At 43.0% G+C, this 123,429-nt stretch overlaps 1 protein-coding gene across 5 annotated transcripts; it reads left to right on the top strand.

Annotated features, from left to right (window-relative positions):
• The first annotated feature begins 6,802 nt into the window (after positions 1 to 6,802).
• On the top strand, positions 6,803 to 81,063 carry SNX10 (sorting nexin 10). 5 transcript variants are annotated; one of them, XM_053218295.1, is made up of 8 exons: positions 6,804 to 6,939; positions 21,906 to 21,973; positions 49,419 to 49,465; positions 67,211 to 67,297; positions 70,878 to 70,978; positions 71,380 to 71,478; positions 78,585 to 78,797; positions 79,268 to 81,063. In XM_053218295.1, exons 3-8 carry the CDS (start codon positions 49,442 to 49,444, stop codon positions 79,347 to 79,349), a joined length of 606 nt encoding a protein of 201 aa, XP_053074270.1. In that variant the 5' UTR covers positions 6,804 to 6,939; positions 21,906 to 21,973; positions 49,419 to 49,441; the 3' UTR covers positions 79,350 to 81,063. The 5 variants fall into 5 exon arrangements, with proteins under 5 accessions (XP_026930948.1, XP_053074270.1, XP_026930950.1 ...); XM_027075149.2 differs by lacking the exon at positions 21,906 to 21,973 and adding an exon at positions 9,594 to 9,741 and having other exon boundaries at positions 6,805 to 6,939; XM_027075147.2 differs by lacking the exon at positions 21,906 to 21,973 and having other exon boundaries at positions 6,803 to 6,939.
• Positions 81,064 to 123,429: the final 42,366 nt, after the last annotated feature.

Below are 123,429 nucleotides of genomic sequence, written 5' to 3'. Positions count from 1 at the left end.
TTGTACCCCTGAACAACCCTAGGGGGCAATCTTCACAGGGTAGTAAGTTTTCACGTAGTTTTAGTGATAGTTCTGCACAGACGGCAGTAAAGTGTCCTGATGAAAGAGAGTGTTTAACAAATTCTCACAAAGGTCTAGCAGCAATGTTGGGTCATTCTTTTCTCCAGAGGAAACTTCTGTAAAAGTTTAAAGCTCTCCTAGACCATACATACATATATATACATATACCAACAGAACAAGTTTTATAAGCTTAAAACTTCTACATAAAATAGTAGCACACTACATTATTTCTCACTTTTCTTTTTTCACTTAATTTGTCTTGAATATCTTTTGATGTCAATGCATACAGACATGGCTACGCATGTGCTATAGATTATTTAAACGTTCCCTTATTGGTGGACATTGAACTTGCTTCCAGTTTTTTGCTGTTACAAACAACGCTGCAGTACCCATCCCTGCACGTACATATTCTCAATCACGCAAGTAAGGGTGTCTAGGAGAGATGCTGAGAAGTGATGTTGCTGGCCTACAGGGTATGCATGATTTGGTAGGACACTGGCAAATTACGCTTCAAAATTGTTCTTCCAATTTAGACTCTCAAGAACAGAGCCTGAAAATATCTGTTGTCACCATGTGATGCTCTCAATTACAGTTTTTAAACTAAGCCAACGGTTGAAAAATGGATTCTCCTTTTATGGTCTATTAGCTATTGGTACCTCTTTTGTGGAGTTGTCTGTTCATGTGTCCCGTGCTTGTCTCTTACTTCGTTTGTATATTTGTGAATGTGCTCTCTAATATTTGAAAGGTTCAGAAGGATATAGAGTGAAGAGTAATCTTTCTCCCACCTTGGCCCCAACGCCCTATTTCTCCTCATCCAAGTGTATCAGAGATATTTCATGCATATGCACAGACTGGTTATTTTAAAAAATGTAGGCATGTCTATGCCTGTTCCCAGAAAGTTGCATACATGAGTATAAGCATATCCTCTTCTGCAAGAGTTATCACAATGAGATTTCGATATTAGGCAACCATTTATTCAGGAAAGATGAGGTGTGCATTAGAAGCAATACTGTCTAAGTAATGCTTACAAAGCTCTTTTTTTACTCCGTTGCAGCACTGCGCTAAGTTATGTTTTTATATTATCTTTTAATTCCAACCCTTGGGTAGATACTATCATGGATAAGAAAAGTGAGATTTGGAGAGATGAAGTGATTTATCAGGTCACGTGGCTACCAAGTGAGAGCTTTGGAAGAGAACAGAGCTTTTGGCTCAGGAACCATAACCACTGCCCTCTATCACCTCCACATGGCTGTGGGCTGCGATGCACCCAAAATCTAGAACTAGTACCATGTGTATAAACTAAAAGGCTAGAGCATTTGCAGAGCAGGAACCTCTACTGGCTCCTCTATGCGAGAGGGTGGCTTCTCCATTGTTCTCTTGCTCTTTGGTTGACCGTTGGTGCTAATTATACCGTATTACAATTTATATCAAAGGCCTAGAAATCCTATGTCATGGGACTGGATTTAAGTACAACATATGCTCAGTAATGCTAAGGTCTGTTATTTGGTTTTGGTCAGTTTTAATGAACCCATTTATTATTTTTGGTTTGTAATAATAAAATCTGCCACTAAAACCAATGCTTTTAAAATGGAGTTTTGAATAATGCAAAGCTTTTTTTTTTTTTTTTTTGGTTCTTTCTTTCCTTTTAGGGAATGAAGCTATTGGCTATTTGGAAAGAGCAGAATGACAGAACGTCACTGCAGCACGCATCCATGGGTGGGTCTTGTGGAAAACTAGGCGAGGTACCCACCCCTCTGCTTGGTGTGTGCTTCTGTTGGTTGTTGTGAAATAATACAAAAAAATTACACACACACACACACACACACACACACACACACACACACACACACACGTATGCTTCGGTTTCCTGGGATAGGGCTCCTAAGATCCTTGTAATTTCCTAAGTGATGAGAACATTGGGAGATCTTGTGTTCTAATACTTGGTTTTGACCCTGGTTCATGACACAGAGCTCCTAAATCCCTTGGAATTTCCAAGATCCTTTGGAATGTCTTTTGTTCTAATTAGGCAACGCTGGGTGGGTTCCTGGATAGCTTCAAGATAGAAGCTGGTCCCCAGAAAGACCAAACCATGGCTGGAAGCTTGAAACTTTCCACTCCACCTCCTAACCTTTAGCAAGGGGAGAGGGACCAGCATCCCAAAAGATCATACCATATATGCCTAGCCCAGGAAAAGATCAAAATTCAAACTTCGAAGTACAGTTTCCACTGAAGATATATCGCTTTCACACTGTTGTTAAGTTGAAAAATCCTAAGTTGAACTGTCATAAATCAGGAACCATCCGTAGGGGTGACAACTGGGACCTTGCAAGTGGCATCTGAAGTGCAGGCAGGCTTGTGGGCCTGAAGACTTAACCTGTGGGATCTGACACTAACTTCAGGTAGATAGCGTCAGAACTGAATCGAACTGTAGGACACCCATCTGGTGTCGCAGAATGGCTTGGAAACCGCACACATCTTGTATCAGAAGTGCTGCGGATGTGGTAGTCATGGGAGAGTAAAGGAGAAACACAGGAGGGATTTTTCTTATACGGTTATGTAAAGACATGTGGACACATAGCCTGTCATCTGGCGATAATTCCCATTATATGCATCTTAGCATCTACTCTAAATATTGGTCTTCTGCATTTTCTTTTTTTCAAGTTTATTTAATTAATTTTTTAGTAATCTACACCCAGTGTGGGACTCAAACTCACAACCCAGAGATCAAAAGTCACATGCTCTTCTGACTGAACCAGACAGGCACCCCCCCCCCCCCCGCCTCTGACCGGCATTTTCTATTTACAATAAAGCACGAGGATGTGTTATATATTCTTAGTGCTTCATCTTTGAAACGAAAATTTCCATTATTCCTCTTTCAAACTTCTGAATAGTTTATATTGAAGAAAATCTTAAATTGTTTACAAACTGTGACTATTTACAAACACCTCTCTAAATAGATTAGGTTTTTTTTCCAATATTGAGCCATCAAATACTGAAATAAATTATATGTTGATGCTGATAGTAGATTCCAACAATCATTCACAAACCCCTGATTTCAAATGTTGGTGTTCAACAAAGCAGCTTCCAGTGGTCTGGGAGTTCTTTATAATATGCCAATGTTACAAAGTCGAATTCTTCAAATAAATGTATAGCAACGCAATGGTATCTATTGCTGTTTATAAAGGGGGTTCATTTTTAAGAAAGGGTCCCTTGCTAAACACAATTGAAAACCACTATCTTGGACCACCGTAAAGAGGATGCTGTAGGATTCTGAGAGAGTGGGGAGCTGGATAAGAGAATGGAAAGCAGAGAAGGTGAGTGACATCAAGATCTGACCACAGTGAAAAGCATGGAACTTGGATCTCTGTGGATCAGGGAAGGGAGCAAGTCAAAGCCAGTGCCAAAGTTGGTAGGATTGTGGCATTACCTGAGAGAAAGGTAGTCCAGGAAGATGAAGTGGTGGGTAAATGGAGGAGAAGTCTAAATAAGCCCTTTTGTCTTACAAATAGGTAATCCGGCCCAAAAGTTTTCTTTAGTCATTGTTTGGCAGGGATGCATAAGAGAGGTATTTCGAAAAAACAGGTTAGATTGATGGTCAGGAGTGATTATTTTTTACTCATGTTAATCTGTCTTCATACTATTGAAAAAAGATTATGATTGTAAGGTCGGAAATCAAAATCCAAATTCTTTGCAATTTGCTTAATTTTTTTTTTGCTGATGGCCCTTATTGTTTGATGCATGACAAAAACCACCTTCTGTACATCGTATCTACCATCACAGTGCTTCTCAAGGAGACAGGACAATTAACGTAAATTTAAAGGTAAAGAGTTTTTAATGTAATGTTCTGTATAGTAACAGCTAATTATAATTTCTGAACATGAGTTCAGGCAATTTCCATTTGTACTGTCTGTGGGTTTGCAATTTTCCCAGGGAATAGAGGAAGGACTCAGTGTCTTCTTAGTGACTTTTTTTGAGCTATAGGCAGTATATTGGAGGTGGCTTCCTTATGGGCAGCTTGGAGATGGAAGAGATTAGAGGATCAAATTATAGTAACGGTTACAATAAAGCTATAATAATGTTATAATAATAAACATAATTTCTTGAGCCCTTGCTGTGTATCCAGCACAGTTCCAAGAGATTTACCTGGATTAAATATTTCATTTTTTCTTAAAATAATCTCAACAACCAATGTGGGGGATGAAACCCATGACTCCGAGATCAAGAGTCATGTGCTCTACCAACTGGGTCGACCAGACACCCATACCTGGGTTATTTCACTTAACCCCCACAACAACCATATGTGGCTGGTGCTAATCTTACCATCCTCCTTTTTCAAATGGGAAAATGAGGCCCAGAAAGTTTAAATTATTTTCCCAAGATCGCATAATGAGAGGTAATAAAGCTAGGGTTTAAACTCAGTTAACCGGGCCCTCGTAACTATTGAGGCCAGACTGGACAGTTAAAAGAATTTCTTAACAGCAATTTTATGGGGGCACCTGGATGGTTCAGTTGGTTAAGCGTCAGAATCTTGACTTCAGCTCAGGTCATGACCTCACAGTCTGTGGGTTCGAGCCCCGTGTCATGCTCCCCGTTGACAATGCAGTGCCTGCTTGGGATTCTCTCTCTCTCCTTCTCTGTGTGTCACTCCCCCACTCACTCTCATTCTCTCTCTAAAATATATAAAAAAATTTTTTTCTTTTAAAGCAGTTTTATGGTGACTTTCTCAGCTGGCTAGGATTTTTTAAGCACCAGAAAGTCCTAGTTTTTTACCTGCCTACTGATGCTGTAACAAAAAGTCAGAACCTAAAAAGGTGGCAATAACCTAGCTTAGTCCCCTAGATTCAGGCTACACATTATAATTCTTAAGCTGGTAACACCACCCAGATGCTACATCCACGGAGTGCATTGAAATACCTCATTACTGCATCATTCTATTCTGAATTCTTTCCATAGTCTTCCTCTTTGTTAGGGCCATAATCCTAACAGATATTTAAATGACCTCCTATAGACTCTCCAAAATTTTTTTTTTTTTTTTTTTTTTGCTGCTCTGTCTACAGTTATAAGGTTGTGCTTTGACAATAATAAATTTAGAAAGACTTTAATTTTCCAGAATCTCTTGGGATCTTAGACATATGCAGCATTTTGTTTTCCATTCAATTCTTTCTTTGTGGAGCAAAGGAACAAGATTTGAAAAATAAACTTTAATTTGATTTTCAAAAGTGATCGTGTTTACATCACTTGTGTATTATGACTTGGGTGCAGTTTTAAGAGATTAAATAGCAATATTAAAAACAAGACAACAGGCCCAAAATGGGCCCCACCTCACCAAAGTAAGACTTCATTACAGTTTCAGGATCTTCCAGAAATGGACTCTTAAACCAGTCAATCAGGAATAACCTGGTCAGCACAGACCGGGTAATCTGCCTGATACACTCCTGCTAAACCCTCCAGGAAAATAACCTGGCCACAACCAACTTGCTTTTTCCTAGTATTACTTGTTCTGCTCCCTTCTGCCTATAAAATCTTTCACATTGTCAAGCTCCTCAGAGCTCCTTTCTGCCTGCTACATGGGATGCTGCCAGATTCATGAATAGTTGAATAAAGCCAATAAGATCTTTAAAATTTGATTCTGTTAAATTTTAACACCAGTAGCTTTAAGATTCAGAGCTTTAAGTTCAGGATCCAAGATGTTAAGACACTACCTTGTAGACTTGGAAGTTTTGTTATGCAAAGTTAGTTTAGGTGTGGAGGATAGACAGGCACAGTTTTTCCTTTTTTTTTTTTTTTTTTTTTTTAACGTTTATTTATTGTTGAGAGACAGAGAGACACAGAGGGTGAGCAGCGGAGGGGCAGAGAGAGGGAGACACAGAATCCGAAGCAGGCTCCAGGCTCTGAGCTGTAAGCACAGAGCCCAACGCAGGGCTCAAACTCACAAACTGCTAGATCATGACCTGAGCCGAAGTGGGTCGCCTAGCCAACTGAGCCACCCAAAAGCCCCAAAGACAGGCACATTTTCAGGTGGGCCTGGAAAGGCCCTGAATGATAATCTGCAGCTGGCTGCGTCTAACGGGAAATTTCGTGCTGGGAAAATGCAGTATAAGGTTACGTTTATTATTCTGGCCTGTAGTCATCTAGGAGCTGCTTCAGCGAACCCTGGGGTTTTCCGTGCAAACAGGTGGGTCAGGCGTAGCCCAAGGTGTCATTAAGAAAGGATTCAGGTCCCTTGGCAGAAAAATTTCAAACATACAGCAAAGTTGAAAGAATTTTACAGCAAACACTCCATGTGCCCACCGCCTAGATTCTACCATGAACAATTTACCTTTCTTGTCGGTCACGCTATCTATCTCCTCTCTCCCCATTCATCAATCCTTCCATCACTAAGGGGGCAGGATTGGCAAACTCCAGGTGGCTTTCAGGTGGTGATTCCAAAGGATGCCGCTTGCACACCTTCAGCTTTAGAGCCCCGGCAAGCGCGGGTATTGCCTCCCCAGCCGGGTTTGGCGGACTCGGGAAAGAGAACGCGGGCTCCGGGGCGCCGCGGCGCACCCGGGCGGCGGCACGGTTCGCTGCAGCCCAGCGGGCCGAGGGTGCGTCTCATCTTCCGCGGGCGCGAGGGCGGGGCTCCCGGACGGCGCCGGGCTGCACCTGGGCTGGGCGGTGCGGTGGCGCCCCGGGGCGGCGGAAGCGGGAGGCCCGGCGGCCCCACGAGGTCTGCGGGAGCTGAGCGCGGGCGCGGGCCGCTACGTGCGCGGGGCGCGCGGGGCTGCGCTCGGGTGCGCTCCTGGGCGCTCGCCACCGGCGCCGCCGTGCCTTTGAGTCAGCAAACTCCGTCGCCTGCCAGCCAGCCCGCCGGCTTGGCCCTGCCCGGAGGAACCATCCGTAAGTGACAGGAGCCCTGCGGGGGAGGCCTCCTCGCGCCGCCGAGGTGGGGACCGCGGCCGTGGGCGAGCCGGCCACCCTTTTCTTTTCCTGAGGGGCCCATGCGCCCAGGTGCCGTTCCCTGCGGGCCGGGAAGAGCTTGGGTCTCCCGGGATTGGAGCGGGGAGCTGCCACCTTTCCAGCCGGGATGTGCAGGGGAGGAAGAAATGGTCGGCTTCTTTGCCAGGGGAGGGCATGGAGCGTATTACGTATCGATACAGGGGTTTATGGCTGAAGAGATACCCCGGCGAGAGGGTGGGGCGGAGATGGAATCCTGGATGCCCAAAAAAGTGCTGTAGCACCTTACTCCAGGCCGGGTTTGGGTGTTTTTTTGTTTTTTTGTTTAACCCATGAAACGGTAGCTTTGAGTTTAGAAATTGGGAAGGGTAGGTAGGGGTTTTCGTGGGATTGCGGGATTGAGGGAAGAGGCCCGAGAGAAAATCCACGTTGACTGGTGACCGGGTTTGGTACCACGGGAAAGCAACAGCCTGTTTTTCAGTTCTGATGCATCATACTTCTGTGAGATTATCGAGGAGAATGGTCACGGGGACGCAGGGCAGCGTGCCCTGCTTGAAAGGAAAGGCGTCTATTTCTGCAGGAAACGTTTTCTTGTAAGAATGATGGAATTAGAAATTTGAGCAGGAACGAGGCTTTCACGTGATCTCCTTCAAACCTTTCATTTTAAGGACGGGGAAACTAAGGCCCGGGGAGGGGAGTCCTTCAGCCGGATGGAAGCAGAAACAGGCCTAGATTCCAGTGGGCTTCTGACTCTGACCCTCGGGGGACGTGGAGGGGGGCAGGGGCGGGCTTGGAATGCAGAACTCCCTGTCCTTCCCCCCCCCCCCCCCGCCTCACCCCCGCCCCGGGGGTGGGGGGGCGGGTGAGCTGGGCCGCGGTGTAAGGTGGACGGCCAGGAGAGAGCCAGTGAGAACCCACCGGCTCCTCCATCCGTGTCCGGGAGGTACCAGGCACGTGAGGTGAGCACTCCTGCCATTTCTGCCATCACTTCCAGGGATGGCTGTTCCTAAGGCCATTTCTATTCTAAGGAATGGTAGATTTCAGGTTGATTACTGGGGGTGTGTTGGATAAAGGTACAAAAATAAAATACATTTAGAAGTAAATAGGGGAAGATGTGAAAAACGTGATTACAAGCACTGGCTTGTATTTAACTCATCGTCCTGTTTTCTTCTGCCCGAGTATTTCATTCTCAGTTCCCACCTTACCAGTTACCCGGTTCAGTGGTGAGCAAATTGGTGTTGAAAGAGTGGGGGCGTGCTCAGGTGACAGTGCTCCACACCAGGGGTCTCTTGACTGGCACTCCACTTCTCTCCCCACCACTCTGGGCTGTGGTGAGAACTTCCTCTTATTTTACTTTAGGGGAAGGCCTCCTGGAGCTTGGTATCCAAAAAATAGATCTAAATTGTCATTCTTTTCTAAATAAAAATGTATTCATTAACGGCTGACGATTGTGTCCTAGACGCAGTTTTCCGTGGCTTTGGAGCACTCTTAAGTATCTTCTTTCAGCCTTAGGGTCTCTGCTTTCATTTTAAAGGGTTCACTTTGTTAGTTAAACTAGTTTGTGAAATGGCCTCTTTTTTTTTTTTCCTCTTTTGGTGTCACTGCTGTGGTTTAACAACCAAGTTTGCAAAAGGCTTAGAGCTGGTTGAGATGAGAGTCCAGCCTCTGTAGTCTTTCATTTCTAAGAGTGGCAAAGAAGGGCTTTTTGCCAAGTCAGGGCTGACTTCCATGGAGAATATCCCAAATTTTAGACTGTTAGCACCTACCTCTTTCTTTCTCTTGGTTAATGCAGTAACTATGAATCAGCATTTATGCTCTCTTAGCTCTGTTCAAATAAAAGATAGTACGGGGTAGTGGTTACAGATTATGGTCTCAGGCTCACCCACGTTGAAGTCTTGGCACAGTCATTTGCTAGCTGAGGTACTGTCAGTGGGGCACTTAACCTGTCTGACTTATCCTTTATTCAGAAATTAAAACAAAAAAAGCAATGGTAATCCTTGCGTCCCAGAATTGTAAATAACAACAGCTGACATTTCTTGAGCACTTACTATGTACTAGGCATTGTGAGAGAGTTTTTATGTGACAGTCTCCTTAATCCTCACAACAAATTTACGAATCTGATCCTATTTACCTCTGGGGAAACTGTGCTCGCTTCGGCAGCACATATACCTCTGGGGAAACTAAGGCATCAAGGTATTTAAGACTTCCTTAAACTTCACAGCTCACCATTTTAACCACTCAGCAAATGTATCCCACCTTTCTATAATAGCTAATAATAATTTTGGGCTTCCTGTAGGCCAGGCCCTTTTTCAAATACTCTATGTATATATTAACAGTCTTTCTACCCCCTCACACTTTTTTTTTTTTTAAAGTTTTATTTAAGAGAGAGAGAGAGAACACAAGCAGGGGAGGGGCAGAGAGAAGGAGAGACAGAACCCCAAGCAGGCTTCACACCATCAGCCCTATGTGGGCCCCAATGTGGGGCTCCAACTTGGAAACCACGAGATCATGGCCTGAGCTAAAACCAAGAGTCAGTCGGTCGCTTAACCAACTGCACCACCCAGGCACCCCACATCCTTCTTTTTTTTTGGTTATAGATGGAGAAACTGTGGTTCAGAGCCCAGGGCAGACAACTAGTAAATGATGGAGACAACATTTGACCTGGGCAGCCTGGCTCTGGAATGGGTGCTCTCACCCAGTCCCCCGTGAATGTATGTAAAGGGCTGAGCCAGGCCTCAATCAAAGGCAAGTCTTATTGGCACTTTCATTTATTCTTCCCTAAGTAACTACTTCCTCCTCCCAGTTATCTTCAGAGGAGATGCTTTTAGTTCTGCAAAGATTCAACTTTGCGTAAGGTTTTGTGATTCTATATACGTTTATGGTATTCTCTGGTATTTTTAACAGCGTGTGGTAGGTCTCAGAGATCTTGATCCTAGGAATACAGAGATAGGCTTTTGGGGATCTGTGAACCCCCTGAAAATGTCTGATTTTATACTCATGTGCAAAAGTGCATTATTCTGGAGAAGAGAATCTACAGCTTACTTCCGATTCTTAAAGGGTCACCCGTGGCGGAAAGAAAGGTTAGAAATGACTGTTCTATTCCCGACATCTCATTTTACAAATGGAGCAATGGAGACCCAGTGGAAAGGCAGAATAACTTAATCTGAACGACACCGCTAATTAGGAGTAGAAAGGGGTCCAAAACTCGGGTTTCCTGGTCTCGTCTTCTTTCCATCGCACTCCCATGTTTCCCTTTGGAATAAGTGGTGCCAGGTGAATAAATTATGAGATGTCAAAAGACTCACTCCTCACCCGATAGGCTGCCACAGTGTGTGGGGCCCGCAAAGCTTCCTGGAAGTACCTATCAAAATACAGCATCTTTTGGCATATCATGTTGTAAACTGAACCCCTTTACTGTGATTCAGGATGGGCATCAACAACTCTGAAAGGTATGAGCAGGAGCATAAAAATGGGGGAGAAGGTGAGGAAAGAGTCATAACATGCACCGATTGAGTCGCAAGGAGGCCATTGAGGCCTCTTGGTAGAATTGTAGTGTTAGAAAATGTTTTGCTGAGACGTTTGTAAATTCAATCTAAATTCCGTGAAGTCTGAGAATTCTGTGTAGTGTGTGAGTCACTAGGAAGTCAGGCCACCTCCTGGCCAAAGGCTGATGCTCCAGTGACTAAGCAAGACTGAAAGGTCATGAGATCTTTATTAGTTTAGGCCAGTCCTTTAACTTTGCTTCATTTTTACAAATTGATAAAGTTTACCTGGAAAAATAGATTTGTCCTAATAGGTAATACATTTTGAAATGTACCGTCCAGCCAGATTTCAAAATATATCATGTAGGACCAGGGATGGGGAGTCCAGAAATGGTTCCATTGTGAAGACAGGAATTGAAAGTAACATAAAATCAACTACAGTTAAGTCTGTTGAGATGGTTGCCTCATACCATTCATAAAAGCACATTCCATTTAGAGTAAAGATTATATGTCAGAAATAAATTATAGACATTAAAATATACATACATGTGATGGTTTTCAAAAATAACTTTGGAGTAGGAAAGATCTTGCCAACTTTAATACTCAGAAGGCATAAAGGAAAATATTGATTTAACTTTATGAAACATTATACTAATATAAGAAAAAAGATGTCGTAAACAAAGTTGAAAGGCAGATGACAGATTAGCAAAGCAAATAGTTGCAATATCTATAAAAGGCATGGAGTTTTCAAAGTCAATAGAGAAAAGAAAATAATCCAATAAAAATACAGGTAAAGGCTATTAACAGGTAATACACACACACACACACACACACACACACACACACACATGTTTAACTTTGTTAATAATCAGATAAGTGATTTGTTGCCTTCCCTGTTCTTCCACTCTCCCACTGACCCCTCCATTTGGTGGCTCCTTGGCCTGTCCTGATCTTCTTTTATTTTTTATTTATTTATTTATTTTATAAATTTTTTTTTAATGTTTTTATTTTTGAGACAGAGAGAGACAGAGCATGAGCAGGGGAGGAGCAGAGAGAGGGACACACAGAATCAGAAGCAGGCTCCAGGCTCTGAGCTGGCAGCACAGAGCCTGACTCAGGGCTCAAACTCACGGACTGTGAGATCATGACCTGAGCCAAAGTCGGATGCCTAGCCAACTGAGCCACCCAGGTGCCCCCTGATCCTCTTTTATTTCTCCACACTCTCTCTGTATATCTGTGGTTTTCAAATGTTTTTGTGCATTAGAATTCTCTGGGAAATTTGTTAAAGCAGATTTCTGGGCCTTACTTTGAAATATTCTCATGCAGTAGGTCTGGGATGAGACCTGGGATTCTGTGTTTTGATTCCCACGTGATCCAGATGCAATGACAAACACTGGACAAGCTGGTTTAATTTGTTTCTGAGACTTTGAACCATTAATTCCTTGATGCAGATGGCTGGCTCTCTCGTGAGCCCCAGGATTATGTAGTTAACATCAAATCTGACTCCTTGGATGTGTCAGGGACATTTTAAGTGAACTTGCCCAACATTATTGACCCTCCCCTCCCCAGTTTTGCGGGGCTTGACACTCAAGCGGTGTGGGGTCCTCTTTACGAAAAAGAACACAGCATCGTGAATGCAAAATGCAGTACAGGTCCGCAGAGGTGTCTGTGCAGATGCCGGCCCAGAAACTGGAGATTCTTTAACTTCTTGGTGATTCTTCCTCTGCTCCCCACTCTCACCCAACCCGTCCTCCTCCCTTGCCCATCTGAAGAAATCATTACTGCCATCCGTCCATTTGTGTGTCCAGGCTAGCACCAGGAGCCATTTCTCCACCCCACCTCCCAGCCGGCTCAAGGTCTCGGTTCATTTTCCCATCTGTCTATGCTCCACCCCCTGCCCCAGCTCCCTGCCTTAGCTCAGGCTGCTGCCACACACATTCATATCAGCATCTGATTACACCTCTCGTTCCACTCGGTTCCCCTCAGATCCAGTTTCCTAAATCAGCCAGAGTAATCTTTTTAAGAACATACATTGAAACGTGTGGTCTCCTGGATTTGCCAGCCCCATGGTGTGGACTGGATTGTCCCTGCAGATGGCTGAGACTCGTGGCAGGGCCATGAATGTGGGTTGGGTGGGGGAGGGTCGGGCTGGGGTCACACTACACAAGCTTGACCTTTTTGGGGACTGGTTTCAAAGAAGTGGGGTGCATCTGGGGAGGCACGCCCGCATTGTTCACTAAGGCTTGTTGCTTTCCCTCCCAGTTTACCGCCTTTTCCTGTTAGAACTTGGGGGCCATGTAAGACCTGTGGAGTGCGTGCAAAGTCGGGGTGGATGTCCATTCTTTGCCTTTTGGTGCATTCCTGTGGTGATTAGATGTTATGTAGTAAAATCAGACTGTTTAATTAGTTTGGGGAAGAAAGGCACATTCTCTTCTAACCCAGGTGGCACCTGGGGGCCTCCTGTTCCTTAGAGAAATAATAAGGGGCGCCTGGGTGGCACAGTCGGTTAAGCGTCCGACTTCAGCCAGGTCACGATCTCGTGGTCCGTGAGTTCGAGCCCCGCGTCAGGCTCTGGGCTGATGGCTCAGAGCCTGGAGCCTGCTTCCGATTCTGTGTCTCCCTCTCTCTCTGCCCCTCCCCTGTTCATGCTCTGTCTCTCTCTGTCCCAAAAATAAATAAACGTTGAAAAAAAAATTAAAAAAAAAAAAGGAGAAATAATAAACCTCGGGGAGAACCCACCAGCCATAGTCCAGGGAATTCCACAGTTTTCCCAGGTTTTCTGCCAATTCCCTGGGGTGCAAGTGGGAGAAAGGCTCACCTGCTCTCTCTGTTTTACGTTGGTGTCAGCCCTGACATGCTGATAGAGCAGTCTGCCACCATGTGCTCTGCTGGGTCAGTGGACTTAACTAGGTTAGTGGGAGGTCAGCCGGTGGGGCCCCTGACCCGCCATCTTGTGTGTCCTTCCTTCTGCCTCTTAGTCCTTCCCTCCCTCCCTCCTCATTTTCCTCTGAGCTCCAGTCTTTTCCCTCCATGACTCTGGATTCTTCCCAGGTCTTTCCTCAGACTTATAAACCCAAACAGTTCAAAGTGCAGAGCACAACAAGGGGCTTTGTATATTGGAGACTTGTGCTTCTTAGAAATTAGAAATATAAACACGTAAAGAAGAGAGTTTTCTATTAGGTGATAATTTTCTCCCCCCCCCCCTTTTTTTTTAATTAAAAGGTTTTGTTTTTGTTTTTGTTTTATGTTTGAGAGACAGAGACAGAGCATGAGCTGGAGACGGGCAGAGAGAGAGGGAGACACAGACTCTGAAGCAGGCTCCAGGCTCTGAACTGTCAGCACAGAGCCCTATGTGCGGCTTGAACCCATCAACCGCAAGATCATAACCTGAGCCGAAGTCAGATGCTTAACCGACTGAGCCACCCAGGCACCCCTCTTCCCCTTTCTTATTGACATAGCAGCTCTCCTTATTATAGAGTGGCATTTGGAAGAGCTGGGGAGAAGGGGGGGAAAGAGGAGAAGGCAGTCGTCCTCACAGCATTCCGGGGTCACCAGATGGGTTGGGGGATGGTGTTACCATAGCTCTGGGTTCTGGTATCTCAGCAGGAGACACAGAGACTTTTTGTCAGCTATCTATGGATGATCAGACCCTGAGAATCTGGGCTCCTGCTCAAACACGCATGAAAGCTCCTATGCCAGGAAATCAATGCAGTGATTTACAAGGAGGTGCCGACTAGATGCTGGTTTTTTCCTAGTCAGCTCATTTCCCTGACAGTTGAGAAGCCTTGAAAAACTGACCTCTGTTTTGAGAACTTTGCTAAACCGAGTCGGTAAACAAACACACGTCAAAATGCCCTTGGATTACAGTCAGTGCTTTGGCAAGTAATTTAGGGAATAATAACTTTGGTATTTTACCCACTTGAAAAGGACTTTCTGTGTGGCTTATCTTCGCCTTCTTGGATCAAAGTTGGGCATTGGACATCCCCGGGTAAATGATTTACTGCAGGCAATGGCCCAGGTATGCATTTCACACACGTGGGCTGAGTTTCAGAGCCGTATAAAGATCTAAGATTTTCTGCTTCTGTAAATATTACTGTTTCATCTGACAAAACAGATACTTGAAAAGAACATTTTTTTTTTTCTAAAGAACATTTTTTAAAGGCACAGGTGCTCTGTGATATTGAGGGAGACTTCAGCATTTTTCCTCAGGGGTCTTGGAGAAGTCTAGGACCGTAATGAACAGGGACACTGGCTGACACGGCAAATCCTTGGCATCTGCCTCCATGTTTGTTCCTTCAGTCTTTGCAGCAGATCGACGAAGTAGGCAGGTGTCCTGTTTTTACAGATGAGGAAACTGAGGCACAGAAAGATTATTTTCTCCTGGCAAAGGGCAGAATGAGAATTCACAGTCAGGCTGCTTGGCATTGAACAGCTCCACTGTTTTCCCATTCACTGTGTCCTTCCTACTCCTCTTAGGGGAAGTCAGAAGTGAAATCTTGGTCAAACATGAAATCTCCCTTCTTGCTTGTCCCTCATTTTAACTTGCGAGTTCTTCCTATCTGGACTGATGTCACTTTGGACAGATTTGAACTTGACCAGTAGGTCACAGTTCCTTGTGTTGCTCTTCTCACAAGTAACTGAAATTGCCTCCCTAGTTGCAGTTCTTTGCAACGGAAGCTGTGAGCTCGTGGAAAGATTGTCATTTCCAGTGTGTTGTAATGCTTTTCCTTTTGAAAGAGAATTTATCACTGGTACTAAAGAGGAACATTTAGTGCTCACTTCTGTCTCTAATTTGCATCCCTGTACCCTTTTCTTATCTCACTCCCAACCTGTTCTCCAAAACAAGATTGTTTTGTGTAGATGTCCTACATCATCCCAGCTTGTTCCCACCCGACCTCATCTTTCTCTCTTAGCTCTCAAAACAGCGCCCTCCCCCCACCCCCTCACCTTTCCAACTTCTTCATTCTGCCAGTGACCACAGTCTTTTTTCCGGTCACCTGATTGGTGAGTCATCACTGACTCCCTTTTCTCCATCATGCTCTTGTCCAAGTTTTTTTCATGATATATATATATTTTAAATAGATTTTGTGTGTTTTTTTAGAGCAGTTTTAGGTTCACAGCAGAATTCAGGGAAAGCACAGAGAGATTCTATATACTGTCTGCATCCCCTCCCCCATCATCACCCAGAGTCCACACTTTACATTAAGGTTCACTCACGGTGTTGTACTCTGTGGGTTTTGACACAAGTCAGACACATGTCCACCATTAGAGTATCCTACAGAATAGTTTCACTGCACCCAACACCCTCTGTGTTCTGCTTCTTGTTATTTTCTAGTGCTTTTCCATCCCCCCAGCCCACCTTGGGTCCGTGATGTTTTCTGCTGGCTGGAGCATCCAAGCAGCCCCCTGATGAAGCTCATGGCCTTTAATTTCTCTCCCGGTCAATCCATCCTCCACCCCATCCTCGCATGAGTTGTTGCTATCATATCATGGCAACTTCCTCAGTCATCCCTGCCTTCCAGCAGGATCGAAGTTCAAATTCCTCCTCTTTTTTTAATATATAATCTAAAAAAATTATTTTAATTTATTTTAGAGAGAGAGAGCAAGAGGCAGAGGGAGAGAGAGAGAGAATCCTAAACAGGCTGTACACTCAGCATAGAGCCCAACACAGGGCTTGATCTCATGACCTGAGGTGAAAGCAAAAGCTCAACCGACTTAGCCACCCCAGAGCCCCATCAAATCCTCCTCTTATCATGCAGGGACTTCCCCATCCTAGATGCCCTTTGGAGCCCTTCTAGACTTACCTCCTTGCAGTATTCTGCCAACACAGCTCTTCCACTCCTAGGGGGCCGGATTCCTGGCTCTCCGAACGTGGTATTGCTGCTTAATCACCTAGTCCCGTTTTCTGTGCTTGTCCTGATGCGAGCATCGAGGCCTCCTCACTCCCTGTCTTCTCCGTGAAGCCTCTGCCTCTCCATTCTTCCTGTGGCCTTGTTGTCAGTGCTATTTTGAGGGGGAGAGTGACACACAGTGAGTTCTGCATTACAAGCGGACTGTCTCATATCTGTGCCTGGGCATCTTTAGGCCGTGGAAGTGAGAAAGTGTTACTTAACCATTTAAAAAAATACCCGTCACCAGGACCAGACCTGTAACAATCAGACAGCAGAGGCTCAGTGATTACGTATTGAATTGACTTGTCCTTGTCCCCCATAATGCTTAGAGGGTCCTTTATTGCCAGTGACACTAAAGAGGTCTGTCATGTGAATGCAGCACACCTCTCTCAGTATTCTTTCTTTCTGAGGAGAAAGTCACATCTAGATGTTTGGCTGCAGGCTTTCCCAGGTTCATATACAGACAGGACTCTGCCCCCAGCTCACCTCCTAAAGCATTTGAGACATTAATGAGCCAGTGTATCGGTTGCTGTCTTTTAAGCATTTATTTCTAAGGAGATAGTGCAGGTGCCATGCTGGACATAGTGGGTCCCGTGTGGTGAGTAAGGGGGAGGCTGGCTACCTGGCTTTGGATCCTGGCTCCTTCACTTACTAGCTACATGACCTTGGGCGTGGTTTCCTTATTTGTAAAATGCAAGTAATGATACTTGGCCGTCTTGGGGATTAGATGAGATAATTCATCTTACAAGCTCTTCAGTATCTGACACATGGTTAGCAGTCTGCTATTTTTTATTTTGATTACAGTTTCTGATTATCAGTGGCATAACTGTAACATTATTCCCCATTCTCCTCTTTTACAGTCCAGTGGAGTTAGGTCAGGAGGAAAGATAGAAAACGACAGAGGAAGACCTGGGTGGCTCGGATAGTCCCCTCTAGGCTGTTGCTGGCTGAAAGCTTTCTTTTCTTCCAAGGTGAATGATTAACGACCATGAGTGAGAAGGGAGAGGGCTGGGAGATGAGGCAGGTGAAGTGTTTGTATGCCCCTCCTCTCAGCCCACGTGGTTAGGCCGCTTAGAAACTTGATGGTGGTGCAGACATGGAGAAAATTAGTTGGGAGTAATGCAGTCAAATTTAATTGACCCGATATTTATTGGGCACTTACTATATGCCAGGCACTCTGCTAAGTGCTGTTATAAAGCCTGAATGATTTGGACAAGGTCCCTGTCCTTGTGGGACCTTTGAGAGGACATAATAAACAACACAATAGATTAATAGATAAAACAATACAGATTGTGATAAATTCTAAAGAGAAAATAAAAGGGTAGAACATTACTGGGGGGAGTTTGCTTTAGTGGGTGATCAGGGGAGGCTCCTCTGAGGAGGTAGCATTGAAACCAAGAGCTGCAGGATGGGAAGGAGCCTCCATGGTAGGTTCGGTGGGGAGGTTGGGGTGGGAGGGGCTTTAGAGGGAACAAGAGGCGCAAAGGGACTGAGGTGGGAGTTTCAGAATTGACCTGTAGGGCAACTAGGCACCATGAGTGTGCAGAGTTGAGCCAAGGGGTTGGTCAGAGAACCAGAGTGCTGTGCTTTACAGGGGTTGTGCATATATAGACTTTGTCCTCTGAAACAGTGGTTTTCAAAAATTGTCACCAGTACACTTGAGGGAGCAGGCAGTGACCTTCTGGGGTGGGCTGTCGAGGGGTTGGTGATGGGGAAGTCTCGGGTCTGTGCGATTTGAAAAGAGCCCTCTGTGATTGGGATGTACCTCCTTCTCCCCTTCCCCAAATGGAGAAGCACTGTTCTTCAGGATCCACTCAGAAGCCATGGGATCTGGGAACTTTTACGTCCCTTATTTTTCAATTAAATGTGTGAGGTTATATAGGCACACTATAGGACATGGAATTCTGTCAACTGGTGAGAACATTGGCTTGGGCATTTGAGGATGAGTCACTGTTTAATTGGATCGCTGTGTGACCCACTTCAATACCTAACTGTTTTTGAATAGAAAAGTTACTTTTCACTTTCTTTTGAAATTATTTAGAAATGACTTTGGAGATGTCCTTTAAGATTCAATGCACGTGGATGTTGTCCTTGTGTTAGGAGAGGCAGTCGAGGGGAGAGGAGAGAAGAGCTTCTGGCATTTAGGAGCCTCAGTTTGAGTCTGCACCACAGAGTGTGGCTTTCAGTGGCCATTTATCCTCTCTGGGTATTGGTATCCTCTTGTGTGAAATGAGACACGTAAGTTGCCTGCCTCACCAACTGTCATGGGACAGTGCTTTTATAAACGTCAGAACGTCAGAAAATAAAAGTTAACTTTCAAAAGCTTAAATTCTGGGGGCACCTGGTGGCTCAGTTGGTTGAACATCTGACTTGATTTTGGCTCATCAGGTCACTATCCCAGGATCATGAGATCAAGCCTGCTTAATGCCTGCTTGGGATATTCTCTCTCTGTCTGTCTGTCTCTCTCTCTGTCTCTCTCAATCTCTCTCTCTCTCTCCCCCTCCCTCCCTCCTCCTCTCCCTCTCCCCCTCTCCCCTGCTCATGCTCTCTTGCTTTCTCTCTCTCTCTCTCTCTCTCTTAAAAAAAAACCAATCAAACAAAAAACCCAAAGAACTTAAATTCTGTTTGTGTACATTATGGCCAATAGCACTTATGGCCCCGATATAATTTATGACATAGAAGGTAACTTTTCACTGCTTACAGATGATTGGTTTCTGGAATAATTTAAAGGAGAATATTTTTATAACTTTACACTTAGCAGTAGGCTTTGTAAGTATGGGGCAAAACTTAAAAGCCATAAAGGAAATGACTGATAAAATTCATTACCTAAAAACAATTAGCATAGCAAAACCCCATAAAGCAAAAAAAAAAAAAAAAAAAGTTTACAAACCAGAAAAATATATTTGTATTTCATGTTATGTATTAAGGATTAATTTTCCTAATACATAGAGAACTCCTACAAATCAATAAGGAAAAGAACAAGAATACTATAGGAAAATGGTCAAAGGATATGAGCAAACAATTCATAGAAAATAACTTAGTGGCTCCTAATCACATAAAAATGCTGACCTCACAAATAATTTTTTAAATTCTAATTAAATTGCACTGAAATTTACAACATTTCACCTGTCTGGGATTCACAAAGAGAAAAACATTTTGAAAACCATCCGTGTTAGGGAGGCTGTGGGAAAACAGAACTCACATACTCGCTTGATGAATGTGTATTAGTTTCCTATAGAGGCTGTCTTGCTGGTATCTGTCAGAGTGGAAAATTCACATGGTCTTGCTTGACTCAGAAATTCCATGTGCAGAAATTTACCCTTCAGATAAATTCACGGGATTCACTGTTTCTAACAGCAAGAGTGCCTATCCATGCAAGCTGGTGAACACGAATTAGGGTACATTTGCACAATGGAGTAGTACACAGCCACAAAAAGAGAACAAGAATGGTCTATGAATATCTGTGGAGCAGTCTGTATTGTTAAGTACAGAGTGAAGTGTAGGAAGGGCCATATGCGAGTCTACGATTTACAGAAAAGGAAGCGGCGGGGGGGGGGGGATCGTGTATGTACTTGCATATGCGTAAAATATCTCTGGAAGTTATATTAAAAATGATGAAGAGGTAGGGAAAAGAGGGAGAGTTTTTATTCTATACTCTTTTGTGTATTTTATATTTTGAAATAAGTTATGTTTTAAAAATGAATAAATATGAAACAAAAAAATAGAACATAAAACTGTCGTTGAGGTAGGGATTGAACCTACGTATAGATTCAGCATTGTGTTTGATCCCCAGGTTATTAAACGTCTTTATGTGTTCACCACTATCACAGTTTGGGGCTGTGAAAAGGGAGGACACTCTTCAAAGAGCTGTTGGCCATTTTGGGGGCACGAGACTAATGTACACCACAGAGGCGGTGGAAGGACCATCTGATCAAACATTCAGGGGCTGGTGCAGCTGATTTCTGATGGGGATTCGGTTCTCCACTAGTCAGGGGAACACTGTGTTCAAAGTGTATATACAAAGCTTATGGTAGAATAATGGCCCCCCAAAAGGTCCATGTTCTCATCCCCACAAGCTGTGAATGTTTTCTTGTATTCAAGGGTGGATGTGATTAAATTAAGGCCCTGGAGATGAGATTATCCTGGGTTTTCTACGTAGGCCCAGTCGAATCACATGGATCCCTACAGGCAGAGAACTTTCTTGGCCGTGGTCAGGGGGAGATGCGCCCCCAGAAGAAGGGTCAGAGAGATGGTATGTTGCTGGCTTTGAAGATGGAGAAGAGGGACAGGAGCCCAGGAATGCCGGCGGCCTCTAGAAGCTCGAAAAGGCAAGGGAGCAGTCTCTCCCTTAAAGCCTCCAGCCCTGTAGATGCCTTGATTTTAGCCAAGAGAGATCAGTGTTGGATTTCCGATCTATAGAGCTGTACAATAATAAGTTTGTGTTGTTTTAAGCCACGAAATTGATGGCAGTTTGTTATAGCAACTATAGGAAATGCGTGCAAAGATGATGTAGAAATAGCCCCGAAGCTTTGCTCTCACGGGCTTTCGAGTTTAGGAGGGAAGAGAAGACAAGAATCTAGTCAATTACCATGCCAAGCAAACATGGAAAGTGGCATGAAGATTTGCAAGGAGCTGTCCACGAAGGAGCCAGGGAAGGCTCGGGGAAGAGGTGCAGGTGAGTTGTGCCGTGAGAGGCAGTGTGGCTTGCTGATTGGGAGGAGGGACTCTGGTGCGGATTGTGGGTTTGAATATTGGCTCTGCCTCTTCTTATTTATGGGGCCTGGAGAAAGTCAATCTCTCTGTGCCTCAGTTTTCTCATCTGTAAAGTGGGGATACTTAATAATGCCTCTTCGAAAGGCTGTTGTGCAAAGTCAATAAGTTAACGTGTGTCGAGTGCTCGGAGTAGTTTCTGGCCATTCTAAGGGCTGTGGAGGTGTACGCTTTTGATATTTTGCCCTAACGGATGGGTAGGGCAGAGATAGGCAGAGAGACGTGATGGAGCATCTGGGGACACCGAGCCCACTGCTGGAGAGAGGAAGGCTCTCAGTTGAATGGTGGGATCGCCGGTGGGAAGAAGGAGCAGAAACTAAGACTGTTTCTGACCGTGGAGCCAGATGATGGTGGCCTTGGAAGTTGGATGGAAGGACATCCACTTAGTGCCCTAGACGTTTCAGCAGGTAGGATGACAATGAGTTCAGCGAGGGTGCTGATCAGGTTTCTCTAAGAGGGGAGGCAGGTGTGGTTTTGAGCCCTGACTCCAGAGTCTTCTTCCCACTCACCTCTACTCCATCCCTTCACTCTGAGCAGCCTGACCTCTAACCAAGATGGTCACTCTTCATTCTCCTCTCTGCTACCAGGGCCACCCTGCAGGATTTGGATTCGGGGCTACCACCTGGTGTCTTGTCAGTACTGGATCGCCAGGATTCCGTGTCTCTAGAGAACACTGTGGGATCTGTAGCTGGCTGTCATGTGTGTAGATGCTCAGAGTCACCTGCTTCTTCAAAGCCAGTTTTCAGCCTCTTCTGTGTCCCCACAGACAAAGGAGCAGAGACCTGAGCTGTGTGGCTTTAGCAAGTCCCCACAGGCTGATGGCTGGGCCCGGTGGTGAGTGTGGGCCTATCCCTGTTGCCTTTGAGAAGCCAGCTCTCTTCTGGCCATTTGGGGTCTGTGTCTTCTCAACATGTAGGGCTGGTTCTTGCACAGATGAGCCACCAGAACCTTCAGAGTTCTTGGAGAGAATGATCCTGAGGTGCAGCATTGTAAGCAGAAATGGGAATCTGGATTTTCCAGACCCGACTGCCTAGTCCTTGTGTCCTGTGTGTTCAACCTCTGCCTTTTGGAAATCCCTCTTTCCTCATAGCTGCTCAGATTCCTCTTGCTGACTCGGGGATGCCCAGGGCCTCTCAGGGAGCTGTCCCTGAAATACGGAATTCCCACCTGGCCTTCCTCCCCATCCCCCCTCACCCCCCCAACTCTGTGCTCTTGGCTTATCTCATCCTTCTGCCCCTCCTCTCACTCCTGCTTTTGTCTCCTAAGAATTTACAAGCTGGAGTGTCAGTTTTCCAAGGCCTCTTCTCTACTACATTATCTGATAAGTGAGTGAACTTGTGCAAAGGGACAGGTAGGGGCTAATGAGTGGATTTATTATGATCATGTGAGGAAATGCCCAGGCCTGCCTGTCCTTGGATAAGTCATCACCTCCATTAGGTGTCTCTTCTTATCTGAGAAACAGAGACCGTAATACTTGCCCCACCTCAGAGGACTGTTGTGACTAGGATATCATTCATCCATTTGTTCATTCACTCATCCGTTCTATAGTCATCGAGTACCGACATCGTGGCTTATACTGTGCCAAGCAGCAGGTATACATTAGTGATAGAACAGATGCGATGCCTGCCCTACTCTTGTGGGGACAGATCACAAACAAGAGACAAAAACATATGTATTCACAGCTTATGGGTACATGGTAATGTCCGTGATGGGGCCAAGCTGTGATTGGTTTTTTGTTTGTTTTTTTTTCATTTTTTATTTTTTTACATTTGTTTATTTTTGAGAGACGGAGTGAGACAGAGCACAAGCGGGGGAGGAGCAGAGAGAGAAGGAGGCACAGAATCTGAAGCAGGTTCCAGGCTCCAAGCAAGCGTTCAGGACAGAGCCCGACATGGGGCTTGAACCTACGAACCATGAGATCATAACCTGAGCTGAAGTTAGTTACTCAACCGACTGAGCCCCCCAGGCACCCTGGCCAAGCTGTGATTGTAAATGGCAGCCTTCAGTTTACCAAGGTGGAGGCCTTCTAGTAACTCGGCAGTTTGGGCTCAAGGTCTCCTGGGTTTCTGGGTGATAGTGTGATGGGTTGGGAAACGTCTGAGAGTGCTTTGCTCTTCCTTTCCCTTAATCATGCCGTGGAGGTTCTCTTTCCTCTGCCGGGGCTTTCAGCTGGCATCTGGGCAGTGTTTGTGGGCGCCTGGCCTTGCCAACTTCACCGCCTTCTCACTGCCTGGTAGGTGAGTGCACAGGTGTGCCCCCTGGACGCAGGGCTGCTTCCCAGTCCTGTGTACAGGAAAGGAAAGAGGATCTTGGCTTCTGCAGCAAATGACAGAAGCTTTGGTCACTGTTGACTTCATGATAGTTGCCAGGAGGGGTCACTGGAGATTTAAGACTGTTGTGATAAAGAAGTTTGAGTTGCTTAAAATTAGATTCTGAGGAAGCTCCAGATGCCAATGGTCGTGCGTGAGTCTGGCTGTGGGTTACTTCATTCAGAGCAGAGGCTACACATAGTTCTTAAAACTGTCATGTTAGGGCTTGTGCTGGGCCCTTGAGATCAGGATTGTTGTTTTTCATCCCTTCCTCTGCTGAGGAAACTGGCTTGGACTGAGTCTACTCCCAGGTAGTAGCACACTTGGGAACAGAACCTCTTTTTTTTTTTTTTTAATTTTTTTTAATGTTTATTTATTTTTGACAGAGAGAGAGAGTGAGCGAGTGCACGCGCACACAAACACACACACACACACACACACACACACACACACACACACACACGAGCGAGCAGGGGAGGGGCAGAGAGGGAGGAAGACACAGAATCCGAAGCAGGCTCCAGGCTCCGAGCTGTCAGCACAGAGCCCAACGCGGGGCTCAAACCCACGAACCGTGAGATCATGACCTGAGCGGAAGGCAGACACTTAACCAACTGAGCCACCCAGGCGCCCCTCTGTTTCTTCTTTTATACACCGTGCTGCATCTTGGGAAGGGGCCTAGTATTTATATTAAAAAGATACGTGAAGCACCCATAGGAATCAAGATGTAGAAGTTAACTGGCAAAAGGAGGAAGAAGCTAGTTGTGTGTGTGTGTGCGCGCGCACATGCACAGAAGAGGCGCGAAGAACTTCCATGCATGGGGCATTTTGGGGACCCTGCAGTTTCTCTCTCTCTCAGCCTTCATGTGTGGCTAACTAGAAAACCACTTAGCAGATACCTGATCATTTTTTTTTATTGTAGTAAGAACATTTAATATGAGATCTACCCTCTTAACAGATTTTTAAGTATGCTACACAGTATTGTTTTAAAAAAAATTTTTTTTAACATTTATTTATTTTTGAGAGACAGAGAGAGAGCACAAGCAGGGGAGGGGCAGAGAGAGAGAGGGAGACACAGAATCCAAAGCAGGCTCCAGGCTCTGAGCTGCCAGCACAGAGCCCAACGTGGGACTCGAACTCACGGACCGTGAGATCATGACCCCAGCTGAAGTCGGCCACTCAACCAACTGAGCCACCCAGGTGCCACTGACACGCAGTATTGTTAACGATAAGTACATATCACACAGCAGCTCTCTAGAATTGGTCCTTCTAGTAGATACTGGATGGTGTTAGAACTTGTACACTGGTGTTTTGTCTCCTCAGGGTTATTGTTTCCCTCACAGGCAGCACTTTTCCTTGACTAAGACATTGCATAACTGGGCTCTTCACGGTTGGTTGTTCTGCCAGGCCCGGAGAACCTGCTGTACCTGTGACTCTCTGAAAAGAATATTCGGGGGAATTCTATACCTGTAAAGATTGCGTGTTTTTTTCTTTTACATTTATTTACATTTTAGTCAGCATACAGTGCAATATTGGCTTCAGGAGTAGACTTCGGTGATTCATCCCTTACGAACAACACTCAGTGCTTATCCCAACAAGTGCCCTCCTTAATGCCCATCAGCCATCTAGCCCATCTCTCACCTCCCTCCCTCCATCAACCCTCAGTTTGTTCTCTATCATTAAGAATCTTTTGTGATTTGTTTCTCTCGCTCTTTTTTTTCCTGACCCACGTGTTCATCTGTTGTTTCTTAAATTCCACATATGAATGAAATCGTATGACGTTTGTCTTTCTCTGATTGACTTATTTCGCTTAGCATAATACATTCTAGCTTCATCCACGTCATTGCAAATGGCAAGATTTCATTCCTTTTGATGGATGAGTAATATTCCGTAGTATGTATGTACCACATCTTCTGTATCCATTCATCAGTCAATGGACATTTGAGCTCTCTCTGTAGTTTGGCTATTGTTGATAATGCTGCTATAAGCATCAGGGTGTATTTTTGTATCCTTTGGGTAAATACCTAGTAATGTAGTTGCTGGATCACAGGGTAAGATTGCATGTTAAAAAAGGGTTAGATCATGTAGACCTTTCATGAATTTGGGGCTCTGCTAAACCAGTGGGACTAAGTTAACCTTTTCCCCCTTTTTCCTGAGCATTTATGTAACAAAACCCCCTCTCCGGATTGTCTCCACCTCTTCCATACTCTTAAAGCTCAGCGTTCACCTGTGATATAAAACTAAAAAATATTACAAAGTTAGAACTATCATCAGACTGATAATCAGATCCTGAGCCCTTAAAAAACCTGATTTTTTGACAGGTAGCAAATGTAATTTTCTCTTTAAAAAAGTTACTCCTTTTTTATCTTATTGGACTAAAATAGCTTGCTCTGGATGTGTTTTCGAGTCTCGTGAAGGACTTAATGCTTCTACCATTTAACATTTTAATATTATGAATGGAGTATAATATGGGATGGTGCTATATGATTTGCTTAAAAGATTTTGCTCAAGGGTGCCTGGCTGGCTCAGTCGGTAAAGCACGCGACTCTTGATCTTGGGGTCGTGAGTTTGAGCCCCATGTTGGGCGTGGAGCCTACTTAAAAAAAGACAAAAAAATTTTACTCTCAAACCATTGGGATTTTCCTTGTGACAGTGCCTTACAAAGAAATGCTGAGATTCAATAACTGCTTTTTGTTTTGTATATAGTTTCCTTTATTTCCAGTTGCTTTTGGTTTCGTAGCTGAGTGTTAAGAAACTAGCCTGTGAATGGGATGTGATTCTGCTTCAAGTATTTGAGAAAAAAGATATTCAAGGAAGGGAATAGAATGCAGATTAGAATGGGGGGGGCAAGAAAACAGAGGGGACACCTGGCTGGAGCATGAGACTCTTGATCTCAAGGTTGTGAGTTTGAGCCCCACATTGAGTACAGAGATTACTTAAAAGCAAAATCTTTAAGAATTTAATTAAAGAAGTGTCAAAACAGAATTAAGCCATATGCAGTGGAAAGAGTTGACCACAATGAATCAGAAGCATGATTTATTATTATTATTATTTTAAATGTTTTTATTTTTGAGAGAGAGAGAGAGCGAGAGAGAGCAAGCAGGGGTGGGACAGAGAGAGGGAGACACAGAAACCGAAGCAGGCTCCAGGCTCCGAGCTGTCAGCACAGAGCCCGACATGGGGTTTGAACCCGTGAACCGTGAGGTCACAACCTGAGCTGAAGTCGGATGCTTAACCGACTGAGCCACCCTGATTTATTATTAATAATATCTTAATTGGGTCGATGAAGAGTCCATCTCTTGTACTGCCCTCTTTCAGATGGGAAGATAAAACCATGTCTCACCCCTGGGAGGTTTTGTGCTTGAGATCCTCCAGTTCTGCTTATTCCAGTTCTTCCAGTTATCTTGTCCCTCAGAATGGGCAGGTGGCATTGTGGTGCCCACACACGGACAAACACTGAACTGCCTGTGCTTGGTGCAGTGCCCAAGCGGCTGGCTGATTTCTAAATACTGTTTTTCCCCACTTTTTTGCACAATCAGTGTAAATGTCTGTAGAAAACCCATTATGTGCATGGTACTGGGGTAGGAGGTCAGGGACCCTAAGTCAACAAGCACAGCGAGGAGCTGTGCTATCCCTGAGCTTACAGTTTGGTGGGGAGACAGACATTAATTCAGTATTGACACAAATAAGGGTAAAAATATCACTGTGATCAGAATTTCAGAGGAAGACAATGGTGCAAGGGAAGTAGGGGATTTGACTTTGCTGGAGGGAGTTGGTGCGAGTGGAACCGAGATCTGAAAAGTGAGTAGTGATTAACTAGGCAGGTAGGTTTGAATTCCAGTGTTGCCCCTGGACAAGTTGGTGACCTTGAGCAAGCTGCTTCACCTCTCTAAGCCTTGACCTCTTCATCTATAAAATGGGTGATTTTAGGAATTAAACAGGGCAGTGCACATAATATACTCAGCACAATGCCAGCCAGCACATAGTTGACGCTCAGAAATGGTAGCTATTTTTATTACTGTCTGTGTTTTCTGCTCATTTGGAGACTCTGAAAAGGTACCTGTTTACATCTTTTTTTAATCCTGGTTATCAAGAGCCACTGAATACCTGAGGATACTTAACTTGGAAAATGGAAGCCTAAAGGGAGATTTATTGCTGGTCTTCAACCAGGCCAACTGCCCTTGGCACCTAAGATGTGGGAAATTCGGCTCATACAGAGCTGTTCGTGTGAAATCACATTCATAATGGGGCTGCCTGGGAAGCATTTGTAATAGACTAGGATTTTAAGACACAGTAGTGTTAGATCACATCTCCATTTCTATTTCTCGTGACAGTCAATCACGAATAGCTAGGCTAATGCGTGTTTTCTGTACCAGTACCATATTCTGTTTGGCCGTTGATTTTTGCTGCAGTGTTTATAGTTTTACATGGATATTTTTTATAGCTAAAGATGCAGTGGTCTTGTGCATCCTTTGTGAATGGCAAGTTTTGCTTTTCTCTCTCTGCTCCAGGACATTTACATGCATATGCAGCCATCCATTTGAGCTTTTTATTGAAAACATACAATTTTTTGCATCTTCCATTGTTCTTAGATTTTGAAGAAAAGGGTGCCAAGAATTCAGCCATTGGTCACACTTAACTGTTATTGCATACTTGGTAAACGCAGTAAGTCATTATGTGATTTAATTCTCATCCTACGAAACCGGCACTATTAAGAATCCTTTCTTTGCCCCTATAAGAAAATGGAGGACCAGAGAAGTTAAGTCACTCAGCCAAGGTCACACAGCCATGAGTGGAATGGTTGGGATTTGAATCCAGGTGTGAATGGGTCCAAGTATTAGCACTAAACACTTCCATGCTGCCTTTTGAGCTGGTTATCGAGGATTGTTAAGCTGCTGTGTCAGCAAGCTAGGTAGGTGCCAGAAGATCGATTAGATTTATATGAGAATTAAGACAAAGGCTTAGAAAAAGGCCCGTGTCCTGTGAAGAGCATGGGGAAGTTTGTTAAATTCAGATTTATTTACTGAGTCAGTAGAAGTGGAGAATGTAGTGCTGTCCTTCTGGATTATTTTCCTGATTGTTATATTCCTTGGTTTTACAGTACAGATCTTAAGGAGCCCTAGTGTATATCAACCCAAAATTAAATATGCTTCAACCCAAAATTAAATAAATATTAGGAGTTTATACTTAAAATGACCTTTTTACTTTTTCCTCATTCTTACCATATCTGTATCACAATTCCTATGTTAATAGCTTTACTGCCTTAACTATTTGGGAACTGTTTCCCATCCATTTGGAAGCAAGGGAAGGATGAATTAGAGATAAATGATATATTCAGAAATGGGTGTAGACCAGGTGGGTGGAGTTGGAAAGACATACCCCTGAGACTTTGGCCAGTTAAGCTGTTGGCTTTCAGTGCCTGATACTGGCCACAGACTTATATGGAGCCTGTTCGGGCCGGGCCGGGCTGGCTTTCAAACCATGTGGATTTGCTCTACAGTTCCTGTTTTGTGTTTCTGCTAATGCGAATCTTGCTTCAAAAATTAACTGTTGGGGCCCCTGGGTGGCTCAGTCAGTTGAGTTGTACGACTCTTGATTTTGGCTCAGGTCATGATCCCAGGGTCGTGGGATCGAATCCCATGTCGGGGCTCAGTCAGCATGGAGTCTGCTTAAGATTCTCTCTCTCCCTTTCTTTCTGCCCCTTTCCTGCCCACTCTCTTTCTCTCTCTTAATTAAAAAAATAATAATTATTTTTTGATGAAGTTTTGGGGTGATGGGGGGTTCGTGGGGTCCGAAGCCGACTGCCAAGAAAGAATTCTTGAAGACGTTGTTGGTGCAGAAAGGTGATTTTAGTAAAGCATGGGGACAGGACCCGTTGGCAGGAAGAGTTGCACTGGGGTTATGTGTGTGTGTGTGTGTGTGGGGGGGGTGGTGACTGTTTAATGGAGTTGGGGGAGATAAAGTCTGAGAGGGAGTTTCCCAAAGAGACTTCTACATGCAAAAGACTTACTGGAAGCCTAGCTATTTATTGTCAAGCTAAGGTTGTTTTTCCCTCCAGTAAAGCATGAACATTAAGACAGTAGGGAGTTCCTGGACTTTAGGCTATGATGGGATTGCCTTTTTCTGGCAAACTGGTGGAGACTCTTACCAGTTTAACCATTTGTTTTGTTGTCCTTTCCAGGTTTGGGGTAGGCTGGAGGGTCCAAGGAATATCATACATGTCCCACCTGGGCGGGGGGCGGGGGGCGGGGTGGGGGTGGGGGTCCTAGCTTGCGCTTTGCCCCTCAGCCTGCCTCAGGCTCCCTCATCATTTCTGATGGATCGGAACTGAATACAAATCTGGTCTGATGTGTCAGCTAAAGGAGGGAGAAATATCTTACACACTTCTGGAGAAAGTGGTGTGTTCACTTCTCCAGGCCGTGTTTCCTTTCCTAGTAATTGGGATCTTCTGATTCAGCAAAAGAGGAATAGAGATGCCCAGGGGCTCCGGTTTATTTTATATATTTATATATATTTACATAAATACTTTCAAATCATAAAATCTTATTTTTAACAATGAGAGTTCTTAACAATCCAGGAGTGTATAAACTAAAAAAAAAAAAAAAAAAAAGTGCCTCCCTCCCCCTCCCCCCCCCACACCTCCATTGCATTCACTTTGGCACATATCCTGTGGAATCTTTCAATGCATCACTGGGCATTTAAGTGTTTACACATGTATGTTGTTAAAAAATTAAATTCAACGGGTCAGCATCTCATTTAGCAGGTAGAGAGATGCTCCAAGGAACTGTACAAAATGGAAGGTTTCTATAGGAAGGAGGGTAGGGCAGGGAAGTTGTTAGCAAAAGAAAAGAAAAAATTGCTTCAGGCAAAGCCATTGTCCCTTGGGAAGAGTGGGGGTATTACCTGCAGATTATTTTACCTTCTTTCTGTGGGGAGAATGGAGGAGTAGGACCAAGAGGCCCCTGTAACAGATTATCTCATTAGTGCTGACCGGAAAATTCCTGACTGACCGGTTAAGACTACTTTCTGGGGGAGGTTTAAACTGCATTTAGGTTAGTCATTAAGCCCCCTCCACCCCCACCCCCGGCTGGTGGTGTGGCCTTGTGTAAGTGACTCCATTTTGGGCCTATGGTTTTCTTTTTGACAATGTACACTCTTGAACAATGGAATCACACTACATATCATTCTGCAGTTTGTTGTTCCCACTTTGTGCATCGTGGATAATCCCCTATCTCAGCACTTACAGATCCCATCCCCTCTTTTGGAACAACTGCAAGGTATGCCATGAATGCGCCTTACTTTATTCAATCTGTCCTTTACTAACCGGCATTCACGCTGTCTCCGTTTCTCCAGTTAATAAACATGGCTACAGCCTCACAGATGGGACTTTGCAACTGGTGCCAGTTTTTCTCAGAAATCCCTTCCTAGAAGTAGGGATGCTGGGTTGGAGGGTGTGTGAGCTCTAGACTTTGAAGTCAGTAACCCTGTATTCTGGTCAGGGTCAAGGTGTAAATCCTGGCCTGAGTTGCATGGAGTCCTGTCTTATGTGCCCCTGAAGCATGCAGAGCAGTGCCCAGCCCAGAACCACGTGACAGGGCTAGTTAATGGGCATGATGATTCTCCCAGCTAGCTTACGCTTTTCAAATTTGTGAAGGTAACGATTTAACCAGTGTTAAATCTGGGCTTTTGCTTCAATCCAGATATATTCACAAAGAACCTGAATCTGTCAAGTCTGCTCCTAGAACAAAGCCAGTCTGAGTTTTCTTTCCCACTCCCCAGCCACCTGCATTTGTTTGCCTTCTTAGTATTTTGTTAATCTTTGGACTTCACAAGACCACAAGATCAGTGTTGTTTGGAAAACACTCCCTTTGGCTTTGTTTGATTTGGTCAGTTTTTTGAAAATCAATAGTTCTGCTTTGGTCAGTTTTGTGAGCCCTTGCCTAGCCAGACTCCCTGGGCCAAGGCTCCTTTCCGGATGTACAACACACCCTCGAGGTCACGGATCCAGCATTGACAGCTTGCTGTCAAGGTTATGCTGGGGCAGGAAGTGAATCACGTAAAAGGAGTGAGCGAGGCCAGCTGATTGCTGGGCACCCTAGTGACTTCCTGGCCCTCTACTTCTCTATGTTCAGCAGCAACTTACGTTAAGGGGCTCAACAAGTGACTTTAATTTTATACTTGTAGTTAAAATTTTTTCTTTAATGTTTATTTTTGAGAGAGACAGAGACAAAATGCGAGTGGGTTAGGGGCAGAGAAAGAGGGTGCACTTGTAGTTTATTTAGCAGGTTTTAACGTTGGGCTCTGACGGGCTTGGGGCAGGGGTTATTTCTGTCAGACGCATTGCTCACGTCACCCTGCCTCTGCTTTATCTCCCATTCCCTCCCTGCTTGGTATTCCCAAGGCAGAGGGCACTGAGTGATCTGGTCCTGCCCCTTTCCCTTGGAGCCAGACGAGCCCTCCAGAATATTTACTTTCAGAGGTCAGAGAACGTTTCTTTGGGTTCTTTCACTTAGTATTTATGTCTCTCCCCTTGACCATGAGGGATGACCATGTTGGTCTCCCACGAGTTGGGAGGCCTTGAAGCTGTGGTCATTGTTTGATCTCCTGGATCCTCATGAAGGAGGGAACCAGAGTAGCACTTACAGATTCCAAGGTGACCATTTCCAGTGACTGACGAGATTAGGAATCTGTAGGTCCATAGGGACCTAAGGGCTTGCTTAGATGGCTTGCAAGGCTGCTTCCCTTTTCTTTCCCAAAGCAGTTTTAGGGTGAAAGGTTAGCTTTAAGGTCTGCCTTTTAATGTTTTTTCTACTAAAGTTTTCCTACTATAAATTTATATTTTATTTATTTTTATTTTAGAGAGTGCGTGCGTGCACACGTGAGCAGGGAGGAGGAGCAAAGAAAGAGGGAGAGAATCTTATATATTTCTTAATGTTTATTTTTGAGAGAGAGCAAGCATGAGTAGGGGAAGGACACAGAGAGAGGGAGACCGGATCCAAAGCAGATTCTGTGCTGACAGCAGATGGCCTGATGTGGGGTTCAAACTCACTAACAGGGAGATCATGACCTGAGCCAAAGTTGGACCCTTAACCGACTGAGCTACCTTGTCGCCCCAGGAGAGAGAGACTCTTTTACTTTTAAGTTTTTTTAAATGTGTTATTTATTTTTGAGAGAGAGACAGAGTACGAGCAGGGGAGGGGCAGAGAAAGAGGGAGATACAGAATCCGAAGCAGGCTCCAGGCTCCAAGCTGCCAGCACAGAGCCCAATGTGAAGCTTGAACTTACGAACTTCGAGATCATGACCTGAGCCGAAGTCGGACACTTAACCAACTGAGCCACCCAGGCGCCCCAGGAAAGAGAGAGTCTTTTTTTTTGTTGTTGTTAAAAAATTAAAAAATTTTTTTTTTTTTTTTAATTTTTGAGAGAGAGAGCGAGAAAGAGAGAGAGACAGAGTACGAACGAGGGAGGGGCAGAGAGGAAAACACAGAATCTGAGCCAAGCTCCAGGCTCTGAGCTGTCAGCACAGAGCCTGTTGCAGGGCTCGAACTCATGAACCGTGAGATCATGACCTGAGCCGAAGCTGGATGCTTAACTGACTGAGCTACCCAGGCACCCCTCTAATATAAATTTATATTTGACTGACTTGTATATAACTTCACAGTAGTGAGGTGTGAAGATGGCAATTTATTGGCTCACGTTTGAAGTACTATGAAACAAAATTAGAGATTTTTAAAAATATGTGTGATCTTTTCAAACTAATACTGTGTCAAAAATAAATGCTTGCAGGTTAGGGTGCCGATGATTATTTCCATGGACCTTGGGGCCGGTTGTACCATCTAGTTAACCGTAGGACCTTGAACAACTTAGCTCTTCCTTTGCCTTTTAGCTCTTACACCTTGATATTCAGGAGAACTAAATACTGTGGTTAAGAAAACAGAGTGAACATGTTCCTCTGACAGTTCACTACCTTGTGAAAGTATGGAGGCACTTTATGTATCAAACAAGACTGGCCATTGGCCCTGGACCAGGTAACAGGAAGCTTTGTGTCTGACACCGTCTTTTCTCTGGGGCCTTACTTTCTACTCCCCCTTGATCCCAGCCACAGCAACCCGCCCTTCCTGTTGCCAGATTTGACTCCCACCTTCTTGCCTTGCTGCGTGTAATCGTACGTTCCCTCCACCTGGAACCTCCCTCTGCCATCTTCCCTCCATCATGAAGGCAGTATGCCAGAAGGTTAAAGGGACGACCAACGCAGACATTGGAGCCAGACTGTCTGGGTTCAAATCCCAATTCTGTCACTCAGTAGCTTTATGACCTTTGACAAATTGTTAACTTCTTGGTGACTCTGTTTCCTTAACTGTTAATATGGGGATCACATCCGTACCTGCCTCACAGGGTTTTTGTGAGGGTGTATGCGAAGTTCTTAGAATGGTGACTCTATCAGAAGCACTCTCTGTATGTTGGCTATTACTATTACCTTTTGAGGTCCAGCCTGTCGTGTAAGCCTGTGACCATTAGCCATGCAGGTTTGGGGCCTGCAGACCTCAGTTTGAATCGAAACCCTGCTATGTATGAATCTAAACCCTGCCACCGTAGATCATTATTTAACTCCTTTGACTCCTTTGACATTATTTAACTCCTCCTTTAGACTTTATATTTCTTAGCTTTCTTTGTACATGGCATGCATTTATTCTTTTATTTATTCATTGATTTGATCACTCAATCATTCTGTTCACTCATGCATGCTCCCTCTCTTTTGTTTATTCAAAAATCATTTACTGAGCATCTGCTAAGGGTGTTGGGCCCTGGGAATCTCCAGTATTTCAGCTAGGGTTCAGTAGAGAAATGACAAGATCCTGAGCTAGTCCATTGACCCTGGAGGCCAGGAGAAGGGAATGGACATAGGAGGTATTCAGAGAGAGAGGGCTTGCTTACCAGTTGGATTTGGAAAGTAAGGGAAAGGAAGGAGTCAAGGACAGTTTCTGGGACTCCCATTTGAGTCACTGTGTGGATGTTGATGTGATTCATTATTAAAATGGGCAACATAGGAGGTGGTAGAATAGGCTAGGCCACAGAAGTGCAGGGAAAAGGTGACATGTGACAGCCAGCTTGGATTAGACACAGTAAGTTAGAGGTGCCTACAGATGTCTGGATGGAGATGTCCACTAGGAGGTGGCCAGGCTGTCCTCAAAGGCAGTTCTGGTTCTGGACTCCTTCGCATGTGATAAGGGAGTGTTAGCCAAAACAGAATGAGTAGAGAGTGGAAGGAAAGAGGGCTGCCAGTGGCCCGTTTGGGAACTGCCCTGATTAAAGTGGAGGGTGACGGTGAGTACGTGGCTTCTGCTGAGAAGCCGTGTGTGGTGCCTCACCAGGGAACCTTTTCATGTCCCCACCAGGAACATACTGTCCCTTGTGTACTTCAAGGCCAGCCCGGGAGGTATCAGTGCAGAACTGGGGAGAAGAAGGCCCATTCCCCCATGGGAGCCTCACCATGGAGTGCTGTTTCCCAAGACCGCCTTGTCACTGGCTCCCTCTTGGGCTTTCAGGTTTCAGTTCAGACGTCACTTCCTCAGAGAAGCCTTTCCGAATCACCCGAATGTGAAGTAGTCCCCACCAAGTACCCGGCATCACGCTCGATTACATCATCCTGTTGTTTTCTTCATTAAGCTTGTTCATTACCTTGTCTATTTGTTTACATGTCGTCTTCCCGTCCCTTCCCACTATGATGTAAGCGAAATGAGGGACCTGGTGTCTTGCTCGTTGTCCTATCTCTGACATCTGCAGCAGTGCCTGGTCCTTAATAGGTTGAATGAATTAGCCAGTGTTGCCCATCTACACTGGGATAAGAGGAACTTGAGCTCGTTTGTTGGAGAAGGAAGCAGTTGGAGTTAGTAAGGCTGAGGGGTACTTGAACCGACGTCTTGGAGGAGGTAGGAGAAATAAGATCACAAAGACAGGGGGAAATGTGACCCTTTTTCTCTGAGACTGAGGGAAGTGGGTGAGTATGTGGGTAGATTTCAAGGGGGCAGAGAACCAGGATGAAGAATGTAAACCTGATGGTCTTACTGTTTTGATGAAATGGGAAATAAGAGTTATCAGATGATGGGGTGGGGTAGCAAACTGGGAGGAAGTAGGTGGCTGGAGGTGAGGGGTGAAGGTCTGAAGCTGCTGGCATGAGTGGAAGATTCCTGAACCCTGGAGGAGCCCACTGAAGTTGGAACTCATAACCTAGTGATGGAGGCAGTCATAGAAACGATGGCATTTTTCTTCAGTGGTAGGTGAAATGGAGGTGACAGAGGTTAAGTTGATCCGTGTTTGGAGGTTGACATATAGAGTGTGTCAATGGAACAGGAAATGAGGGGTACTGGAGGGAGACTATATGAGGAAGTGAGGCCCAGAGGGAGAATAGGAAGGGTAGGATCAAAGTTCTTGTGGTTTTCATTCAAATGGAGGAGCAAATTGGATGAGAATGAGGAAGTGAGAAAGAAGGGTAATCAGAGGAGACTTTTAGTTTTACATTTCAAAGAGAAGTTCCTGGTTAGGATGTGATATGGTCACATGGTAAACACATTGTTGGTAAGAGGTTAGGTCACAGGAATCAATAGGCTAAGGCAAGACCAAGAGGTTTTAGGTCATTACCGTGAATGAGGTCCTCCTTGGAGGGATCAGGAAAAAATGGGAAAGCACAGGGAAGGTTCCTAAAAATGTAGAAAGGAGAAGCAGGAAACTGGCGAGAAGGAAGTCATTCCAGGAAGTGAGGAGGAGGGAGTTGGCCACATTCCTAGGTTCTAGGCACTTGTTGGTAGGTTATTGTCTGGAGATTATAGTGACCTGGGGAATTTGGTTTTCTCCTGGTCCTTAGAAATGGGAGTGCTGACTTGGGAGGGTCACAAGGGAAGGGAAGAGTGGTCAGGGCCCAGCCAGAATCGTGCTGCTGAGGTGGGTGTGAATGTGGGGCACTTGCTGGATCTAGGAATGAAGTTCCGAGGCATAGTGGGAGGAAGGATTGGAAGACGGGATGGCAGAGCAAGGATGGGGTCAGAGCCAAGTTGGGGTGAGAGAACCCTAGGGGTACATGATGCCCACAGGGCTTTCAGTTTGGCACACATGGTGTTTTGTAGGATGAGGGACACCGGGGCTATGAATAAAATGGGTCAAACTCAGAGTTTCAGGTAACACTTAAAAAATAGCTTTCTTGAAATATCCACATACTATACAATTTACCCAGCTGAGTGTACTATTCACTGGTTTCAGTTTATTTACAGATATTTACAACTATTTTAGGATGTTTTTATCACCTCGTTTCATTGCTCTTTAGCTGTCACTTCCCTGAACCCCTACACTCCACCCTTTCACTCTCCACACCCCCCACCTGAGCCCTAAGCAACCAGTAATCTATTTTCTGTCCTTAGTTCCCTATTTGGCACTTTCATATGAATGAAATTGTATAACAGGTGGACTCTTGTGGACCTTTTCTAACCTGATGTTTTCAAGCTTCATCCAAGTTGCAGGTGTATCAATACTTCATTCCTTTTTATTGTCAAATAACATTCCATTGGATGGACATACCACATTTTGTTTATCCATTTGTCCATTGCTGGACGTTTGGGTTATTTCCACCTTTTGGCTATTATGAATAATGTTGATATTTATATAGTAGTTTCTCTGTGGACATACATTTTCATTTCTTTTGGGTATCCACCTCGGAGACTTGCTGGGTCAAATGATGAGCCTGTGTTTGGTGGTTTGAAAAATTGCCAGATTGTTTTCTGAGGTGGCTGTACTACTTTACAAATCTACCAGCAGTGTATGAGGGTTCCAGTTTCTCTATATCCTTAGCCAAATTTGTTATAATTGGACTTTGTGATTCTAGCCAGCCTAGTGGAGTGCAGTGATATCTCATTGTGGTTTTGATGTGCTCTCCCCCTGATGGCTAATGATACTGAGCATCTTTTCATATGCTTTTGGCCATTTCTCTGTTTTCCTTGGAGGAATGTCTGTTGAGGATCCTTTGCCTGGTTTTGAATTATCAGCTATCAGTTATCTCTATAAGTTGTCAGTGGTCTTTTTATTATTCTATTTATATGTGTAATGTAATACAACATATATAGTTTATTTTTATTATTTTTCCCACTTTACCACAGCATAACTGACAAAATTGTAAATTACTTAGAGTGTTCGATGTGATTTGATGGTATGTATACATTGTGAAAGGATCCCCCCATCAAGTTACTTAACACATCCATCACCCTACCTATTGATATCCCTCCCCTTTTTTGGTGAGAGTTCTACTCTTTTAGAAAATTTCAATTATACAATACAGTGTATTACAGTCACCAAGTTATATATTAGATTCTTAAGGTTTTTTTATTATTGAATTGTATGAACTCTATATATTCTAGGTCAAGTTTCTTATCAGATACATGATTTGTAAATACTTTCTCCCATTTCATTTATTGTCTTTTCACTTTCTTGATGGTGTCCTTTGAAGAATAACAGTTTTGATTTTCATGAAGTCTAATTTATCTGGGTTTTGTTTTTTTTTGATGTTGTTGTTACTCATGCTTTTGGTATATATCGAAGAATCCTTTGCTAAATCCCATGTCATGAAGATTTACCTCTGTATTTTCTTGTAAGAGTTTCATGGTTTTTGCTCTTACATTTAGGTCTTTGATCCATTTCAAGGTAATTTCTCTAGCTGGTATGAAGTATGGGTCCAGCTTTATTTTGCTTGTGGATATCCACTTGTCCTGGCACCATTTGTTGAAAAGACTGGTTTTCTTCCCCCATTGAATTGTTTTGGCAGCCCTGTTGAAAATCAGGTAACCATAAAAGTATGGATTTATTTCTGGACTGTTAATTCTATTCTGTTTATCTGTTTATCTTTGTTCCACTCTCTTACATGCTGTGGCTTTATAGTAAGTTTTGAAATCAGGAAGTGAGAGTCTTGCTACTATGTTCTTCTTTTTCAGGGTTGTTTTGTCTATACTGGGTCCCTTGCAACTAGATAGGAGTTTTAGGATCAGCTTGTAATTTGCACAAAGTCAGCTGTGATTCCGATAAAGATTGCATTGAATCTACAGATCAGTTTGAGCAGAGTTGCTGTCCTAACAATAACCATGTTAAGTCTTCCTGTCCATAAACAGGTTTTTTTCCCCACTTATTTAGATCTTTAATTTCTTTAAATGATATCTGGTAATTTTTAGAGTATATGCTTTGTACTTTTTTGTTAAATTTAATTCTAGATATTTTATTCTTTTGATGCCATTTTTAAGGTGTATTTTAATGGGAAGTTGTGGTTGTACTTCTGTAAAGTCCCCTGATCAGGGGATGGGGCTAGAATAAGTGACTTTGAAAAAAATGCCTTCTAATTGTTGGTAGGAAAGAAGAGCAGGGTGTTTTCTGCTGTTCCTCAGGGGGCTGTGGTCTCAGTCTTTCACGATTCTGTGGCAGGGTGCTGAGGGATGCATCAACCTCCAAAGAACTCCATACCCCCAAGTACCAATGGTTTCCCCTCTTTTCCCTCTTCGTCAAAACTCTGCATGGTGATGGGGGTGGGGGAGGGGAGTGAGTAGCTGTAGATAGCTTTTGGTTAATAGGAATGCTGTCTGATTGGACAAATTCACACTAATGTTTAGATTACTAATACCCCGTCTCCCAACCCCAAGACTTACCTGCTCTTCCAGAAGAGGAAAAGGAGTACCCCAGACACATCACTAGTTAAGAGAACCTTAATAGCATAGAAAAAGGAAGGAGACCATTTGGGAAATGTGAAAAACATTCTTGGGTTTGATCTGGGAGGGTAGGGTTGTTTTGGGGAGAGCGGATGTCACAAGTTAGGAAGTCTAGTGTTACCTGCCTGTCTGCTCTAGTGTCCCCGTCTCTCTCCTACATCTGTGTTTTATGGCTTCTTTCCTTCAATTCTGTTTCTTCTGGTCATGTGTTGCTATTCCCCAGTGTTGTTCTTAGTGTATAGATGAGGGGAGGTAGAGTCAGGCCCACAGTGTACATGGCTATGTGTCCAGGTAAGACCTTAAGTCTAAGGTAGCACGTTTCCTAAATGCCACCAAAATAGTTGAGGTTAAAATTCGATGTATTTTTTTCTTCTTCCTGGGTTTTAGACCCCATATTTGGCCCACCATCATTTCATGACCATAAAAGGAACCCATATGTTGTGGAGATTACCAAATCAGTGGTTTCATTGTTTTTTTGTACCGTGCACCAGTATTTTTTTAGACTGCTAATACACCTTAAAAAGAAATGCCGTATTCTCTTTGATTTTTTCTTTTGTGATAAATGGTGGCAAATTTAAGCAGTAGTTTTATCTGTGTTTCCAGCTTTCACTGAATTTCAGCTTTCTGCTTGTGTTTCTGTTTTGGTTGGTGGTTTTTGTTTTTTTTTTTTTATGTTTTTATTTATTTTTGAGACAGAGAGAGAGCACGAGCAGGGGAGGAGCAGAGAAAGAGGGAGACACAGAATCCGAAGCAGTCTCCAGGCTCTGAGCTGTCAGCACAGAGCCCAACGTGGGGCTTGAACTCACGGACCATGAGATCATGACCTGAGCTGAAGTCGGACGCTTAACCGACTGAGCCACCCAGGCACCCCTTGGTTGGTGTTTTTTAAGTTCTAAGGTCAGACTGAGGAAGAACTTGGGCTGGCTTTACAGGTGGTTCTGCACATGCTGCTGGTCCTCCTCGAAAGGGCACAGCTGCCCCACATCAGTCCATTTTTCATGTTTTGGTGCCAGCTTGTTTGTCTTTTTCTTTTTGGATTGCCCAAGCTGGGCTCTCCCTCAGGCCACCTTGAGTAAAGGGGTGCATGGGTACCCAGGAGACGCTGGACCCTTAAGCTACTGGACACTCTGGATGCTGGCTCCAGGCAGCTGTGTGGATGTCAGCAGCTGAAGCCAGTGCCGTAATTCAGCTTTTCTGGTGACCAGTTTCTTTGATATCTCATGAGATCTTTTATCTTCAGCATGGCTTCTGTTTCAGTGCAAGCTCTGGTCCCTCAGAACTCTGGCTGCGACGTTGTAATCCCTCCTGTTTCTCTTTCATCATTTCCCAGCTTCGGGTCCCAGAGTACTGCCAAGTCTCTCAGTGTTTCCTGGGCCAAATGTGGGCAGGAGCAGGTGCCCAGCCCTTGTTTGCTTGCCAGGCTGTGTCTTGGGCACCTGACTAACCTTGGATTGGCTTCTCTGGAGTCTGATACTTAACCATTGATGCCATCACCTGTGTCTAGGAAGGGTCCCCCTCAGGTGATACAAAACGGGGCTACCTGTAGAGCTGTCCCTTCAGCAGGACCTTGGCCCAGAGCTTACCCCCTAGAGGAGGTTTGGGGGGGGAGGGTATGGCCTCATCCCCAGACCTGCCCAATGTATCGCGAAGGACATAGGTGGTACTGAGAAATAGGTATGTGGAAAACTGGCACTAAGTTAAACTTTGAATTTAAAACAACCTCACTGATGGCATATCTTTATGAGCTGAAAGTAAGAAGTCAGTAATTTTTGATTTATGTAGAAAAATTGCTGAACATCATAGGAGGAAGTAAAACACAAAGTGAAATTAACTTAGCTGTTTTCTTGGAAATGGTAACATAAAAGTAATTGAGCACATTAAGTTTTACTTAAAAAAAATTTCGCAGTGTTTTCAGACTTCAGAAGTAACAAATGCATTGTAAACTTCCTGAAAAATACAGAAAAGAACAGAGTAAAAAGCCATTAGAATCCCACCACTCAGAAATGACCACTGTTGACTCCTTGTATGTAGGCTCTGGTTCTTAAATATTATTTTTTTTTAAATTTAATTATTTTTAATATTATTATTTTTTTTATTTGTTTTTGAGAGAGAGAGAGAGAGAGAGACAGAGCACGAGCAGAGGAGGGGCAGAGAGAGAGGGAGACACAGAATCCGAAACAGCTCTAGGCTCTCAACTGTCAGCACAGAGCCTGTCGCAGGGCTCGAACTCCTAAACTGTGAGATCGTGATCTGAGCTGACCTCAGCTGAAGTCGGACGCTCAACCGACTGAGCCACCCAGGTGCCCCTGGTTCTTAAATAAATAAGTAAAGAAATAAAAACATACATAAAAAATTCACTTGGCGATACTGTTACAGAAGGGTAGGAGAGACACTGGCCTTGTCTCACGGGGTCAAAGAAGGAATCTTTGCGGACAACAGAGAGCGAGCAAAGCCATAGAGTTTATTGAGGGGAAGTGCAAAGCTCTCAAGAGTGAGAGGGGTCCCAACTGGGTAGCCACCGAGGATTTTTGTCCCTGACTTTTTATTGGGACCCTATCAGAAAGTTTGTGAGACTTCACGCACGGCCCCTAGTGCGGGCAGGTCCAGAACACGTTTATCTCTTCCTCTTCTTCCCCAAACTCTGCCGCCCCTGCTGCCTCCTTAGCCTCCCACTCTCTGATGCAGTCTGCCTCCGTGGAGGTCCCTTATCTTTCCCTGCCTGGTGTCAACCCGTTCCCTATTCAGAACTTCTTGAACAGTCCTTACGTTTAATATTCTTCTATAACATAATTTGTATTGGCACAAGCTGGTTGGTGTGTTATGAAGCGCTGCCATAATTCATTCTGTCTAATCTACCGATGGACATTTATGTTTCCATTTTATTTGATACACTTTTTAAAAACACTGCATTGTGAACGTTCTTTCATATAAAAAAAAATTTTTTTTGCACACGTCTGATTGATTCTTTTAGGTTGAGTTCCCAGATGTGGAATGATTGAGTCAAAGAACACGAGCAATTTAAAAATTCTTTTGAAACATATGGCCCACTTGTCTTTCAGGAATGTCGAAACAGCTCACATTCCTGCCAGCAGTGATCAGTCCCATTTCTCATGATCTTTGCCAGTGTAGATACTATCATTAAAAAAAATTCTAATTTAATAGACACAAAGATGGTACCTTATTTTTTATTTGCATTTCTGTTTAAAGCAAGGTTAAACATTTTAAATCATTGACCTTTTTCCTAAAATTTTTCTTTAACGTTTATTTATTTTGTGTGAGAGAGAAAGAGAGAACGCACGAGTGAGGAAAGGGCAGACAGAGAGGGAGAGAGAATCCCAAGCAGCTTCTGCGCAGGGCTCCATCCCACGAAGCACGACATCATGACCTGAGCTGAGATCAAGAGTCAGACGCTTAAGCGACTGGGCCACACAGGCACCCCTAAAACTTTTTAATTGTGGTAAGAACATGTAAGATTGGCCATCTTGTCCAATTTAAGTGTCCAGTCCAGTAGTATTATGTATATTCACATTGTTGTGTAACAACATCTCCGGGTCTGTTTTGTCTGGCCCAACTGAAACTCTGTACCCATTAAACAGGAACTCTCCATTTTCCCCTTCCTCAGCCCCCAGCAGCCACCATCCCACCTTCTGTTTCTGTGAATTTGGCTAGTTTAGAAACCTTACTTACCTCATGTAGGTAAGTGGAATCACAAAGTACCTGGTTTCTGTGTATGTGACTGATCACTTCATTTAGAATAGTGTCCTCAGGGCTCATCCATGTGGTAGCATGTGTCACAATTTCCTTCCTTTTAAAAGGTGAATAATGTTCCCTTCTACATATACACCACATCTTGCTCATTCGTTTGTTGATGGACATTTGGGTGGCTTCCTCTTCTTGGCTGTACGAATCAAGCTTCTAAGAAGGTGGGTGTGCAATTTTTTGAGATACTGCTTTCAGTTCTTTCGGATATGTATCCAGCAGTAGAATTGCTGGACTCTAGAGTAGTTCTATTTTTAATTTTTTGAGGAACCTCCATACTGGTTTCTACAGGAGCGCCGTTTTACATTCCCGCCAGCACGCAGGTTCCAGTTTCTCCATAGCCTCACCAATACTTGTTTTCTGTTTTTTTTTTTTTTTTTTTTTTTTTGTTACTAGCCTTCCTAATGGACGCGGGGTGATAACTCACTGCGGCGTTGATTTCCATTTCCCTAATGACTAGTGACACTGACTGTCTTTTCATATGTTTTTTGGCCATTTGTATATCATCTTTGGAGAAATGTCTACTCAAGTCTTTTTCCCAGTTTTTAATCAGGGTGTTTGTTTTCTGTTGTTGAGTTTGACCTTTATTGTTTTCGTTTTATGAATTGATTATTGGTAACCTTTACCCCATGTTTCTACAGAAATGCTCTTTGGTATGGATTTACAAGAGCTTTTCATAAGTTAAGAAATATTAATCCTTTGTTATGTATTACAAATATTAACATTTGTCTTCATATTCCTTTTGAAATGTACACTACAGCAGGTTTAAATTTTCATGTGGCCACGTCTGTCACTGTTTTCTAAAAATGTTGTCCTGTTTTTATGTGTGTATGAGGGTGGAGGGATGTTTACTGACAGTAATAATTAGTACCAGTTCCTTTGGGTATCTTAGAGGACTCTGTGGGGCCTTCAGCACCCCAGGGCATCTCACAGGGCAGCACAGTGGCCACAGCATAAATTCCCTGGCATGGTGAGCCTTTCCCCTGCTAGGTGGTAAGCTGCTGAGACACGGGTGTAGACAACACGTCTCCCTCCTCTGTGCACACTACAGAGGCCATAGGCACAGGCCTGGGTGTAGGTGGGAGGAGGTTCTCTCGAAAGGTAAGGAAATAAGCTTTTTAGAACCCCGAATCAACACAGGTCCTGGGTGCCCCTGAAAGCAACCACCCCCCTCTTCCCACCTTTTTAGCTACCGCTGAGACTGACACAGGCTGTTCAGCCAACTCCTCACATGGGCCCTCTCCTCCAGTGCTCACTCCCCTTCAATACCAAGGCTTTTGTCTGACTTTCTTCTAAAAGCCCTCTCTGAAGGCAGAATCGTAACAGGAAAGGAACTGGGTGACTTACACCTTTCGCTAAGCCCTCTTGTCCCGGAGTGGAGTCTCTTCAACATTAAAAAGTAATATGTTGGTGTGAAGGCTCTAAGACTTGGGTGAAAATGCGTTGGAAGAAGCAGTGTCTGGGCACCTGGGAGGCTCAGTTGGTTGAGCGTCTGACTCTTGATTTCAGCTCAAGTCATGATCCCAGATCATGAGATCAAGCCCCACATTGTGTTCTGTGCTGAGTGTGGAGCCTGCTTAAGATTCTCTCTGTCTCTCTGCCCCTGTCCCCCACTTGCTTTCTCTCTCTCTCTCTCACATTCTTTTTTTAAAAAAAAAAAGAAGCAGTTTCAAGGTGAAATGGTGAGACATAACAGAAAGGTGAGGTGGTATCTTTGTTACTTGTTTGCTTCCTCCATGCACAGCTTGTGGGCCTGTCTCCAGGCTCAAGCCCCAGCTCTTGGAACCTGAGCACACCTGCAGAAGGGAGAAGAGGTTAAGTGTATTTTGTTTGAGGGTTGACGACTCCTTCTAACATAGCAAAATAAATAAATAAATAAATAAATAAATAAATAAATAAATAAATAGAAAAGAAAAAGAAAGCTATAAAAGTTGTTTCCTAATAAAAAATATACCCTTGTCCCATTACTGTTAGAAGAGCCCTGCCCACCATGAGGTTAATTAAAAATCTACCTGTACTTTCTTCTAGGAGCACATGAGATTTCTCTTGGCTTCTGGGTGGGAAATATGGAAAAACATACCTATTTGGTTTACGAAATTGTATATTGTTACAGTGAGTCAATGACTCTGTGTAGATCTTCGATAAAAACCAGTTTTGTTCTGTTTAGAATGTCCTTGTAGCTTTGATGTAAATTCTGACCTAGTTCATGATTAACAAGTTTGTTGGGTTAATCAGCCTTTGACAAGAGATGGTAAGAAAACCCAAAACTATGGTACTAAAAGCTCACTCCCTCCACCCCCATCTTCATTTTAGAGAATGACGTAAACCATACTTGTGTTGCTTATTTCACCATGGGGAAAAGTACGTAATCCCTTCTCTTTCCGGCACCGTATATGGTCTACAGACTCTCGGTCAGTAGTTTGCTTGTCAGAGAGGAGACTGCCCATGGGTATACAGACCAAGCTTAACATTGTGAAGTTTTTTTCCTGTTTATCTAAGAGAGGCTTCAGTAAGGTATAGAATTGAAAACACAATACTTAATTTCTCCATAGGTAGGGTCTGCAAACTACTGCTGCCTGTTTTTATAGATAAAAGTTTTGTTCAACATAGCCGTGTGCGTTGGATTACTTAGCATCTGGGTGCTTTTTTCACTACAAATTTTAGACTTGAATAGTTATAACAGAGACTGTTTGACATGAAAAACCTAAATATATACTATCTGGCCCTTTACAGAAAAGATTTGCCACCCCTGCTCTATAGAATTCTATCTTGGTTCCAGACATTTTGTATGTTATAGAAGAAATATTCCAAGGTGGAAAATGGAGGCAGTTTTCTCCTGAAGTTTTCTGGTTTTGGCACATCATACTCTCAAGGCAGTGATAGAGTTGTGAAGATACATTTTGAGTCTCTGAGATGAGTCTCCGTGGCCGCCATGTTTCCCAGTAGGGGGACAATCCATATCTCTGTCATCTCTGTGTACCTAATTCTAGCCTGAACAAGTTTGAGAAGTCATCCCTGTTGTTCAGAATAGTGGGGACAGTTAATAATTCTCTCTAGGAAGGTAAGTAGGAAAGATCATGGATCTCAGTGGGTGATTATCCAGATGTGCAGTGGTTCCCCATCGGTGGTGGGGAGGTCCAGTGCTCCAAAGACAGTCTTGTTGCTGGTCAGCTGGAGGCAGACTTCCACGTTGTTGGAATGAAAATCTTCCAGTGAAGCAAGAATTCCCTACGTACAGTATTAAGAAAGACACATGGGCTAGTCTGGGGAATTTAGAAATCTAAACAAACCTAATAATATTATAGCCCACCAGGCGGGTGTCGTGTTTTCAGAGGGCAGCTTCTCATTAGTGGCTTTGGTTTGCTAAGTTATAGACAACTGACCTTTTATCTCAAACCATACTATTGTGCTAGCAGTTAATTTCCTTCTCTTCATTAGTAAATGCTATGGCAAGGTCTAGTACCAGCTGATAGTTTCTGTTATAAAGATACTGTCTCTTTGTAATTCAAATCTGCTGTTTATTTCACATGAAAGAAAAATCTTCCATAATTTATGTTAGAGTCACTACTTCTGACAGAATTATGGTGTTTGTTTTAAACCATCATTATTTCAAAAAGTATAAAATGAATTTGTGTTAACTGGAAAAATTCAAACAATATGGAAGTATATAGAGTAAAAAATGAAAGTCCTACCCCCCACCCCCCCACCTCTCTCCATATTAAAGGTTGACTGTGTGGTTCTCTGTGAAGTTCTGGAACTGGTTTAAACATTCAGTTTCCTACTTCTGTGCTACTTGGTATATAGCATCTCGGGGTGGCTGGCACCCTATTGAGGTTGCAGAGTCCTTCTGTCTGGGTGGGAAAAGCTCAAGTCCTTTAAGGAGAATTAAGACCCAAACTTTGACCCATTGGTTCATATGACACAGTCATGGGTGCAACCTTGGGCAATGGAAAGAACAGGGTCGGGAAGCAGACTGGCTTGAGTTGAAAGTAGACTGGAATTCTGTCACTGGCTGTGTGACCTTGGACAACTTGTTCCCTCTGACCTTCTGTTTTCTTACTTGTAAGGTGAGGACACTCACATCTCCCTTACAGAAGATTACACATTTCCTTTGATTACACAGGAAAACACAGATACACTCTGTTGGAGAAATTAACTCAATTGGGGTCATATAGATAGCATATATAAATATTATGATGCAAATGAGGGTCATGATGGCAGGGGACTGTAATGGCGCAGAGAGCTGGGGCAAGGAGAGGGGAAGTGGTTTCTGAGCAGAATCCTGGAAAAGGACTGGAGCTTTGCAGGGGGGTCTGGAAGGGGTGAAGGCATGAGAGTAGAAGACCCACCTGGGCAGAGACTCAGCTGTGTGGTGCATTGCAGGGTGTGTAGGAAACGAGACCCGTCCTGAGATGGATGCAACTCTTGGTGTAAGTTTTATCCAATGCAGGAACCCCTTCAATGACCTGGCCCTCTAGGTGCTCCTCCCAGCCTCCACCCCTTTGTACATGCCAGTCCCTCTGCTCAGAATGTTTCTCCTTTTGCATTCCACGCTAAACCACACCATCCTTTAGGTCTCAGCTCAAGTGCCATTTTCTCAGTAAAGCCTTCCCAGCTCCCCACTCCACCCCCTATTTTGTCCCTCCGTTCTTGAAACAGGTGTCCTTTCCTTTCCTCTCCCTTCCACATTATGGTTATAAAGTCATCTTTTGAGCTTCCGGTGTATGCTATAGTCCCCTGTGTGCCCCACTCCTAGCCCAGCACATGGCACATAGTAGGAGTGCCATAAATATTTGCCGAGTAAATATGCCGAGTAAATTTGCCGAGTGAATAAATGAATTCCCACCCCTTCCACAGTTACGACCCCAGCCTGTCTTTTCTATCTGATCCCCACAGACCCTTTCTGTATTGGTTTCCTATGGCTGCCAAAAGGAGTTACCATAAACTTCGTGGCTTAAAACAAGAGAAATTTATTCTTTTGTAATTCTGGAGGCCAGATGTCTGAAATCAATGTGTTGGCAGGACCGTGCTCCCTCTGGAGTCTCTAGGGGGACATTTTTCCCCTGCCTCTGGTGACTCCGGGTGTCCTTGGCTTGTGTCTGCCCCTCTGCAATTTCTGCCTCCATCTTCACACGTCTTCCCCTCTGTGTGCGGGTTTTCTCCTCTTCTGTCTCTCCTAAAACACTTGTCGTTGTATTCGGAGCCCCCAATAATTCAGGATGATCACATCTGAGATTCTTCTTTATGTCTGCAAAGACCCTTTTTCTAGATAGGTCCTGGAGGTTAGGACCTGGGCATATCTTTTTGGCAGAAACAGTGCAACCTGGCCCACCCCCGCCATCCCTTTCCCACAGTGGAACTGGCCTGCCCACCTTCTCTTGACTGTCCATCATGCTTTTCTCCCTCCTTTGTGCATGCTGCTACCACCCCTGTTCCTTGGAGGTCCCTCTTCCTTCCGTGAATGCTGACATTCCTGTGTTCTCCATGGGTCTTCCTGTGTTTCCCAGGTGACAGGAACTGCCTTCCCTTTGGAAACTCTCCAGCCACTCACGCGCAGTCCACTTTCCTCCTGCAGCAGGTCCTTGCCTCTGCCTGCTGTGCAGCATCTTATCAGCAACATCATGTGGGTCTGGAGGCTGAAGCTAGGGTTCTCGCTTCCTTTTATTCCCTGCCGTCCCAAGGATGTTAGTAGAGGCTCAGGAGATTTTTGTGGATGGTAAAAAGTATCCCGAAAATGGACCCAGACACCTATGGTCAAAATAAAGACAGACAGTGATGACACAGTCATAGCCACCTTTCCGTCGTAAGAATACATGTGCAGGGATACAGCTAGGGGATTTTAATTTTCTTTGACAGAGAGCAGGTGTCAGATTCAATGAGCTTATGTAATAAATGGGGTTTAAAATCCAGCAGACAATCCCAAGGACCTTCAGGGCCTGGAATCACCCATCAGGTTGGTTGTACTGACTGGAATCAAGGTGCTGACCTTTATCCCTCTTGGGGCCCACACCGTTTCTCGTCTGAACACTGAAGTGGTTCAGACGTCACAGGAATGACCCATTCCTTGAATGTCTGGTTGCCAGTGAAGCCATCAGAGCTGTTCTCAGCAGTGACTCTCTCTGGGCATCTCCATTGTCTCCATTTCTCTGCCAGTGGGCATCCTCTGCCGGCCCCCCATGGCCACCCTGCTCCCCCACCTCCAGGTTTTGACTTACCAAGGCTTCACCTGTAGCTACACTCTGCCTGGCCTTCGGGTTTGAGCGCCTGTCAACATCCAACTGCCTCAGACTTGCCGTGTCCTAAACATCAGTCTGATGTTCACCTTGGTCTGGTCAGCAGTGGATAGGAGGGAGGAGGAGCAGAGGTTCATCTTTCAGGGACTGAGTAGGCAGAGAGATTTTCTCTTGGAGGATTTTGGTGGGAGGCCATGAGAGACATTTCTGCTTCCAAATCACTGACTGTTGGTATCTTATTTTTCAGATTGATTGTATCCTGTGCTGAAGATGTTTCCAGAACAACAGAAAGAGGTATGTCATCACAAATCCAAAGATAAATAATCCATGCATTTTGACTCACCGCGGATTAGTTCTTCATTCAGTAACCATCAATCTGTGGTGAAGAGTCAAGATACTTCAGGGCATCCTAGAGGAGGGCTAATGACAGAACAAAACACCTGCCCTCCTGTCCTCACTGCCCCCGCTGCCCCCATTTCCCAGCATTGATGCGTCCTCGGCCCTCATTCCTTGGTTCCAGTGACTGAGCTGGCTCCTTGCTCACTTCCACCCACTGCTTATAAAAATATCTTTTTCCATGACTCAGATTTCTCCCAGGTTCTGACTATCACCCTCTGCTTTGAACAGTTTCCCTCTTGCTTTCTTGGTTTTCTACTCTCTTGCCTCATGAGTGAATCCCCCCACCTCTGGTAATGACCCAGGGGAACTGTCCGCCATTAGTTTCACTTTCACTTGGCTTGTTACCTCTCAGATCTCTTGGCTTGTTTTCACACAGTTCAGAGAACGCTGTTCTTTCCTGAACCCAGTCTCACCTCCCAGGCCTCCAGTCCTGGCTTCTTGAGCTTTATCTGACTGGGCGGAGGGTAGGGTAACCACCACCCCAACCCTTTGCTGAGTGGTCCTCTCTTCACAGTACCCATTTGTCCTACCCTGCCTACTCCTGTATCACACACTTTGTCACTGGGTGAGCCTAATGAGACTGAACAGTGGCAGAGGGACTTGTTAGGGAGTACACAACACACACACACACACACACACACACACACACACACACATGGCCACATGGTCCTTAGTTTGCCTTGCCCAAGTTTAAAGCACTAAACAATCTGAGAAATCCATTTCAGAGAATCTTTCCAGAAGCTTCTTTGCTAGATCTCACATCCTTACTTTCAGCCCTGTCTTTCGGTTCATATTCTCATTACTCCAGCTCACTTCTACCCTTTAATTCCAGGCTGGGCTCCCACATTTTCTTTTTATTATTTTTTTTACATTTTTTTTTTTGGCTCTCCTGTTTTTTTTATTAAAAAAAAATTTTTTTTAACGTTTATTTATTTTTGAGACAGAGAGAGACAGAGTATGAACGGGGGAGGGGCAGAGAGAGAGGGAGACACAGAATCCGAAGCAGGCTCCAGGCCCTGGGCCATCAGCCCAGAGCCCGACGTGGGGCTTGAACTCACGGACCGTGAGATCATGACCTGAGGCTGAAGTCGGACGCTTAACTGACTGAGCCACCCAGGTGCCCCTTGGCTCTCCTGTTTTCAAAGACAGTGTTTTTTAACTTTTGGGGTATAACATATAAATAGTAAAATGCATAAAATTCCTTAATCTTACGTGTACAACAGATTATCCCTTATGTGTACACCTGTGTAACCACACTCAGCTACAGATGGTTCCAGCACCCCAGACAGTGCTGTGTGGCCCTTCCCATCAGTCCCCTCTATCTTCCCCACAGAGGTAACCTCACATAATACCAGGACTTCTCTCTCGTCTCTATATTAAACAACACTGGGATCAGGCTGCTTGTTTCAGGAAATACCTTCTCAGTGAAGTTGGCCAAACTACAAGTCCCCACATGACTTCTCTCACTTCTGACACCAGTTACAATTTCAGGGATTCCCAAAACCATCCTCAGTTTTGATAGTTTGTAAGGCTCACAGAATTCACTGAGAGAGCTATGATACTCACAGTTACGGTTTATTACAGGGAAAGGACACAAATTAGAACCAGCCAAAGGAAGGGATGCAGAGGACAGAGTTGGGGAGGCATCCAGATGTGGAGCTCCTGCTCGTCTTCTCTGTATGGAGTTGCTGGAGTTACACTCCCACCATTGATGTGTGAGGATATGTGCAGGGGAGCTCAGCAGGGCATTTGGTGTCCAGTTTCTACTGGGGCTCAGTCACATACTCCCTGTGTGGCTTTTTTTTTTAAATTTTTTTAATGTTTATTTTTGAGAGAAAGAGAGAGATAGAGCGTGAGTGGGAGAGAAGAGGGGGAGAGAGAGAGAGATACAGAATCTTCATGAAGCAGGCTCCAGGCTCTAAGCTGTCAGCACAGAGCCCGATGTGGGGCTCGAACCCACGAACTGTGAGATCGTGACCCGAACTAAAGTCGGACGCTTAACCGACTGAGCCACCGGGCGTCCTCCTGTGTGGCTGCCTTTTAGTCTCCACTCCTCCTGGGATCAGGCTAATATCTTTAGTCTCCATTTCCTCCAGAGGTTGCAGCTGGTACAACCGAACTCCCATCATATGCACATTGTTGGACTGTCTGGTGGCCAAAGCCCAGGCAGGCAAAGGTACTCCTGTCAGGCAGGATGTTCCAGGGGCTTCGAGATCACCTCCCAGTAGCTGAGGGCAGAGGCCAGACCTCTCTCTGGGTGAGGTGAACTCTTCACTACACCACCTGCATTGTCCTGACCACCGGGCAGGCAGTGCCGAGAGAGTGAGACTATGCGATTGATGGCATATTCCAAAGGCACATTTTAAACCTTGTTCTCTTAGGGGAGAAGGGTGCCTGGGTGGCTCAGCTGGTTAAGCTTTTTACTCTTGGTTTTGGTTCAGATCATGATATAATGGTTCGTGGGATTGAGCCCCAAGCCTCGTGTTGGGCTCTGCACGGACATCCTGGAGTCTTCTTGGGATTTTCTCTCCTCCCTGTCTCTCTGCCCCTCCTCCACTTGTGTGCACCTGTGCTCTCTCTCAAAAAAAAAAAAAAAAAAAAGTTCTCATAGGGGGGCAAACTGCCAATGAAAGCAACAAAGACTGTTTTTCCAATTAGAGGGTTTACTTAAAAATTTCTTAATTTTTAAAAAAAAATTTTTTTTAACATTTATTTATTTTTGAGACAGAGAGAGACAGAGCATGAACGGGGGAGGGGCAGAGAGAGAGGGAGACGCAGAATCTGAAGCAGGCTCCAGGCTCTGAGCCATCAGCCCAGAGCCCGACGCGGGGCTCGAACTCACGGACTGCGAGATCGTGACCTGAGTTGAAGTCGGACGTTTAACCGACTGAGCCACCCAGGCGCCCCAAAAATTTCTTAATTTTTAATTTTCTAAATTTTTTACTTGGTTTAAGCACTTGATTTTGATTACAAACGCATTTCAATTAATAAAAACTACAACACGAAAAATAATTTAACCACCTACATAAAGAAAGTGTTTTATTGATCTTGCAAAAGTCCTTTATTATAAATAATTATATAATATTATAACATTGGGGTGCCTGGGTGGCTCAGTCAGTCAAACATCTGACTTTGTCTGTGCTCTTAGCACAGAACCTGCTTTGGATCCTCTGTCCCTCTCTCTTTCTGCCCCTACCCTGCTCATGCTCTCTCTATCTCAAAAACAAGTAAACATAATAATAATAATAATAATAATAATAATAATATAACATTAAGGAATTTTAAAGTAATTTTTTAAAGTTTATTTTTTTTTGAGAGAGACTGAGACAGTGTGTGCGAATAAAGGAAGGGCAGGGATAGAGGGGGAGAAGACTCCCAGCAGGCTCTGCCCTGTCAGCATGGAACCTGATGTGGGGCTCAAACTCATGAAACCATGAGATCATGACCTGAGCTGAAACCAACAGGAGGACGTTTAATCAACTGAGCCACCCAGGCGCCCCATAAAATTAAGGAATTTTAAACTAGAAAGTCCTTCAACTGGAAAGGAAAAAAGTATGATAAGAAGAGAGAGATTTAATGTTTGGAAATTTATGTTAGCCTCTGTCAGCAAGAACTAAGCATAGCCGGGCCAGGTTCTGGATGTATTGTAATGTAGTGTTGCTCAGACAGTCCACTGTTTCCCTGTGGCCAGAATGATCTCCTGGCTTCTAATGGCATTGCTCTTAAACAAAGTTAAAACTCCTAAATGTGTGACTAAGACCCTCTATAATTGGACCCTGCTTCTTTCTCCAGGCTCATCTTCTGTGCCTCCCTTTGCCCTGATGCACTTCTCACTTCTTATTTTGGAGCTTATTTTGCAGACTCAAATGCTCTGTGTCCTCTGGGCCCCTGGGCTTTCACAGATGTTTTCCCCACTGCTTGGATAATCTCTCCTCCCCCAGACTTCACTCCATGTTGAGTCGAGTGGCTAACTCCTCCTTATCCTCAGGCCTCCGCTTAGAAGTCAAGAAGAGGCTTTCCTAAAGCCTCAATTATAAAAAGGTATTTTTACCTCACCACCTAACCTGTAGTCGGTGTGGTCAGAAGTGGAGAAGGTTTTGGCTGAGCTTTTCAATATCCTAGTGCCTGGTTGTTGTTCAGTGGAAATAATTCATTTCCCACCTGACTGCATATGTAAGGGCTGAATGTAGTGTCACTGATTGCTCTAGAATCTAGACCAAGGAATCAGTGTGTGTGTAAGCACTTTCCACTCAGTGCCCATAGCAGACATTCCTAATTAATCTTGACATTGGCACATGAAGTGAGACCTATTTACTACCTTTGTTTAAAATTCAGATGGCCTAAGAGGGACATGTTGGTTCTACCTAACTGATAGAGCCAGCCTAGAAGTTTGGTAAAAAAAAAAATTTTTATAGATGTGGGGGGTGGGTAACCAAATCTAGTCTCTCTTGTTAAAATAGCTTTATTATTGTAATAAATCTAGAGAGAGGAGAACAGGGAGCGAGAGTTTCCCTTGTTAGTTAAACATATTCCATTTGCACATTGGTTTGGATTCCCAGGAGAACAGTATGCAAGCTGATGGATCTTCCCCATAAAAAGGCCCTGGCATTGGGCCATTGTAAAATTAAAATGAATTCAGATTCATTCACGCATGCAACTTTAATTTACAATTAAAATATTATGGTTACATATTTTAATAAGAATAATTAGGTGGACTCAACTGAATCAACTCTTCTGTTTAATGAGACAGAACCCAGTATCCTAATGAAAAGGCAGGTGGCTGTGTCAGGAAACGTGTTTCAGATCGTCTTTCGTGGAGTCAGGCATTTTTGTTCTTTTTCTATTCTAATGTCCAGAGTGAGCAGTTTGGCTTTTCTGTGTCACTAAAGGCCCTTGCTCTCTGCCACGTTGAGCTCCTCTTCTGTGATGTGTGAATAAACAGTTCCCTCCTGCCGAACAGTGTTTCATGACGTCCCACATTCTGGTCCCTCCAGGGCACTGGGTTTGTTCCTCTGCCCAGGGCTCACGTGGTGTAAATGGGACAGTCCTGCCTCTGTGATATGACTGGAAGGGTGGGCCGAAACCCCTTTTGTGGGTGTAGGTGTGGGGGACGGGATGTATATCTCCTCTGCACTCCTGGATCATGACGACTGAATTCTACCTTGAGAAATGTATACCTTTAGGATGAGGGTTTTTCTTCAAAATGTACATACTTGATACTGGGTAGAGCGGCAACTACCAGTATTGACACCTAGTGGCAATAAATCCTCAGCTCTGTGGCAGTGGATACCCTGAATGGAACGGATCCAAGTGGGCCCAGGGGAGTTCCAGGGACCGTGAGGACCCTGCCGCCGAGGGAGGAGACAGGGCCCTACACGGACAGATGCCAGGGATGTGCTGCTCTTTTGGATGTGTTGCCTCAAAACTTAACATTTACATGCTCAGGATATGCTTTTGCTGACTGATGGTAACCTCTTGAGCTCGCTCTAGGAAAGCATACTTTTGTTATTGGGAAACTGATTGGAAACTGAGTGGGCTGGAACCAGTGAATGTCATTAAAGAATATCCCATAAGCAGGCCTTCCATCTGGGTCCTGTGATGCTGGGGACTTTGAAGGCAAGTGACAAGACAAGACAACGCTCTCCTACTCCGCCAAACAAATTTTTTTTTTTCCTTCTTTGCCTGTGGGGTGTGATATAATAATAGGAAAAACTGGATGTGAGATAAGTGGGGATTTTTCTGTATATCCAAAACTGTGCTAAAATTAACACTTTTATTTATTGTTTTTTAAAAATTTTATGTTTTTATTATTTATTTTTGAGAGAGAGAGAGACAGAGCATGAGTAGGGCAGGGGCAGAGAGAGAGGGAGACACAGTATCCGAAGCAGGCTCCAGGCTCTGAGCTGTCAGCACAGAGCCCGACGCGGGGCTCGAACCCACAGACCACGAGATCCCAACCTGATCTGAAGTCGGATGCTTAACCGACTGAGCCACCCAGGTGCCCCTAAAATTAACACTTTTGAAGCAAATTACATTGAATTATATATGCTCAACATATAAAGGTTTCTAAAAGATCGTGCAGTAAATAAAGCAAGATACAAAACAGTATTTATATTATGATCCCATTTGTGTTAAAATTAAATATATACACATACACATGCCAATTCTATATCTATATATAATATAAAAATTATAAAAGTCCTCACTAGGTAGACAAAAAGCGGGGCATCCAGCATGTAGGGGACTTTATTTTCATGGCGTATTCATCTGTGTTTGAAATTTTATGTATCTCTCTTTAATTACATACATGTTTTATTTTTATAGGAATGAAAAAATCTTATTTTTTAAGGTAGATAAGTATTAGGCTATTATGTTAATAGTGTCAATAAATGTTGAATAAATGGTTAACATTTTAGGTCTCTGTGTCTGACTTGCTTTCACTTTCAGGTGCCACATTTGTTCCTTTTCATAGAGCAGTCATCTTAGGATGACCCCCCTCTCCCTCTCCCTCCCTTCCTCTCTCCCTTCTTCCCTTTCACTTTCTCTGATTGTAACTTTTCATTGTGAAATTTTAAACGTACACAAAGCAGAGAGGTACACAAGGGTTCATTACGTTATTCTAAGGATTCAACAATTAGCACATTGTTCATTCATGACCAAGCTATCCCCCACCCATATTCATTTTTTAGTGGGACCAGGCAGTGAATTACTTTGAAACAAATTCTAGACGTTGTGTATTTTCATCTGTAAATATTTCAGTGTACATTTCTAACAAATGACCCTTTTTAGGAACAAACCAGATTATTACACCTTAACTAATTAGCATTAATTCTTCCATACCATCAAATCTTCAGTCAGTGTTCAAGTTTTTTGGATTCTGTTGGGGAGGGGAATGTATATATTTAGTTCTCATTATGATCCAAATAGGGACCACACATTGCATTTAGTTACTGTTTTGCTTACAGTCTGTTATCCTGCCTTTTTCCCCTTTTGTAATTAATTTGTTGAAGAAACTACATCTTTTTGTTCAGTAGAGATTTTCACAAACTGGATTTTGCTGATTGTGTCCTGTGGTATAGTTTAATACAGGTTGGCAATTACTTCTTACTGCAAAAGATGAGTTTTTTCCCACTGCACTTTTCCTAATGTATTACGAGATACAAAAGGTAACTCTCCTTAATTTTGAACCCTACTTGTATAAAAAAGCTTGCAACATCACGAACTGTTATAAGTCATACAAAAGGCAGGTCTAAGTGAATCGTATCCATGGTTATTTCTCCTAAAGTAATAAAAGCTTTCTTAAAAATCATCATTCAAAACTGCCAGAGCATGGCATTTAAACACCCTCCAAGCTATAAAGTAGAAAGTAACATCCCTTGTAGTATTCCTTTAGGTGATTTGTCATAACTGTTATTAGGAAATAGGAAGCTCACTTGATGCATTCCTTCTGCCTTTCAAGCTTGTTATTTGTAAAGAATGTAGTGTGCAAAATGGGTTAAATATTAGTTTTGAGATTGTTATGTGAGAGTCCTGACAGAACACTGGTGAATAAGACATTGGTTAAATTCTACAAGTTAGAACAGTGCCTAGCACAGAGTCCATGTTCTTTAGTTGAATGAATGAATGAATGAAAATATGAATGAATCCTTAGTTTAAACACATAAGCATGTAAAACATACTTCGGAATAGGAAAAAAAAAAAGTCCTGAGAAAGTGAACACATAATGAAACAAGTTTTCATTTTTGTGATAGAAAATTCTCATCAAGGCTATGAAAAATTACTCTTCATTAGCACTTAGAGGTTCTGATTTATTAGCTTTTGTCCCTACTTGTCTTTTTGTACTCTGAGTAAATATTCTTACAATTAGCACAAGGTTATGCTTCCTGTACTACAAAGCTAGGCTACAGTGAAAATTAAAAAAAAAAAACAACCCACACCTATCAAAATGGCTAACATAAACTACAGGGATAACACCCCCAGAAACTGGTAGGTGCTGTGATGTCACATTATGGTGGTGATTTGCATTTCCTAGTGGCTAATGATGTTATACCACTTTTCATGTCCTTGTTTGCCATCTGTATGTCCTTGATGAAAGGTCTCTGTGTGTGTTTTGCCTATCTGCTAATCGAATTCTTAATATTTTTTTAATGTTGAATTTTGTTTTTGTTTTTTTAAGTTTATTTATTTATTTTGAGAGAGACCGAGAGAGCTTGTGTGGGGAGGGACAGAGAGAGAGGAGAGGAAGAATCCCAAGCAGGCTCCTCGTGGTCAGTACAGAGCCTGATGTGGGGCTCAGACTCAGGAACCGGAGATCATGACCTGAGCTGAAATCAGGAGTCAGACGCTTAACCTACTGAGCCACCCAGGTGCCACATAAATGTTGAGTTTTGAGAGTTCTTTATATGTTCTAGGTACAAGTCCTTTGAAGGATGTGTGATTTGCAGATATTTTCTTCTAGTCTGTCATTTGTCTTTTCAACTTCTTTTCAGGGTCTTTTGCAGAGGAAAGGTTTTTTAGTTTTGGTGAGGTCCACTGTATAACCATTTCCTTGTGTGTATTATCCTTTTGGTATCGAGTCGATGAACTCTTCATCTACGCCTAGGACCCAAAGATTTTCTCATATTTTTTCCTAACTGTTTTATGGTTTTGTGTTTACATTTATTTATTTATTTATTTTTAATTTTTTTTAATGTTTGTTTATTTTTGAGACAGAGAGAGACAGAGCATGAATGGGGGAGGGGCAGAGAGAGGGAGACACAGAATCCAAAATGGTCTCCAGGCTCTGAGCTGTCAGCACAGAGCCCGACGCGGGGCTCGAACCTACAGATCGTGAGATCATGACCTGAGCGAAGTCGGATGCTTAACCGACTGAGCCACCCAGGCGCCCCTGTGTTTACATTTAAATATATGATCCGTTTGAATTAATTTATGTGGAAGGTGCAAGGGTCAGGTCAAAGTTCATCTTGGGCCTGTCGATGTCTAATTGCTGCAGAGCCACTTGTTTAAAGGCTGTCTATACTTCATTGGATTGTTTTTTTATTTAAAAAATATTTTTTTTTTGTTTATTTATTATTGAGAAACAGAGAGAGACAGAGCATGAGCAGGGGAGGGGCAGAGAGAAGGGGAGACACAGAATCTGAAGCAGGCTCCAGGCTCCGGGCTGTCAGCACAGAGCCTGATGCGGGGCTCAAATTCACAAACCGCGCGATCATGACCTGAGCTGAAGTCGGACGCTTAACCGACTGAGCCACCCAGGCGCCCCCCTTCATTGAATTGTTTTTACACGTTTGTCAAAAGTTAGTTGGACATCCCTGTATAGGTCTATTTCGGGGTTTTCTGTTCTGTTCTGTCGATCTGTGTACCTCTCCCAATACTGTACTGTCTTGATTATTGCAGCAGGGGGATTCTTTTCGCTCTTTTGTACTTTTTCAAAATTGTTTTGGCTATTCTAGGGTCTGTCCCTTTCCATGTAAATTTTAGAAGAATCTCATCTGTGTCTTCAGAAAATCTTACTGGGATTTATACAGGAATTGCATTAAACCCATAGATCAGTTTGGAGAGAACTGATCTCTTTACTGTGTTGAGTCTTTCAATACATGAACGCAGTACAGACATATACTTATGTAGACATATACAGAGAAGTGTAGACTTCTTTGATTTCTTTCAACTGCATCTTGTAATTTTCAGCATACGGAATCTACATTCTTTGTTTTTGAGTCATCTCTGTAATCAGTTGTTTGATTAATTTTCAAACATTTCATGAGGACTTACTATGTGCTACTACTGTGCTTGGGGCTAGAAATATAAAAATGGAATAGAAAGCCTTTGAGAAGAGCATGTCGTCTGAACTAATACTGGCTAAGAGCAACAAAGATAATTTTTTCCCTCCAAAATAATTACAGAGAAGATGGAAATCATCTGAGATTTATCATTGCCAAAAGTACCGCTAGATAGAATGTTTGAGAGCACAAGCTTTGAGTTTGAATATTGAAATGGCCAATAGCTCAGCCTGTTGGCTGTTTGGCTTTGGGCCAGTTGCTTAAATTAAGCTTTAGAAGCCTTACTTTCCTTATCTGTAAAATGGGACAGATAATTAATTGACCGCTTCCTTAGAATTGTTGTAAAGATTAAAGAAAAACATATGTAAAACGCTTGTCACAGTGCTCTATATAATACAGTTATTTTTATTGTTAATTTCATCTCCTATCGGGGCTAAGGAAGAGAAGACAAGGTAGACAAGTAAATAGACAAAGGCTGAACCTGGGGCAGTGGTGGTGGGGGACAGGATGCATTACAATCAAAGAGCGATTATTGTAAGAGAACACAGGAATTAGATTTTCAAAGAATCTAGCAGTCTCTCTTTCTTCAGAAGCCTTTTCCCACATGGAGAACAGTAGGGATCAGTTAGTTTAAATTTTTAATTCTACTCTGCCTGGCTTCTTCCTCCACACTAGATACAGTCATTAGGCCCAAGAAGTCATTAAAGTGTTTAATAAGGTTATTAAATTGACTGACTGCTGCTGCTGAAGCAATTTTCAGAGGAAATCCATATGATTGTAGGTGTGGAACTCGGAACTGTCCTCTGCGGCTGACAAGCTGTCAACATTCCTTTGAAGGATGGTGGGCAGCATCGTGAGGGATGCGTCTAATTAAGAGATTATAGGTGAACCTTGGCTTCCTGGGTGTGCTATTCATAGCTGGAAGTACGCGAAACTTCACTAATTCCTACTAATTGTGGGGTGGGGGAGGGGAGGCCCATCTGAATTATAGAATATTTTAAAATAAATGTACTTTTATTACTTTCAAGTACATATTTTAACTCAAACTAGGCAAACAAATTGTCGTCTGGCACAGGTCTTCGGGGACCCAAGTTATTGAAGCTATCAGAATGATTTTCAATTATTTCTATGTAAATAGGTGCTTCTAGAGTTCTTTAGGGTGCTCGAAAACAGTTTGTTCTCATAGATCTTAAACATTGCTCGCGTAGCCATATGCTGTTAATTGGCACACCCTTAGAGGAAGGGGTTTGGTAAATTAAGATAAACTTTAGACCAGCTGCTAAATAACTTCTCATTAATTCACGGAGTCCAAGAACCCAAGCGGATGAGGATTTTATTCCAGTTCAGGTTGGATCTTGTTTTTTTCCCTAAGGCAGTTCATTCATTCCTGCAGGCATTCATTTATTCATTAGGTGATATTAATGGAATGCATTGGCTGTGCCAGGCGCCCAGGTCGGCTGTGACGACCTGGGCTACCCTGAAGGACCTCAGTGTCCGACAGAGGGGACCTACAGGTATCACAGCACAGTAAGCTGTGGCAAGTAGGGACAGTGCCCAGGATGTGCCCGGAGGTGTTAGGGGCTCGGAGGAGGGTCAGATGAATCAGACTGGGTGAACTGCAGGATTTCCAGAGACTGAGTTGCATTTTGAAAGAAGAATTGGAGTTAGCAGACCATGAAGGCTAGAGGAAGATGATGATGAAGAAGAAAGCGGAAAGTAGGGTAGGGATCGCAGTCCAGGCAGAGGGAACAGTATGTTCAAAGGCATGGAGGGCTGGACTGGCATGTCATGTAGGCGACCTTTGTTTTGCCTTTGGCCATGAGTAGAGTGAAAATCATGTTGTGCTACCTAAGGAGTCTTAACTTGATCTTGAAAATTATGGCGCAGGTTTTGAAGGACTTTTATCAGGAAAGTGACATCCCCAGATGTGTGTGTTGGGGCCATTCTTGTCTTAGTGTGGGGGATGAACTGGGTGCAGGCGAAGTCTGGCATAATTGCGTTTCGGGCGGGGTTGCTGGAGATGAGATGGGGGAGCAGGATGGGGTGTGTGGCAATGGTATAGACTCTGTGCTCGTGAGACTTCTAGGCAAGAGGCTGGAGATGTGGAGAGACGCCCAGGCTGGGCTGGGGGTGGAATCATCAGCTCCTGCTGGGTGCTCGAAAGCATATGTTTGCATGAGATCATCCTGGAAGTGCATCTGGGTGTGAAAGACAGCAGCTGGGGGTGGCTCTCAGGGCCCTAGCGATGTTTAAGAGAGTGAGAAGGGAAGAGCTCAACATCCACAAAAGTATAGGGATATTTAGCCCTCCTACCAAGTTAAAAATTTTCAAGATTGAAAAAATATTTGGAGTTTTAGCACCATAGTTGACTTTAAATGTGCATTTAAAATGCATTGCTGTTCTTGGGGGGCCCAAGTGGCTCAGTAGGCTAAGTGTCTGATCCTTGATTTGCCCTCAAGTCATGATCTCACGGTTCATGGGTTCAAGCCCCATGTTGGGTTCCGCTCGGATTCCCTGTCTCCCTCTCTCTCTGCACCCCTCCACCCCGGTCAAAAATAAATAAACATTAATGCATTGCTGCTCTTACAAGACTTCTTTTCCCCCAGCAAAGTTTTAGAATATGTATTCAACATGTCCTTCCCTATGTAAAGAGTAGACTTTAGTAAGTAACAATAATAGCAGAGTCTGAGAATTCCAACCCATTGAGATGAAGAAAAGACTTTTTTACTGTAATTTTTCATTATGCTGTCCATCCCTTCTATAAATATTATGAGGCGCTTGCTCTAAGCAAGTACTGTGAAATCCTTAGGTCAGTCTGAGTTTTGCAGAAAAATTACAGTGTTAGCATGTTTGCTGCTGGGTTCTTAAATTAATAATTTTTTGTACTTTAAGAAACACATACAATTGGTTTAGCTTAATTTTTTATTTCCAGTGTCTGTGGGAAGGTCTCAATGCTTTGGGTTTATTATAAGCATTTTCCTTTCTGTGTAATAATACTTTACCTTCATGTAGTACTTAATGAAAAACTTCCCAGGGTTTCCACTGGTGTTTTATAATTTGATACTCGTAACAAATAGCTGGGATATTGTTTGAACAGGCATTATTCCCATTTTCCAGATGTGGAAACAGAGGCTCAGTGAATAAGTTCATAATTTAGAATGCAGTGAACCAGAATTTATCCCTAGTCTTGTGACCATAAATTCAGTGCTCTTTCCATGAAACGGGACATGTTACTCAAAGCTTACATGTTAACGGTTGGGCTGTAGCAAGCAAATAGTGGGGGGAAATAAAAGCCCCCCTTTTTTTCCCAGAACTATTTGTCATTGCTACCATCATCGATTAATAGAATGTTGAGTGGTCAGGGGCGTTGTGACACTGTAGTAACTGTGGGTTTTATAGTTTTAGTTTAGATTTTTTTTTTTAATCACAAGTTTGTAGCACATTGACAAATGGATTTCCTTTTCTTTTCATTTTTGTTTAGTCTGTGTAGAGACCCACTATTTCAGTAACAGGTGCATATCTACTGCTATTAATATAGAACACTGAAGGGCACGTGGGTGGCTGAGTCAGCTAAGTGTCCGACTTCAGCTCAGGTCACGGTCTCACAGTTTGTGGGTACGAGCCCCACAGCAGGCTCTCTGCTGTCAGTGCAGAGCCTGCTTTGATCCTCTGTCCCCCCCCCCCCCGCCCCTCCCTAGCTAGCGTGCATAGCGCGCTCTCTCTCTCTTTCTCAAAAATAAACATTTGAAAAAAAATACAGAACATTGAGCTGTTGGAAATATTTAATTCCCCTTTTGGTATATTCAAGAACTTCGGCCTCTCCAGTGGAAAAGTGGAGTTGCCAGCACCCTGTGAGGGCTCATGGCCCACATGTGACCTGATGACTGGGTGCCTTCTGGCTGTAGGGTGGTGGAGGGATGGAGTGGGGGCATGCACAATAACCTTGCCTGCTGTTATCAATGTCCTGCCTTGCTCAGTGTAGGCATAGTGGTGATCAAGGCCCACACTGCTTTTAGGGGTTTTCATTAAAACATGAAGACGTTTTAATTTTTTTTTTTTTTTTTTAATTTACATCCAAGTTAGTTAGCGTATAGTGCAACAATGATTTCAGGGGTAGATTCCTTAGTGCCCCTTACCCATTTAGCCCATCCCCCCCTCCCACAACACCTCCAGTAAACCCTCTGTCTGTTCTCCATATTTAAGAGTCTCTTATGCTTTGTCCCCCTCCCTGTTTTTATATTATCTTTGCTTCCCTTCCCTTATGTTCTTCTGTTTGGTGTCTTAAAGTTCTCCTATGAGTGAGGTCGTATGATATTTGTCTTTCTCTGACTAATTTCGCTTAGCATAATACCCTCTAGTTCCATCCATGTAGTTGCGAATGGCAAGATTTCATTCTTTTTGATCGCTGAGTAATACCCCATTGTATGTAGATAGATAGATAGATAGATAGATAGATAGATAGATAGATACCACCTCTTCTTTATCCATTCATCCATCGATGGACATTTGGGCTCTTTCCATACTTTGGCTATTGTCGATAGTGCTGTTATAAACATTGGGGTGCATGTGCCCCTTCGAAACAGCACACCTGTATCCCTTGGATAAATACCTACTAGTGCAATTACTGGGTCATAGGGTAGTTCTATTTTTAATTTATTGAGGAACCTCCATACTGTTTTCCAGAGTGGCTGCACCAGTTTGCATTGCCACCAGCAGTGCAAGAGAGATCCTTTCTCCGCATCCTCGCCAACATCTGTTGTTGCCTGAGTTGTTAATGTTAGCCATTCTGACAGCTGTGAGGGTGGTATCTCATTGTGGTTTGGACTTGTATTTCCCTAATGATGAGTGATGTGGAGCATTTTTTCATGTGTTGGTCGGCCACTGAAAATGTTTTAATTTCCTTTTAAACCAGAAAAATAAAATGAACTTTCAGATCAAATGAAAGGTTTTAATATATAATATTAATATATTCCTCTTTATGTCAGTGTGGTTATAAAGTATGATTTTTGATTTTTTTTTTTTTTTTGGTGTATGTGGCAGAAAGGTCTCATGAAGGCAGAAGTCCCCAAGGCCCATGAAAGCCAGAATGCAGCCCTAAGTGTGTGTGGGGTGGAGGGGGGAGGTGCATGGTTTGGAAAGATAAATGTGGTCTGCTTTGGATTCTGGTCTTCTCTTCCTAACCTATTTTCCCTTCTGTTCATTGATTCATTGATGATTAGTCCATTAAGAGCTCTGGGTGTGTGAAAAGTACTGCAGGGAAATGAGTTACACACACACACACTCACAGGAGACGGAAATGACAGTTAGACTAAGGGCAGGGTGCCTGGGTTTGTTTCAGTTTCCATCTCTGAACAGTTTCTCTTACAATTTAGAATGTACTTTTGAGAGGCGCCTGGGTGGCTCAGTTGGTTAAGTGTCTGACTCTTGATTTCAGTTTGGGTCATGAGCTCACGGTTGGTGAGTTTGCAACTCACGTCAGGCTCTGTGCTGACAGCATGGAGCCTGCTTGGGATTGTCTCCCTCACTCTCTGCCTCTCCCCCACTTGCTCTCTCTCTTAAAATAAATAAAAATAAACTTTAAAAAAGGGGGTTTGAGAAATAATGGCCAAAAGAGCATCACTATGTTGTCTTATTTTTATTATCTGTCTTCTAAATGACTTACAAAAATACATAAAGAAAAGCTTTTAAAGTAAGACTTTTGGGAAGATTAACTCATAATCCCTGTATCCTTCGGGCAGGCAGTGGGGCAGAAGTCTCAAATTCAAGAACAAAGTGTATGTTGCCTTAGAAGGTGAAATTTGAGGGGCACCTGGGTGGCTCAGTCGTTTGGGCATCCCACTTCGGCTCAGGTCATGATCTTGCGGTCTGGACCGTGGGTTCAAGCCCCGGGTTGGGCTCTGTGCTGACAGCTCAGAGCCTGGAGCTGCTTTGGATTCTGCGTGTCCCTCTCTCTCTCCTCTTCCCCTGCTTGCACTCTCTCTCTCTCTGTGTCTCTCAAAAATGAATAAATGTTAACAAAAAATTTTTAAAAAGGTGAAACTTCGTAGGTGTCAAAAGGGAATGTGAGCTGTTTTTTTTTTTGCCTTTTTAAAAAATGCCCTGGGCTGAAAAATGATCATTTTATGATCTGTGTAACAGAATAGAGGTACTGTGTCCGGAAAACACCATCATCTCTCTTCTGCTTCTGCTCTACAAACATTCAGAGCCTGCCTCTCAGATGTGCCAGCACAAAGCAATAACAGAAGCCTAAGATTTCAGCTTTGATGCCCACCCTTTTTAGATAAAAAGTTGAAATATTTAAAATAAAATTAAATTCAGGGCACCTGGGTGGCACAGTCAGTTAAGCATCCAGCTTCGGCTCAGGTTATGATCTCACAGTCCATGGGATGGAGCCCCACATTGGGCTCTGTGCTAACAGCATAGAGCTGCTTAGGATTCTCTCCCTTTCTCTCTGCCCCTCCCCACCTCACTCGCGTTTTCGATCTCAAAATAAATAAATAAACTTAAGAAAATTAAAAAAATAAATTGAATTAGGGGTGCCTGGCTGGTTCAGTTGGTAGAGCATGCAACTCTTGATCTTGGGGTTGTGAGTTTGAGCTCCATGTTGGGTATAGAGATTATCTAAAAATAAGATCTTTAGAAAGAATTTGGGGCACCTGGCTGGCTGAATTGGTGGAGCATGCAACTCTTAATCTTCGGGTTGTGGGTTTGAGCCCCACATTCAGTGTAGAGCTTACTTAAAATGAAATCTTTAAAAATAAGTAATAAGATTTAAAAATTCAGTTAGTAAATTTGTGATCACCAAGTGAATAAATTAATACTTTCAGATTTATCATGCCAAACATAATACTCGTTTGTTGTATATGATGTCATATTTTTATACTAAGGATATTTAGTAAAGAGCACTTTTTGGAAAGCATTGTGTTTTAAATTTTACCCTGTATTTCCAATTTTTGTTATCTTTTGAAAGGAACAAGATTGTCTACCAGGTATTTTTTTTAACATCTCTTTTTACTTATAACATGAGGTTATTAAGAAGGTGAAATTATTTACTATATGGGAAAGTGTATTTAAAAAAATAGAAAAGTATTGGGTAAAAGGGTTTCATCTTTCTAAGTTATTGCTGCTTATTTTCATGAAGGTGGGGTGCGTGGAAAGTCATTTTCATCTTCCGTTGCTTGCTTATCACATGTCCTTTGCCACTCTTTTATTTTCTTCTAGGAAGTGATTTATCAGGTAGGGCCTATAGTTTTTTTATTTCACTTATTTATTTATTTTTATTTATATTTGGGGGGAGCGCAAGAGGGGGAGGGGCAGAGAGAGGGGTACAGAGGATCTGAAGCGGGCGCTATACTGACAAGCTGACGGCAGTGAGCCCGAATTTGAGGGCTCGAACTCACGAACTGCGAGATCATGACCTGAGCTGAAGTCAGACTCTCAACTGACTGAGTCAGCCAGGTGCCCCAGGGCCTATGGTTTTAACGGAGGGAGATGAAAAAAGTAAGAAATGGCTGCTGTAAAGAAAGTGAAAAAAAGAAAGAAAAGTAAGATTTGAGAAAAATCTGAACATATTTCACGATTCAAAATGACACATCAGTTACTTTCTTACGGTCTTCATTAACCTGTAAGACTCCCTAGAAGGACCCCCACGTTGGATTTGCACCATTTTAAAAATTCCATTTGTGGCAGAAATGCTCTTGGACTTCCCATAGTGCCTGATTCATTAGCTTTACTTCTTGTTTTTTAAAGAATGAACAACCACGCTCATTTCAGTTTTGTTCCAGTGCTGTGTGCTTCTCTCTTCTTTCCAGCCCTGCTTGTGATTCTGAAACATATTCCTTTGTTTATGATGCCTTTACAGGAATTTGTAAGCGTCTGGGTTCGAGATCCTCGGATTCAGAAGGAGGACTTTTGGCATTCTTATATTGACTATGAGATATGTATTCATGTAAGTATTCAGTCAATAGTCTGCAGAAATCATGGCAGTTTTTAGGTATCATGCATTTGATGGGACACACTGTTATACTTCAAATTGATATTTGTAAAAATGTTCCTATCTCAAATAACTGACTTTGGATGATTATAACTAATGCCTGTGTCTCAAATGGAGTAGTAAGTTGGTTCCTTAAGTTGGAAAATTACTCATTAGAATTGCTTATTGTACCTTTGCTAATACTAATATTTTAAAGTTTATTGCCTTCATGTATGAATATGTGAATACATCTAAAATTCACAGTTAAAGTGTATTTATAGCTCATTAATGGTATTTCTTTATGATCTGTTATAGCATATTTCTGGGTAATAGATTGCCTGATAAATCTTAGGTTTTAAGAGGATATAGAGCTTTCTGGGAAACTGATGTGCAGTGGTTATATATGTAGAATAAGAAGGTGGAAAATAAATATGTGCAATTATTTTGCCTTAGTCTAGATTCGTAATTAACATACGTAAATAACTAGAAATGATGTACTTTATTTGGAAGTAATAATTTACCATAATCTCGAGCATTTTTGTGTGGTGTATGGCCTTCTGTAATCATCTTGAACAAGGGTCAGCAAACTTTTTTTGTAAACACTGAGGTAGTAAATGTCTTCAGCTTTGGAGTATACATTCTGTCTCAAAACTACTCAATTCCACTATTGTAGGGCGAAAGCAGACCTAAACGATACATAAATAAATTGATGTAACTGTATTCCAATAAAACTTTATTTGCAAAGCTAAGTGGCAGGCTGGATGTGGCCCACAGGCTATAGTTTATTGGACCTGATCGTGAAGATAGGTTCCTTTTCCCATCTGACTTAGTCCAGACTTCTCTTGGGAGCATAGACTCAGATTTTATCTGTGACTGTATGCAATGTGAAGTAAAATCTAGCCACCTTTAATCTTCCCATTGTAAATAGTTAAATTGATAGATTAGACACCCAGGCATCAGCCATAAAACTTTTTTTTCTCTCCTTTCTTCCCTTTTTTTCCTTTCAAAGTTCTCCAACTTCGAAAATAAAAACTCAGAACTGCTTTTTTTTTTTTTAGAACTGCTTTTTTGATGATTGTGTTGAAGACCACTGCCAGGGTATACCTTGTATTTTGATTTTGTTTTGGTTTTACTCATAAAATCCCACCAGATATGCGTTCTGTGTGGAAAATTATGAGTATGTAAGAGTAAGCATTTGGAAATGAAACGTAATTCTTTAGTTGCCTTTTTAACTTCTTCTGAAAAATTTGTGTGTCCTTATCACACTTCGTGGGAGACCTGAAATTTAATTATCCTCAGAGAGTTAATGAAAGCGTAGATTTTTTTCTCTGCTACATAAGTTGCATTAGGTGAATTCAGAAATGTCTGTCTCAAGCCAGAAATGATAGATTCCACAAATATTATTTGGTGGCGTTCTGGCATGTCTCTGAAATGCTAATACATTGACAATGACTAAATCTTCTTGGCTTGGGAGATAACAGAATAAGCAAACAGATTTAGAGGAACTTAAAAATTAGTGATCTCAGCATAGTCTGGTCCTAACTATCCATGCCTGTTTATGATTAGGAATGAGGTGCGGGGCCGGGTGGGGGGGACTAGAGCGCTCTAGTCAGCCTCATTTAGGTGCTGTACCCATAGGGCTTTGCAGTAGAGAAGCCGGTAGTTAACCCATTTAAATGAACCTCAAGAGAAATGATACCAGGTGACTGTGGAATCTCAGCATTTATTTAGAATTGTAAACTAGTGAACTGTATATGCTCTCCTAACCTTGTCCTGCAAATCAAGGACTTATGGATGGACCTTTGTCTGGCATAGGTACCAGGTGGATCTCCAACTGACACCCACATTATTGACATCCACAATAATCCAGAACAGAAATGAAAGGGAGTTGAAATTGGTTCAGTCCTACCTGAGGTGTCAGGAGTCCCTGCAGTGGCCGGGTCCTCTAGAGGACACCTGCCCAGGCCTTGTTAGGACACTCGTCCTGGTGTGAACGGTCTGCTGACTCTGTCCCCAGGGGTCACTTTAGAGTGAGGCTGTAGTAGGCTTTGAAATTCACATACAGAATGTTACTGTGCCCCAGACTCCATCTTGTGCGTTTTGCTGCCGTGTTGTCAAAGGTGACAGGCTTTAGACCAGTAGCTCCTTTGGGGGCAGATCTCTTCATCTGTCTGCATTCTGAGGTTTCCTGAACTTTATCAAGTTTAGGAGAACCAGGAGCTGTGCCATACCTTGCATGGGGGTGGGGGTGGGGGTGGTTTAAGAACTCAGGCACATAGTCACTCACATTCGCCAAGGGAAACAACTGCTGGGTGCTTAGGTGCTAAGTGGTAGGATAATCATGATTTTTGAAAGAATAAAAATCTTGGGGACCCAAAACACTCTCATTTGGCAAGGTAAAGATCATGAAATAGAAGTTTGAAATAAATGTAGAGAACAGAAATCTTACAAAACCATTAGTCAGGTATCTGCCAGTCTCTTGTTTGACACAAAGCAGAAAGGAGAAACATGTATTTACTGGTCTTGGGTTTACCCCGAGGAGAAGCATTGCTGTTCTGCTTAGGATGGGGACTCTGTAGGTGGCTTTTCCAAGTCTGCCTTAGGGTAGCTGGAAGCAAACCGACATCTCCTATCTAATAACAGTATTAATAGATAACATTTGTCAGGTACTTACCATCAATCCTTACGACCACCCAGTAAAATAGGTGTGTACTACTTCATCCCCCCATTTTACCACTCAGCAAACTGGAGTTTAAGTGACTTGCCATATGGCAGGGCCGGAACTGGCACGTGGGTTCCCCATGGGTATAATTGTCCCTGTGCACCACAAGCCTCTCTCTACCTTGGATCGCACTCCCTTGCACATCTAGTAGAGAAGGAGAATGCTCTTCTCTTGTTTAAAAGTGATACCAGGGGGCGCCTGGCTGGCTCAGTCAGTAGAGCGTGAGACTCTTGAGTTCAGGGTTGTGAGTTCAAGCCCCGCTCTGGGTGTGGAGCCTACTTAAAATAAACATTAAAAAAAAAAAAAGTGATTTCAGGATGCCTGAAAACCACCAAACCTGGCGGTTTGTGTGATCTGTACTGATGGCCGTATCAAGGATATGATGGTTTCTCGTGGTGTCATGTCAAGGGCCATAAGAAGGTGTCTCTAATTCCCAAAGGCTTCTCCAGCCTCATGGGTGCACGGTGTTAAAATGGAAGGGATGACCCCGAGTTTTTATTGGCCATTTAGACTGCAGGATTTGTTTGATTTTTATGATTCATCTTTGAAAGCAGTACTAATAGGTGAGCAGGAGGCTACCTCAGGACTCAGGGGACGGCAGGGTCAAGCTTTGACCCAGGACAACACTGCACGTTGATCTCATCCCAGCTGTTTTAGGATGTAATAGATAGTGGTGGGCTTTGTGCAAGATGGGAATCTGGCACAAGTGCAACTGTGCTTTCGGTTTCTTTAAATCCTATGCAAATGAACATGGGCACATTTGGTGAGTTCGAGGTGGAGGAAAAAACATTTTTTCCTTAAATGGGGCTTGTATTTTTCTTTTTCTTCAAACAGACCAATAGCATGTGTTTTACAATGAAAACATCCTGTGTGCGAAGAAGATACAGAGAATTTGTGTGGCTGAGGCAGAGACTCCAAAGTAATGCGTTGCTGGTGTAAGTGATTTAAATAAGTGATACTGGGGAGGCTTTATTATTTTATATTCAATATTTTACAATTCATCATGCATTAAGATACAGAAAACATGAAGGATTTGATAGGCTTCTTGATTGCCATCTATAGCTTTAGTTAGTTTTGTGGCTGCTACATCTGAATACAAAATTTATCGCTTGCATTTCACTAACCTGTTGAGTATTGATCATGAAAGCCCTCAAAAATTTTTAAAAATGGGTTTTTCTTTAAGTTAATTAATTATCCTATACCCTTATTATATATACCCTATAATATATACAACTATATGATAATTATAACATAATTTGCTTTCGCTTGGAGAAATTTTGTCACTAACCCACCTTGATTTGATTATTAAAAAATGTTTTTTTTTCTTTTTGCTAAGGCAACTGCCAGAACTTCCATCTAAAAACCTGTTTTTCAACATGAATAATCGCCAGCATGTAGATCAGCGTCGTCAGGGTTTGGAAGATTTCCTCAGAAAGTAAGTGTGCAGAAACTCTTGCGGCCATACAGGAGTTGTAAGCAAAGTGCTTTGCAAAAGTTGAGTGTCCTATAATTATGTGGGGGAGAAGAATATCACTGTTCCAAATATTAATAATAATCTAGAGCCTAGCTCAGTAGTTCATTTCCTATATTAGAGCGCCATCTTGTGGCTGACATCTTATCGTGCACATCTGGGACCACATCTTCTAGAAGGAAAACAATGAGCTAATTGAGTCTGGTAATGAATAAATCTGTGGTCCTTGAAGCTGTAAAGCAGAGCCAAATTACTAAGGAGTTCAGCTGACAAAAGTAAAATTTGCGAGGAAGCAAACGTGCTTTATTAAAAAGGTGCTACTTAAAAACTATCTTTATTTACAACATTTCGGATCGACAGACCAAAATCCGTTCTCCAGTGCATTGGCTGCTAAATGATACTGCTCTGGGCTCTTCTAAAGGAAGACTTTAACTCTCCTCTTTGGAGGGAATGTTTATAAGGGAGTATTTATTGGTGGTTGAATAGTCCCGGTGGGTTATTAACTCTGGATTGCTTGGTGATGGTAGGCAGTGCAGTTAAAACGACTTGAATTCTCACCGCTATAATTTCTTTCTGTCCCCACTCCGGAATGCTAGAATACCCATCTGTGAGACAGCACATTGGTTTGCACACAGACGCTGAGGCCAGACTGTCTGGGTTCAAATCTTGGCTCTGCTACTTATGAGCTGAGGGGCTGGGAGCATTTTCTACCTCCTGTGTGCTTTTGTTTTTTTCCATCTATAAAATGGGGTTAATAATAGTATGTACTTCATATAGTTGTTGAGAGGATGAAGTGAGTTAATGAATAGAAAGCACTCACAATAGTGTGACATGTCATGTGTGGTATTGGCTGTTATTGTTTTGATCCACTTAGACATGAAACAGCTTTGAGCTAGTTTTTTAAACTTCCCATTTTATAGATAAGGAAATAGGCTGAGTCATAGGACTGCTGGTTAGTGGCCCGGCCCAGCTTCCTAAGCTGTCTTTCTTTTTCTCCTGACTTCAGGGTCTGCAGTAATCTCCTTTTGAGTTCATTCACTCCATGGGACCTTAGAGCCAGCCTGAAAGAATATACTGCCTTCTCCCCATATGGCTCACTCATAAAGGGTTTGGATATTAAGTATGCACATGAATATTAATATTTATTTCCATTAAGTTGATATAGTGTCTTTCCTTGGAAGGGGTCATGGAGACATACAGAAATACCCGCGATTATAAATCGAAGGAGGGCCAGAAAGGAAAAAGAACAGAGGAATAAAAATGACAAGAGACCATAAGAACCCATTAACCAAGCCGAGTCCTCAGAAAACATTACAGTGGTATTCTTTTGGGTATCACAGGCATGACGGAACAAAGGCCTGGTCAACTTTTTTCTGCCCGTTTCCTTTGGAGACCACTCTGCTTTTAATTGTTGTCTGTATGAGACCCAGGTGGCTGATGGCGTCTCCCTTAAGATGTGGCCCCAGTTGTCCAAGTTGGCCGAATGGCCCGTCAGTGCAGATGCTGTTCAGGAAGCTGCAGACTGGCCATTGGCAGTGGGGCCTGGGTGGGGACAGCCAAATCCTGCAGTCCCTGTCAGCACTGGGGGGCCGCTTGTCTTCCGTAGAGAAGTCTCCTTTTTGGAGGTCAAAGAACAGCATGTGTCTCTGTCTTTACATTGAGTTAAGCTCAGGGCATGTGTTTTTGACCAGGAATCACTTCGCTGCTTTGAATACGACCGTTTTTCCACAGTTGATCTGCCAAATTAGTGACTGAACGAATGTCATTTGGCTGCAGTGCGCTTAGGCTTGTGCTTGGTTATTTTTACATACTGTGTCGTTTGGCTGTTTGTGGATTGAATTTGATGCAGACGTCATAGCAGCAAGTATCCTGGATCAGGAGCTTGAAGAGCTGGGTTCCAGGTCTCCTATAAGTCGCAACTCCTAATTTTTTTCTGGCCATCCGACCTTGGAAGAGTCACTTAATTCTTGTGTGCCTTTGTTGTAAAGGGTATGATGATGTAGCACATTCACTGCTGCCCTAGTTGGTTGTGTCGTTAAGATGATGCATTGGTAAGGACTCTGGAAACCTATTTAGTAAGTGACTGCTTTGGACTGCGCACAATGGACACCAATCCTTATCCACTTGAAGCTTCCATTCTAGTGGGAAAGTCCTATGTACTTACCAGGGGATGGCTAGGTTCATTAAAATTGGGTCTGGGTTACCATCCAGAAGTCAAATCAGAGAAGAGACAGCAAGTTCGCTGTGGTGTGTGAACATAAGTCTCCAAGCTGGTGAGTTTCACATTAAAAGTGAAGCTGGTGCTTCTACGTGGTTTGAACCTGAAGGAAGCAACGAGTCTATAATACCACACGGCCGGATTCACCCCCGACCTAAATGGCCTAAATACCGTGGCCCCTTCAGGTCCTCCTCACCCTCCGTTCTGTGTCCCTCGGATTCGGATGCATAGCTTTGTCCAGTCTGTGTGGAAGTAGCAGCCTTCCAGCTCTTTTCCCCTGGGATCCCCTGAGCCCAAGTCCATTTTGGGAAGCGGGATGTGACTTGCGACTCGGCGGTCTCAGTGCCATCTCAGCGCCGTGTCCTGACCCCAGCTTGACATCCCCTGAGGCTCCATGATGTACCTGCTAAGTAGTGGTCACTGTCAGTGGCCTGTACCTTGTTTTCTGTGTAGTACTTCTAGGAACTTGAGAGGGAAGATACCACAGCACTCAAATGTGATATATACTTGTGCTGTAGATTTATCGCATGTATTTCTTTTGATAATTTTATTTTTTTAAACTACATCCAAATTAGCATAAAGTGCAACAGTGATTTCAGAAGTAGATTCCTTAGTGCCCCTTACCCATTTAGCCCATCCCCTCCTTCCCACAACCCCTCCAGAAACCCTCTGTTTGTTCTCCATATTTAAGATTCTCTTATGTTTTGTCCCCCTCCCTGTTTTGATCATCACATGTATTTTTTAAATCTGGTTTTTATGTAAGTTTTGAAGTTATGAACCAAGAAGAGTATATATGTTCAAACCCTTTAAAACCAAATTGCTGCTGTCTCTGTACATATGTGTGTATACTATATATATATTCATCTTAAGGTGGAGTAATACTTTTTTATTAAAAAATTTATGTTTATTTTTGAGAGAGAGAGAGAGGGAGAGAGGCAGACACAGAATCCGAAGCAGACTCCAGGCTCCGAGCTGTCAGCACAGAGCCCGACGCAGGGCTCAAACCCATGAACCGTGAGATCATGACCTGAGCCGAAGTCAGTCGTTTAACCCACTGAGCCACCCAGGCGCCTCAGTAATACATCTTTAATAACAAAGTATGCATCCAGGCCAGTCTTCATAAAGGAATTGGAAAGTTGTTCCTTTGACTAGGTGCCAAAGAATAATAATTTATACTGTTTATTGAACACTTGCTATGTGTCTAGCTTTTTGCATGTTATAGCTCAGGTCCTACAATAATATTAGGAATTGGGTATCATCTCATTTTTATAAACAAGGAAGTTAGAGGAAAGGTGGAGGCATATTCATTCTAGGATCTGGCAGGTTTATAATTAGTAGAACTCTTACATGATAGTTAAATTTGGTCAGTATGAGTGTGAGATTTTTCAAATACATTCATTTTCCCTCAATCTTGGCTATACTCTCCCGTTTGGATTTTCCCTCCCTAGCTAATTATAAATTGTAAGTCACTTCTGCTAATAGTTATGGGAAAAGAAAGTTATGGACTAAAATGATAAACTGTGTTGGTAAGTCCCTAACTATAAACATGGCAGTCCTACTAATTTTTTGTTTGATTCATATCATGAATGGGAGCCAGCTTTCCTTTTTTGCTGAATTCATCCCATTAATATAACTACATGTGCCTTACAGTGTAGACTTTTTATTACAGCTTTATATTTCTTAAAAATTTAAGGAATATTAGTTTTTTGTGAAAGGATACCATGGAAACACACACACACACACACACACACACACACACACACACACACACACAATATAAGTCTTTGTGTTCAATAGAGGGCACCATAGCACAGATCATGAATGTCTTCGGAGAAGATTTGTAGGTTGTTTTTTTTTTCCCTCATGGTAAGAGGTAAACAGGCTGACTTAAATTCTTTCTCCCCTACATCCAACTGCAAACCTTCCACACTATACACATGTGTATATATCATTATATTGGGTTCAGTAGACAGGGCATCCTTAGTTAGGATTAAATGGTTTTGCATAGCTATATATTGTTCCCAACTGAACTGGTATATAATACACCTAATAAAATCAGGTTGAGGAAAACCAGATTTTCAACTGTGTCCAATTCAAGGGAAAAACAAGATTTGCTTTGTTTAGTTTAAATTTGTTATGGGGAAAGGAATAACGTTTGACTCATGTTGTAAATACCTTTTCAGAAATCCCTCTAAAATTCTAGAGGCTATTTGTTGCTCCTTTTGTAAAGGCTTGAAAATTGTATACATTTGTTTTTATGGAGGCTTATAAAGATGACATTTTATTGACCATTTTACAAAGTACTCTTTATATTAAGTTTGAAGTTAATTTCTGCTGTTAGATTTGTTTGTGGAAAGTGTGGCACAAATATGACTAAGGTAAAAATAGGATTTAATACTATGATGATGGCAGTCACAACGTTCTCTGAAATACAGTAAACCAGGTGTTACTTAAAATGAACTGGTTACGCTCACTGAACCAGATGGGAAAATGCTTTCAAAATTTTGTATTTTTAATTGTGAAATGAATTATCTGAGTAAAAAAAAAAAATCATAAGTACATTAAAAAATTATTTTGCTTCTTTAAAGGCCATACCCACGGAGTATGGTAGCATAAATTTAGCCAGCCAGCGGGCATTCAGATGTACTGTCTTTGAACTCCAGGCCTGTGTGGTGTTCAGATCTTGCCTCCCCAGCCACATTCTCCCACTTCAGAATTGAGAGCTGGGTGTGTGCGGGCTCCCTCTCGCTTTTCACGGGCATGTCCTCCAGGTGGCAGTAGCGAGCAGAAGAGAAAACACTGGGAAATAATGAGTCTAATGTACAGTAAAATTGGAAATTGAATTATAGCTCAAGAAAAAGGACAGTAGCCTTGAGGTCCCGATCAACCTGGACTCTGATCACTTTTGTTTGCTGTACCCGTGTGTTAGGTTACCTGCAAGTTAATAACAGCGCGTGAGCAGTTCAAGGCTCAGTAGAATTGCTTTAGACGTGAAATAAAGCTAAAATGAATTTGTGTCCAATATCATTGGCATTAGTGCTCATTACTTTTGTGGTGTAATGCCTCGAACCATCTAAAATCAATTTTAAGGATTACCCATTATTTTATAAAGAAAATAAAACACATTTCCAACAGAAATAAAGCAGTAAGTATAATCCTGTGAGCAGTTACTTGTACCCTGGCTGGCAGGAAAACCACTGACAGACAGAAGGGCGCAGGAAACACTCCGTGCAAACTTCACAGTGGATGCAAGTTCATATTAATGGGCTGTTGCCACATAAATCTTCTCTTGATTTCAAGTATTTAAAACAAGAGTGGTAAACATTTGTAAATGTATAAAATAAATCTCAAAGAGTAGTAAAAGGGATTTACTACTTTACTACTTGTACTTGGTAAATTAATCTTTACCATGTGACACGCTCATCTTCTGGGAGAAGCCAGGGCAGAAGACATGGAGGGAAGGGAAGTATTTAGCTGCTTTGCTTGAGAGTTTTGCCCTTTCAAAACGCACAAAGCTTTTCATTTTCCTTTTCATAGGGCCAGTAAAGAATATTTCCCCAGGCTACATTTGGTAAGCCTGTCGAAGCTGCATTTTGGTTGTGATACTGTACGTGTTTAGACTTTTGCCTCTGTTTTATTTTGAAGGAAAGGAAATCTTGTAATGACCTTGGATTTTAAGTAAATTAATATGAATGGCCAGAAAAGATTCACTTTTCCTAATTATTTGTGTAAAAATGCAGACTATAAGGCAAGGTTCATTTGGCCTGACATACATAATCTGTTTTTCTTAGAGCTCTCTATGAAAAATCCCATGTTGGGCAAAATTATGTTCAGGTTTTAGTATTTTAGTTTTGTCCCTTCCATCTGGTCTGAGTGCCTTGTATTATATCTTTTTTGAACTATTTGTAGAGACTAAATTATCATACATCAAGATCTTTCCTGAAAATATGAAACGGGTTTTTATTTAAAAATAAGGGTGTACTCTGACTTCATTTCCCCTCCCAAGACATGCATTTCAGAAAGAAAACCCACATTCAGTAATAATATGAATTTGAGCATGGATGGATTTGTTAGAGTCGTTTTTAATTTTCCGTGTAGTTCTGATGCACTGGTTGAAATCTGTACTCATTGTAAACTTTGACTTTGAATATGGGAAGGCTCGTATGTACTTACCACAGAATCATCATGGTTTAAGTATAGATATGGTAAAATTAGCTGGGAGCAATTTTATTTGATGGCTTATTTTAATAACATGGATACACAGTGCTACTGCAGAGTATGGAGAAATTTCTCGCCAATTTTAGGTATTCAAAAGAAGCCACCTCTCAACTTAGCTCTTGTAAACATGTACATAAGTATACTTGTAAAGTTTTAAAATGTAAAACGTGCTGAGAAACGTATTGACTTTTTAATATAATTTTTAATGGCAGTGGAAAGTTTTGATGTTTGATGACAGCCTAGCCAATAAAGATCACAGAACAGACATGCTGGTTGGCAGTAAAAAATTTTTTTTAAGTAGACTAAATTTCTAGGACTATCAGCAGAATCTTTCCATAATTAATCCACACGGTCATAACAGATGGTTAAATTGAAGAAACGTCCTTGAAGTTATTCTTTTAACAGATGTTGTTAACTATTAGCTTCGTGGTTTTACTCACCTAAATTTCCAAATAATTGAATACAAGTTAACATATGCTTTCATCCTTTTAATAGGCAGAGTCTGTAATTGATGCAAAGTTTGCCATAGTAGAGAAATTATTGCGGTGGCACATTTCTAACGTTTCTCCTCTCTCCTACCCTCGAACTGTCCACCCCTGTTCACCGAGGATGTCTCCTTGTTTCTTTTGCCCAGGGTCCTACAGAACGCGCTTCTGCTCTCGGACAGCTGCCTTCACCTCTTCCTGCAGAGCCATTTGAATTCAGAAGACATTGAGGCCTGCGTCTCCGGGCAGACGAAGTACTCGGTAGAAGACGCAATTCACAAGTTTGCCTTGATGAACAGACGTTTCCCTGAAGAAGATGAAGAAGGAAAAAAAGAAAATGATATAGATTATGACTCAGAAAGGTATCGCCTTGCATTTTCGAATTAACGTGTATGCGTCTGTATGATACAGAGCACGCGTGTGCGTGCGCATATACACATACGTGTGTATATGCATACGCACCTCACTGTTTTGTTGATGTAATACTAAGATAATGAAAAAATTAATTGACTGAGATTTTATTGAGCTGTGACAGCTCATCATAGTAGTCTTCACACACACCTCCACACTGAATTAATGAACGCAGTAGAAATTCAATTATCTGCATTCTGATTATGTGACTTTCATTTAGTCAGACTTGAATTATTCGCGTTTAAATTATCTAGCTAAAAAAATATCCAACTGCACTCCAAATGGCTAATTAAAAGTCCAAATTTCCTGTCTCTCTTTGTGACTGGAGATAATTAAAGTTCTCCTCTGTTACTCAGGCTTTGAGTGTGTTGTGAAAACCAATTTCCTCTTTTTATTATTTTCCCCCTCTCTTCTTTTCCAGTTCATCCTCTGGGCTCGGACATAGTAGCGATGACAGCAGTTCACACGGATGTAAAATGAGCACAGCCCCGCAGGAATCCTGAAAAAGAATTCTGATGTTACCATCTTAGGAATAGTGAATTACGTCCAGTCGTGGAGAAGCAAGCTCACTAATAATAGCTTCTTACCTAAAGCTCCCTGTCATGATAGTAGGTATTTAATTAAAGACGTTGGGTTGTTTATTAGTGGTATTTTTATGTTGTCTTATTTTGGATGAGCTCCTGTAAAAAGCTAAAGGCCCGCGAATGCAACTCTCCTTTATAGGCAAACATTATCGGTAAAACTAGATCCTGTCCTGAACTGAAATGCCACATACATTTAGAAGCACCGAGTTGGTTTTACTGAATTTGAAAAGATAGGTAAATAGGCAGCATTGAAAATCCAGAGAGCGCCTTCCTTCTCGTGTCAGTGGGACAGCGTCAGCATAAACCCAGCTTGTGTGATCTTAGCCAGTATGAAGACTGACGGCGTCGACCGGACGGCCTCTTTCAGACATGTGGCTGATGTTTTGTGGGCACCTCCCCTGCACTGGCAAAACACTTCGCTTTGGGTGTTTGAAATATTTTAAGAAGCTTCGCCTTTCCAGTATTTTATTTCACAACGTAGATGGAAAATGTACCTTATGACTAGAGACATGGTAAAATAATGTTTACGTCTTACATGAAAACAGAAATCGTGCTCGTAATTTTGCTCATACTTGCAATAGATAGATTCAGAAATACATTTGCATTGTTCACATTCAGCTTTAACACCTGGTTTCTGGAAACAGGTACTGCGGTTTCGTTACCGGCGTGTAATTAGAATTCCAGGTTGACTGTTTTCTGACTAAATGTGCAATTTCTTATCACTAGATAACTTTCAGTGTCAGTGGTGGTTACTTGTTACTTATTTTTAAGTTACGAGTGGGATCTTATAAAAAGTAATACATTTAATGTTTTCAATAAACATTCCCATCATTTAGAAAAGAATGTCAACTTGCTAATTTAAGAATTACTCATTTTTTCAAGAGCCTTTCTTTTAAGGCATCTGCCTGAGGACTGGCGCAATTTAATAAAATGTCTTCTTTGTTAGTGGCCCAAAGATAAAATGTCTTAGATAAACTACATTGAACTTCAAATTTCAGATGAGGCAGCGTTTTCTTGAGATAATTATCCAAGTTTCTTCTCTGTTGAATGGTGTGAAGTGTCTCTTAAACTACCACGAAGACACTTTCACGTAACTGCGATAACTTGTTGCTTTAATTAAATGTTACCTCACCTCATTTTAACTGGGAGTTTAAGAGTGACTGTATTATTAAAAAGCCTTTGAAGTGCTCGTAACTAAGAACAGAAAATAAATTAAATTTAGAACAAGAATGATTTCCTTAAGTTTTCCTTTTTTGTTTTTGTTTGGTCTAAAACATTATCGAACGTTTGTAAATATTTTTGTTTAATGTATCTTGGATCTTGTTATTTTATCATCTAAGACTCATTTTAACACGGGGGCGGAAAAGGTGGAGCAATTTCTTTTTATCTTGCTAACCTGTGAAGTTTGCCATCTAGTCATTTAAGAGCGATCCCCAGCTTGTTTGGCAATATGTGTCTGAATTCACATTATTTCTGTTTTACAGCAGTTCCCAACAGCATGTAATGTGCCACCAATTGTCATATTTTTGGATGATGTAACATAGCCATTAAAGTTGATATTAAGTAATGCCTAATACTGTGGTGTGTAACCTTCACAAGATCATCGTTTTCACATTAAACGTGAAAAAATCAAGTTCAGTTTGTTGGATCACTTATTTTATAGAAGAGAATACATTTTTTTTTGACTTCCACCTAATTTCAGGGTGTTTTTGAGCAAGCAGTAAATTTTAATGAGAAACTTTGGTAAGATTTGGTTTACTGCTCAGTATAGTTGTACACATTTGAGGTTTTGAGCCTTGGGTTTGGTTGTTTTGTAAGCACTGGCTTCTCATTTTCTGCAGCTGAGATATTTAGGTAAACTTCAGCCCCCAGTGGCCTTCTTGCTATGTTCAAGTCTCTTATTTTTCTCTGGCGTAATTTTATAAAGCTTTCTTTGGGAAAAGAAAGTAGTTACTAAGTAACTAAATTAAATCGATGTTTATTTAAAACGATTTTTAATGTAATCTTGGATGCTTTATGATTTACATACAGCAGAACTGTATTTCCCTGGCTAGTTCTTAAAGGGTAAATGATTCACCTATAAAGCCAGTTTGTGTGTTTTGTTTGAGAACTGGTTTTATATATAACCCGGAGGTGTCAACAAGGAAAGTCAACAACCTGTTACTTAGGGCTTCTTTAAAGTCTCACTTGGAAGAAAGTGACTTAGATTCTAGTTAAAATTACAAGTTTTAAAAATTGCCAAGGAAAAGCAGAAATGTTTATCTTTAAATAGTTATGTCCCTTAAGATATTAAATATCTTGCAGGAGCTTTTCAAGCCTAATGCACATTTTATTGAATAATTAAATACAAACAAGTGATATGCAATAACCTTACTGTAGTAAGGTAAAAGAATAAAATTTCTTTTATGGCTATTGAGAACATAAACAAATTCATTTAGCCTCGCCACAATTACAGTTATATCCAACAGTAAATTGAATGTTGTTTTGAACTCCGTTTTTTTGGTGCCTTAAGGATTCATCATTATGGAGCTACTGTGGTACAAATAAGGTTTTTAGTATTTCAGCTATAAATGGAAGACAGTTTTTTTTCACAAAAGGCCTCTACAGTTTTAAGACAAATATAACACAACAAAAGCTTATTCTCTTTCTAAATAGTTGCCCTCTTAATACTTAAATTGCTTAGTTGGTGTCCTGTAAATCCAATGTAGCATCTTTTCAGTGGAGGAAAACCATTAATTTCAACACAATTTTCTGTTTTTGTTTGGAATATAGACCTTCTCTTCCTTTATTATATAGACACATTTTCAAGTACAAAACGCCGTCTGAAATTAATTACTGCAATTTGACATTCAAAGCATAGATACAATTTTCTTTGCAAATAAAGGTCATAAGAAATACATTTTAATAGAGGGAATTCAAGAATTTTAGAAGAATGTAGGTAAGCAACATTTTAAAATTTAAAAATATTTACTAAGGATTTTGACTCTGTTCTTTGCCGTATGCATCTCACAAACGAGTCACCATTGTCCCTTTAAGTCAGACACAATTGCTGTTCACTCTTGTTGGAAACTTTTCTGGATCATTGTTACGAACACTGCCTTGGACAGTCATTTATTTCAGCTGCGCCAACTCTGGTAATGATCATTTTCTCTTTCTCCAAAATTCCAAAGACTTCTTTTCAAACGATACAGAAGAAAAGAGGGGAAAAAATTCAGCCACGGTTTTCTGCTGAAAGTAAACTCTGGTCTAAAGACACTATGCAAATGGCTTATGCCAAAGAGGCACACACCCTTTCTCTCCCCCACGAGAAGTGTAGACTCATCCCCAAACCCCACACCGCTTGCCTTTGCTGCTGCAGAGGCACAGCACGGGCATAACTTGTGGTTGTGTTTTTGTTAGTTTCTTACCTCTGGGTCTTCTTTATAGCTTTGCCCCCACCCCACTGGCGGTGGCGCTCCCGCCGCTGCACCCTCGGCCGCCCGTTGGCTGCGGCGCCTCGGCGGCCCGCGCACACTCCCCCGCGCCGCGTCCCGCACACGCGCGCTCCCGCCTCCTCCCGCCCAGGCGCTCCGCCGGCGGCGGCTGCGGCGGCGACTGGGTGGCAGGTAGCGAGCCAGCCGGCCTCGGTCCGGTAACCCATGGCAACCGCCCTGGTAACCCATAGCAACTGCGCTGCGGAAAGAAAGAGAAAAAAAAAGAAAACCCGGGTGGAGGGGGGCGGTGGGTGGCGAGTGGGAACAACGGCCGCAAAAAGACAGCGATTTACAGCACAAACCTGCAGCGCCCTCTCCCCTGCCCCACCTGCTGCCAACGTGGGCACCACGAGGCCCCCTTCCCAATGTGAAAATGACGACTCTGGCTGCTTGGAAAACAATAATAAAACATAAAAATGCAGAGGGGCCTCGGAGGGTGGGTTTGGTGTCGGAGGGGCGGGGGGAGCTTTGAATAGCGACGTCCCCACCGCGGGCCTCCGGGCTCAGTGGTCTCCTGGGGCCCCGCTGGGTTTGGGAGCGCGCGTGGAGCCGCAACCCCGTCGCTCCGGTGGGTTTGGGGATGGTTGGGTCGGGGTCGGCCGCGCCGGAGCCGGGGGAGGCGGCGGCGGCGCTGCCCCGTCTAGACCCGAGTCTTTGTTCTGCAAGATGCTCGCGGCGCTGCGGCCCCCGGCCCCGCCGGCCGGCCGGAGAGAGGGCGACGACGTGCCGCCCGGCCTGGAGGCGACGAGGCCTGGGCGGGGGGTGGGGGGGGGGGCCCGGCGAGCGCCCCGGGGTCGCGGCGAGGCTGGGGCGAAGCCGGTGCGCTCCGAATGTCTGCGCACGCACCGCACCCGTTAGTTAACCCCTTTCCTCTCCAGTCTCCCCAGGACCTTAAAACCTGCCTAGCGGACGCGCCGTCGCCTTAAACTCGCCTCCTCCCGTTTGGAGAGGGAGGGGACGGTCGCGCCTGGTGGCGGGACTGGGCCTCGGGATAGAAGCGAGTGCCTCCGGGTCCAGAAACGGCCCTGGGTCAGAGTTTAATGTCTGTGTGCGGGGGTGGGGGTAGCGGGGTAGTTTAGGAACACGGATCCTCCACTGCTTTAGGCTGCGGGCCCAGAAGCGGGGCGGGGGGGGGGGGGGGTGGTGTTCTTCGCCTGGAAAAAAAGAGGCGCGCGCAGATGGCATACCCGGTGCAAGGCCGTCGGAGGACAGAGGGGGGCGCTGCGGGGCCAGGGCGGCGGAGAGAACACGCAGCCTCGGGTCTGGCTAGTTGTCCGCGTGGTGGAGTGAGCGGCGTTAGGGGTTCCAGGTCGGAGGAACCTGCGCCCCATGTAGATTTCACTTTGTGCTTGGTGGCATCGTCTGCTCGCTAGTGTATTCGCAGAACCCCCAGCCCTCGATGAGATGATGCAGGAAATACAACCAGGGACTGGGTCCTTTCAGTACAGAACACCTAGGCACATAAAAGGCCATTTCACAAGGACATGTACCGGAGTGAAGACTGGCTGCCCTAGGAAGCTGGAAGTCCACAGTCTACGTCTAGTTCAAACGAGTTGTGATTCCAAGCTCATTTTGATGCTTTAGGAAGGAAAACGTTTGACCTGGACGATTTTTTAACTCCTTTGAGATCTTAATCCTCAGTTATTTTCCCTCTGTAGATGTGTCCCAGTTACAATCCCAAATAGCAAAGCCATCAGCAGCATCCCTTTTTATGGCAAAGATCTACACACGTATAACATGCATTCGTTTGTACCATGTATGTTCCTGAAGAAGTGATTAGATCAACCGTGTTTTATATATCTAACTTTTGCTGGTAGACAAAAGGGAATCTGGCTATGTAAAGAATGCTATTTTAATCCTTTCATCAAGAAAAGACTCTCCCAAATATATATTTTTGCTGCCAAGGATCCTCGGGAAACTTGGTTCATTTTCACAAATGTGCGTGTTCTGGGTTCCACTGCCTACTGGGCACCTGCTACAGAGAGACCCTGTGAACCTTTCGAGGTGAAAGGTAGCTCCTTGCACGCCTGGGGATCCATTCAGTACCACCCCAGCCCTCTGCATAGTGGTGTACTGGGAGCCCTGTGCTTTAATTTAATTTTTTTTTTTTAACAAAAGCAATTACAGAAAAGTGCAAATTTAACGTGTGACATTTAACATTTTGCCGTGGCAGGCAGCCTCCACTTAAATGGGGCCTTTCTGCAGAACAACAGGAGCCAAAAGGCCTTGTGTCATGGAGTAATGTAAGACACAATCTGGGCTGCAAACGCACAATGAATCGGGAAGGATTTATGTAATTAATTGACCAGTCTTAACCTGTTATCGTGATGTAAGGAATTTGGAACTCATTAATTTGGGCTCTGACAGATTTCATATTAGAGCTGGCAAATATGGATTGAACCTCTTATTCTTGTAGCAGCTGGAATTTCCATGACAGTGAGGATTAGTGAGGAAGACCTATTGCTGGAGTCAAACTGCCTCTTTGTAATCAGTAGCCCTGCTCTGCATTAAAGGGATAATGGAAAAAAAAAAAAAAAAGGAAGAAGCGTATTACCTGGCTGAAGAAGCCGAAGGGGCTTCACTCTGCTGGTCTGTGTGTTAAGCTCAGGCATTTGCAGTGGAGCGAAAACATTAATTGCAATCATAAAGTTAGGTGGTTCCCTAAGCACCTTGAGAGAATGAGAAGGTAAGGGGTCTTAGGGTCGGGTTTGGTATTGTTGTCCAAGTTAAAAGGAGTTAAAAGACGGAGCCTTTGAATTTCCTCTCTGTGAGCACAGGGACTGTATGAAGAAGGATCTAGAAGTCTTTTGAGGGGCAAATTGTATTTCTTGTAATGTCATATCCACAAATGAGTAATTCAGAGCCTTGAAGGAGAGGCTGGCTTTCTCAGGAGTCACTCACTGTCTCCCGGTCAGAGCTCTTTCCCGGACCTCACGAAACCCAGAACTCACGTAATGAGCCTTCCATTGATAATGTAATCTCTGTCCTCTTCACAGCATATGATGTTTAATGAATCACCCATTTGGAAATGTCTGAAATGTCTGATTTCTTTTTTGAGATTTTAAGAAAACCCAGTAAAAACCTTACTTTCATTACCCCCTGCCCTTGACAATCAGAAAATTGCTAGGCTGAAAAAAGGGTCTCAAGATTAAACTAAATGCCTTTTCTTTTCCTTTCTTTCGCAATAGTTTTCCCCTATTGCTGTTCTATGTGATAAGGTTAATATAACAACCGCCGTAAGGATCGTTAATACAGGAAGATAAGCAAAGTTGCACGTTTAAAACATTTTCAGGGTATCATTTGCCTCTTTCTGCTGATAAAGAAGCCTTTGGTAACAAATGCAGAATGCAGGCACCGAACATTTAACTGTTTAGACAGCCCAATTGGCCTTTCCTAATCCATTATTATTCATAAATACTCTTCAAATTTGCACCCTGACTGCTCTTGAAATGTGTTCTTTAATTTGTATATTACCTGTAAAATGTTTTCATTCAAACATAACTTAAATTTTAATATAATAGATACTGTTATAATAGAAATCTTCACACCCAAAAACCCAAAAAACAAAACAAAAAAAACCTTCCCTTCCTTTTTTGTGCTGTCTGGATTCCAACTGAATTCCAAAGTAAGAAATTTCCTTTTAGGTGGTGATGATGGGATTTGATCTCGCAACGAAGTACTTGGTGCAAAGATTTGTTTTGTGATTATCTTGTTAACAAGTGATTTCTTCAGCTTTGGTTCCGTTTAAATGAATGCATAAAGATAAACACTAGAAATTGCCATCGAAATATTAATGTTATCTTTCACACTGAGAGCAACGAGAGAGCTAGTAGTTGTTATTAGTATTATTATTTCAGTGGGAAGGCTGTGAAGATAAACAGTTGATATCAGCAAGAGTTGGATAACTAATATAAACCATGACAAGGGCGATTAATAGTGTATATAAACACACTTCAGATTTGTATACATGATCTCAGCTCTCACCTACGGATTTCTTTGTGTTTTTTTTTAGGGGGTAATTTGTTAAGTTGGCAATTACAAGGTTATCAACTCATGTGCTGTGTGTACTGTTTACATATTGGAAGTATGGAACGGACATATTGAAGCATGATTTGTCTGAGAGAATGTTGACTGGAAGGAAGTCTGATGAATTGAGTTCTGACTCTGCCGTTAGCACATACCCAAAGGTAGCTCCCAACCCCTCTCCACTGCAGTTTCCTCATCACTGCAGTAAGAAAATTGGATACAGAATGTCTTTAAAGGTGTTAATAAGTGTTACTAAAAAAGGAAGGAAGGAAGGAAGGAAGGAAGGAAGGAAGGAAGGAAGGAAAGGGGTTGGGAAGGAAGGAAGGAAGGAAAGAAAAAGAAAGAGAAAGAAGAAAGAAAGAAAAGAAGGAAGGAAAGGGGTTAAGTTGAAGGTTTCCATGGTCAGTTACATTTCAGACACATTGAGTTAAACAAAATTTAACATTAATTTTTCTGCAGGACTTGTCAGTGCCTTTCATATGTTAATATGCACTGTGAATCTCTTAAGTGTACGTGTGTGGGAGGGCGTGGGGGGGGGGCTTCTCTATGCAGTTTCCTTAAACTGATTTGAAGAAGAGAATCTAAAACTCCATGATATTTGATTCTGTAATACTTCGGATCTCTTCCCAGAATGAATGCACTTGCATTCACCCCAGGTGTCCCTGAGGTGTGGTGTGTGAGGAAAGTGTGAATATCACTAAGTAAAAAGGATTCCCCTTCGGAGAGCAAGTTCTATAAAGAGGCAGGGAATATGGTAACAAGTTTAAATCTTGGTTTCACTGCTTACAAGACAAGTGGGAATAGGTCACTCAACCTTATGGAATTCGTTCCTTCATTTATAGCGTGAGGTTAATAATACAATGAGAGGCTGAGTGTGAATTGCTGATGAAGTCACTGCGGGTTCCCTTGGTTCAGAAGGGTCTTTTCTTTTCCCCTCCCAATGCCTCATAGCTTGGCTAATTCCTACTAGTTATTCAGGACTCATGATATGTCTCCTATGCGCTGATGGCTGAGGTCTACTCTGAGGGCATCCACTACAAGTCAGGTGCCCTTTCGTGGTGTTTCTGTAGCAAGACCCACGTATCCCCGCGTGACTTTCTGGACATTTCCGCACTGCTCTTCATGACTGGTCACCCGCCTGTCTGTTCCTCTGTTCAGGCAGAAGCTCCTGGACGGTGAGGAACGCATTTCATTTCTGCCTCCCACCCCCCTGCCACCCAGCACCAACCTACAGTTTAATACGGAGCACGTTCTGGAGTCGATGATGCCATGTGGTGGGCAAAAGGCCTGTGGACCCTCTTAAGGCTCCATTTCCTGTGGCAGAACCAGCAAAAATAGAAGAGCTTAGAGAATGCAGCAGGTAATTCAGAGACGTTTACCTCCTTGAACTTGGAGACTTTGGTCATCCTGACGGTGCATGAGAACCCTCAAGCACAGTGCCTTGTTTCCCAGTTCTCTTTTGCAGTAGGCCTTGCGATGGTAATATAATTGTCCACTCGTGAGGTCTGCCTGGCGGGTCAATAAATGCCTTGCTCGACATTACTTTTTTCGTTGATCAAAGAGACCACTCAGTGAAATATTTTGATGAAATATTTCTTTTGGCCAACTCGGTTCTGACAAGACACTGTGCCTAGTGCGGTGTGTCAACAGTAGAGTGACATCCAAAACAGAGTTGATGATCGAGTTGAAATATTTGACTCTCTGGGGCGCCTGGGTGGCTCAGTCGGTGAAGTGTCCGACTTCGGCTCAGGTCATGATCTCATGGTCCGTGAGTTCGGGCCCCGCGTTGGGCTCTGTGCTGACAGCTCGGAGCCTGGAGCCTGTTTCGGATTCTGTGTCTCCCTCTCTCTCTGACCCTCCCCTGTTCATGCTCTGCCTCTCCCTATCTCAAAAATAAATAAACGCTAAAAAAAATAAATTAATTAAAAAAAGAAATATTTGACTCTGTGGACAGGTGAGCCTTTTCTCCAAATGTCTGCGGCTCTTGTCATATAACCCTACATAAAGCTGAAGCCCAGACGGAGTTTTAAAGTTTTACTAAAGTCTCCTAAAACAAACACCAAAGGAATCTCATTTTAGCCCCCTACACTTTCTCTGTCTCTCTCTGTCTCTCCACACACACACACACACACACACACACACACGCACCCCTCACATTCCTAGTCAGTTTCTTTCAAACTTCTGGCAACTTGGGCATCTGTCGAGACTTCCAAATCCCAGCCCACACTGGCTCTCGTCTTTCTCCCCTTCTTTTCGAACCTGCCCTATCCATTCCTTGCTCTTGTGTAAGTTGGTGAAGACAATCTCCGATCCTCCCGGTTCCTACCCACACTACCACTGACTCCAGCCTGCGCAGCCAGCCCTGGGGGGAGGGGGGCTGGGGTGTGTGTGTGTGGATGTGGGTGTGCGGGGGGGGGGAGGGGGGGCAGAGGGCGGGAGCAGGCTGGCTATACTCGCCAGGTAATTCCCCCCCCCACCCCATCGCAGAAGTGAGCAGAGGAAACCCACAGTCTCACACTGCCAGGACAGCTTTCCTGAGACTCCCAATTTTTTTAGGTTCAATAACAACAAAGGGTAGTTCGCACCCCATTTCTGTGTTCCTCTCTGTAGGTCTATCTATCAGTTTCATCCTCTGACCTTCAGGGGAATTCACCTAAAGCCACAAGTGTGAAAATCAACCTTATTTCTAAGGCCCATTGGGGAAAGAGCCTGTGTCCTTTGGTAAGGGGTAACAACTCCTTTTAGAAAATTAATTTTAGGGGCACTTGAGTGGCTCAGTCAAATTTAGCATCCCAGTCTTGGTTTCGGCCCCGGTCATGATCTCACGGTTCATAAGTTCAAGCCCCCACGTCGGGCTTTGCGCTGACAGTGTGAAGCCTGCTTGGGATTCTCTCTCTCTCACCATCTCTGCCTCTCCCCTGCTCATTCTCTCTCTCTCAAAATAAATAAAAAACATTAAAATTTATTTTAAAAGAAAATTATTTCAATCCGTGTGCCTCATGCTACACGTGAAGCCCAGTCTATGGCCAAATCCCTCGGGCTCCAGGGAAAAGTGTAAGAAGCCTGGCGGGAGTTGGGGGGGGGGGGGCGGTGCGGCACTGGAGCGTGTATGTCCTTGAAGTACAGAAATTCAGAAATCCTGCAAGTGGTGTTGGACTGTGCCAGATCTGGGGAGGGGAAGGCCAAACAGGTCCACGGGTTGGATGCAACCTACGGGATGGTTTCGAATACAACCATATTTTGTGCAAAAAAAAAAAATTTAAACTTTTTCTTCACTTTTCATTCTCTCGTTGAAATGTTCTCAACATCACTCTTTCATCCTAAGTTTTGCTGTAAGAATCTATGGTTCTTTTCGGAATCAAATTTGCCCATCACTGTAGCAAACGGTAGACCTGCAAACCCAAACATGACATTTTTGTAAGGGTTTTGACAGTGAGCTGTGTCGTGAGCGATTTAAGGTCGTCTCAGTGCAATCTAGGTATCTGGGGGGCTTGTGGAGCCTGACCTGCAGAGGAGCAGAAAATGTACCCGTAGTAAACATGTATTGAGCTGTAGCACCCTTCTGACCGCGAAGAGAACCAGAAAGCAGTAAGGGGATGGTGAAGGCAGGCGAATTATCCTGTCTGTTAGAGGAAAGCAGGCTGCTTCGAAATAGAATGTAAGTAAATGAGGAGCTGGAGTTGGGTAGAGAACACTAATTATAAGAGAGAGAGCCCAAAGTGCAATGGCTCCAATGAGTCAGAGATCAAGTTCTCTTCCAGCCACTCTCCAACACAGACCAGCAAGCCCGGCTCCAGGAAATCATTCAGGGACCCAGCCTGGTGGAGTAGCTCTGTCACCCTCCACACGTGCTTTCCAAGGTTGCCCCGTTCCTTCCTGTTTCTAGCCAGTCCGATGGAAAGGCTAGAACAACTGGGGTAAGAACAACTGGGGCGAGCGCCTGTTAATTAATTAATTATGTTTTATTTTAATTTATTTGGATTCATCTGCCAATAGGAATTTCCAAACACACCCATAGGTAAGGATAATGTAGTATAATACCTCCCCCCCCCCCCCCCCCCCCCCCCCGGCACGCCGGCCGTGCCCGTCACTCTGTGATTAAGAAGCTATCTGAAAGTGGCAGCCGTCACCACACCCGTCGCTTGGCAAGAACTCAGTGACCCGGCCACATCTAGCTGTAAACAAAGCTGGGGCAGTCTCCAGTAGGCGGCTGTGTGCCCAGGAAAGTGGAGGAAAGTGCGTCACTTGAGGCCACAGGATTTGCGGGGCGTCCTTGAGAAAGGCCACAGAGATCGAAGTTAAGTTAGTCAAGGAAAGACTAAGGACATTTCCGCACTGCGGTGAAATCCAAATGATGACAACCGTGTACTGCTGATACCTTGCGAAAGGCCGAGTGTGAGTCTTCCGCCCTTGAGTTTTTAGCAAGTGCAACATTTGCTGAACAAAAACAGAACAGCAAAACGAAGCGGCTTAGAGAGGCACCACCGAATCTTGCTTTTTTCTCACCTGCGTAAAATTAGCTGAGATAATGATTTTAGAGGAGAGTCAATATATATGTAAATTATGAAGATGGTTTATTTGCTTCTTGCCTCTTCGGCGTTAAAAGGTGTGTGTGTGTGTTTGAGACTTTATGTACCCTCGTGTAATAAAAAGAGAACAAGACAGCACAGAATTTCAAAGGAGCAGAAGAAGAACTAGTTGAAACTAGCGTCATGAATCAATTCGTGTCAAGAAACATTTACTGAACTTGTACTATATTCAAGGATTGTCCTGGGTCTTGGGGATACCATGGTAACAAACAAACAGCCCTTGTTCTCAGGGGCTCTCGATCGGAGGGCAGATACACATGGAAGCATCTGACCGTAATACGGGATAGAATGAACTAGGTGCCCCAGTCGAGGGTAGCAGGCAAACATTGCGTTACGGGCCTACTGCGCATTGTCTTCCTGCAAGCACCTTGATTTTCCTCGGGGGGCATCTCTCTTCGCTCTCGGTTCAAGGTGGAGCTGATTCAACCTCCCTACCTAGAGGGGGCTGCCACCAGCCTGGCCAATCAGAGCAACGGTATTTCCCTGGCCCAAGTGATTGGTTCAGGGGTGGGCACATGACTCTACCAGGACCAGTGACTTTTGTGCAATTTTGGAGGAAAGAAACTCTCTTTCGCCTTCTGGAGTGGCTGGGTGAGGGTGTAAGCCCGGAACTCTGGGATGCCGTCTTGCCACCGTAAGGGGAGCCTGCCTGAGAATGAGGAGAGTGAGGCCACGCGAAACAGAGCAGAGCTGGGAGACAAGAGAGTGGGCCCTGATGACGTCATGTAAATATCTTAAGTACTTCCCACCTCACGCACGGCAGGAAGCACACCATTCGCTGATTTATTCATTCATTAACGCACTTGCTCACTTGCCTGATATTGTTGCATTTAATCCCTGTAGCATTAATATGAGTAGGTACCATTATCCCCATTGAATAGATGAACCTGCTGCTCATTGATGGAGGAGATGGAATTGAACACAGGTCTGTTTATAAACCCTTAATCATTTCCCTCTGTGATTTCCCCAGACACAGCTCTTAAGAAGAAAATAGGTCTTATTGACCAATGAATTCCCTTAGCACCCAGAATAGTGCATTTGCTTCAGAGGTCCTCCTCATACATTTATTGACTCAGGAGGTGCAGGAGGAAGAGGAGGAGAGGGTGGATGACTTCGGGGTGTGGGTACAGGAAGAGATGGTGTGTTTAGGAGTGCCAGCGTGGGGTTGGAATCAGGAGAGAGGTCAGATGTGGAAATTCAGAAATCGTCTGAGAGCAGAATCGCAGAGGTCACCTCTGCACAGATGTCTAGCCAGTGAGGCCTGCCTTGACCCCCCGAGTTGCAATCTCGTCTCAACTCCCTGACCTGGCCGCTCCCCTATCCTTCTCTGCTTTCTATTCTCCACAGCGCTCGCCACCTGTATCTCTTTTCCTTACCTATTTGTTTTTATCCGTTTTCTCTGCACCCACCCAACAGTATAAACTTTATTTGTGCAGGGAGATCGCTGGTGTGCGCTGTGCTATCCCATGGGACTAGACTGGGGTGTGGTACGTTGGAGACGCATAAGAAATACTTGTTGAATGAATAAACGAAAGAACAGAAGCGGATGAGATTGCTCACTGCGGGCGGAAATTGAGAGGAGGGGACGGAAGTCCAAGGAAGAGGAAATCTTGGAAGAGACCGAGAAAGTCTGTGAGGCAGAAGGCCAATCAATAATGAGCGATTCCCGAGCATAATGAAAGCAGAGGGTTTCAAGAAGGCAGGAGTGAGCAGCAGGGCCAAATGTTGCTGGGAGGTAAAAAAGGGCCACTTCCATTACACTTGGAGTGAATGCTCTTTGTAATGTTGCTCAGCAGCTACCTGTGGTAGCCCCCGGGGCTCAGCTGATCGTGAGAAGAGGAGTTCCAGTCCTGTCATTTATTAGTGATGTGAATCTCTGAACATCAGAGCCTTGCTTTCTTTACCTGTAAAGTGAGTACAATACCGATCCTATCTGCAAGCATGATTGTGAAGGTGAGCGGAATTACTCCGTGTGAAATGCATATATATGGGTGAATTATTAATATTATTACTGATGTGCAGTGAGTAGAATAAATATATAAAAAGAAGGTCATGAGAATTTCTATAACCATTATTATTTTTTTTTAATTTATTTTTGAGAGAGAGAGAGAGCGAGCGAGCGGGGGGGGGGGGGGGGGCAGAGAGGGAGACACAGAATCTGAATCAGGCTCCACAGAGCTGCCAGTACAGAGCCTGACGCAGGGCTAGAACTCCTGAACTGTGAGATCATGACCTGAGCCGAAGTCAGACACTTACCTGACTGAGCCATCCAGGTGCCCCATTTCTATAACCATCATTATTTGGGACTAATCGGTTTCAAGACAAAGCAAAATGTATGGTGAGTCCCGCTGTCATTTTTCAACCATCATGCATATTCATTTGAAAGGTAGTACATTGTATTTATGAATTTGAATTTGGGGCATTTTCTTCGTCATGCCTGTTTCCGGTTTTCCATGCCCCTTCTTGCTCGGGCTGCTTATGCAAATACACAACCCCAAGCCAAGAGGCAACATTTCAGTTCTCTGTCAATTGGGCTGGAGAGCTGCACGCTACCATTCTCTTCCCCTGCCCCCTCCCAGGGCGTATTGTTTCCCACCCTCTGTGGCCGGGAGGTTGAATATCTCATGTCTTTCCAGAAAATCACTGATTATATTTATGCATTAGCTTTTGACATGGTAGGCTTTGAGTTAGATTTAGTCCCGGTGGCTGAAGGTTCAACGTTTTCTCAATATTTTCCTCCAAAACCACAACCATAGTTGGCAGCAAAGAAGATGAGGGATGAATAGGCTTCCATGTTGCTTGGTTATAGATATGGAGATGCTGGCCGAAATTTGCAAGCATTTGCATATATACAATTGTCTGTCTGATGTTTGCTTCCATGCTTGCTCTCCTCCTCTGCCCCCTGTTCTCTTTGTGCAGTGAATTACTAATACAAATACAGATAATGCAATTTCTGATCCCAGCCTGCACAGCAGACGCACATTTTGGAAGGTATCTGGGGAAAATGGATAGGCTCTCCTGATCTTGTTGCTTTATCCAGACAAGGAAACGAAGAGGAGAAAGTAATTACAGGGACTTGTCTTTGAAGGCAGAGTGAGTGGCGCTGACAGGGTTTCTTTTCAGAGCATCTTGTAGAGATGCTATTTTCTTGTTAATACCAGTAGGTATTTCCCTGGAAATAGAGTTTACTTATTAAAATGTGTGTTCTGCAGATGGGACGCTGTCCACAGGAAGCTGAACAAGTTCTGTCCTCGGGGCTTCAGAACAGAGTGGGTCTAGGGGCAGGTGAAATTTGTCCCCAGGACAGCACAAATCCCGGGGGAAGGAAGAAAGTAGATTCACCCCTGAAACCATCTTTTGGTAAATCACTGCTCCTGCTCCCGCACACTCGGGAGCTACGAGTTTCTTAATGCAGCCGCGTGACTTTGTCGGGTAACTGGAGGTGGTGTGGCTCAGGATCCCAGAGTAGGTGGCAGTGATATCGGGAATGCTCAGCTTGCCTGACCTCAGAATACGTGCCCATTAGCTATTAGAAAAATCCCCTGAAAGAAAGAGCTGAAAAGCAGCTTTCATTGGAAATATTTTAGGGTAACAACATTTTCGTATACTTATCCCCGCAAGTGAACCCAAAGTTAATACTCTGGTAAGTGAGCAACTAAAATGAGGCCCATGTTTTCTTAAATAAACAACCAAATGAAGCAACAACGAAGTTCTAGTCGTCAGTGTGCTATATAATGTATGGCAGAACATGGCCACCTCCTGTTCCAAAAATGTGTTATCAACTCCATACTTCTTTTTAAATAATCTTTGATTTTACCTATCGTTGACCTTTTCTCATATGTCATGTATTAAACACAAATTCTGTTTGTGTGAACAGGTTTCTAAACAACCCAAGTTTGTGCTGACAGCTGTATGAAAAGAGCAAATATTTGCTTTTTATTTCGTGTAAATATGTGCATGCTGTAAACCAGACGGGGTGAAAGACACTAAGATTTTGTCTTTCACCGCTCAGGAAGGGACAGCTAATCTATATCAGAAATAATTTTGGATGTAGAACTGCAGTGTGAAAAATACAGACCCCCCCTCCCACCACTGGTTGAAATGACATTAGTAGAAAAAAAAATTCAGCTGAAAAGGGTTATGAAATGTTTATTTTGTCATATAACTTGAAATATGTTGGGAACAGAATTTTTAAAAGAGAGAAATGGTCTAGAAAACTGTTCTAACAGCTATTACTCTACTGGAAATTAGTTCAGTGGTATTATAACATTTTAAGTAGACATATATGAAATGATCGAACTTTACAGTAGACCGGGGTTAAGTAAAACACATTGATAGTATTATTTTAGATCGAGTAGGTTCATTCCTTGAAATTGCTGGTGTTAAGGAACTCATTGGGCACTTGCTGGGTGTTTGCTTTTTTTCCGTTCTTTGATGGCACAGCCTTTATAGTTCATGATGAGGTAGGTCGAGGTACACTCTTCCCACAGCAGTTTTGTGGTGGAGAGTAAATGAAAGAAAATTTCTCTTAAAAATGAAAACAGTGTTTATCCTCACGGTGCTGTTGGACTATACACTGTGGAGATTTAAGCGAGTGTGTGGAATTCATCTGGAGATATAATGGATACCAATCTGAGTATGAAATATTAATCATGTACCATATTGCTTCTGTTTGGATTCGTGCTGTCTGCCATTTTAGATGGGGTTGTGGACGGATTTCACCCCTGACTCATTTCCTGTTTCCTGATGCCTACGGTGCAGTATTGCTGGGATATGTCAGCCGAGGAGCTACCTCTTGCGGGAATGACTTATCCCCACATTCCTTTACACAATGAAGAATTAACTGTTCAGGTACAGCCATCTGCCTTATACAACATATTTTATAACACAGAAGGAGAATTTTAATAAGACCTCCAACGGGTCTGCTGCCATTTTCAGAGGGAAAGTCTCCTACAAAGGAAGTGCATGGAAACGCTCAAGAGAAAGCCGTTGAAAACACCCCCAGTGAGAGGAACGGGTGTCATCCCATTTTATTGTCTACCTGTCACCACAGCCCTTGCATGATTCTGACAGGCTGCTCTTTTCTCTTGTAGCCGGTGCTGCTTAATGTCATTTTCTTGGTTGAACATCTTTATTTCTGACTTGTTACAAACCATTAACTAGTTTCCAGGTTTCAGTGTCCTGGATACTTTTGACTAGTAAGTCATTTGGCATAACAAGGTTTCCCTTTATCTTCTTGCTAAAGAAAATCTCTACATGAAATGATCAATGTTCCAATTTTTATGAAACCTAGCAGATAGGAAGTGCCTGTCATCGGATGCAAGGCGTCTTTTCTGAAAGCATATTCTACTTCATGTAATGGAACTTGACAGACACACTAGGTAACCTCTACTCTGTTTGTAGAAAGCTTCAAGCCGTTTAGGTGAACAGCAGAGAATTTTACAAATACACTTCGCTCGTGATGATTTCACATAAACATAACAATACTGGTTTTAATTAGATTTCGTGGATGAGATGTCTTTCAACGTAAAATTCTTTGAATATATTTTTGTAAAACATTCGATAGTTTAACAGTTGTCAATCTCTATAAACACACTTTAAGAGGGTTTGTTACATGTAGCATTGCTAAAATGAAGACTGCCTGCTTTGAGTGTTGGTATTAAAAATAATACATACAGGGGCGCCTGGGTGGCTCCGTCAGTTGAGCATCGGACTTCAGCTCAGCTCATGGTGTCAATGGGTTTGTGAGTTCGAGCCCCTCATCAGGCTTGCTGCTGTCAGTGTGGAGCCTGCTTCAGATCCGCTGTCCCCCTCTCTCTCTGCCCCTTCCTTACTCACGCTCTCTCTCTCCCTCTCAAAAACGAATAAACATTTTTATTTTTTATTTTATTTTATTTTTAACATCTCTATTTTCGAGAGACAGAGAGAGACAGAGTGTGAGAGGGGGAGGGGCAGAGAGAGAGGGAGACACAGAATCCGAAGCAGGCTCCAGCCTCCGAGCTGTCAGCCCAGAGCCCGACGTGGGGCTTGACCCCACGAACCGTGAGATCATGACCTGAGCCGACGTCTGACGCTTAACTGACTGAGCCACCCAGGTGTCCCACGAATAAACATTTTTTAAAAATACATACAGATGTGTGGCCTGGTGGCATATTGTTAAGCATTAGGAACAACTTAGACTTTAGTTTGCTTTTGCATAAAGCTACTCAGGAATTAAAACTTCAGATGAACTTTTCCTAAATTACTTCATATTGTTAACGTTTTAAAACTATACTTTCAAGAAAATGTACTTAAATATTATGTACAAATCTATTAATGCAGTGTTGTAGTCAGATCCTAAATAGGGACATTCATTTATTCTAGCCTTATGCACTTAATGGATTAAGGAGATTTTATTTTCTTTTTGTAAGTAAGCTCTACACCCAATGTAGGCCTTGAACTCATGACCCTGAGATCAAGAGTCACATGTTCTACTGAAAAATCAGTCACTGACCTAACAATTCCACTTCTAGGTCTCCATCTAAGTGAAATAGTTGAGCAAGTGCATAAGCATATATGTTCAGTGTATGTGGCACTATTTTTTCATTGTGAAAAATTGGAGACAGCGTAACAATCTTTAATGAGGGAATGGATAGATGGACCATGGCACCTCTATAAAATGGAGCCCTATACTGTTGTTTAAAATACGAGCTACAAATGTATGTGGTGATACGGGGCACGTCTTTGATATATTGTTGAGTGAAAAAAGCAAATCGCAGCACAGTAATGTAGAGTGTGATGCCATTTTTGAGGGCAGGGGGTACTCTTCCTCCCCATCTCCTCTACCTTTATCTATTTATTTATTTAATTTATTTTTTAATGTTTATTTTTGAGAGAGAGAGAGAGACAGAGCGTGAGCCGGGGAGGAGCAGAGAGAGAGAGAGAGAGAGAGAGAGACACAGAATCCAGAGCAGGCTCCAGGCTCTGAGCTGTTAGCACAGAGCCCAACGTGGGGCTCGAAATCGTGAATCACAAGATCATGACCTGAGCCGAAGTGGGCTGCTTAAGTGACTGAGCCACCTAGGTGTCCATCTTCTCTGTCTTTAAATGAGCACAGAACAGTCTAGGAGGTTACTCATCAGACAACGTCTATGTGTGAAGGCATGGGGGAAATAAGAAGAAAGTCCTGATCTTTTGCTTTATATGCCTTCATATTCCTTGAATTTAGATTACCTGATGTTTTAAGATGCTATGAGTTCCCTTGGCAATCTAATTAAATAATTGACAAAGGAAATCTGATGTCATAGGAAGGATAGGACGGAAAGAGGTAAATGTAGCTACTTGAACTTTCTAACAAAGAAGCATGGCTTCCTTTTATCCAGTTAGCTCTGGCACTTAGAGCGTTTGTGTCTCTCCATGGATTTTAACGGAACCTCAAAATGTGGGTGCACATGCTGTCAGCCCTGGGTGTACGTCTTCCCAGGCAGTGGCACTGGTCCTCAGTTGGTTTCTTCGTGCTGTATTTCAAATCGGCTCATAAATTATTAATAGTACATGTGTAGGTCAGAAACACACTAACCCTGACAATCATCCCATAATATTCTCTCTTTAGCATCAGAAGAGAAGAGAAGGGAGAAATCAATATGCAACATCAGAGGTACATTTCACATAGATATGGTATATGCACTTAGAAAAAAAGAGTCAGATCTTTACAAAAACCTGTCAGCCTGGCATTAATCTTGTGTTATGAATAATGTGGCTATCTATGAATCTTTAATATTTTTTCAATGATGAAATTGTATGGTATGCTCTACCAAAGCAAATTTGATAAAATGTGAGAATGGTTTGATCAATGAAGATGTTGCTATACACGAATTAAAAAAATTGAAACCCAGCTCATCAAAGCAGAAAAAGCTATACTTTGACCTCAGAGTAAATTTTCAGCCCCAGTAAATTTAGTTCCACCATTATCCGTAATGCCCAGATATTATTCTTTAAACAACTGATAAAATAATTGTTTGGTTAAAACCACCAGCTCACTGGAAACTAAGCTCTGGTAATACACTACCAGCTACTAATATGGGGCTGTCTCCTGGCTTATAATAAAATCCATATTTGAAAACTCCTACCAAACACACAGATTAATGTTTCATATATAAGAGAGAGCAGTGCTTGAGAAGGATTGTGAATCCAACGGCTTGTTAGAAATACTGTTACGTTCCATTTTTTTGCCCATGAAGTAATCCTGGAATAATTTGCTCCAGGTTTAATTTTCAATGAAAGTAAGAAAAGTAGATCAAGAACTTTGCTTATGAAATTTGCCTAATGAAGAAATTTTCATCAGTGCTTGTTGAACTGAAGATAAAAATATAGTTTGTTTCTACAGATTCGAGGGGAATTAACATGTATCTGATTGTTAATATTTGATTCTTGTTTAATTATTTATGATATCAAGGAATGAATCTGTCAAGTAAATAATGAAATGCATACATGCAGCATATGTAATTAGGTTAGGTGCATAAATCCAAAGTGTTCACTTTATAGTTGTCAGTGTAAAATTTATTAATAATGAGAACTGTTAAGTGAAGAAAATTCTTAACACAGTCTACCTCATTAGTGTGGATTATGGCAATTGTTGGTCAAAGGAGAGGAAGCAAGGGATAAAGAGGAGAAATATGGCTTCATTTTCTTAGTTGTGCCTCAATTGTTGAAAATATTAGTGAATTGGAGCACCTTTTCCTTTCTGCTGTTTAGAAATGTACAATATGGGGGCGCCTGGGTGGCTCCGTCGGTTAAGTGTCCCACTTCGGCTCAGGTCATGCTCTCAAGGCTTGTGAGTTTGAGCCGCGTGTCAGGTTCTGTGCTGACAGCTCAGAGCCTGGAGCCTGCTTAGGATACTGTGTCTCCCTCGCTCTCTGCCCTCACCAAGCCCCCTCAAACATAAATAAACGTAAAAAAAAAAAAGAAATGTACGATATGAACAAATGAGTTGTAGGTTTGAGTGAATGCCGCCAATGGAATAATTCTATTATTCCATTCTGGAATAATTCCAAACAATTATTGAAGGGGGAAAATTCAGCCGACCTTGAGAAGTAAAAACCTACTTTCATGATTGAACTGAAAGACTCTATTCTTAAAATTTGGCTTCATACTCACCGTGAGGGTGACATGATGGCCAGCGATGCCTTGTAGCTGTGCTCTTCTGTTTGTCCCTTCTTGTGCTGAATGGGAGTGTGGGGGAGAAGCACCTTGTCAGGGACGCTCCTCGCACCCTGGGTTGGCCTGGACTGCTGGGACGTGTCATGAAAATAGGGATCTGAGGAGACCCGAGGTACCTGTGGGTCAGGATGTAGGTAGTGTTGGGCTGGTGGGGAGGACACCCAGAGGATAGAACCTACACCCTGCCCTCTTGGGGACCTGGCTGAGTGGGTGCCACCTATAAAGACTTTGACCTGATGACCTGGTTAGAGTGAGTTCTGTCCTTAACGTCAATCATTAATGGCATTGTGTGGTGTAAAGGACAGGTAACCAGAAAACAAGATGATGGGACCCTACTCTGCCACTGACTAGCCTGGCAACTTCCAAAAAGTTCTCCAAACGCAAGGGCCCTCCTGTTCTTCACTTACCAAATTAGAGGGCTGTCATTCTGGATTTCGTGGTCTACGATTCACAGAGATGAGGTCGAAATACATCTGTTTTTGTGCAAGCAGTTCCACGAGCTTCTTGAAAAAAAAAATGGGGGAGAGAGGTAGTATTATTATACGGACATTCATCATCTGACTGGGTATTGTTAGAGAGGCGGTTATACATTTATCAGAAGATGGAAGATATCATCACAAAAGGAAGCCCATGTATTATTTTAGTAAATGATATGAATCTCACTGTAGCCACCACCAAAGCATTTCTTGCCTCACACATATGGAGGTTAGAATTGGAAGGCCTATTTAGGGTAAGGCGGTGGCATTACAAAACAAAGAATACTAGGTTGCCATTTGCTACCTGCCCTGATTAAAACGAGAGGAATGGTTATTTAATAATTGTATCCTCAAAAGCTTCTGTGGTTTACAGGTTTTCAAAAGGGTAATACTCTGGGGGCGAATAGTCCAGTTACCAAATTATTTGCAAAACCAAAGGAATTATTTGCTATCCTCCTGACCTCAATTCTCAGATGTCGACAACCTAAAGAATTTAGGGCAGAAATGGCTTAATTCAGCCAAGTGTTAATGTTACTGAAGGAAAACCCCTATGTGGAGTACATAGCATGGCTACTTATTTAGGAGAAAACAATGCAAAAGAGCAAACATGATTCTACCACCCACGAAAAAAATTATCGGTTGAATTTAGCCAATCGGCTATTGATGCAATTAAAATATACCATTTAAAAATATTATTTAAAAGTTTATCTATTCATGTTGAGAGAGAGAGAGAGAGAGAGAGAGAGAGAGAGAGAGAGAAAGCGAGCGAGCAGGGGCAGGACAGAGAGAGGGAGAGAGCGAGAATCCCAAGCGTGGAGCCCGACTCAGGGCTTGAACTCACAAACCGTGAGATCACGACCTGAGCCAAAATCAAGAGTCAGAGGCTTAACTGACTGAACCACTCAGGAGCCCCTAATATATACCATTTTTAACACATTTTGTAGAAAGGACAACTACAAGAATAATCTAAGTGTGACTGTTTCTAACTTTCAAATAAACCATCATAATTTGCATGAAAGAGATGTTGTCACTTGCCCACCCAACCCAACCTCCCTTCTTGCTTGGGGTTCACCCCTTTCCTCACCCAGCCTAGAATATTGAGAAAAACAAATTATTTTTTTAAGCCAGTAAATTTGGTATGATCTGCGTGCAGAAGAGATGACTGGCTAAAATTTGCCGTTTGTTCTGATGTTACCTGTCCTATCCCTTGCCTGCTCTCCCAATATAACCCAGGGATAAATCCTGGTTAGTCACCAGTGATGATAATCTCCTCTCCCTTGCCAGTAAAAGTTTGGAGATGTGATCCAATTCCGGCTAATGACATATGAGAAAAGATCTTCTGAGATGCGTCTGGTGTAATTTTCCTAACTCTTCAGAAGAAATGAAAGGTTAGAACAGTCCCACTTTTTTGGCTGGTCTTTAGCATGTCTTGAGGTGATGCCTGGAACTTTGGTAGCCATTTTGAGACCCTGAGGAGAACCAGCTAAGGACAATGTCAACAAGCTGAGGATGGCATGGGTCCTTGACAACACTAAACATTATGGAGACACTGAATTAATCGGCCTCAGCACCTGCCACTTTGAGACTTCCTATGTGAGATGCTACATTTTCCTTGTTACTTGAACTAGTAGGGACAGCTTTTCTATTACGTACATTAAAGTTGTCCTAGTAAAGGGGCGCCTGGGTGGCTCAGTCGGTTGAACGTCCGACTTCAGCTCAGGTCATGATCTCACGGTCCATGAGTTCAAGCCCCGCGTCGGGCTCTGGGCTGATGGCTCAGAGCCTGGAGCCTGCTTCCGATTCTGTGTCTCCCTCTCTCTCTGCCCCTCCCCCGTTCATGCTCTGTCTCTCTCTGTCTCAAAAATAAATAAATGTTAAAAAAAAAAATTAAAAAAAAAAGTTGTCCTAGTAAAAACAAGAAGTGCAAGAAACTTTATCATATCTAAGAGAACATCCTTAAGTTAGGAGTGAGGTTTATACATTCTGCTGATAATATATATAACCTATTTGATTTGTTTGCTTGAGGATATTTAAGGCCTATGCTATTTGGGCATGTACATTACTTTTAGAATACTGGGTGTCAATAAACTCAAAACATAGGCTAAATATTACTGAGAACAAATACCAGGTAACAAAATTTTCTGTCATTAAATGTGAGGAAGGGGAAAGGATTTGGGGAGGAGGTCGTATTTAATCTGTACCTGAAAAGGGCAGTGGTATTTGAATAGTTGGAGATGGGGTTCGAGGGCTTTCTAGATAGCATGGGCAATGAACATACTAAAGTGTCTGTCATGGGAGAGAAAATGCAAGAGTACGATTTAGGGGTATATGATGTAGACAGATAAGGCGAGAGCTGCTTAGGTACAGATTGTGGCATGTCTTGAATGCCTTGCTAATGCATGAGGGCTTCTTTTCCTCAGTGGTGGGAAATATTAGAGATACTTGAGCTGTTCACCATACTTGATTCTGGATGGATTGTTAAAGCACATGGTATGTATTTTATGTAGTGGTTTTTTTTTGCATATTTTAATGAAAAGTGTGGATTTTGTTGTTATTTATTTTGAGAGAGAGAGAGAGAGAGAGAGTGAGCGTGTAAGTGGGGGAGGGGCAGAGAGGAAGAGGGAGACAGAATCCCAAGCAGGCTCCGCGCTGCCAGCACAGAGCCCAACGCGGGGCTTGATCCCATGAACCATGAGATCATGAGCTGAACCGACATCAAGAGTCAGACGATTGACCGACTGAGCCACCCAGGCACCCCCAAAAGTGTGTGTGGTTTTAATGAAACAATAAAAATCAATTTTCCATCCTAATGTGGATTCTATATTTTAAAGCATCTGCCAAAGGAAACTACTAAGTGCCTAGTTAAGTAGCCATTGTTTTTGAAAATGTCCCAAACCAGATACACATTATCTAAAGACACTACTTGAAGGCTAGTAAGCAACATTTCAAAGGGGGTCAAGCTCAGACACCTGTGTGTGTGTGTGTGTGTGTGTGCGGGACAGTTAGATGGAGGGTCTGATGCTGAGAGGGAAGAGACGCCTTGCCTGTGTAGACAGAGGAATGTCTTGAAGGAAAAAAGGGGGTTGGGGAAAAGCTGCCTAGTGCCTTGACACTGAATGAAGTTGGAGGTGAGTGTCCGGGAGGAGAATCTGGAAAGGCGAGGTCTCATTTTAAGCGTCTGGTGCAGACACTTCAGTCATTTTACTTCATTTTGCCGATGAAGACAGGGAAAGAGACCAGGGAAGAGACCTGACCAAATTTCTGGGGGGGGGGGGGGGGGGGAGGAGGGGGAGGGGGGGTTTCCCTTCTTTACTTCTTTATATTTTCTCTCGTTCCCAAACAGGCTTAACTTAAATATACCCCTGAATGAACATGAGGCAGCGTGATTTCACTGCTGGTAGACATGGGAATAGAATGAGACTTGCCTAAACTTTAGCTCTCTCATTGTGTACTGATGAAGGGACTCCATTTTTAGGAAGGCTCCATCTCTGCCGTTTTTCTGCTAGAAACCATCTACTCATGTTCCACATTTTGCTTCTGAGTCAGCTCAAAAAGCTACGTTCCCAATTCAAGGGGGGAAGCAAGACAGTTAATCCTTCTCCGAGTTTTGTCATAGGCCTTACAACATGGAAGAAGAGAGAGCCAGATCGCTGACATGTTCCAGGACATTAGCTTCAAACAAACCTCGACCTCAATACCCCTACCTTCGATCGTTTAGGGAATAGCCCCTACTGTTCACCTGACAGTAGCCTGTGATTGGCCGCTACCCTGGATTCCTGAAGGAACACATACCCCAGACCCCTTTCCAGAATAAATTGGAAAAAGTGACGACGAGATTCACCCTCCTTCCCTTCCAGAGTTTCCCAGACACTCTGCTGTGCTCTGTCACTCACGCTATTCAATAAACTCTGCTTTCACTTTCTTTGGCTTGCATTGGAATTCTAGCCTGCGTGAAGCCAAGGACCCTCTTGGCTGGTCCTGTGGGACCCTCCTCCCCCTTCCCTCCCTGGGGCCTTGGACTCCCTCTGCCCGCATTACTGCATCCTGCAGATCTGTCTCCACAAAAAGTAGTTTCGCTGGCTGGCACCCCCAAGGTTACCAGGTGGTAGACACTATCAAACTACACACAGCACCAAGATATCATCCAACAGAAGAAACGGGAATCCCTTCTGTGTGTTCCTGTTTTAAGCACTTCCCAGAGCCCCCTAGCAGATGTCCCCTCCCATGACATTGGCCGGGACTGGTCACGTGTTCGTTTCTGAACCAAGCCCGGGACAAAGGAAAGGGTTGACTGGAACAGATTTAGGACTTACTCCTGGGCCACAAGGGAGAGGACCCTGTGGGAGGGGCTTGGGGAGTCGAGAGGAGGGCACCCAGCACAGCAGTGCCAGCGGCCCCGTAAAATGAATATTGCCGAGTGGTTGAGAGCAGACTTGCTGGCAGACAGGCCTGCTTCCCAACCCCTGCTCCATCCCTTCCTGCTGGGTTACTCTGGGCCCCTGGTAAGGCTTCCATAAGCTTGGGTTTCTAGGAGAGCGGTAACGTAGTTGTGGCAAAGATAAAGTCATCTAGATAAAGGAGGGGGGATATATTTTGCGCATAAAAAGCTATCAGCAGATGTTAACTATTGCTGTTGATGTGATCAATAAAAATGACCTAACTCCTGCCCTAGAGGAGCTCCCAAGGAGTCCTCATGGAATAAGTGGAACTGTCACAAGGCGAGAGGTGACTTCTTGCCAGGGAGCGAGCTCTCCTCTCGTTCTACATGCCAAAGGAAGGAGGGAGGCTCTCTAAGGGCTGTTTTTCCTTCCGCCCTAGACCTGCCTCTATTGCCAGCTGGACTGGGAGAGGGGCTCTGCAGGGTGACGCGGCATCGTCCTGGGGGGCAGGTGCACCCTAAGGCCTGGGGAGCAGGGAGCAGCACGCTCGCTTCCCTGCTTGCTCAGTAGGCGCAAATGGGCGGTAGGGATGCTTTCGTCCAAATTAATCACCAGGCAGGGCGGCCGGGGACCAGTGGGGTCCAACCTCTTGCTTCAGGGTTCAAGGTTGCGAATCCCACGCACCGAGTACTCTGTTTTCCCGGCATTTCCATACATTAATTAGATGACAGTTAAGAGGCAGGGCATTTGCTTCACACTCACGAGCACATCTCAGTCGATCAGCAGTTCTCAGCCGCCCCCACCCCCATGTCTCTCCCGAAACCGGCCTCCCCCGCGGCCCTCAAAGCCCGCGCCGGGCGGGGGGGCGCGGGAGGAGGCGCCGGCCCTGCCGCGGGCGGTTCGTCAGGTCAGGCGGCGGCGGCTCCCGGGGCCTCCGCCCGCAGCCGGCGGCAGAGCGGAGGCAGGCGGCTGAGACGGGAGAACCATTTGCATTCGCCGGCAGTCATTTTTATACGCGGAGGTAATGAAGTTGTCAGCGGCGCCCGGAGTGTGCCGGAGCCTGATATTCAAATAGACCTGCCCGACTCGCCCAGCCTCCCGCCCCCGCCCCCCGCCGGCCTGCGAGTCCCCGGATGAGCGCCCGCCGCCCGCCCCCTCCCCGACGGCCGCGGGCGCTTTGTTTGCGGGGGCGCCGCTTCCCCGCGCCCCGCGCCAGCTCGGGCCGGCGCCCCGCCCTCGCCCTCTTCCCTTTCTCTCCCCGCGCCTTTGTCTCCGCCTCCCTCCCGCTTTGTGTCTCTGGAAGGCTCAGCCTCAGATACCAGCGACCCCACCCGGCTGGCCGCCGGTGGCCCCGCAGACCCCGAGACGCACGTCTCCGCTGCCCTGCGGACAGCACCCAGGGGGATGAAATTCGTGGCAGTGAGGCCACCACCCTCACACTTGGCACCCTTCCCTTCCCCCGGCAGCTCCCCCTGTTCTCCTTATCTCCATCTCCGAGAAGGAGGACCTAAATGCTGTCATTATCACTTTGGCCTGCAGTGGTTTTCTCCCCTTGCTGAATGCATGTTTGTGGTCATTTTTCTGATTACAAAACCAAAACATAGCCACCCACTCAGACTGCTAAGAAAAGGCTGTAGGTGCGGCAGCACTGGTAAGGAAACGACGTGGAAAGACAGACACGTACCTGCTTTGACATAGGTAGTTGCTGGTGAACCTTGAAGCTCGTGAGACTCATTTTCCTGGGCTTCTGGAGCTGTGCTGTCCACTGGAGCAGCCACTGACCACATGTGGCTAGTGAGCACTTGAAATGTGGCTAGTCTAAATTGAGATGTGCTGTTAAGTGCAAAATACAGGCTCTATGAAAAAAGGAATGCAAACTCCCCATCATTTACAAATATTGATTGGTTATTGACATGCCGTTTTGGTATTTTGTGTGAAATAAAATATTAAAATCTGTTAAGTCTGTTCCTTTTTGCCTTAAAAAAAAAAAAAGAGACTGCAAAGAACACTTAAAATGGCATACAAGGCTTGCACTGTATTTCTGTTGGGCAGTGCTGGTCTAGAGACTTAAGACCCAAGCAGCCTGCCTCTAGCCGTGACCTCTTACCTGACTCTGCAGGTGCTTTGGAGCAGGGCAGGGAGAGAGGGAAAGTTCTGGGATCTCGAGTGTCAAATGCCCAGGAAAATAATTAGAAAATAGTTGGGGTTATATTGAAACACTGAGTAGAGGCTGAGGCTTAGACTGCACGGACCAACAAGTATCCCTTTCCCTTTGTTCACTGTAAAGAGAGACCCCTGTTCCCACTCCAGCCATGCCACAATTCCATGGGCCAACTGTCTGTGTGTGAAGTTGGGCCTCTAGGAGCGTTTTGTGCCTTTTAGGAGTTATTTGTCGCACACTAAACTTGCTGACATGCCGTTTAGAAGAGTGAATACTGTGTATGCACTGTAACGACTATTTCATAAGTATTTCTGGTGTACATTGTTCCTCGGCATGCACAGGCTGCGGAGTAAGGGCTCCCCGAGTATGCATTGACACGATGCGCTGCAAATGATCCAGGCATGAGGGCGTCCCTGAGTGTGCATTGACTCCACGCACGGCCATGGCTCCTACAGGGCTTTTATGGTGCAGCTTGCCAATGATCCGTGCATTAAAGACTCCCCAAATACACATTGACACGACAGACTGGAGTTGTTTGGGTCTACCATGGCAATGATCCGGGGATAATGGCGGTGTCTTATGCACTTTCCTTGAGATGAGAGTGCTCCTGGTCCTAGTGGCAGAACCAGAACTGCCCCAGTTAAGTCCCCCTGTGACTCCTGGTGCAGAGTGCATGGGTCTTTGACCTCCTGCCACTGTGGCATTACTAACATTTGTTGATGTTTTCACTAATGCAATTGAGTTAGCTTCCCCCCCGCCCCCCGCCTCCCCCAAATGTACTTTTGTAAGTCAATACCTGGATTGGGGGGCCACGTACTGATGATTTCATCTGGCTGATGATGAACTGAAGACATGGGAAAGGCCGTGTTTAAAGTGCAAAAGTGGTTTAGAGAGAATAAGTTTGAGAGATGCACATGAGTTTCAGAGTTAACATGGAATAAATAACTTCAGTCCTGAGAAAAATCTAGTTGCAAAACCGAAATAGATAAAATAAGAAGGTGGTAAGGAGATGGAAGACACTTTTAGAAAATCACAAAAGTGATATATTTTATAGTAAAATAATTCAAACACTGCCAAAGACTATGAACTAAAAAAATGAGATTCTCCTGTTTCCTTCTGGCGTCTGTACCATCCATTGTTATAATCTCTGTTAATATTTTTTTTATATTCTTTTAGTAATTTTTATACATATGCAAATATAGGCATCTGTTGTTTTTAATAACATAGCGAACATCTCCCCCCCCCCCCCCAGCATATTTAATCTATTGCATCCTTTGTGGTGATTGCATGAAATTCCAGGGTATGGATGTAACAAATTTTAAATTTATGTTATTCCAACCATTGCTGCAATGAATATACTTACACACTTGCAGATTTGTGCAAACATGTTCATGGAGTAAATTTTTAGCAGTGAGACGCTGGGACAAAGAGATGTACATTTAAAATGTTGAGACATATTGCCAAGTTGGTCACTAGAATGATTATGCTGTCTTATACTCCAACTAACATATGTGTGCCTACTTTCCCACGCCAGGCCAATACGATGGTTTATCATGGGGGACACTTCTGATGTGTGTGAGTGAATTTTCCCACCATGTTTTCTGCACAACTTTATGGTGAGAACCCAGCCCTGGGGGGGGGGGGGGTGGCGCTGTGATAAACGCGGTGAAGTGCGGAAGTCAGCTTACAAAGTAGGAAGTCCTGTTAGTAGAGATAAAAAGCGATTGCTCTACAAAACACACTGAGATCGGTTGAATTTCATAATAGCCTATCAATCTGGGACAATTGGAATTAAGTCATGTTAATTCATCATTCATCAAATGTTTGCTAAGAAGTTATAAGCGACTTCTCCACTGGATGGTAAGCCCCTTGAGAGCAAAAGCTTTGTCTTTTCACCTTTGTGGCTTCTACAGATTTATGGAGTGGGGTCTGGCCTAAGGTTGTTTTTATTGTTATTATTGTTTATTGGCTTGTTTTAATTTGGCCATTTATTGTCCACTACATACCTGGGTATACTTGGCTCTCCCTGAGGCTGGGCATTCAAGATGGCTGACATTTAATTCCTCTTCCAGCAGCTCAGAGTAGGAGAGACAGGGGGAATGGAAACCGGTCTGAAAATTCACATAATACGGGCAAAGTGAACAATGAGCAACTAACTCTGATGGAGTAAATAGTTTCCTCAAAGTTTATTTGACCTGGGTCTTGGAAGATAATTAGGGAACCGTTTCCATAGCAACAGGGAGGGACCTCTAGACAGAAGAAACCACAATAGGAGGGTGAAGCTTTGTGGGAATGCTGGTGTGAATGGCTCACAGAGAGGAAAGGGAGCAGAAAGGGAAGCACAGCCTACTTAGGAGGAGGCACTGAGTCAGGCATTCGGGAGCATAAAGAGAATGAGGTATAAGGAGGGAGTGGAATTTTCACTTAGACTCTAAATCTGAATTGCACTGGGGCATTCAAAAGCCATGGAAATCCTGTACCTTTAAAGTGCCTCGGTCTTAAGATGGAACATATGAGCTACGTACTTTCTAATATTTTATCATTTCTAAAATTCTATGGTCTTTGAGCTACAGGGCTTGAACTTGCCTGCAAGGACTTTGTCTTTTGTTCTGTGTGCCAAGGAGCACTGTGTGATATCTCAGGGTGTTCCTTTAAGATGACAGGAAGTGTCTCGTTATAATTTGCTGCAACTGACTACCAACGCCACTTGCTGTGATCTCAAAACTACATACACTTTTTTTTCACCTCCCCACCCCCAAAAAAGATCCTAATGAGAATGAAGAAGAAAACAAAATAACAGCGGGCAGTATACATCTTTTGATAATTACTCTGCACATGCAGCTAAATCCTATCTTTACCGGAGTTTGAAAAGACACTGCTTACATCGTTTCTCTGAAGTATATTGCAGAGTTGGATGTCAGGTGTCCTGTTTCTTGGATTCACACACTGAATAAATTTCATAGGATTTCATAAGCATGCCATCCATGTCCTCGTCGGTGGCGGGGGGAAAACGTTTGGACTGAGGGAATGTCTAAAGACAGAGAGGTCCCTCCTGACAAAACCAAATCTGATATTTTCATTGGCATGGAACAAAGCCCGGGCCATGAGAATAAATTTCTAATTTTCTCAGATATCGAACAGAAGCGCAAGGTTGTTGAGAGAATTCTTACTACGTAGGTGAGTAAGATGATCTGGCAATCCCAGACATCATTAGGACTCTGGGGACATGCAATCCTTGTTCAGACAGCAGTCTTCCCTCAGTGAGTTTCCCCTAGATTCAAGAAGGAAAGTAAAAATTGTTTTGAAAGGATAAACATTGTGAAAGGATGTGCCCCTTAACAGGTATGAGGAATCGCAACTAGCAGAGCATGACATCTAATCAATCATTGGGTGTCTGGAAGCATACGTATTTTTACACCAGCGGAGACAAGACGGTCCAAAAGTACCTGTCCGGGGGCCATGAGCAACACATGAAGGTAATGTAGTTGTTAGGGTCTGACTGGTAAGACATCACCCTAGAATTTTTTCATGGCCATTTGCCAAGATTATTAATACTAACTTCACAGTAGTTATATAGTTGATGTTTCTGGAGCTCTGTTGTGATTGTGAAGTTCAACTCCTTCTTGAGAAAGCTTGGGAAAGAACAAAAGTATATCATCTAGGATTGATGTCCCCAAATTTTTATGTGTTTATGATTCAGCAAAGTAACTAGACCCTATCTAGGTGGTCAATACAAACTAATCAAATGATGAGTGAAGAAAGAATAACTCAATGTTAGATAAAATATAAAACGATAACCGATTGTTTTTATCTAGTCTGATAATACCTATGTATGAAGAGAGAAATGACTGCAAGCCTAAATATGTAGGTGGTAGGATCTAACTGCTTGTCACTAAAAGTTGAAAGAAAAGAGAAAACAATTAGAAAAAACGGTCAGTTTCTAAGGCCATCACATCTTTTGAAAAACCCAATTATAGGAAGATTTCTCAAAGTAGACCGCATTTATATCTAGACATGTCATCAATTGACTCGAAGTCTTGAGTTTCTATTCCAACAAGGTAGATTTGAAAACACCACACATAGCTAGTGAACTGTACTAGTGTCTCAACACTTAAAGCCTGTGAATATCCTAACACTGAAGTTAAAACTGAGGAGGGAAAAAGAGCCAACAGAAACTTGCAAAGTCATTCCAAATATATGAAAAAAAACAGAGTGTCATGATGGAGCAGGAAAGTTCCAATAAAGAATCCAAATTTTTTATTTCAACTTAGGAGACATATATGGCATCTTCAGTAAATGAAATTCGGACTATATGCAGAAGATTGAATTCCTGTAATGGTCATTTAACTGCAGAGGACAGAGCTCATACTTCACATCATAGAAATGTGGAGAATACAGTGTCATACCCAGAATTGGTTTCCTGGTATAAAATGTAAGACGTCTTGAGGATAAAACTTAGATAATAAGTTTTATTTAGCGCCAGCATTTTAACCTCAGATCTTAAGAGGCCACCAAAGCTAGGAGACAGAGAAAGCAATTCTTCAATGGCCAGTGGAGCTGCTTTAGGAAGCACTGGATCTTTCTTCATCTCTTCCTAAATTCAAGATCGTCTCTCAGTGTACTTTTTCCGCAGGTTAAAATGTACTGTGATTGGAGATGCTTTCAAAGTGAGATTAACAGGCGAGACACATCAAGACGCTTGTTAAACATTAAAGGCAAATTCCTTTACCCCTGAAATAGAACCTTCCTGGGTGATTCTTAAGCACATCCAACTTTGAGACCTCCTATGGTTAAGGTTGCAAGGGTGTGATCTAAAGTTATTGCCCGGTTCCTTCAATATTGGAAGTTATGTGCTGGAGGAAATCGGTATGGTTAAACAAATATTTCATTAAAAAAATAAAAACAGCCTTATTATTTTTCTTGGTGGAAAAATGGTATATGTTCATTGTAAAAAATCAAACAATGTTGGAAAATATAAAGAAGAAAGTATTTAAACACTCTCTTTAGATTAGTGATGTTAACTCTTTGAAAATTATGTTCGCTGCAAATGTTTTTCTGTTTGTCATTTGCCTTCTTTTTTAATTGCAAGGGTTTTACATTTTTTATGAAATAAAATTTATCATGTTTTCCTCTTTTCATTTCTGGCCTTTGACTCATGATAAGAAAGACTGCCATTTTTCCTGGATAATAAAAATCTTTGTTCTTTTTTCCCTTATTACTTCTACAGTTCCAATTTTTACATTTGTTGTAATTTTGTTGATCCCTCTGGAATTTAACTCAGTATAAAGAACGAGGCTGGGATCCAACTCTATTTATTTTTTTCCAAATGGCTAGCTAGTTTTTTCAAGATCATTTCTTGAATAATTTATCTTATTCCCACTGATATCAAATGCTACTTTTATTATGTACTAAATGTCCATATATACTTTCTAGGCTCTACCATGGTCATTTGATTGCTCTGTGCATTTCTATGCCAGGACCACACGTTTTAATATCTCATTACTATTCATCTTCAGAATTTTCCTGGCGATTTTCGAATGTTTAGTCTTCCAGAGAGATTTTGGAATCATTTTTCAAAGGTTCAGAGAGGATCCTTTTGGGATTTTCATTAGAATTGTATTTTATGTATAGATTAATTTGGGGTTGGGGGGAGAGCTGGTTACTTCACAATTCCGAGTCTCAAGTGACAATGTCCCTGTGTGTGAGTGGGTATCACAGATTTTGCCTGTTTCTCTCAGTGTTTGTTTCTGGGTATTTTTGTGGGTTTTGTTGGTTTCACGATTAATCATATGGTTCTCAGGTATATGCTTAGACAGGCTACCCTCTGACATAGATTGAAAACTCAGAGCTGCAATGAGGTGTTTTAGGGAGTTGGTATGTAATAGAAACCTACCAAGTGGATCTTTGATATAACTTCCAGGTTGCCAAGAGGCTTAGGTAGATTCTCCTGTCTAAGCTTCTTTTCCCCATCTATAAAATAGAAAACCTGGCAGGAATTTGTAAGCATCGATAATGATAAATGAATCACTTAATACACGCCTTAGCACTTAGTGAGCCCTCAGATAATGGGAGCTATTTGAGGTCCGGGTTAAGGAGTTCATTTCAAAATTCTTTACAAGACTGAGATTCCTTGAAGCTTTCAGAAACATATCCATATCCAGCAGATTTTTAACAAATGCTCTTAATAAAATCATTGTTCTAACACTCTGCCCTCCCAGCACCCCCCTTCCCATGATAGCATATTTGATATGAATAAGAGATCTCATCCAATGACTGACTGGTTCTGAGCAAGATCATTGCTGAATGGTTTGGTCCCAGTTGCATCACAATGGGAGGCCTGGTTTTTTCTTCTTAGGCTGTTAATTAATGATCGCTTGGGGAATTGGGGGAGGGGCCTCAATGTGTTAATGGCTTAGAAAAATACATCTGAGGTACACAGACCATTTGCAGTACCCAGTTAAGAATGATTTGCCACATGTAGGAGAGCTTAAAGAAGGCTTTCACAAGCATGGGCATTCAGCTAAACCAATAGTTAGCCCCACATTCTTAATGGCATAATCACCAACATAGCCAATTCAGCATAATGGCCTGTTAATACTGAAACAATTACTTTGGATAATAAAATAACACTTTTAATTTGCTTGACACCAAATTCGACCTATGTGGATCATCTGATGGTGAGGTGAGGGGAAAGGGAGTCTGTTGAGTTCTAAATACATTATAAAGCGATAACACTTAATGTACATAATGTAGTTCAGGACTGAGATGCTTTAAATGGCCTAGTGGAAAAATAAAACAATTACCAGAATATACTATTGCTTTGGAATTTACCCAATACTTCATAATTTACACACTGACTTCCACAAGTTTCTTTAGGAAGAGATGGTTAAAACTTGAAGTTGCTGTACTTTGATTAAATTTGTTCATTTTAAACACCTACTGTGGGAAGTCTACACGAGATACAATCAGCATATTTTTGTTGAGTCAAAAATAATACTGTGTTCTAGAAGGAAAATGTCAGCTAAATTCATTGCTTCACTTTTTTTAATATCTATTTTCCAGCCATTACGAATTGTTTTATTCTGTGTGTTTTTTTTAATTGAAGTATGTATTTTTAAGTTTTATTTATTTAAATAATCTCTACACCCAAAGTGGGGCTCGAACTCACAATCTCGAGATGGAGCATTGCCCACTCTTCCGACTGAGCCAGCCAGGTGCCCCTAATTGAATTGTTTAAATTTCATCAGTGTTTTCAAATTCTTTTGGGAAGTAGGTGAGCCTTAAATCCTAAAAAATGGAAAAACCTCTCTCTATATACCTCCTAAGTGGGTGACGAAGGCAGCATCTCTGTTTTGGTCTCATGGCTCATTGTTGTGGGCAAGGACTCTTGGAAAGTGAAGAGCTGGGACCGCGCTTCTGAGGCATATCCATATATATCAGGGATCCAGCTTCTTTCAGTTGCCTGATTTCAAAGTAACATTTCTAATGTATAGCTAATTGAAACTGGACAATTAATTCTTTTTGCTATGTCTCCTATTAAAAGGCAAATGCTCCCAGAAAGCATTACTAGTTATTAGTCATTTACACCTTAGTGAGAATGAATTTATAACATTTCTTAAAATAAGTTAAGGAGATGTTAGTATGTTAAGAAAAACATTGATGCTAGCTAAAATCGTCTACCAAATTATAATTAGAAACAAGATAGTTTATAGAGTCCTTTCTTGATAGCAGATTTTGGTGTGTTAGAGATGGGGATTATACTGGATATATGTTACTCTTGTGTTCTATTTCGCATTATATCTATTTTTCCAATGACTGTATACTATTCCAGTGAATAACTTCACCAGAATTATTGTTCCGTTCTTCTACTGCTAGACAATTGCATCTATCCTATTGGTTTATAATATGAAAGATGATTTTAGGTCTGGGAACTACCTTTTTATAAACGTCTTTGCTTCCTCATTTTCCTTTGGATTTTTTAATGTTGGGCTTTCCTTCTCTGAGACGTACCTGTACATACAAACACTAATCCTTGTCAACTGGCCTCCTTGCCTTTGCAAGATTAGCGGGCTGCAGGTTCAATGTCCTACATCACTGCTGTTCAACGTGTGGTCTGTGGACCAGTGCATGTCTGTGAACTGTTTGCTGCTGGTCTGCAACGAGACAAATACATAAACTGAGAGGAAGTGTCTAGATCTCAAAATGACATAGTGGTTTGACACTGCTACACCATCCAAGAAATGGTCAGAAGATTATCTTATAGGATATTGTGCAGGCTGGGTTCTGACTCTTATGTGGTGGGAATCTCTAAGCATATGAGAACTCTGCATAGGTCCATGGCAAACCGGACAAAACAAATAAGCAAACAAACCAGTTCTTCACTTTGGACAGGCTGAGAATCAGAGTGGAGAATGCCAGCACACAGGATCTTGAAAGCTGCATAAACCCTCACAGAGGGGAGGACAACAGTCGGAAGACAGACTTGGTTCAAATCCCAGTTCTGCCTCCTGTTTAGCAGTTACTAAAATTACTAAAATTCTCTGTGCCTTGGTTTTCCCCATCTGTAAAAATAAGAATAAGGGTAGAATTAACTTCGTAATACAATCCTACAGACAAAGGACTTTGCACATTGCCTGGCATGCATTAAGTGCTTAATAAATGGAAGCCACTATCATTATGTCACTAAACAGCACACCAAGCAGAAGTCTGGGAAGGATTCCTGTATGCATTATTATTGCAAAACACACAGCTCTCGAGTGAACTCCCCCTTTCCGTACGCCTAACGGTGATCCAGCAGCTCTCATGTTTATCTTCTACAGAGGGTGGGGTCACATCCCTTACAGGACAGCCTGGCTCAGAGCTGACAGACCAGGAAATCAGAGACCCTTCAGAACACTCACCTCTGTTCCTTCCCGCGCTGTCACTGACTCATCAAAAGCTCTGAGTGCTTATCTCACGAATGCCAGATGTCCCTCTGTTTGGGATTGTCCTGAATTTTACTGCCTTGTCCTGTTTGCAATCCCCACAGGGCACACAATGGCCCTGTGTTGGTCTGAGACCAGGTAGCAGCCATGTATCTGTGCCAGCACACCAGGATCCTGTGGGTCTCTAGTCCTGCTCCTACTGTTGACCCACTCACTACTTTGCAGGCTTAAGGTAGCACTAGCACCAAAAGAGTGTCAGAGTTGAGGTTGAAGATCTGGATTTTTATCCTGACTCTGCCACTTATGATCTCTGAGCGCCAGCGTCCCCATCTGCAAAATGGGGCCGTAACACTAATCTCGCCATGCCGCCGTGGTGACTGAATGAGACAGCCCTTGAAACGTGTCCTGATGGATAATAAATGCAACTTTCCTCCCCTTCTTCCAAGGTTAGGTGACTTCTCTTTCCCCACTTTGTGCTGTGCTAAGTGTATAAGGCATCACACGAAGTGAATTTCCTACCAGAACATATGTTTATAAAGGCAAGGATTTGTCTGTTTTATTTATTGGTCTGCCCTCAAGTTTTAGAACAATGCCTGGGGCTAGTGGATGTTCAATTAGCACATGCTGAACAAATTAATTAAAGTGAATTATATAGTCATGCTTTTCTGCCATCTCCGTTAGGATACTTTCAGCCCTGAGCAGCAGAAAACCCTGACTCAACTTGCTAAACCAGTAAGGACATCTATTATTTCATACAACCAGAAGTTTGAAAGGTTGGCGTGTTTGATGGCTGGCTCACATCATGCCTGGCCCAACTCCTTCTCATCTTTCTGTTCTGTCATTTTCGGGTTAGCTGACGTCACAGTCATGAACGGCTGCTGTCGTTCCAGGCACCATATCTGGACACAGGGACATCCAACAGAAATGGAGGGAGCCTCTCTCTTCCTTGCATATCCTTTCACACAGAAGCCCAGAATCCCTGCAGTTGACATTTGCTCACTTGCACACCTAAGTCAATCACTGGCTTGGACCAGGTTAGGATTAATCCTGAGCTTCGTGTGGGAGGGGTAGATACCCGAACAGATTCTGGCCATGCCACAAAAGAAGACCAGAGGGCAGCCAACTGTGTGGGATACGCCTAGTCTTTGGAGGCTTAGGGAAATAAAAGGAATTATTAAGCAAAAATTAATTAAACAAGTGCCCAAACAAGCGTTTATGTTATATGCAAATTAAGGGCTGGGATAATAAGTGAAGAGAGAACCGCATTTTGAGAGTTGGAGGAATATACTCTACCCAGCTTCTTGACTCAAGTACAAATACGTTTGTATTTGGTTGCCAACTGGCTATGTCAAAGAGGGTGCTTAAATGCAAGATGAAGTAGAATAGGATATATTTTCCAGTGTTGCAATATCTCATGGATCAGGTTAGAGACTGGGAACCACTGTCCTCGCTGCCGTATAATCTCACTAATGCATCCTCAATTAATTCAAAACATGACCTAGTTCCCTTGGCCAGGTTAGTATTTACTCTGGCATTTTCAAGGGAGCAATGGTTTGCAATAGTCCAAGTAGAAGTATAGGGAATGTGTTAAATTATTTTTACTATTCTGGCCTAAGAAACCCCGTATGCAAATAATCATTATTTGTTTGTTTAAGCAGGTCCTTGGAGTCTATACTTGACACACTTAATGGCTTGTGGTTGAAGGCACAATATGCGTTTGGAATGAACCAAACCTGTACTTTCTAAAACACTTTGTAATGCAAATTCTCTTAATTTGGCCACTGCCTTCCCTGCAGCTAGGTTGGATTCGGGAGGTTTTCTTGTGTCTTCAAAGTACCTCGGGTACTGAGGGGTAATCAGACTACTGGAAGTCGATTCTTATTTCTGCGGCTGCTACTGTGAACGTTGCTTTGAATCAGCTGTAGGTCCACACTTAGTGGAAGCTGTTTAGGGCACAGAAGCCAAGTGTAAAACATGGGTCAGCCAGACCACCCATATACAAGTGCCAGTTTGACAGCTTGTTATCTGTGTGACGGCAGGTGAGTTCTATTATCTCTCTGTGTCTCGGTTTCCCCCCTTTTAAAGTGGGAATAATAGTAGTACCTACCTAACAGTCTTGTGATGAATACATGAGTCAGTATATATAAAGTTCTTATAACAGTGCTTGGTTTACAGAAAGTATTATAAATATGTTTGCTACTTATTGTCATATATTGACTATGTGAATGAATTCAGGACGACTACATCAAATCGTATCTATTGTGATTTAAAGGACATTTGACCAATTATAAGTCACTTTCTTTCTGGGTCCCTTGAAATGCAACATTTTCCTCCGTGCATGGGCAAATTTTGTCCAATGTGTCTCTCATAGGGCAGTCATATTATGGCTGGGTGATATCGGTTGCAACTGATTTTTCATAAAATTAACCACTCAAGTGCCTCTCAAGCAGTTTGCAATGATTTTATTCCCATGTATAGAGACGGGAATTCTCACTTTGGCCTCCCACTGAGCTGGACATAGTCAACATTGAATACACACTTCCAGAATTGCACTAAGATAAAAATTACTGTTTAGGCTCGAACCTAGTTGGCTTACTTTCATCATCTGCTTAGAGATTATCATTACTTTGCCAGAGAGCCAGAAAAATAATTCATTGAATAGCAACCTGGTTTAAAGTAAAATTCTTCTGCATGAATTATCCTGATAGGGGTTAGAATGTGTATGAATTTGCCGATGAATTGAGTCATCCTGTTTGTCTTCATGGATCTGGGACTTTAATGTCCCGCTAAGGCTGTTGATCTAATAGGGGCATGTAAGTCACATGTTATTATTCATATAGTTCTGAGTGACCTGAAGCTTACGGGTATTGGAGAGATGCTTTGTATCCTGTATTCAAGCTGGGAATAAATGGAAAACAATTGACTTCTTGTCATTTCTGGAATTCTTCCTACCCGTCTACACAGCAAAGCATTGTCTCATCTTAGGTTTTAACTCAGTCTGCAAGAGGAAATCAGTCACACACACCACACCATTTATGTCTTCCCACACGGAACTTTCTGAGAAAAGCCAGGAGCTCCAGGTCTTAGGAAGATACTGAGATAGAGGTTCAGCCCACCTGGCTCTCTGGCTGTCTATGAATCAATCCTTTCATTGACCCTTTCCAGGGTGAATCTGAAAGCAGAATCTCCTCAAAGTTCTGCTCCCAAGTAATAGTGGCCCCAAAGTCTGATTCAATATTCTCATCTGTTGTAGACTTTTCATGCTTTCTTACGGTACTTATCACAAAATTAGTTGTCCTTGTGTTTATTCTCCTGAATATTTGCAGGGATGAATCAGAACTTTTTTATAATATGTGAGCAGCCCAGGGGAAAATGTAATTATTTTAAGAGCTAGCCAGGAATTCCTTTCAGGGAGGAGGCTGTCTACCACCTTAATGGGAGCTTTTGGCTAAGAAGATGAGGCCTCTGGAGATAGCCTGAACAGTCTGGAGCTAGACTAGGAGAGAGAAAATTGCTCTGTGGAAGAAGTTTACAGGAATTTGTGAATGGTGGAGAGCAGAGGAGAAAGAAGAGGGGAGAGAGACTAAGTAAGGGAGAAAGCAAGATGGCGGCATACGATGGACCTGATGAAAGACTTTTAAGGACATAGAAAGTCTGTTGCGCACAAATACTATTCCACACGAATACTGTTTTTCTGTGGTATTTTGACAGAAATCAAATGAAAGGGGTTACCTTCAGAATCTAAATTGGCGTGAGGCAGCCATAAGATGTGAGAGATAGCGAGGTCAAGAATCCAGCCCAGAGAAGTCACTGGAGCTCCAGAGAAGTGAGTATAAAAATATAGGTTCTCCGGGATTCTCAGAAATCTAGGGGAGAGCATCAGACTTCCCACAGGATGTGGGGTGAACACTTGAGCCAGTTTTTAATTTACATCTCAAAGGACAGAGCGACCTCAGCTGAACGCCTTGTTACATCTCTACCAGGGACAAAAGTGGTTTTCAGTTAAAGCATTTTTGCAATACTGCTATAGAGATGAATGAAACCTTAAAGTAAATTGTATGACTTATGTGTCTCATAAAAAGAAAAGCATATCAGTGGCATTTTAAAAAGTTATTTTAAAGGATTTCCTTATTCTAATGGATAGAGATTGTCTTTGGATAATATAAATATTCCAAATGTTTAATGAAGTTATCTGAGACCATGTAGACCATTAATTAGAGTTCTGTAATTAGAATTATAGTTATAGAAGCTTCCTACCGCAAAATAGAGGGCAATATTTCAATATTTCAGGTTTACTGTGCTGTTAGAACACAGTACCTGATGCATTTTCATATACCATGGCTTTAATAATTCTTTCTAAATAACCATTTTGATAGATATTTAATAGTTTTTTAATTAATGTCGGAGTAAAACGCATTTGTATTTGTGCTCGTTCCAGTCCTTCTTCTCTCCAAGGGAACAGTCTGTCTGCTTCCTGAGCACAGAGACACCCAAACCATTGATGACACAGAATCCAATCAGAAAAGCAGCATAAAGATGAAAGGTCTTACCAATGAGAAGTGAACTTGCTAAAGTACACCTTTCAATGAATTTGGACAAAACTGAAAAATGTTGTTGATATCAGATCCTTAGGCTGATTACTGAAGTGTTCGATTTTTCAGTATGTCAATTCATCACTGTCTCCCTGGTTATATTTAACACTTTCTCCTGTTTCCAGCGTGTCTGCTGAGACAGGCAATTGCTGTCACATGGTATCTGCCTCTCAGGAAGGTCAGTAGACTCTTTGGGGGGCCGCGGTTTCTGTCCCCCAGCCGCCTCGATTCTTTCCCAGGTAGCGCTAACAGCAGGTGGAGCCTCAACGTCTTGTGGGATCTAAAATATTAATAAGATCAGGGCTTTTATCCTTCAAACAGGTTAGCCTTTCCTTTTAGAGCCTCTGCAAAAATGTCTGATCTGTTAATTTATAACACTGGCTCTCCAGGAAGACCTGCCACCACTTAGAGATACCGAATCACCACTTTGTACCAGGGGCCTTCCTTTTCGTTTTGTGCAAGTGCTCGTTCACCTTTTAAATCACTCATTTTTCAGAGACACTTGAATGAGTCTAATTCCATTTTGAGATGAGAGGTCTTGGGGTGCATTTTGATAAATAGTTGATGGGAATGCTGGCCCTGGGGGTCATTCTTATTTGCAAAATTAGGGATGGCGTCTCTGAGGCAGGCTTGACTTTCTGGAAGAAGCAGTGTTTATAAATGCACGCGGTACTCAGGTGCAGGGTTTGCTCTCCTTTCCAGAACACGATGGTGATCCACGGTTTTATTTTTAGAAGCACTGATTAAATTGCAGAGCACTGCTGTGTGGTACCAATTAAAATCACCATTGTGTGTTCAATGGTGGGGTGTTTTTTTTTTTTATTTGTGGAAAGCAAAATTCTCTTTTTGCATATATGCTGCTGAAAATATATATATGGTGTGCAGTTCAGGTCTTGTTAAGAGACAGTGATGGCATTAGTTTAGCTATCCCACTCTAGTCGGGCAATGAGCATCAATTTTGTTAATTAAGAATTTTAGGCTCTGTAAATTCATAGTACAATTACAATTTACCTCGTTTGGAAGAGGGTCTTTACCCCATGTCACCATTAGCAGAATGTCCACTTTTATTATCTGCTGACCATTTCAAAGGCAGAGGAATTTTAGAGGAAGAGTCACCGTTTCTTCTTCCGCATTGAAATTTCTCATTAAATGTCAATTGTTGGTCAGCAGAATGGAACCATGAAGACTTTTGACTTAAATAAATCTCCCTCTGTCTCTCTCTCTCTTTCTTTCTTTCCCTCCCTTTTTCTTCTTCCCTCCATCTCTCTCTCCCTTTCTTTCCTCCTTCCTTCCTCCCTCTCCTTTTCTCTCTCTCTCTCTCCCTCCCTCCCTTCTTTCCTTCCTTCCTTCCTTCTTTTCTCTCTCTCTTTCTCTCCTGAAAAAGCCAATTCATCAGGTAGGAAAGGGCTGCCTTTTGCAGTCTCAGGTCCTGCCAGAGACAAATGACTGTAAAAATTTAAAATCAATCATTAACAGATTAGCTGTTGGTCCAAAGTAAATAGCAATCAGCTTATTAGGCATCAGGCAGAGTGAGATAAAGGGGAAGAAGTATTGAAAATGAGGATGTTGTCTGGGGCTCTGCTCGCGGGCCACACACAAGGAAGCTGCTTCTTTGTGACTCTAATTACAAATGGAAAACAAGGTAGTTGGCTGAATAAGTTGAGTCCCTGGTTGTGTTAAACAGAGTCCCGTGGTTTTCTGTTCTGTGTCATGGCTTTATTCACCTTGATTAGCATGGAAGTTGGCTGTGCTCCTGGTTGTTTTCCTTTTTTGTCTTCTAAGCAAGATCTGTCAACTGCTGTGCAGTTGACTCTGCAAAACAGCCCAGAAATTGTGGCTGAGACTCTTTAGTTTCAGGAACCGGACCTTTCTCACCCCTTTGCACATTTAGTTCAAATCTCATTATTGGTTGGGTTGAACTTGGGAAGCAAAGGGATGGTTCATGTTCACAAGCTGCTTCCCTTCGAGCTTCAGGTGGATGAGCCACCATTCGGCGAATTCCACGGTAATAATGTTGCAAGCAAGATCCACCAATGGACTCAAATCAGCAGATGAAGGTTTGAGGAGAAAGGATATTTGTATAATCGTAAAGTATCTTTCTCAAAATTTTATTAATTATATAGGAAAAACAGTAACTTGACAGTGGTAAAATCCAGCAGATACTCCCTCCACCAAGTGATT

The sequence above is a fragment of the Acinonyx jubatus genome, chromosome A2 (assembly GCF_027475565.1).
Source record: "Acinonyx jubatus isolate Ajub_Pintada_27869175 chromosome A2, VMU_Ajub_asm_v1.0, whole genome shotgun sequence".
NCBI lineage: Eukaryota > Metazoa > Chordata > Mammalia > Carnivora > Felidae > Acinonyx > Acinonyx jubatus.
Note: the sequence above shows the minus strand (reverse complement) of the source record. Positions and strands in the feature narration are given on the sequence as shown.

What these genes read in the sequence shown, in the direction of transcription:
- SNX10 (XM_027075147.2), top strand. Translation starts at nt 49,442, where the DNA reads ATGTTTCCAGAACAACAGAAAGAG. An exon ending in CAAAGTAATGCGTTGCTGGT is followed by an intron (nt 70,979 to 71,379) that starts GTAAGTGATTTA and finishes CTTTTTGCTAAG; the next exon opens with GCAACTGCCAGAACTTCCAT. An exon ending in ATAGATTATGACTCAGAAAG is followed by an intron (nt 78,798 to 79,267) that starts GTATCGCCTTGC and finishes CTTCTTTTCCAG; the next exon opens with TTCATCCTCTGGGCTCGGAC.